Source organism: Cupressus sempervirens, chromosome 8 (assembly GCF_028749045.1).
Source record: "Cupressus sempervirens isolate cs-2001-9-10 chromosome 8, ASM2874904v1, whole genome shotgun sequence".
NCBI lineage: Eukaryota > Viridiplantae > Streptophyta > Pinopsida > Cupressales > Cupressaceae > Cupressus > Cupressus sempervirens.
Window position 1 is genome coordinate 592,415,489 of NC_143125.1, and position 115,211 is coordinate 592,530,699.

At 35.8% G+C, this 115,211-nt stretch overlaps 1 protein-coding gene across 4 annotated transcripts; it reads left to right on the top strand.

The window, feature by feature from the left end:
• Window positions 1-44,893: 44,893 nt before the first annotated feature.
• On the top strand, window positions 44,894-91,974 carry LOC149543826 (uncharacterized). 4 transcript variants are annotated; one of them, XR_016355686.1, is made up of 14 exons: window positions 44,894-45,316; window positions 59,337-59,615; window positions 59,732-60,356; window positions 60,449-60,648; window positions 60,806-60,877; window positions 60,958-61,142; window positions 61,237-61,719; window positions 61,811-61,876; window positions 61,961-62,026; window positions 62,124-62,541; window positions 62,629-62,712; window positions 62,807-62,879; window positions 63,069-63,171; window positions 91,690-91,974. XR_016355686.1 is itself a non-coding variant. In XM_089798511.1 (10 exons), exons 2-10 carry the CDS (start codon window positions 59,338-59,340, stop codon window positions 62,477-62,479), a joined length of 2,331 nt encoding a protein of 776 aa, XP_089654637.1. In that variant the 5' UTR covers window positions 44,894-45,316; window position 59,337; the 3' UTR covers window positions 62,480-62,588. The 4 variants fall into 4 exon arrangements, 1 of the variants encoding a protein (XP_089654637.1); XR_016355687.1 differs by lacking the exon at window positions 91,690-91,974 and adding an exon at window positions 65,138-65,159; XR_016355685.1 differs by lacking the exon at window positions 91,690-91,974 and having other exon boundaries at window positions 63,069-63,202.
• The last annotated feature ends 23,237 nt before the right edge of the window (window positions 91,975-115,211 follow it).

Genomic DNA, 115,211 nt, shown 5'->3' on the forward strand with positions numbered 1-115,211 from the left:
AAAAACCACCAGTAACATGCTATCAATTTTCACTCTTTTAAAGTGAGTTCTGTGAGGAGACAACCTTGTTAAAAGGGTAACAAAATAAACTATTAAATGTGACCTAGTTAGAGGATTTAAATCACCCCATTAGGAGTGAGCCTTGTTAGAGGACTTTAGAACATTCCATTAGAATGTCACCCTATTAAAGGATTTACAAATGACTGTTAGGTCAACCTTAATCCAAAGGATTTATCTAGACTAATACAATGATTAGAAAGTAGCAGTGGGACGTGATCAGATAATAAAACACAACTCACTTGCAGATTACAAATCTCACAGTCAATCCTCCATTCTTCTTGGCATTCGTACCCTTAATCTCTGATTTCTTATTCACCCTTCAAGCCTTCAATCTCTTAAGCCTTCTTTCTTTGCATGCTAATTGTAGATTCTTCTATTCAACCACCATATGAAGCAACACCCTAGACTTCTTGTCTTCCTTAGGTTCTCGCTCATGACAATTGTTGCTTTTAGCATGCTATCTCTATAAATAGAGAATTTAGGTCTTTTGTCGCTTAACCACAATCATCCATTCTAGGATTAGGTAAGATTCAATGAATCTACCCACTTTTCCATTTTAGTCCCTTCTATAAACTTCTTCTACAATCCTCTTTGAATTCACCTCAAATGATTTATCTTGAATTTTGTGCTACCAATTCATTGTAGAAATCTTCCACACGCTTCACACAATTTGAGAAATCAACTTTGTTAGCTCAAATTTGTTAAATCTTTAATTAAACTCTTTTTACTATCACTCAGCATCCACATGATTCACTCAACAATGACAGCCTTCTGATGCTCGACCGACAATGAGTTGCTTGGCAACAACTAAGTCTTCCAAGTTGCTTGATCACTGCTGTCATTTCTTTGATGCTTGGTACATACTATTTTTTTCTAATGCTCAACACATACTATTTTTCTGATGCTCGGTATATGTTATTTTTCTTCTCAGTCTGAACTAAGTTTTCTCGACTTGCACTGTTTGCTTAGCCAAGCTTGGCAGACACTTTTTATGAAAACACTTCTTCTAGGCTTAGCTGAAGTAACCATTCACTTTAGCCTTAAATAGATCAATAATACATAATATCATCAATGTCTTGCTTGGTCTTAGTATACCCTTTATACACCAAATAACTCAGCCTTTCTCTAGGTTCTCTTGTTATCCTTTATTTTCAAATCCTCTCCATCAATCAAACACATGATAACATTCAGACCAAAGTAAGAAATTGTCTCACCAACAAGTACTAGGTTTCACATCAGTGACAAAATAATGATTGCTCCATGATAGTTGCATCAATCTTCTTCACTTCAACAATCTCATTTCAACAAAAATAAGGCAAAACAATTGAAAAAAAATACAGATACAATATGACACTTTATCTCAATGTGTTTGCAAGAATGCATACAATAGATGTCTAGAAAGACCAAAAGAGACATAAGGATAATACAATAGATAATATTGTTGGAAATATAGGATAGGTTAGGTGACTAAGAGGGGAGGGGTGAATCAAGAACCAATAAAACATAATCTTATTTCACCAATTAATCCTTCATTTATATTATGATCTAATTGCATGCATGAAAGACTAAAAGTAATAAAATATTCATAACACTTTGACCCAAGATACGGTGACCTAGAAACCTTCCAAATAGAAAATGAAACTAGGGTGGGGATAATACCCACAAGCTTTAGTACTACAGTATAAAGTTGGCTGGTTAAGGCTTACAATTGATCACTTCTAATGATTTGCCCTGTTAGGAGCAATAAGGACTGCTAGGTCTACCTTGTGAAAGGATTTTCAAAACATACAATGAAGTATGCACTCAGTAAAGCAATTTGCAAAAGATTGTTAAGTCTACCTTGTTAAAGGATTTAACTTTCCACCTATTAGGATGAACCAGTGGTTGATCTTTAATCTGCAACTTTGATTTGCTGGTTGAGATTCCTTTGAAGTGTAACAATCACCTTGCTATGATAGACAAATCTTTGTTGCTCCTTGTACTACTTGTAGTCTTTTCACTTCACGCTTCTTCTCTCTATATTTGCATCATTACTTACTACATGGTTGTTTTGGATACGACATAATGCATTACATATATATCAATCCAAAACACAATTCATCGAAGTCGATTACAACATAAATTACCAATAAGAATCACAAAGTTGGCCCAACTGTTGGTACTCAGATTTTGAAGACAAAATCAATGAGGTTCTGATATTTGGAAACCATTGTCAACACTCATCATTGTCATACTCTCGGTAGACATAGAAGCTCAGTTCATACTAATCACTTCCAAGTAGTCTAAACTTGGTTAGCACTAGTGACTCAGTGAACACTGCGAAACTCGACATATAAACTAAAACACTTGGTTGACACTCAATAGCTCAGTCAAAACTGATATTTTGAGCTCAGTATAAACTAAATCACTTTGTTGACCCTCCTTGGTGCAGTCAACACTAGATTCACATCATTGACACTACGAGCTCAGTAGACACTAAAGACCATAGTTGACACCGTGCAACTTGGTTGGTACTATGAAGTTTGATTTGCACTGTCATTGATGAACTTAGTAGTAACTACTTGGCATGAACTAAATACTTATTCTAAAACTCGGTAGCAATTGTAGAACTCAATAGAACCTGGATTACTTGGTTAACACTGTAAACTACAAGATAAGCTTGGTAGCTGCTAATCATTTGACTAAGTGTGAGTCACTAATAAATAAACTTGACCATAATGTCAACAAGTATAACCCATGACTAATCATTTAAAGCAATGAAATTGATCCTCGAACCAGAAACAACCAAGATATCCACTAGAATTAAAAAATGCAAAAGACTAAATAGAATATGTCTAGAGCAAAATCTGGAAATACAACTAGTATCATTGGAAAGAGCTCTAAAAGACCTTTCCAATGATATAAAGAATTCCCAAATCAGAGATCAGATGCTCAAGGTATGTCTCCCAGAGTGCAAAATAGAGCCCATGACTTTGATAGTAGAAAAAAACCATAAAAATATCAAAACTAAAAAATATTTGTACCACTGTGACGGGCTTGAAACTAGCTTTTTGGGGATATCCCATTTGCAAAAAAAAATAGAGTCTTTATGCTCAAGATATTAGCAAAAATGCGAAGGTAGGTCCAAACAAGGCCAGAAGGAAAAATAGAAATGTTGATGCAATGCCGACGCCAGTAGATGATAGGCATAAATTTGATGGTCAAATAGTTGTTGAGGCATAAAAATGTCAAAAAAATGACTCCTGCTAGAAAAATATGTGATCATCGAAAAATAAATGGTCAGTGCCATAAGAAAAAAATTGGTGGTCAAGTTTTCCACATCACCAAAAGGTTCAAGTGCAAGGTACATGCTAGGGCCATTAAAAAAAAGTACTCCTGAACTACCGTTTGAAAGTCTGAAACTACCCAAGGATAGGTAAATGTCAAAAAAGGTGGTTGGCCAATGAAGAGGTCTACATGGGAATTGACCAAATCATGCACGTTGCCTGAGGATGGGGTCCAAGCATATTCAAAACCAAATGGGACAATCATTGGACACGTCGAATTAATTGGAATCTCTAAAAAATTATGGACTGTAGAAGTGTAGGCCAATGCTTGTCTGCAAAAAATAAATGGCTAGTGTCAACGGAATAAAGCTAGGTAGGAGTCCCAAGAATCAAAAACAAAATTTTGTTTTCCAAAGGAGCAGGTACAAACAAAATCAAAGAGGTTGAAATACTACTATACATCACATTCAAAAACCACAAAGGAGTAAGCAATGCCAAATTTGACATGAGCACCAAAGAACTAGGCGATTACCACAAACTCATAAACTCCACCATACCTCCAACAGTTGAGGTGCCTCTAAATGAATGAAGAGGAATGCTTGCGGTGACCAAGGGTGCCCATGCACAATGAGCTCCACCAATGCAAAAACAAATCCCACTCCAATCCAAAATTTGCACTTCCAAATTGATGGGCCCAAGATGCATGACATGTGGAGTGAGAAAGGAGAGTGTGAGCAAGAAAACTGTGGGGCCTCCTTTTATAACTGTAGCTTCCATGCGCACAACAATATGCGCTAAAGAAGGTACAAGGTCTAGAATATCCAAAAAAATTTGTCAAAATATGCACACTAAAAAAGGGGAAACATTTATTCATGTCAAATGATTAGATTCTCTGCTACAATGTGCTCCAATAAATTGTTTCAAGCCACAAACCACCTCAATCATCATGTGTTGAACAACCAAAGTCCATAAGTAGCCAATAAAACTTGTAGATACTAAAGATCAAGCCCTTCTAAAAAAAGTTGTTGGATCCCAAAGTTGGAGGTGCAACCCGATATAGGAGGAACCTTCATGCATGTACCAAGGCATAAGACAAGTGGCAGGGACCAAAATAACTGTGATTGGAGGCAAAACAAAATGGGAACCTCAAAAAATACTGCCCAAAAAGGCCAAAAATTGTTGGGTGGAGCCCAAGGTGGGCCAAAATACCCCAAAAAAAAAGTCCAATCGTTGCGAGTTACAAGGCGGAGGTCTTCCATAAAAATGCCAAGATCACTAAACAATTATCATCAAAAAGCTCCATTTTTATCAAAAACCACCTTAGAGTTATCAAAAAACATCATTGGAGGTTGAAATCGCTGATCAAGGAAAAAATTGCCCAAAACTAAGGAAACTTTGGTCATTTTGATACCATAGATCAAACCTAGAGAACTGTTGAGGAAGGCTTAGTGCGAGGCCCCATGATCTGACAATGACCCCAATTTTTAAAAAAAAATTGCCCACAGCTCCTTAAAAAATTTGCCTTAGTACTGATATGAAATTTCCTTTATTGATTGATAAAAAGACATGCAAATTTTTTCTTAATAATAAGCACACAAAAATTTGTTGCCTCATAAATCATGCTCAAGTCAAATACGACCTGGGTGCAAAAAAAATTGCCTTAGATTTCAACAGCATCCAAACTAGAGGTATTTTATATTGAAATAGGGGTTTTTGAGTGCTCTGAGCTCAATGGTTATGTCTGTTTAGGCTCAAAGTGCCCCAAAAAATAGGTCCCCCCAAATCTAATACAAAATCCTTTGAAAGCCACAAATCTGAAAACCAATGCTAAATCTCTCACAAACAGAACAAAGGCATGAAGGTCTAGAGCTCTAATACCATGTTGAAGTTGATGAAAGATGAACCCTACAACTCCCTAGAATCACTTGCATGCATACACTTGTTACAGAAAGAGAGAAGCAAAAGCTATGGAGGCTAGAATTCCTCGATCCATAGATGAGACATTCTTGATGAGAGAAAAAAGAGATTTCTATAATGAAAAGTGAATGAATATTTAATTACAAAGAGAGATCATCCTTATAAAGGAGATCAAAACCCTAACAATTAACTAACCTAGGCTACATGATAATATTAATAAAAGAATTAATTATTATATGCCCAAAGTTTAGCTCAAGTAAACTAGAGATAATTAGTGACTTAATAATTAAATCACTGTGATTTAATTAATAAGAAAAAACTTTATTACTCTAACAAAAAGTATAATTTATTATTTGCAACTCTAATTTACTCATTATCAATTAAATGATTACAATATATCAATATTAAATCTTTTAATATTTTAAATCTCTTTATCCAATTTCTTGAATTAGATTTTTTATTAAATCCTTTAATTTGAAGCACATATTTAATTAGTTTCTAATTAATAAAGTATCCTCATATTTTAATATTTTATTCTTCTTTTTAAATCAAATAATGTTTAATAATTCAAATATCATAAGATTAATCCAACTCTCATAATTAAACCATCTTCCAAGTGAATCACAAGCAAAATCACATAGAACAACATGAGTAAAATAGACCACAAACCAAAATCAAACCACCCAAGCAAAGGTCGCTCACATGTTTCAAAGGGTAGATAGTAAGATACAAGTCATCCTTCTTAGTACAAATAAGTATGCCATGGCTAGGATTGGACCCGAACATTATCTCCCCATTTTTACCACTAAGTTATTACGATTAGGTACACTCATCCTAGTAATTTAAGAAAGTTGGTGTTTGGTACCTACAACCTACATGAAAGATGAGCATGTACATATGCATATGCACATCCAAACTAAACAGGCAATGCAAGGGAGCAATACATCATGTAGATCTTGACTTGTAGGTGATTGTGACTCCCTTCCTTAACCATATTAGGCACATCAACCAGAAATGCAAAACAAACATGCACACCATATACTTTCAAGCATGGGGTGAGCACCATAAATAATCACAACTAAAAATGACATTAGATTCAAATATAAATAACTCATACTCATGAATACAAAATAATCATCATTTAAAAATACATCACAAGAAATCATCATGAAAGCAATTGCATTTCCTATTTAGGAATCATTAAAGCATCATCATTACAAAAGTAATCCATCTGGGTGTAAAATTAAGTCATGAAATAATGTCATATATCTGGGGTTGAATTAGTCATGTTTGATTATCTCATAGTCCCTTCAAACTTTTCATCACCATCAAAGCAACATAAACATTAACAAAAATAACTTTAATACATCCATTCACTCAGTAGGCATTTCCAACTTAATACTTAACTCATACATCAACTTCTTTGCAAATTGTTATCAAATTGTTCTTTTCGTTACTGACTATCAGTAAATTTCTAATAATTACCTATTGATATCTTTGTTATTATCGAGTTGTATTAAACTGTGAAACATGTAAATCAACTTGCAACACAAATAATAGTCACACAATTTGAACACCAATATTTAATGTGGAAACCTTGTTAAGGGAAAAACCACCTAGGACTGGCAACTCAAAAAAATGTACTCTTCTAAAGTGATCTCTATTAGGAGACTACCTTGTTAAAGTTACATACACTTTGTTAAAGTAACCTTGTTATAGGATTTCACCAAAAGATCATATAGGCATTATCACTCCCTGTCTAGGACTAAAAAGAGTGGCCTAATTAAAAGGACTTACAAACACCACTAATTGATGTTACCATATATGATTTCACAAACTTGTTAGGTCCACTAGGTGCTTCTTAGATTTTATGCTACAATAGTTAAATAGTAATAGAGAATAACAACTACCTTTGCTTGTTCATATCTCTATTCTTTCTCTTTTTCTATCTTTTATTCACTCGAGTGATTGTGTCTTCCACAAACTCTTCTTCTTCTCTTCGTTCTTATTTTCTTGGTTCACTTGGCTTAGCACTTCTCTCTTCTCCTTCAACAACTTCACTCTTCACAACAATATTCAGTCATATCTCTTCCAACTTCTTCAACTCTCAAACAACATCACAATTAAATCATCATCCACTTCAAACTAGCAACCTAAAAGTTTTGTTTCTCCTCCTTAAATAGATTTCTCAATGATTCTAGAGCCTTCCATCTTTTTCTTCTTAATCAAAATCATTGATCTTAGGTTTGATGAATTTAGACACATAAAAAATATAACCTTACATAGAAATTTGTTTCCATCTTTATCCTTCTTCAATTTCCTTCGTCAGATCCTTCTTAAATTTTTTCCATCATTGATCTTGAAAAAAACTTTGACTCTCACAATAGACCTCGAACTTTCCAAATTTCTATCAAAATTTAGCCTCATATTCCAATTTCTCAATCTTGATCATCTGGTTGTCACTCAGTAAACATTACATTTACTTGAGCAACATATAATTCGGTTAATACTGACTCGCTTGGGAAACATTGTGTGTAGACACCTAAATCTGATTACATCAATAGGTAATCATATTTAGTCATCTCCTAGGATATTATTGATTAAATATTTACTATTTAATTAATTAATCGTCATCCCCTAGTTAATTAATTAATTTAATTAACTATAGTCCAATTGATAAAATCAAATGATCATCCAAAATCAATTTATCAATTAAATCCCTATTCCTCTATTAAATTGGATAAATCATTAAATATATTCAATTTAATTCCATACTCCCATTTTATTGAATAAAACATTTAATAAAATATCTAAAATCCAAAAGCCTTCCTAAACCTTATCCTAACCCCTAATCCAACCCATTCACCCATACTAACCTCACTTAGCCACCTAACTAACCCATCCCATCAAATCCAAATCACTCAACACCTAACCCCCCTTCTAAGATAATCCTAAACCTCTTCTAATCATTTGCACAATCATAAACATGGGTTAAGACTTGCTAACCCAAACCAAAGTCAACAATCTCATCCTCACCTTCACCCTCCAACATTTATGACTCTTACACCTCTTACACCTCCCTTAATGACTCTTACAAGGCATTTATGGAGCCCTTATCTCTTGAGACTCCTTTGTTGACCATCCACCTTGCCTTCCCTTCATCCAATCACTCTTTGACAAGTGTCACCTCCTTATTGGTGCTAAACAAGCACAATCCATGTGCTCCCCTTTGAGTGCATCCTAGCCCTCCCTCACCATCTTGTCATCTTTTCATCTTGGCCCTCCATTCCTCCAACCCTTGGCCTATAAATTGAACCTCCCTCCTTCACTAAAATCATCCACCTTTTCATGCAAAGTTATAATTCTATTTTGAGAGCTTAGAAACTACCAAAATATCATTATAATGTTGAAATACCTCCATGACTCCCTTGTTTGAAACCCTCACCCATACACACACTTGGTAAAAAACCCCATCCATTGGAAGCTTGAGCACAAAGTGAGCATACATCCCCTCCCATCAAGGACATAGCTTCATCATCATGAGAAGCACGTGAGGAGTTTACCATCTTTGGTCTACTTTCCTCAAGTTTGTCTTCTTTGGTCCTATCTTAAGTGTTTTCCATGTTTAGTATGGTTAAAGCTTTCATTTAATAGTTAGTTTTCAATTTGCACTACTAAACTAGGTGATACATTCTGTTCTTCATTCCTCTTTGCAATTGCTTAGGCAACACTATAGTCACTTGGTGAATATAGTCTCCCTTCATTAACCTTGTGAGTTAGTTACGCTTGTGATCTTCAATACATCACAACAATACATAATTGTAATCAAACCAATACTACATAGTCATTATACATCTTATTCAAGTACCCATTGAATAGCTTACATACCACCTCTAAATTCATCGTACTTTGTTCAAATCATCTTCATCAATCAAATTATATGGTACTTGCTTGGGTTAGCATAATATCCAACCAAGTAAGACTTTGACATCAATGTCAATATACAACTGATATACTCTTTTACATACATTCATAGCATCATCGCCTAATAATCAATTACAATATTAGTTAGGGCTAACAATCTCCCCCTTTGGGATTGATGGCAACACACAATATAAGAATTTACATTACAAAACATGACATAAGGTAATCAAATGTATGCATTGACTACAATACAACTTTGCAATTTTGGTTCTTCAAATTGATACTCAATCTGTATCTTAAGTAGCAACAAAACTTCAACATTACTTCTCCTTTGATTATGATCTCTTATTTATGTTCAATCTTTTGTTTTCTTCATCTGATTATTCTCTCATTTAATATCTCCTCTGCATCAGGTAACTTCTCCCCCTTACAATACATTCTCCAACATTAGTTACACTTCTCCCCCTTTGAGAACAATGCCAAAGGTCATTATAAATTTCAATGTGAAACTTATAAAACCTTGTAGTTACCCTTATACCTTCCATGTACAGATTACATTAGACTCATCATAGTTAACTTCAAAACTTTAGAAATACTCCCAAAGTATGAACACTTCTACATCAACTCCATGAGATATTTCAATTCATTCATGAATTGATGCAACATGCAACTTCACCTACTGAATTTTGGATAGGGGAAAGACCCCCAATTTACCTCTTAGATACTCAAAACCATCCATAGGCAATGGATTGGTAAATATATCATAAATTTTCTCCTTAGACTTTATATACCCAAGCCTCACTATATTTTCTTGTACTTTCTCCCTCAAGTTAAGATACTTGATTGATATGTTCTTTGTCTTTGCATGCATCACTGGGTTTTTTGATATATTTATAGCACTTGTTTTATCATAATAAATAGTGACAAGCTTGGTTACTTCTTCTTGCATTCCATCCAACAATTATTTGATCCAAGAAATATTTAAACAATTGATTGCAACAACAACATATTCAGATTCATTAGTAGATTATGAAATACAACTTTGTTTTTTGCTTATCCATGTGATCAACTTTTCTCCTAAGAAAAATGCTCTTCCACTTGTGCTTTTTCTATCATCAACTTTATATCCTAATTGACATCTATGTAGACTTTAAGATTAAATTCATCATCTTGGTTATACCATAGGCCATAATCTTCAGTTCCTGTGAGATATTTGAATATCCTTTTCATAGAGTCAAATGTGTTTCCCATAAATTAGATGAAATCAATAACTCCAACAACTCCAACAACTAGGATAATATCTGGTCTACTATGTACAACATATTGTAGCTTTCTAATCATAGATATGTATTGTGGTTGATCAACCTCTTCAATAGTGTCTTCCTTTGACAATTTCACTCCAGTCACCATAGGTGTACCGACTGGTTTAGACTCATCCATCCCAAGTATTTTAAAGATTTCCTTTACGTACTTGGATTGAGTAACATAGATTCCTTTTGGTTTTTGACAAACTTGTAATCCAATTAATTTTTTAATCTCTCCAAACATTGGCATTTCAAATTCAATACTCATTTGATTAGCAAATGACTTACTCAACATATCATTTTCTCCAAATATTATATCATCAATAAACATTTCAACAATTAAAACCATATCTTGTGCTTCATTCTTCAAATACAAATTATTTTTTTCACTTGATCTAGAAAATCCTATCTTAATCAAATAAGAGTGTAACCTTTCATACCATACTCTTAGGGCTTTATTCAATCCATGTAGTGCCTCGTTCAACTTGCAGACCATGTCCTTCTTTCTAGGTTCAACAAATCCTATAGGTTGTTTAATGTTGACTTATTCTTCAAGTATTGCATTTAGAAATGCATATTTACCATCCATTTCATATACATCCAATTTCTTTTATGTAGCATAAGCCAATAAAGTCCTTACTCCTTCCAAGCTCACAAGTACAAAAGTCTCACCAAAGTCAATTCCTTCTTCTTAGGCATAACCTTTGTAGACCAATCTAGCCTTGTTTCCTATCACTTCTCCATTCTCATTTAAATTTTTTTCTAAAAATCCACTCTGTTCCAATCACATTCTTGTTAGCAAGTCTCAGTAAAAGTGTCCATTTATTGCTCTTCTCAATTTGATCAATCTCCTCATTTATAGCATTAATCCAACATTCGCCATTCAATGCAATTGTTGAAAATAGATTGTTTGAAGTGTAGAACCTATCATAGAAAAATCATTATTTTGTCAATGATGTCAAACCTACTACTTGCTAGTGAAACAATTGCTCTTTGGTTTGAATGCTATCATTTGTCTGATTGATGATGAGGATTTGAAAAGAGAAGATAATAAGAGAACCTACAGAAAGGTTGAGTTATTTAATGTATAAAAGGAGCATTTAGACCAAGTAAGACATTGATGATATTATGTAATTTTTTATCTACTCAAGGCTAAAGTAAATGGTTACTTTAGCTAAGCCAAGAATAAGTGTTTTCATAAAACATGTCTGCCAAGCCTGGCCAAGCAAATAGTGTAAGTCAAGCAAATTCTAGTTTAGGTTGAGGAGAAAGTTAGTATATGTCAAGTGTCAGTAAAATTGAGTAAGTGTCAAGCATCAGGGAAATAACAACATGATGACTGAGTTGAGAAGACATAGTTGGTGCCGAGCAACCTAGTGTTGGCCCAGCATCATAAGATTGTTATTGCTAAGTGAACAATGTAGATGTCAAGTGACAACAAAAAGTATTAAATTGAAGATTTGATGAATCTAAGCTGACTAATTTGATTTCTTGAATTATGCAAAGCATGTGGAAGATAAGTATTATGAGTTGGTGGCACATAATTCAAGGAAGATTGTAGAAGAAGTTTCTAGAGGGGTTAAAATGGAAAAGTGGGTAGATTCATTAAATCTTACCTAACCCTAAAATGGATAATTGTGGTTAAATGACAAAACACTTAAAATCTCTATTTATAGAGATAACAAACCAAAAGAAAAAGGTTTTCATGTATGAGAACCTAAGGAAGATGTTGTGGTTTCACAATGCACGCCCCATTTTGCCTAGAAATGGGGACCCCCTACTTTATTTTTTGGCTTTACGGATCCCTAGTCCAAAGTTTGAGTCTTTTCTAGGGTTTTGCCTAGTGTCTTGGGTCAAATTTGGGTCCTAGCTTGAAAAACTAGATTTTGGAAGTCAAAATTCTAGGGGAAAATTTCATTTTTGTGCATAAAAGTGCACACTAGTGCACCTAACGCACATCACTAGGTGCGCTAGTGCACTAAGTCTTATTGAAGAAGCACTTTCTCTTTAACAAGCACAACAACATAGTTGCACACCTCAAAGAGGTGCGCTAGGTCCCAGGTCTATAAAACCCAGGACCCCCCACCCCTCTTCACTTTATTCCTTCACTTTGAGCCTCCCATATCGCATCACCGCACCCCATCAGGTGTGCAACTCTGTGTCTCCCTTCCACTCCACCTGCACAAGCATAAAACTTTAAACACCAAAAGAAGGTGTGCAACAACACACCTATTTTTGTGTGTTGTTGCACACCTTCTTGTTTAACAAATCCTTAGACATAAAAAACTTTTTAAACTCTCAAAAGACACGTAAGTGGAGGTATGCAACTGCATACCTATTTAGGCGTGCAACTGTGCACCTTTATACCTTTAAAAATCCCTTGAAGAAAGTAAAGGGTGTGCATTTAGCGCACCTTGTGACATGCGCTAAATGCACATCCTTTGCACTCTAAGTATTCATAGGGTGTGCACCTAGCGCACCCCATCAGGTGTGCTAGATGCGCACCCTTGATAAGCATTAGTATAGGGATTAGGCGCACCTCTGAGGTGCACCTTTTTTTTGCATTCTAGGGTTAAAATTTGAGTTTTTTAGATGTTCTCAACACTTAGGGTTTTTGTTTTTTTTCTATGTCATCATTAGGGTTTGTCTTAATTAATTATTCTTTGACTCCGAACTAATAGAGTTGTTTTTGTGCAGATTCAATGGCTTCTTCATTGTCCTCCCTTGCTACAAAGATGGTCCCCAAACTAGTGGTGTTCAAGTTTCAAGGTGTTTTGGCAAAATCATGCTTTCAAGATGATTATTTAGATATCCAGGACACAAAACTTGGTCATATAGATTAGAACTCATTTTGGGTATTATGCAACAAGCCTATAGAGAGGTCCCCATTAATATCTGCTCTAATCCGATCGAGACTAGTCAATGCTACATCACATCTAGTATCAATACAATCTTCAAAATTTATCATGAAACTAGCGGAGAACTATGTTTCTAAAGAAAGGGTTGTAAAGAGTATAACCGAAGAGATCATCCTAGATCTCTGACCTAAGAACATAGAAAAGGTGTTCCATCTTCCAAGGGAAGATCAGTTTATCAAATTAACCTATCACCAAGTGGAAAGATGGTAAAGAGAACATGTAGAGGAAGCATCCAAAATCATCCAGTCTTCATACCTCATTGAGAAGATTCCTCTAGGACATAAAACAAGCAAAATGGACATGACAAGAGGTTATATGAAAGAGGATATTAGATATTCTATAATACTCTTGAGTAGAGTCATGGGGTTACCAACATCGGGACACCTGAATATATGGATGGTGCATTTTATTGAGACTATCAAAACAACAGAGATGTTAATTGATTGGGCTTTGATTCTTAATGAGAACTTGGATGAGCAACTGGTAACAGTTAAGAATAATCATAAGTTCTACATGACATCTTATTGGTGTACCTATTAGCTGCAAGGGTAACAAACTATCCAGGATAGTTTAAAAAGGGCAGTATGCAAGATTCAAACACATGACCATATATAGTTTATTCCTGGTTGGTGAAGAAAAACTTCTAGAGAACAACAAGGAATACAAGATGGTGAATGATGCATTTATATTCGCAATTATTTGGTTCATTTAAAGGGATTATACGAAGAGGATGTTAGAGGAGGCAACGACAAAGATTTTAGAATTCGAAGCCTACTACATCTAATATCGAACATTCACTTATTTGAGGGTAATGAGTATCACTATCAATCCCAAGAAACTCTCTAGATATCCAAGTGATAGACATATATTGCTATAAATCGCTCGACAACTCTTGTCTACATATGACCGAGTTAGGAAGTAGCATAAGATATCCTAGGTGTGGCCCATTATTATAGGACTGTTTAGTGTGGTTCCGAGACAGGATATTCCATCTTTTGAGTCTGAGTGGGATCAATATCCTTTAGATGAATATAATTCTCCTCAACTCTATTTTGATAATATTAGAAGAGTACAATACTTAGTTGGCAAGACATTTCAACATGAAGATGCAATCGAGGATCATTGGATGAACACAGTAGACAACTACGACATTGTAATAAGGGATTATTATAGGATGACTCTATCTAGAAACTAATGTTTTTAAAATTAAGGTTCCTTTAAAGGTTGTGCAATAGGATACTGGTGATGTCCTTGATCCATTGTTCAATAGGGACAAGATTGGTAATCAACCCATTATGAATGTTGAGATTGATAAGGAAGAAAACTCTGATATTAATCACAGGGCCAGGCATGTCATCCAACTAACCAAGGATTGGATTAAGAGACCTTTCAAATTGGATCTAATTCCTCAAGAGGTAGTCTTTCACACTACAGCCCACCCAGCAAGAGGTCAAGGAGCTAAGGTAATAGTGCCCACTTTTATAGCTTAGTCCCTAGTGAGGTAAAAAAAAATGCACCAACTTGATAGAGAAGTTGGATATTATAGGGCTCAGAAAGGTAAAGTCAAGAGGAAGAGAACTTATCCCCAACAAATCAAGCTAGAAGAGGAACCAATTCAAGCACCGCCATAGCCTAGGGCAAAAAATGTACAAGGGTCAAAGAATGTTGAAGCTACATAGACCTAGGACAATCCTCAAGTACCACCAACTAAACAAGGGCAACGAGAAGCTGAAATAGAAGTACAAGAAGTGTCTCCACTGTGACAAGAGGTACAAGCCTCCCCATCTACTCCTAAAAGAAGAAAAATCTAGACTTCAATCAAGGGAAGACAAAAGGTGATTAGAAGAGTTATTCCTTTTCCATCAGTACCAGAGGTTATCCCAGAAGAAGGGGAAGAAGAGGATGATGAGGACAAAGAAGATAACCTTCCTTTGAATCAGAGGACTCATTTTGCCAGAGCTACAAAGTTGGAATGAGGAAGAAGCTCCACAATTACACCACCATCCATTCCTAAGTAGCCTATTCAGTCTACCACTTCAGAAGATGAGCTACAACAGTGGATTGATGAATAGGAGTATGAAGGGACTAATGTTTTTAAGATGTCAGATTTTGATTTTATGCCAGTTGGCACTGAATTGGTAGGAGATAAGATAAGAGATACTCCAACTAATCAACCTTAATAGGAGGATTGGAGTCAGTTTCCATCTCATCCCCAAGGACCTGAAGTAGCTCCACCATCACCAAATTAAGTTACATTTTACATGGATAAAGGTTCAATTACTCCTCTCCCTCTGAGCAATGAAGAAGAATAGGTCCAACTAGAACAGGAGGAAAAGCCACAACAAATACCCATCGATGAAGTGTCAGAGGAAGGGAAAACATGTGAGCAGCCTCAACAAACTTCCCAAGACATAGAGGTGAGAAATGTGGACTCTAAGGATACAGAGACTTTTGATGTGGATCTCTCACAAAAGGAGAAGACTCCAAAGAGGAGTGATAAGGGGAAGAGCATAGCAAAGCAAACTCCTCATCATCAAAAGGAAAATCTTTGATGGAGCATGTTCCAAGATGGTTGAGGAAAGAAGTGATTAGAAACAAAAGGTAGCAATTCACTACTAGGGAAGAGGATGTGATGAAATTGATTGAAAATCTTAGGAAATTTGAGTCACAACCAAAGGATGCACAGGCATTGGCCTTTATCATGAGTGATCAAAATCAAGACTTATTTGCACATGTTCCTATCCCTCCTCCACATGTGGATGTTGAGCAATTGACTCCAAGAGATTATCATGTAAGGGAAGTTATGCTTGGGAAACCTACGTTGGACACTGCTAAATTGATGGTGACAACTGGAATTGAAGAAGTGTTTAGGCACTTAGAATAGGATAAGGCAGAATTGATAGTACTTCAGAAATAGAATGAGTTCCTAAAAGGATATTTGACGAAGTTTTTGGTTCCTTAGATCTTGAAATCCCAAGGAGACTTTGAATGTAGCACCAAAGAAAAGGGATAAGGGGACAATACAACGAAACCCAATTTTGAAAGCTTGTTAGTAATGACAAGAGAGTTTTGAAGAAAAAGGTGTGTAGATTATACAAGGAAATCTTAAGTTGGTACACCATATGCAGGATAATGTGGATAAACTAGCAGCCATTTTGAATTAGGATTTTGGTTTAATGGATGAAGTACATACTTGGAGCAAGGACTTGCAAGCACTACAGTCAATCAAGGGTCAAAGATATCAGATGTTAATGGAGGTATATACAGTGAAAGAGTTAGATAAAATTGATGATTGGATAGAGAAGATTGCAAATGGCAATAAAATAATAGAAAAATTACATGTAGAGATTCATGAGCTCAAGGATCAAACCTAAGAGCAAATTTTGGAGGCAGAGAAACATTATAGTGATGTGTGTTTAGATATTTTTAAAGATGATTCAAAGGATAAATTAATAGTTGTAGAAGTGGTTGTTGAATAGTTTTGAAATACTTTTGAAGAAGCTTCTAATGATGATGATATTGGACAAGCATTTAGAATTGAAGAAGCATTATTAGATTTGGATGTGAAACTTAGAGATTTTGCAGACTTGCATTAAAGTGGGCAATTATAGGCAAAAAATGAAGGACAAATATGAAGCCTTAGATTTTCCAGATGCAACTCAAGTCACTAAGATTATTGAGAAATTCAAGGGCAAATACCCAAACATAGCTCTTGTGTAAAGGGGAACAAAACCTAGAAGCCAAAATTTCAGTTTTGACACTTGCTAAAATTTTGCATTTTTTGAACCTACTTTTGAGGTGTGCCGATGTTCTACTTCTGAGGTGCACTTTTTCATAGATGCACTGACAATTAACTACTAGTTCTAAATTTAGATCTTTCCATGCATTGGAAACGCATTCTGATGACAATTTAACTCCTACAGACACCTAGTGAACATGAAGCTTATATTTTTGGCACTTCTAGACACTCCTACATCATCTAAAGGCTTTCTTCTTCTTATTTTCTCATGATTTCTTTATTTTAAGACATATAAAGGCTCATGCATCCATTTAATGATATAAATATGGATGGAGTCCTACTAAGCATTAGTTAGAGAGTCAATTTGTACATAAATAGATTTGTTTTATTAGTTTAGAAGCATCTGGTTGCATAATGATATCTCTCACTCTCAACACAAATTGAGGAGAAGATTTCTTATAAATTTAAGAATGTAATATGTATTCTAGGCCACCATTATCTTGATGCAATAATATATGCTATTGGTGCTCTCATTTGGAGTGTAGTTATTCTTGCCTAAATGTATTATATTTTGTAAATGTATGTTCATGGAATGTAATGGAGCTAATAGTTTTACTTTGTTATTTTGATTGAGTGATCTTTTAATTTTGGTGTTTGCTATAGTTTTACAAATTCCACTAATGTACTTAGTTTGAGAAGAGATTGCCAATTTTACCTGCATAGCTTTTTGTCTCGCATGAGCGTACTTTCTGTGGCCTTGCGATTTGATGAAAAGTGAAATATCTCACAGTTACTAAATTCCCATCAATGATTGCATCAGTGGAATTAAGGAAGAACTGCTCCTATTTTCATCAGTAAGCTACTGATATTTTCAAAGGCTTAACTCACACATGTGTTGTTTCCCTAGTTTATGTTCATTAGGAATTTACTTTTCAAAGTTATTTGCTTAAACTTCTTGTTACCCTATCTTCGTCATTTGATTTTACAAACACTTGGTTAATTTAGGAATTCATATAGTTGCATTGTAAGATTACATTCATAAAAAATAGAAAAATACAAAAAAAAAAATTCCTTTTTGTGTGTTTTATTCTTTTGAGATAGCAAGTAGATTCTACATCTCATCCGAATTGTCTGAACCAGCAAGGGCCTCCTAATGAACAAATGCATTTATCTTTATTTGAGCAAATTCCAGTAGGTCACAAGATCACCCAAAACCTTGGAGTTGATCTTAAATTGACTTTTCAAGAGAGGAGTTTGAAAGGATTCATGTCATTAAGCATCGTGCAAAATGATAGCTCAACAAAAGACAAGAAGTCTATTGTCTTGCTTCATATAGTAGCTGAATAGAAGAGACTACAATTGGCATGTAAAGCAAGAAGGCTTAAGAGGTTGAATTCTTGAAGGGTGAACAAGTAGTTAGAAATGAAGAGTATGAATGCCAAGTAGAATGGAGGACTAGAATAGAGATCTATAATCTACAAGTGAGTTGTATTTTATTTATTAGATCAAGTCCTATTATTACTTTCTAACAACTATATTAGTCTGGATAAATCCTTTGGATTAAGATTGACCTAATAATAATTTGTTAATCCTTTAACCCGGTGACATTCTAATGGAATGTTCTAAAGCCCTCTAATAAGGCTCACTCCTAATAGGGTGATTGAAATCCTTTAACTAGGTCACATTTAACAGTGTGTATTGTAACCTTTAACAAGGTTGGCCTTTAACAGGGCATCACTTCAGAAGAGTAAAATTGGGTGCTACTGGTGGTTTTTCCCAAATTTGGTTTCCATGTAAGATCCTTGTGTCAAATTGTGTAAACAAGTTTATAATATTTCATGTTTACATTTCTGCAAAGTTATTTTGACCTAGGATACTGACCCACTAAGCTAAGGTATTTAATGGTCTAATGAATGCATGCATGATATGGTTTTATGGATATGAATTTGTTAAGAACTAAAATTTTTTATTTGTACATTTGGACCTTGGATAGCTAATTCAACCCCCTCTCAATTATTCTAAAGAATTCCAATAGTAACTTTATTTGATCTAGGCTCAAAATCACCTCTTAGACATGTACCTTCTCTTATTTTTCTTCTTGTTTGTACTTTAACATTTTTATCTCCAATTATTTATTCAGGTAAATGGTTCCTTCTCACATATTTGGATAATATAGGTTCATTTCTTTGATTCTTAGTATTTCCTTCACTCAGTGGGAGTTCAGTTTCCTATTTGGGATGTATTGTCTGGTGCTCGAGTATAATTGTCTATGACTCAGGCATTTTTGTTTGATGCTCGGGTGTAATTATCTAATGCTCAATAGCTCTATGTTGTAACTTGGGTAGAGTGTCTAGTGCATCTTCATAGACATAGACAAACTTGTTGTAATATTTAGGTTCCTTTTTTCTTTCCAAATAATTTATCTTAGCAAATTCATCAAGTCTTACATTCGCACTTTCAATCATCTTGTTAGTAACCTTGTTCAAAATTTTGTAATCCTTTCTCTTAGATGAATATCTTAGGGATATACCTTCATCTCCTTTAACATCGAGTTTACCATTCCTAGAATCCTTATGACCATGACATCCACTTCCAGATATTTTGAAATAACTTACATTTGGTTTATGACCATACCACAACTCATAAGGTGTCTTTTTTGTTCCTTTCTTTAATTGAACTCAGTTGAGAGTGTGCATTGTAGTACTAATTTCTTCTTTGTAGAATATCTGAGAGATCTCCTTCTCAATCATTATTGTTATTGCATAGTCCATGATAGATCTATTTCTCCTTTTAGCAATACTATTGGTGCAGGAGCACCTAGGAAATATGCCAAGTTTCCTAAATCGTTTTTGGCTTGTAGTGGTCTTGGCTAGACCACATGAATAAGGGCTATGGGATAAAGCCCCAAGTGTGTGAGTTGTGTTTGTAAATAGGTTTTTGTTGTGTTTGAGTTTCCAAGTTGCTTCTATGTTGGCAAAATTGCTTAAATTGCTTGTTAGAGCCTAGAATGGTCAAACACTGACCAAGACCCCAGGAGGATGGGAAACATGGAAAATATGTTAAAAGTTGTAATTACATGGAAATAGGTTCATTTAACCATGTTTGAGGTCATGGAGCCATTAAATGCACAATAGTGCAAAAGTTGCACTTGGCAACTTTGCAACTTTGCAAAGTTGCTTGACAACATTGACAAAAAGTGCTAAAACTTTATAAGGGCTTCAAGAATCAGTTGGAAACCTATGGGATCTATTGATTCACATGGGTAAGAGGTATTTAAGACCAATCCAAGTTAGTTTGAGGGTTGGCATATGCTTTTGTACGAATTTTGGCATTGGAATGAAGAGCAAACTGAGCATTTTGATGACAGTTTTCTGATTTCACCCTTCATCCACACCTTTAATGGATTGATAGGGTTGCTGTTTTCATGTGATTTTATAGTAGGTTTGTTTTTTTTGTCCAAGAGGCCCTAGGCGAGTTTGCATACCCGGCTAGGCAATGAAATCAGCAAATAAGTGTTTGAAAGGGGCATAGAATGGGGTGTTGGGTGCAATACAAATTCATGGAAGGAAAGAGTGGTGAGTGAAGGAAGTTAATTCCAGGAGTTCAGTCATTTAGAGTCCATTTGAGTGGTGGAAGGAAGAACTCTCTATATTCCTGTTCATACAAACAAGAAACCCTTGTAAATAGACATATTTTTGGAAATCCCTTGTACGGATGACCTGGGTGTTGCAGACCTGAAAAATCTTCAAGGGGATCCAAAAGGGTATCCAAATCATAAATTTGTTTGAGTACTTCTTAAGGGTTTGAGGAGATATAAGCCAAAAATTAGTTTTGGAGGCCTAATTTTGTTATTAGTCTTGGTAGCCCTCTTAACTATGCAATCTTCAAATCGATTGGAAACCCAATACTCCAATTCACTTAGTGATCCTAAAAACTATTGAATGAGACCTAATACAAGCTTTGGAATTCAATATAGCCAAGAATGCACTCCTGGAAGCCAGTTGTCAAGAACGGTGCAATGAGAGCACTAGGGAGACCCCATGGTGAAATAGAGTTTTGAGTTGATTGGTGAGGATTAGTGTAATAAGGGAATAGAGAGAAGATTCCCTTGGAGTAGGGTATAGGATAAATACCCTAAGAGGCTAGGAGAAAGCCTAAAGTGAGTTCTAGTAGTTGAGGCTAGAACCTTGTTCAAGATCCTCCCCATCAAATTGGTATAAGAGCCTTGAAAGGTTTGGGACAAGACATTGTGTATGTCTTATTTTGGAAGTGAGTCAGTGGGAGAAACCACCATGGTAAAAAATGTTGAGTTGGCAAAGGAAGTGACAGAACAAAGGGAGAAAAATAGGCTCCTTGAGGAAGCCTTAGAAGCTATGAAAGATAAGCTTGATGAAGTGGTAGAGACAGCTGGAAAAATGAAAGAGAAGTTGGAAATTAATGAAGAAAAGGGAAAGGAAGAGAATGAAGAGGACTATGTACCTGAACCTGATCCTCCATTACAAGAGGAACATTTCCTTAAAGCCATCAAGGCATTGGGTGGCAAATCTCTTGAGGGGATACCCCTATTTACTGGTAAGATGAATTCAGAGTTGGTCATGGAATGGATTGAAGGGATGGAGAACCATTTTGAATGTGAAGGCGTATCAGAGGCACAAAAGGTGAAGGTTGCCAAAGCAAGATTAAGGGGACCAGCCCTAACATGGTGGAAGTTCATTCAAGAAGAGAGGGAAAGAGAAGGCAAGAAACCTATCTCTAATTGGAAAGCTATGGTGGCAAAAATCAGAGATAACTATTTGCCTGAAGACTATGAAATCCAGCTACACAAGAAGAGACAAAGCTTGAAGCAAAAAGATTTGGATGTGGCCTCCTATACTGAAGAGTTTCAAAAACTTTGCTTGAGATCCAAGGTCCAAGAGGAGGAGAGCATCAAGGTGGCTAGATATTTAGGTGGTTTGAAATGGAGTATTCAAGAGGAGATCAGCCTTTGGACTCCTACTACTGTTCATAAGTGTTTTCAATTGGCACTCAAAGTGGAAGATAAGAATAGAAGGAAACAAGACTCTAACTCTAGGGGTAGAGGGAGAGGGAGAGACTCTAGAGGACATAGAGGTGGTTATGGGGGAAGAAGCAATGAACCCAAGGCCACAGGAGACTCCAAGTTGATTGAGCAAAGTGGGGAAACAAGTGGAAGAGGTAATTTCACTAGAGGAAGAGGATTTGGTGGTGGAGCTGGAGGCAGATCAAACAATTTCAGCAGGGGTTCACATTTTGCAAACATGAAATGTTACCATTGTGGACAACTTGGTCATCCAGTCTATAGATGTCCTGAGAAGGCATCATCTTCCCAAGGGGATAAGAAGATAACATATGTTCAAGAAGAATGCAGCAACAATATAACTTCAGAAGTGAATCTTGATTCTGAGAAGGGAGAAAATCTGATGTTTAGAAGAGTTTTGATCAAGGAGCCTAGCAAAGAAGAGCCTAAACAAAGAAGGGCACTTTTTAGAATAAAATGCAAGATACTTGGTAAGGTTTGCAAAGTTATTGTTGACTCAGGATCAACTGATAATATCATCTCTGAAGAGGCTGTCCAAAAGCTCAAGCTAACAAAGATTCCTCAGGATCATCCATATAGAGTCACATGGTTGAATAAAGGGCAGAATGTGTTGGTAAATGAACAAGTTTGGGTGGATTTTTCAATTGGAGGATATCAAGACAAAATTCTTTGTGATGTGTTGCCCATGGATGCTTGTCATCTACTCTTGGGTAGACCATGGCAATATGATAGGGATGCTGTCTATCATGGGAAGAAGAACTTGTATACATTCAAGAAAGGAGGAGTGACATACAAAATCCAATCACTTGTTGAGGAAGGCATAGATGCAGCAACAGATCAGCGTGTTCTACTCATGAGTGGAAAAGAATTCTTACATGATTTCAAGGAGAACAATGAAGTTGGGTTTGCCATAGTTGTGAAACCAAAGGAGAAAGATGTTGTCAAACAAACACCATTGCCAAGAGAGGTAAAAGAACTATTGGATCAATTCAAAGACATCGTAAGTGATGGAGAACTTGCCACACTCCCTCCACAAAGATCTATTAGTCATCAAATAGACTTTGTTCCTGGATCCTCATTGCCCAACAAGGCTGCTTACAAGATGACTCCAGATCAGAATAAAGAAATTGCAAGACAAGTACAAGAGCTACTTGACCAAGGTCTCATTCGGAAGAGTATTAGCCCATGTGTTGTACCGGTTGTTTTGGCACCAAAGAAAGGAGGTAAGTGGAGAATGTGCACTGATTCTAGAGCCATAAATAGGATAACAATTAGATATAGGTTTCCTATTCCTAGAATAGAAGATCTAATGGATTGTTTGGGGGGTGCTAAGTATTTCTCCAAGATAGATCTCAAGAGTGGCTACCATCAAATCAGAATGAAGGAGGGTGATGAATGGAAAACAGCCTTCAAAACTACGGAAGGACTTTATGAATGGCTAGTAATGCCATTTGGCCTCTCTAATGCACCTAGTACATTCATGAGGCTAATGAATGAAGTGTTGAAGGACTACATAGGCATTTTTGTAGTGGTTTATCTTGATGATATTCTCATTTTCAGCAAGACTAAAGAAGAACACATGAAGCATTTGGCAATTGTTTTAAAGAAGTTACAAGAAGAAAAATTGACCATTAATCTTGAGAAAAGTGAGTTCTTGAAACAAGATTTGGTTTACCTTGGTTTTGTAGTTTCACAAGGTAACTTGAAGATGGATGAAAGTAAAATAGAAACCATTCTAAACTGGCCTACACCTAAAACAGGGGCTGCAGTAAGAAGTTTCCATGGTTTGGCACAATTCTACAGGAAGTTTATAAGGGGTTTTAGTGAGATATGTGCACCAGTATTAGACACCATCAAGGGAGGACTAAAAACTAAGTTCTTGTGGACCAAAGAAGCCAATGAAGGGTTTGAAAGGTTGAAGAAAGAGGTAGCTACTAAACCCATTTTGGTTTTACCTAGTTTTGACAAGTTGTTTATTGTAGAATGTGATGCAAGTAATATTGCTGTTGGGGCTATATTAAGCCAAGAAGGAAGGCCAGTAGCATTCTTTAGTGAAAGGCTAAATGAATCCAAATCTAGGTACTCATCGTATGACTTAGAATTGTATGCATTGGTGCAAGCACTTAGGAAGTGGAGGCACTATCTTTTACCTAAAGAGTTTGTTGTATACATTGATAACCAAGCATTGAGTTACATCAACACTCAAGAGAAGTTGAGCCTAAGACACATCAAATGGATGGAGTTCCTACAATCCTACACATTCACCATCAAGCACAAGAAATGGCAGATAAATAAAGTAGCTGATGCATTAAGTAGAAAGTTGCTTACTATCCAAGAAATACAGTTAGAGAGTATTGGAGTTGAAGGTTTCAAAGACCTATATGCTGATGATGAAGACTTCTCAGAGGCCTACAAGGTATGTGTAGAGTTTAACAATCATTTTCATAGCAAGTTTGCTGATTACACTTTGCAAAATGGGTTGTTGTTTAGGGGAAATCAATTATGTGTGCCTAGAGGATCAATGAGAGAAAATCTGATCCAAGAGAAGCATAATGGAAGCCTTAGTGGACACTTTGGTTTGAACAAAACATTGGAGTTGGTGGAAAGATTCTACTATTGGCCTAGGATGCAAAGAGATATCCGGAAGTATGTTGAACAATGCATGATTTGTCAAAAGGCCAAGGGAACTTCTACAAATGCAGGATTGTACCAGCCCTTACCCATTCCAAATAGGCCATGGGAATGCATCAGCATGGACTTCATAGTGGGCTTACCAAGAACAACATCAGGTTTGGATAGTGTGTTTGTAGTTGTGGACAGATTTAGCAAAATGAGTCATTTTATTCCTTGTAAGACTACTCATGATGCTAGCTATATTGCTCACTTATTTTTCAAAGAAGTTGTAAGGATTCATGGCTTACCAATCAGTATAGTTTCAGATAGAGATGTTAAATTCATGGGGCACTTTTGGAAGACCTTGTGGAGAAGGCTAGGTACTAACTTGGCACATAGTTCAGCTTACCATCCCCAAACTGATGGTCAAACTGAGGTAATTAATAGGGTGCTTGGAAACCTTCTAAGGTGTTTAACAAAGGAGTATGGCCAAGTGTGGGATCAAGTCCTACCACAAGCTGAGTTTGCCTACAATGATAGCACAAATAGAACTACCGGTAAGAGCCCTTTTCAAGTTGTTTATGGTTATCACCCAAGAGGAGTTTGTGAGCTACGAGAATTAAAGAATCAAGAAGAGATTAGTGGACATGCAGATGATTTTGCCCAGTCCATGAGAGAGGTATATGAGCAGGTCAAGAAGTCCTTGATAGAGGCTACTCAAAGGTTAAAGACTAAAGTAGATGAAAGGAGGAGAGATTTACAATTTGAAGTAGGAGATTTGGTGATGGTACACTTGAACAAGGCTAGACTTCAAAAAGGTGTTCCAAGCAAGCTTCAAATGAGGAGGATAGGGCCTTGTAAGGTTCTAGCTAAGTATGGCCCAAATGCCTACAAGATTGAGTTGCCAAACAATCTAGCCATCTCTCCCATCTTCAACATTCAAGATTTGGTTAAATACAAGGGTCCTAATGTCATGGAAGAGGAACACATCATAGAGGTAGATAAGAATATTCCAGAAATCAGTATTCCTCTCCAAACCAAGCCTCAAGCTAAAAAAGTTCTAGATTCAAGAGTAAAGAAGAAGACTAGGCATGGAATTTATATGGAGCATTTAGTAAAATGGAAGAACCAGCCTGAATCTGAAGCGACATGGGTAGCTGAACATGAATTCAAAAAGAGAGGTATCAGTCAAGATCTCTTGAATACTGACCCACCTTAAGTTTTTTTTTGTCATAGGGGGAGAATGGTGCAGGAGCACCTAGGAAATATGCCAAGTTTCCTAAATCGTTTTTGGCTTGTAGTGGTCTTGGCTAGACCACATGAATAAGGGCTATGGGATAAAGCCCCAAGTGTGTGAGTTGTGTTTGTAAATAGGTTTTTGTTGTGTTTGAGTTTCCAAGTTGCTTCTATGTTGGCAAAATTGCTTAAATTGCTTGTTAGAGCCTAGAATGGTCAAACACTGACCAAGACCCCAGGAGGATGGGAAACATGGAAAATATGTTAAAAGTTGTAATTACATGGAAATAGGTTCATTTAACCATGTTTGAGGTCATGGAGCCATTAAATGCACAATAGTGCAAAAGTTGCACTTGGCAACTTTGCAACTTTTGCAAAGTTGCTTGACAACATTGACAAAAAGTGCTAAAACTTTATAAGGGCTTCAAGAATCAGTTGGAAACCTATGGGATCTATTGATTCGCTTGGGTAAGAGGTATTTAAGACCAATCCAAGTTAGTTTGAGGGTTGGCATATGCTTTTGTACGAATTTTGGCATTGGAATGAAGAGCAAACTGAGCATTTTGATGACAGTTTTCTGATTTCACCCTTCATCCACACCTTTAATGGATTGATAGGGTTGCTGTTTTCATGTGATTTTATAGTAGGTTTGTTGTTTTTTCCAAGAGGCCCTAGGCGAGTTTGCATACCCGGCTAGGCAATGAAATCAGCAAATAAGTGTTTGAAAGGGGCATAGAATGGGGTGTTGGGTGCAATACAAATTCATGGAAGGAAAGAGTGGTGAGTGAAGGAAGTTAATTCCAGGAGTTCAGTCATTTAGAGTTCATTTGAGTGGTGGAAGGAAGAACTCTCTATATTCCTGTTCATACAAACAAGAAACCCTTGTAAATAGACATATTTTTGGAAATCCCTTGTACGGATGACCTGGGTGTTGCAGACTTGAAAAATCTTCAAGGGGAGCCAAAAGGGTATCCAAATCATAAATTTTTTTGAGTACTTCTTAAGTTTTTGAGGAGATATAAGCCAAAAATCAGTTTTGGAGGCCTAATTTTGTTATTAGTCTTGGTAGCCCTCTTAACTATGCAATCTTCAAATCGATTGGAAACCCAATACTCCAATTCACTTAGTGATCCTAAAAACTATTGAATGAGACCTAATACAAGCCTTGGAATTCAATATAGCCAAGAATGCACTCCTGGAAGCCAGTTGTCAAGAACGGTGCAATGAGAGCACTAGGGAGACCCCATGGTGAAATAGAGTTTTGAGTTGATTGGTGAGGATTAGTGTAATAAGGGAATAGAGAGAAGATTCCCTTGGAGTAGGGTATAGGATAAATACCCTAAGAGGCTAGGAGAAAGCCTAAAGTGAGTTCTAGTAGTTGAGGCTAGAACCTTGTTCAAGATCCTCCCCATCAACTATTCTATTGTGGTGTCCTCAGTGCAGATAACTATCTCTTGATACCATTCTCAGCACAAAATTTAGTGAATTCAACATACATAAATTTACCACCTCTATCAGATCTTAAACATTCTGAAGGTTTGTCAGTTTCCTTTACAACTCTTGCTTTGTACCACTTAAATATATCAAAGGCATGTGATTTTACTTTCATGAACATTATAATCATCATCCTTGAATAGTCATCTACAAACAATAAAAGGTATCTATCACCATAGCAATTGTCAACTCCAATTGGACCACATAAATCGGTATGCATTGGTTCCATAATATCATTGGAAGTGTGTGTCTTGCTAGAAAAACTATACTTTGTCATCTTACTGAGCTGACATTCTTTACACATAGCATTATCAAGTTTTTGCATATTTGGTAAGCCTCTTACTCCTTTCTTTCTATTGATTTTTGCCATATTTTCAAAGTTTACATGACACAACTTTTATGCCATAAAACCACATTCTCGATTCTAGCAAATAAACATGTCTCAATTGTAGGATCAAGGTAGAATAAGTTACCTTTAGTTTTCACTCCTATTCCAATTAGATTACCTTCATCATCAAAGATTTTGACCTTCCTTTTCTCAAATTCAAGCTTGTGATCCGAGTTATTCAACCAAGCAACATTCATCAAATTATATTTGAGTCCTTGAACTCAATATGCATCATCATATATGATATTATCATTCAACATTAATGATCCTTTACCTTTTACTAAGTATGGAACATCACTACCAAACTCAACAGTTCCACCATCGTCAATTTCTTCAAAATTTTCAAACTTACTTATCATCGGTCATATGATGTGACAACCACTATCAATAATACATGAATCATTCTTTATAACATGTGAAATAAGGGTAGTTTTATTTTCATACCTTTCGCCATTTGGCTCTTCCTGTATTGCAACATAGACCATTTCAACAATTTCTTTTTCATCATTATAACTTGTCTCAGTATGTTCTTCTTCAACAATGTAGCATGACTTCTTGCCTTTATCTTTGTAATCCATGTTCTTCATGTACTTGTAATCTTTCTTGTCATTTCTATTATATCTATCAAATTTACCTCTGTTAGGAAATTTAGCAACAAAGTGGCCAACTTTATTACATTTGAAACAGATAAAGGGTAGTTTACCTTTACCTCTTGATAACCTTCTTGCGAGCAATGCTTCAATCTCATCCAAATCATCTTTAATCTTAGATTCACTTTCTTCTCTTTTCTTTGGACTATTAATGGTTAGTAAAGACTTAAAAGTGTTTCCAATCATAACCATATTTTTATAATAATTGCTCAAGTCAAATGTAGCCAACTAACCAACTAGACCATCAAGTGTCAGATCATTGCCAGGCGTAGCTCTTACTTCTTTAATAGGAGAAAATTTGAAAGCATAAATAAGAAAAAGAGTTCTCAAGACTATACTTACAATTTCATAATCTTGAATGGCACCTCCAAAAAATCTTATTACACTCACAACATCTTTGATTTGGTTCACACAATGTACAACATTTTCACCTTCTTTCATTCTTACTTCTCAAGCTTTCAACTTTGGCTCTTCTCACATTGTAATCTCTTTCATAAAAAGATTAATTTTATCCCATATTTGCTTTGCATTGGCATGGTTCTTGACATCATCAAATTCAACAATAGTGAGAGCAAATGCAATATCGATCATCATACTTTAATGATTTTGCTTCTTATTCATTTAATCCATGGTCAAAAGACCGACAAGCGTGACATATTCATTATCCAACCAATGTGTAATATTATCCCTATTGAAGTTGATGAATTATCAACCCCACAGTTCCCAAGAATTACCTGCATGCAAACACTTGTCACAAAAAGAGAGAAGCAAAAGTTATGGAGGCTGGAATTCTCAAATCCATAGATGAGACATTCTTGATGCGCAAAAAGAGAAAAATTTATAATCAAAAGTGAATCAATGTTATAATTAAAAAGAGAGGTCATCCTTATAAAGGAGATCAAAACCCTAACAGGTAACTAACCTAAGTTGCATGATAATAATTAATAAAAGAAATAATTATTATATACCCAAAGTTTAGCTTAAGTAAACTAGAGATAATAAGTGACTTAATAATTAAATCATTATGATTTAATTGATAAGAAAAAACTTTATTACTCTAACACCCCCCTTAAGATAAACTTAGGGAGTAGGTAAAAACCTAGAAACTACTACTGTAAATTTGGGTCTCGACAAATAAGCTTGATGAGGTACCCAAGCACAACCAAATCTCTGAAAAGAGGAAATAGATAAAACCACATGGTAAAAAATGTACTCCAAAAAGAGATGGAAATAACACTGAAAAGAACTAGTGAAGGACTGAAGAAGCCTCCAAACTAGGGAATGTCCTAGAAGATAGGAACAAAAGATGATCACAAAGAACACCATTAAAGCATGTAGAAGTTGCAAAGCTCTATCAAAAGTAATTATTGATCTAAAGAACCTCCATTGAAATAGAACCTGACTAGGTAGAGAAGACTATAATATGCATGAGTGCTCTCAAAAGACACAGCTCAAAATAGGAGGCACACAAAGGAAAACAATTGAACTTGAAGATATAGATGATGTAAAACACCAAATCCTGAAGAGTTGATCAATTGAACATGGAAGGTTGCAACCAAAGTAGGAATGAAAAGAAGAGTGTCTATATGATAAAAATGATCCATCTCACCAAAATGCATAGGTACCCAGCCACTACATCCGCCTAGTACATAGGAATAAAAATTGTATACATAACTCACTCCATCGAACCAAGGAAGCATAAGAACCAATAAAATAACTCCCCTAATGTAGAGAAGGGTGAGGTGAAAAACAACTAGAAAAGTGAGCCAAAAGAATTGCACATCAAGGAACCACAATCAAGATGCACAAAAGAGTACATATGTGTGTACTGAGGTGATCGATCTCAGACACATCATGAAGCTAATGTCATAGAAGGGACACTCACTAGACAAAGGAATATGGCAAACAAAGGCAAAAAATCAACCCCCCATGGAACTTTAATAAGAGTAGTGCATGTACAAAAAGGCACAATATAGGGTGAATTCTAAGTATACAATAAGTTGCATGAGTTTCCTCAGATGACATTGCTTGAATCAGATGGCAAAACAAGGCAAAACAATAGAAATGAAAATACAAATGGAATATGGCACTTTATCTCAATGTGTTTGCAAGAGCGCATACAAATTATGTCTAAATAGAGCAGACGAGATATAAGGCTGATATAATAGATAGTACAACCCATGATGAATTATTTGAAGCAACAAAATCGATCCTCAGACCTAAAACAACCAAGATATCCACTAGAATGAAAAAATGAAGAAAAAAAATCTGAATAAAATGTGGTTGGAAAAGAATCTGGAAAAACAAATGGTATTACTATAAAGAGCTCTAAAAGACCTTTCCAATGATATAAAGAATTCTCAAATTAGAGATCATATGCTAAAGATATGTCTCTCAAAGTGCAAAATAAAACCCCTAACTTTGATAGTAGAAAAAAACCATAAAAGACATCTAAATTGAAAAATACCTATACCGTGTGATGGGTTCGGAACTAACTTTTCGATGATATCTTGTTTGCAGAAAATGGAGTTTGTATGCCTGATATATGAGCAAAAAATGAAGGTAGGTCCAAACAAGGCCTAAAGGAGAGACAGGAGTGTTGTTGATGCAACAATGATGTTAGCAAGTGACGAGCATAAATTTGACACTCAAATGGCTATCGAGGCAAAAAAAAAAAGCCAGAAAAATGACCCCTATCGAAAAAGATATCTGATCGCTAGAAACAAGACAAATATATAACAAAATCACTATTGTCAATAAAAGGGTTGGTACTAGAGAAATAAATTTGGTGGCAAAAAATAAGCATGTATAGTCATCGAAAAAAGTCATGTCACCAGAAAAAAAGATCAAACTGTCAATAAACATGGGCCGAAAACATGCCTGGGTCAGAAAAGTAAGCCAATGACATGCCAAAAAACATGGTGGTCTCACTCCAAATAAGTCTCCCACATGAAAATCATGAGATGACAAAGGGTGGGACCAACAAACACTGCCAAGTTGAAGCACACAGGGGTCCTAATCACGGGTGCAAAATACAAAAAGAAACAAAAAAAAAAATCTTCAAAACTGTGGTCAGATCCAATAAAATTGGCCAAACTACCGTCAGCTTCAAATTGTTCTTTCATGATTGGTGAAGATGTCTACAAAACAAAAACATCACCATCCAAAAATCACGGACTAATAAATGGATCTAAGAAATCACACTAAGCTAAAATGCAGACTCTACCACAAATCATGACCTCCCAAAAGAAAATCTCATTCAAATCTGTAAGAACCATCCACTTTCATAGGCAAATGTGGTGGAAATTTGTTTAAGGTAGTGGTTTTGGAGACTACATAACCATGCACAACACTGAAGCCTTTGTTGATGCATTTAAAGAGTGTTGTGGATGGAGTTGCTTGAGATCAAAAAATAATGGTGCCAAGAAAAAATGCAACCAACCAAACACATGGGTCTGAGGTACACAATAGACAAAGTTAAAAGGGTTTGTGTGTTATAATGAATAACATGTTGATGGAGGTGAGTTGCTCCATCAAATGTAGACTAAGTTCAAAGGTGAGAGGACCTGAGGTTGGTAAAACAAAACCATATATCGACCACCAATGGGGTGCATAGGAGGGAAGGGCCCACTTGATCTCCAAATCTACTGCTTATACAATATAGGCTATGGCCTTTGGCCAATAAAAATCATAGCAGTGACTAGTACGGGAGCTGCACATAGCTTCGAGAGGTACACCCAGCAAACACAAAGCATGTACATTAAAATATGTTTTCTCCACAATAAAAAGGAAGGGATTTTGATAGTTTAAAAAAAAGAAAAAAGAGAAAAAGTACCTGTTTCAATAAAAGTGAAATTTCATTTTCAAAAACAATAAAAACATCATCTCAATTTTTGTGCCCAGGTTATTACAACTTGGGTGCAAAAACTTTTTTGCCTCAGATTTCAACAATGTCCAAACTAGACGTATTTTATATGGAAATGGGGGTTTTTTGAGCAGTCTGAGCTTAATGATGATGTATGTTTGGGCTCAAAGTGCTCTGAAAAATAGGTCCCCCTAGATCCAACACAAAATCCTTTGAAAACCATGGATCTAAAAACTAATACCAAATTTTGCGCAAACAGAACCTGGGCATGAAGATATGGAGCTCTAATAGCATGTTAGAGTTGATGAAAAATCAACTCCATAGCTCCCAAGAATCACTAGCATGTAAACACCTCTCACAAAAATAGAGAAGCAAAAGCTATGGAGGCTAGAATTCCCAGATCCACATATGAGACATTCTTGATGAGCAAAAAGATAAATTGCTATGATCAAAAGTGAATCAATGTTATAACTACAAAGAGAGATCGTCCTTATAGAGGAGATCAAAATCCTAACAGGTAACCAACCTAGGTTGTATGATAATAATTAATAAAAGAATTAATTATTATATGTCCAAAATTCTTTCTTGAACAACTTAGAGCTCTAATACCAAATTGTTAGATAACTGGGGGGGGTGTGAATCATTTATGTCCAATTATCTCATAGTCCCTACAAATTAAAGTTTTCATCACCACAAAAGCAACGTAGATATTAACAACAATAGCTTGAATACATCCAATCACTTGCTAGACATTTACAACTTAATACTTAACTCATACATCAACTTCATTCCAAACTGTTATCAAACAATTCCTTGTATTACCGACTATCAATAAATCTTCAGTAATTACCTAGTGATATCTTAGTTATTTATGAGTTGCAGTAAATTGTAAAACATGTAAATCAACTTGCAACACAAATAACATTCACACAATTTTGACACCAATATATAACGTGGAAACCCTATTAAGGGGAAAACCACCTAGGACCAACAACCCAAAAATTCCACTCTTGTGAAGAGATCTCTATTAGGAGACTACCTTGTTAAAGGTTACATACACTTTGCCAAAGTGACCTTGTTAGATGATTTCACCAAAAGATCATCTAGACCTTATTACTCCCTGTATAGGACAAAAAGGACTGGCCTAATTTAAAGGACTTATAAACACCACTAATTAGTGTTACCATATAGGGTTCACAAACTTGTTAGGTCCACTCAATGCTTCTAAGATTTTATGCTACAATGGTTAAAAAGTAACAGTATAAAGAATAACAACTACTATTGCTTGTTCATATATTTGTTCTTTCTCTTTCTCTGTCTTTTACTCACTCGACTGATTCTAACTTTCACAAAATCTTCTTCATCTCTTCTCTTTTCTTTGCTCAGTTCACTTGGCTCAATACTTCTCTCTTCTCCTTTAACAACTCCACTCTTCACAACAATATTCAATCATATATCTTTCAACTTCATCAACTTTCAAAAAACACCACAATGAAATCATCAACCACTTCAAACCAGTAACCTAAAACTATTACTTTCTCCTCCTTAAATATATTTCTCAATGCTTCAAGATCCTTCCATCTTTTGTCCCTTAATCAAAATCGTCGATCTCAGGTTTACAATTGAATTCCTTCATACAATGAAATTAGACACATAGAAAATATAACCTTACATAGAACTTCGTGTCCATCCTTATCCTTCTTCAATTTCCTTCATCAAATCCTTCTTGAATTTTATCCATCATCGATCTTGCAACAAACTTTGACTCTCACTATAAACCTTCTTTAAATTTCCAAATTTCCATCAAAAGTCAGCCTCAGATTCCAATTTCTCAATCTTGTTCATTTGGCTATCACTTAGTAAACATTATATTTACTCAGGCAATATATAACTCGGTTAATATTGACTTGCTTGGGCAACACTATGTTCTTCCTTCTTCACAATCACTTGGGCCAATACTGTAGTGACTAGGTGAATAAATTCTCCCTTTATTAACCTTATGACTCAGTTAAGCTTGTGATCTTCAATACATTACAACAATACATGATTGTAAAATAATCAAACCAATATTATATTGTCATTGTACAACTCATTCAAGCACCATTCAATACCTTACATATCAACTCTAATATGTTCTTCAATCCTCATCATCAATCAAATGATATGGTACTTTCCTAAGTTTGCATAATGTCTAGCCAATTACAAGCTTGACATCAATGAAAATATAACAACTAATATGACTCTTTTACATACATTCATGGCATCATCTCCTAACAACCAATTATAATATTCGTTGGGGCTAACATGGATATTAATTACGAAAAGTAATAAATATGTTGGCCAAATCTCAAAAAGATTTGATATTTGAAGAGGAGGGCATATAAATATCATTACATGACAAGTGAAAATGAATATCATTATGTGACAAGTGGAAATGATCCACTTCAAATTTTTGGAATGGCCTACATGTAGATCTATGGGTATGTTACTATAGTGTAAGTGGTAGTCAAAGGAATGATTTTGCTAAGTTTAAGTTAGGTTTAGTTATGAAATTAATGAATATCATACTTAGGAAACCTATTGATGTGTTTTGTACTAACTTTGTAGGTAGTAATAGTAAGTATAAGGGGATTCCCATTTTCATGTTCAATCAAGAAATTGAGATATTTGGTACAATAAGAATTTCATATGATTTTATGTAGAGAATTCAAATGGAAAGAGATGATTTGTTGGGAAGTTTAAACTTTTTAGCGATAATAAATTGTTTATCAGGATCATGTCAAGAAGACAATATAAATGACTTGTTAGATCATGGACATAGACTCTATCATGTTTTTGGAACTTGATTGGAAAATGTATTGTGCTTGACTTTCTCGGAAGCAGGATCTTTAAATTTAAGCAAGTAGTCACTTATTAATCATGAAGGAGAAAAAGGTTGTAATGTCAGGTGCATTAGCATATAAAATCATAGGAAAGCATTACCTCTAGCTGCTAGTTCAAAATCTTATTGTGTTTAATTTGCTAAGAAGGGATATCATTTATAGCTTTAAAGCTTTCGGTTATGCAATTGATATCATTTTGGTGTTCTAAAGATTTTAATCCTCGATGGATTTTATTTATTACCCATATAGTCTGGCCTATAACCAACTTTCATTATTCAATTCCTCTATTAAAGACAAAGTTCCACTTCATTGATTTATTTAGCACCAAGAAAAAAAAACCACCCATCATAGATTTCACTTTTACACATGGAACTTGTACTCGTGTGCTTGATGGAGGAGGTTTACCCCTGATGCTACATCAAATTTAGCTTAAGATGACCTTTATGGGGTTCAAAGTAGACACTTAATTAATTTTTTTATTATATTCCTTTTAAATCACAAGCAATGAATAGCTATCTATTGTTATTACAAATTTTGAACTTGTTTAACCTAAAAAATTGATGTTCATGTCTTGAAAAGCGAATTGTAGGATTTTTAATTAGATTCAATGACTTTTTAACTGTAGCTTTGTTTGGAGAGGTAACTGAAGGGTTTCCTTATAACTTTTTATCTATTGATGGACCTATCCAAAGCACAAATTCATATAGTTGTTCCCAGCACATGATTTTGGATCCTTTCTTTGTTCTTGTATCAAGTAGCTTTACTTTATAGTGGGAGATCAACATAAATATGAAAATTTGTTGGTAAGTGTAACGTTGAAAGGGGGAATTTGTTTGTTTTTTTGTTATTGTAGTGATTAGTGTGGTTATTGTTTTTGTTGCTGAAAAGTTGTTGATTTTGTTATTTTTCTTTGGTTGTCAATGATAACAATGTACCACTTTGGTGGTTGGTATTATGCTCAATATTTATGATATATTACATATGTGGTTTTGAAGTTTTCTTGGCTTAGAGGCTAGTAAATCAGAATATGTGTTTTCGTGGTGTATTTAGTGATGTTCATGTTAGAATGTAGTTTTGAATCCTTCTTTACTCCACTTATGGTACTAGTAGTTCCAATTTTATATCACTTAATTATTTGCCAATTCAATCAATTCACTTTAATCACATTTCAAATCCAAGGTTAGTGGACATTGTATAAAAGAGGACTTTCTTGCACACTTCCTTAGTATAATTTGGGTTTAGTATCGGCATCCATTTTATCTTATTTGGGTTTTCTAATCTAATTTGAGTTATATTGAGAGTTGTGTTTGAAAGCCCTGCTTTCTTTTGTATTAATTGACTTGGGGTGAAGATGTTTAACCAATGAACTCATCTCATCTAGTTCACATTAATAAATTCATCACTTCCATTTTACCCTTAAATATTTTGGTGAACCTGACATGTTACACTTTCTTCTTGATATTGGGTGTTCATCTTCTTTTGGTGAACCTAACACATTCCCTTCTTTCTGTGTTTTTTTGGAGTTAGATTTTGATATCCCTTGGAGTTATATTGCTCATTTGTGTATCTAGATATACTTTGTATTATCATGTTTGCTTTAGTGCTACTTAGATCCATTTTGTGATTCAATAGATCCTCTTTTTGTGATCTTTCTTTTATTAGCTTTGTCATAGTAAGTCCAACCTATAATATTCCTGTTAGAAGAAGTTGTAGACTAATGGGCTCTTTTGATCACGATTCCTCTTTCTTTCTTGGGATCCATAATGATACCAACATTCTCCTTCATGATCTTAACCCTATCAAATAGAATATGTCTTATCAATATTCCTAGGATGAAGGTGAATCCTCAAGAGTTTCTCCTTCCCAAGTTGATAAGCTCAGTCATGAATTATATAAATTGAAAAATTGGCTTGTCCATGAAAACCAAAACCCTGATAGTATTGCCGCTATTGAAGCTACATAGAAAATTATTAACCATAATGACAATAACATTTTTATTTTGTGTAGAATATCTCATCTCATTGTTACTCATGCTAAGACTTTGACAAAATGTGCTTAAGAGTTAGGATTCAATCTTCCTTCCACAATTGTTGAACCTTCCATTATAATTTTAACTTATGTTCCTAAAATTTATTCTTATGTACCACCTCTTACAATGAATTCTATACATTGTTGTGTACTTTGATGTATATTCTAATCCTCTTCCCACTTCTTAAAATATTCTATCTACCACTTTGCATGTTTCTTCTACTTCTTTGGAGTCAAACTCATTGATTTATGTTTCATGACCAGTAGTTAACAAGAACACATCTCTTGTGAGATTGAATGGAACACTTAACACTCATGAAATTTAGATGACACTCACAAAGTAAGCACCAAGACTCCTAGTGTTTCACCTCTATAAGCATCACCTAGACACGATAAGTGTTCAATTCATTCTCATCAGAGATGGGTTTTTGTGAACTAGTACTCATGAAACATTTGTCAATGACTTTGACTAAAAAATACATAACTGAGTCTTGATAGCGATAACAAAATTTGACTTCTTGTGGAAAATATATCCTACTTAATAATTGAAGAGCTTAAGGGGATTTATAATGATTTTTCATAAGGTAATGAGTGCTAAGTGTTCCATTCATTCACATGAGAACTGGGTTCTTGTGAACTACTACTCATGAAACATGAGTCAATGAGTTTGAATAAAAAACTATATAGTTGAATTCTAATAGTAATATCACAATTTGACTTGTGAAAAATATCTCCTACTAATCAATAGAAAAGACAAGACAAAGAATATTTTCACAATCAATGAGATGCTATTTTTGCTTCTGGATTTGATTGTGTGTCTATTTTTCACATCAACACTTCATGTGATCCATTATTAAGATAACCAAGTTTCCAAAACTTACAAAGCTTTGAGTGCATTCATTTGTTTTAGGGGATTACCTTTTCTACTACATTTATAACACAATGAACAAGATGACACACTTGTGTTAGGTTACAATGTTGTAGTTGATAGTATGCATTACTGTTGTAGTTGCACCTGGTTTCTATGATGTCTATATAGTTTATTTATAACAATTGTTCAATCTGAAGGATTTGATCAATACAAATCCACAAAGCCCTTGAACACCTACATGTAAAAATATTTGTCACATAAGAAAAATATGAGAGGAGGCAAGGGTTTTGCTCTTAAAATTATGCAAATGTATTCTCAAAAAAAAAAAAAAAAAGATAATTACAAAAGATCAATCCTTATAAAAGGAGATTGAAACCTGAAAGGGTAACCTAAAAAGTTACAAAAGGTAACCTAAAAGGTAAAATCTATTTAATAATTACTAATTAATTATTAAATAGAGATGCAAAAGGTTCATAAAGTAAAATCTTACAAAGGGAATAAAGCAAATTTAATAAATGAAATGAAATTAACGCTTTACTCTAACACCCCCCCTTAAGATGAACAAAAATGTAGCTGAAAACAATGCAGAAAGAACAAGGAAACTACAATGGAATGTTGAAAGGAAACTTGGGTCCCGACAACAAGGCCTGATGAGGTACCCAATCACAACTAAAACTCTATGAAACAAAGAAATAGAGAAAACCTAGTGGGAAACAACTCTACTCCAAAAAGAGATAGTAGTAAAAAGAAGGAAGGAAGGACTCATCATTGAGACCCCCCAAGGACAACTTCCTTCATCCCAAGCATAGAACACAATTGAAGATACCATGGGGATGCAAAAGGTTTAGTGAAGATGTCTACAACCTGCTCAGCAGTAGGAATGTACTCTAAGCTCAAGGTGCCATCCTGAATGAGATCCCTGATGAAGTGCATGTGAAGCTCAATGTGCTTGGTCCACTAATGCTAAACTGGGTTGCATGAAATGTGTATAACACTCTAGTTGTCACACCACAGAAAGGTGGGACTATTAGGAGAAAATCCAAACTTTTTCATCAACTGTCGAAGCCACATAACCTCCTAACTATCCAATATAGTTGCCCTGTATTTTGCCTCTATAGATGATAATGCACGAGCATGTTGCTTCTTGCAAGACCATGTGATAGGACTAGAACCAAGATAGAATACAAAACCAAAAGTAGACTTGTGATCATTAATATCACCAGCCCAATATGAATCTGTGAAACCAACAATCTGAGGATCCCCTAATGTGTAGTGAATGCCATAACATGTTGTACCTCTAATATACCTCAAGATACATTTGGAAGCTTTCCAATGACTCTCATGAGGATCATGGGAGAATCAAGAGACAAGTCCAACCACAAAGGAAATATCAGGACGTGTGTGTGTGTCAAGTACAAGAAACTACCCACAACCTGTTTGTATAGAGTGGAATCCACTGTAGAAGTGGAGCAAGTGGTAGCTAAAACAACACATGACTAAAAAGGTGTGGGGATAGGCTTACAATCAAGCATGTCAAATCTCTGAAGCATATCAAGAGCATACTTCTACTGGAGTATGGCTATCCCATCTGAAGACTGAACAACTTGTAGGCCCAAAAAATAGTGCAGAAGTCCAAGATCTGTCATCTCCGACCACTCTCTCAATGCTTGCTAAACACCCTATATCATGGAGACTAAGCTTCGTATGATGATGAGGTCATCAACATAAAGCATAAGTATCAATAAGTTAGCCCCATGATGTTGAATGTAAATTGTAGGGTCAGAATGACACTAAGTGAATTGTGAAGCAAGCAAGAAGGATTCCATCTTCTCATACGAAGCCCTAAGGACCTATTTGAGACCATATAAAGACCTCCAAGGTTGGCATACCAATGAATAATCCTGCACAAAATCATGAGGTTGCTCCATATAGATCTCCTCATGAAGTTCTCCATGCAAAAAACACTCTTCATGTTCATCTAAAAAACTGTCCATCCAAGTATTGAGGGTTTTTTACTCTAGGTTGCTAGCGAGAGTACAAGGCAAATAGAATTCATCTTGGTAACAGGGGCAAAGGTCTCGGAGTAATCAATACCCTCAACATATGAAAAACCCTTTGCAACAAGACGTGCCTTGTACCTATCAATAGAATCATCTGCAACATACTTGGTATGGTACACCCAACGACACAGAACCAACTTTCTTTCTTTTAGAAGAGGACAAAGATCCCATGTGTGGTTCTTTATCAAAGAAGAGTATTCCTCATCCATAGCCCTATCCCACTCTGAGTGTCCTATTGCCTATGAAAAAATTTGAGGCTAATCTGAAATGACATGACTTAAAAGGCCACTACATGCAGTACGAGAATGAGTGTGACGAGCATTTGTAGGATCACTTGCATTAATAGTATCATAAGCTTGCTTGGGCACTCATGGAACATTTGGTGGAGGTGGTGAAGGGGGATCAATATCAAGATCTTCCTCAGAGGATGCATAATCTTGTAGATGAGTAGAGCAAGTACTGGGTAGCGAGGAAGAAGTTGAATATGAAAGATCCATCAGAGGATAACACTCATCAAACTAAAAATCTTGCCGAAATAAGACATCTTTGAAATTAGGATCAAATAACCTATATGCCTTCACATCCACACAGTAGCCAACACAAATGAGTGGTTGATTCTTCTTCTCCATGGCTTTCCACTGAGCATCTAGAATAAATGCCCAAGCCTCACTACCAAAAATGTGGAAAGTAGAAACATCAGACTTGACATGAGTCCAAGCCTCCTTAGGAGTTAAGTGTCGCAATGTCTCCGATTTTGAATATAGTTGGCACAATTGATAGCCTCAGCCCAGAATGAAGAACTCATAACACGAGACTATATCATACAATTGACCATCTCCTATAATGTCCTGTTCTTTCTCTCTGCAACCCCATTCTGCTGAAGTGTATAGGGAACAAAGAAATGATGTTGTAAACCATACTCAATGCAAAAATCTTTGAAAGAATGATTCACATATTCCCCCCCATTGTCAATGCATATATGACTAACTGAAAGACTAGGCCGCTTCTCCACAAATGTCTCAAACATTCAAAATAAATCAAAGACATCAGACTTCAAAAAGTATACCCATGTGCATCTAGAGAAGTCATCAATGAAGGTGAGCATATATCAAGCACTTGAAAAAGATGGAGTGGGAAATGACATAAGATCACCGTGTATAAACTCTAATGGTGCCTTAACATGTGTGGACCTACTTGTTGGAAAAGGATCTCTGTGATGTTTTCCAAGTGCACGACCTTGACACAGACTGTTAGTACAAGAGATTTGAGGTAACCCAATCACTAGTTCCTGTGTACTCATCTATTGTAGATATCTATATTTGACATGGCCAAAACGCTCATGCCAAAGCTTGCTCATTGTGTCTACATGAGCAATGACAGAAACACCTGTAGAATCAGAGCTCTCAAGGCCATCAAACTAATATAAGTGAGACTGAAGATCAACACCCCCTGTAGCAATAACCAAGTCAGGATCATGGAGGTCTCGAATAACCACATCATGTGGTGAGAACTCAACTGTCTTTCCAGAGCCTGAATGACAAATTTGAAAGACAAACAGGAGGTTCATAGAAATGGCCAGAACTAAGAGAACATCCTGTAGTGAACCACCTTCTAAAGAGATAGTTCCTAAACCTATGAGTGAAAGCTGAGAAGAATCACCAATTGCAATATGTGTAGTAACACTCAGAGCAAATGAGATAACCAAATCAGGTGAGTGTGTCATATGATGGGAAGCTCCATAATCAAGAATACAAGAAGTTGTAGAAGACAATGCTCGTGTAGAAAGAGCATGTCCTTTCCCTGGAGGTGGAGGTAGAAGCTTCAAAGAAGAAATATTGGAATGCTACATGGACTCCTCTAATGCCTCACGACGTTTCCAACATCTGAAAACTGGATGTCCTTCCTTACCACAAAAATTGCAAGGTTCACTTGAGCACTTCCTAGTCTTGGAAGAAGACTCACTAGACTTAGAAGTATTACCCTTCTAAGAGGGCTTTCGAGAATCTAATTTGGGAGAAGGCTTGGAGGAACTCTCACTACTTGCTGAATCTGACTTATGCTTTAGTTTCCACTTCAGCTTTCTTGTAGATGTCTGAGCTACCAATGCCTTTGTCTTAGAACTAGTCATAGTATCCAACTGTTTAAGCTTTGACTACTCTCTAGTCACGAAATCACAAAAGACCTCAAAAGTAGGCATAAAAAATCTATTCCCCAAAGCATCTTTGGTGGAATAGAATGTGGAAGCAAATATTTGGAAATTCCCTTGAAGCTCAGATAATCAAATAGATGCACTCAACATTAGTTTTCGTCTTTCCACAACCCTGCAACACAGATCTATGTTAATTAAACTTCATCAAAAAGTCATCAATAGTTAGAAAGGAATCTGACACAAGTGAGGTAAGCTCTACCTCTATCTGAAGTGCCCTGAACTCATTCATAGAACCAAACAAGCCATGAAGCTTGGTCCACATTGCTAGAGGAGTATTGCACTCGTCCAAATGAAACTGTAGACTATCTGATACCTATAATGCAATCAATCTAATTGCCTCATCCATTTTGTTTGGATGCTGCATGATCTCATAAGGCCTTTGAAAAATAGGTTGCATGGCATCTAAACATGACCACAACCCTTTTGATTGGAGAAGCCAAGTCATCAATGTTTTCCAAGTGTGGTAATTGTGAGGGGTCAAAAGTTCTAGAGAAGAAGTGGTCTTGACCATTGTTTTAGAAAGGGTTTTTCAAATTTTATGATATACTAATATAAAAACATAAAATAATATAAAAATGCCCCCCACAATGTAATAAACTGAATACCAACTCACAAATAGATTGTGTACATGAGAGAAGAGCAAAAAAAACTCCAGATATGAATCACAAGTACCTAGTATAAAATATTGGTGAAATGACATAATTTGGAAAGTGATCGAGAAGAGCTTTTTGGTGCTTTTTTTGAAACAAAAAACATAGCTATAACTAAGAAGTTATGCCCCCTGAAAGATAGAAGTCATCAACGGACTTCAAGTGCCAAAATAGGTATGAATTTGGAAACAAATCCCAAAAATTCCTCCTCTATCGTCTCTGTCTCAGAACCATATTTTTGGCACTTCTTTCGGATTGAAAAGAATTCCTCTATATGCTTGAGATATTCCCAAAAAACCAATAGGGCCCCTAGAAGCAATACAAAATTATAAAAAAATAAAAAAATAAAAAAAAGGGTAGCAAAGTGGTGTTTGGATGGAGGAGGGTAGCGGAGGCAGAGTGCAACTAAGGTGAGCAGCATTATGGCGAAGTAGAGGAGGCTGGCGGTGCCGGAGCAACAGCGGTCTGCGGGACCGCCAGTGATTACCGGGACCGCTTGCTGTTTTGGTGACTGCTAGTTGGTTTTTAAAACCACGATGACCAAAAAAGCTTTTTTTAATGGTTTTTTAATATTTCTGCATCTCAGATTGTGTGCAGAGGTCATACGACCTTGTTGTGCAATTTTTTTTGTCTCTTAGATCAACGTTGTCGAAAATGGACAAACTTTATATGGAAACAAGAGTTTTGATGCATTCTGAATCCATCCGTAATGTTCGTTTGGCTTCAACCAACTCTAAAAATCAGTGACCCCCCTCTTTTCACAAAAAAATACCTAAAAAACTCCAAATTTGTTCTGTCAAACACTCGTTCTCCTTTTTCTCCAAATAACGAACAAGCTACAACATATTTGACTTTGATATCATGAAGGATTTGATCAATACAAATCCATAAAGCCTTCGAACACCTACATGTAAGAAAACCTGTCGCAGAAGAAAAAGACTAGAGGAGGCAAGGGTTTTGCTCTGAAAATTATGCAATTGTATTCTCAGAAAAAGAAAATATAAGATGATTACAAAATATCAATCCTTATAAAAGGAGATCAAAACTCGAAAGGGTAACCTAAAAAGTTACAAAAGATAACCTAAAAGGTAAAAGCTATTTAATAATTACTAATTAGTTATTTAATAGAGATGCAAAAGGTTCACAAGGTAAAATCGTAAGAAGGGAATAAAACAAGTTTAATAAATGAAATGAAATTAACACTTTACTCTGAAAAAAATTCTCTTAATATAATATTAAAATACACATTACCTACAATATCCCAAGTTAATCAATATTCATGATCACCTAAATTGACACATATAATAATTATAACAAAACAAATTAAGATTGAGTAGAGTTGTAAATTGTCCATATTTAATTTAAAATAATTAATATTTACACAATTTTATTTATTTATTTATTACATTATGAATAATAAAAGAAAATATACAACTTCAAATTTAAATCGCCAAATATAATGGTAGATATTATTATACTTATTGCATATAATAGATGAAGTTTTAGAACAATGTCAAAGGTCAAAAAGATAGTAGAAAAGTAAAAAGATTTTAATTAACAATTTTTGTGGTGGCCATTATTAATTGATCAATTGGTTAAAAAAAATACACTACAAACATTTAAAAAAGTCAAAATAATTTCTCAAAGGGATGTTGGTGTATATTTTAAAGTTTAGTAGAATTGGAGTAATAAAAATGAGATTGACGGACAAGGTAATTTTTTATTTCAAAAAAAACCATTTCGTTTTTCACTTTAATTAATTTGCCGGGAAAAAATAAACACCCCGGGCACTTTTTTTTGGTTACGCTTCACTTTATTTTCAAATGGCAGTTCTCCGGCTGGAAAATTAATGTCTGTCATATCAAGCTCAATTATCTCGTTAGGGTTCCCCACACTACATCTATAATCCCTTCTGGGTTTTTCTCTTTGGTGTTCTTTTCTGCCTGGGAAGCTTGTTTGTTATTTGGGGTTTTTATGTTATGCTATGCCATTTGGTAACTAATGCAGGAGAACATTTGTTTTTTACGCGCCATAAGTGCCCTACATTTGATGTCAAACTTCAATTGCCGTATCATTTCTTAGTTTTTAGTCGTTTCCCCAGGGTGGAGAGAGAGGCGGCGGGACATTTACACAGGTTAAGAGCACAACCGAAGATATATTTTGTCATCTCATCTGTAGTCTCTGAAGTAAGCAAGACAACTTAAGAACTGTACAATAGCTCTTTGATTTATTTATTTATTTGCTAGTATTGGGTAAGAGTTTTAGCTGACAAATCAGCAGAATAATTAACTTGAAGCTCTTTAGTATCACATGTAATGTACTAAACTCTAAAGTATTTCACAGAGAGCTTTAAAACCAGTAAATAGAATGGCAATTTTCGAAAGCTTTTTAAAAACAAATTTACAAATAAATGTAGTAAATCTCAAAGATCATGACTCAACTCCCTTCTTTTTAGTGTAAAGAAATCAGGAAACTGTACAGGCAGTTGCTATCGAACAGTTACAACTTAACTTTGTTGGGTGTTTGATTAAATAGAATGCTGATGACGCAGATGTTTGATAGATATATTAAAGGTAAATCTAACATGATGTTTTTTCACAGTTGATGTCTGCTGCGACTGGTTCCATTTGGAAATGGAAAAGCATATATGTGTCTAATTATGATTGAATGTGGACCTTGAAACCTTTGTTCAAAAAATAAATTGCCAGGGTGGGTATGATTTCACTGACTTGAATGATTTTTTACTATTTTTACTATTTGCTAAGCGCAAGAGACCTCCCAGATGAGAGGCTCTCGATGTACTGTTGTGCTATAGGTTGTTGCCTTTACCCTACGAGGATTTTATTGCAAACTGGTTGTAGACTTTGAATGGCCTAAATATTTTCGGAAGCTCTTTTATTTTCACATGGTATTATGCATTATGACAATATATAATATGTTCCCTTCTTTTCACTAAGCGAACCATGTGAGGAAATACTTACAGCCTAAGGGTATGCTCCTTTTGTTTTGGAGTATATCTAATAAACAATATATAAATAGTTCTTTTATAACAACCTGCTAAACTCATAAACCTTGTATTATTAACTAATAAACTTTACGACAACAACTGTTCTAACTGTCCACAAAATCCTAACCTTTGAAGCGGGTCGTAGTGTGTCCCCTTTTAAAGCAGGACTTAATAATAAACAACAATATTACATATAAAATTTAAGAGAATGAAAATAAAATTTAAATTATAAATATTAAAGAATTAAATTGAAATGAAAATAAAATTTAAATTATAAATATTAAAGAAGGAAATTTAAATTTAATGTAATTGAGATTTAGTAAAATTAATGAAGGGTCTAAAGATATGAAATAAAAAGTTGCGATTCCCTCAAGCATGAGATTTGAAACGGGGAAGACAATTTCATTTGAAAGGGAGATAGGAAAGGAGAGAAAAGGGAAGGCGTGACTCAAGAAGTAATTATTGGAAGAGGAAAAAGAAAAAGAAGAAAGTAAGGAAGTGTCTCCTTCAAACGACAAAGTTATGAAAGGTTGCGACTCTTTCAAAGGGCAGCAATGATGAATGTTTGTGGCTTTCTCAAAAATTGGTAATTATGAAAGATTGTGACTCTAACGAAGGGGAGAAATGGTCAAGGGTTGTGACTTATTTTGAGGGCGGTAATTGTGAAAGGTTGTGACCATTATGAAGAGGTGTCACTCTCCCTCACATGGGAGGATATAAAGGGGAGAAGATTTTTGTGATATCCCAATATTTTATAATGTAAATGGATATGGAAGGAGAGAAGAACATACCTTGTCTTTGTACGCAATCTGTATTTTCATATAGTTTAGGAATGATCTTGTGATAGATGGAGCTTGGCACTCGCCAAGACATCTGTCCACGCTGTAGACACCTTAGCTACAATGATATGTACAAGTTACCTCAGGCTGATCACTTGTATGTGCCACCACAACTAATGAGTTACATGATGAACCAATGGCTTGATGATCGGTTTTGACAACCATTATCATGTGATCACCATCATGACACTGAGATTTATATGCAATGCGATCAGCATACATGCATCCATCCATGACATGCCATCATACACATGCATAATGTATGGCATCATGCATACATATATGATGAATATATACCCACGTTATACATGGATACATCCATCCTGATGTAATTGCATAATCATCATTATAATGTCATTGCATCATATCATAATCATTATTGCTGCATCTATATTGCATCATATTACATGCTTTTCAATAATAGCTTATCCACTTATCTTCATAACATTCATAGCATAAGCCTTGCATTATATTTCCATTCATAACATAAGTATACGTCTCGCATTAACATTATCAGCCGATCCATCAAATATCAACATTTGCATACTTAGCGTATTTGTATAATCGGGTTTGCAGATTGAATAATATGTAATCACATGTGATTATCAGTGGTTCACTACAATAATCATATTCATTATTACGGTGAGCAATTATGATCTTTCAATTGTTTGTTATGATGGAAGGCATCCATTCCATCACGCCTCTTCACTAGGCTGATGATGAATATGGATGTGGACATCGTATCATGGCTAGAAGGCCGATCGGAATATTGAATTAAATATATATAATCCCTTGTGGATGCTCAGTAGAGCAAACCCAATTGCTGATAGCAATGAAAAGGTGTAAGCAGTTATAATCAATATCAGAGACAGCATCATCCAGAAGCATAATCAACACAAGTCACATCAGAGACAGCTTCATTAACAGTGCACTTAAGATAAAGAAGGACCAGACACAGCCTGCATATCAATATCTTTGTCATTGAGATATTCTTCAACCTGTATATGCAGTGTTGATAAATAAGCATAAATCAGGGATAGCTATTCAGGTTATAAAGCATAATTTATATTGTCATATCAGTAGCAATATTTATGTTTATTGTGCAACCTTCTTATATTTATTTTTGTATTAAGATAGTTTAAGAAGCCAATACATCACATATAGTCCAAAGAGCCAACAAGAAAAAACAAACCAATCCCCATAACTATAAACACTTGCAAAATTGGGGGAGGTGGCCTATATGGAAATTACCTTAGTATCTATCAGTATCTATCAGAAACTAGCATGAGCATTCTTAATATTGTACCCAAGGTACCATTAGCAATACAAAAATTCTATTATTTCAAAAAGAACTGCAACGTTAATGAGCTTTATTCCATGGACTTTGCTGATCAGTATGTGCTGAGAGACTTGCTGCAGTTGCTTCATATATTCCTCCACTTTGGCTGTTCCTTACAGACCCAAAGTCCTCTTTCTGATGACTGGTTCCTCCATTCCTGCCATCTGGTTCCAAGTGACAGTTCTCCATTAGGCTGGTGAGATCATCATTTTCATCTTGAGTAAGAAAACTTTGATAGCTATTAATGTATCTGGAAGCTTTCACTTCATCTTTGTGTATCAGTAGGGTTTGTTCATAGGCCAGCTTCATAAATTTGCTTTTTGGGATATCCAAGCAAATAGAAACCCGTGACATTATGTTAGAATGTATGAGTTTAAGATTAAGCTCAGTTGGACATCTTCTAACTTTTTGAAATAAATCTTTGTTCCTGTCTTTCCAGAGAAGCCATAAAATCTCACCAGTTAGCACAAACCAGAATCTATTTTGCAAAAAATCAAATGATTCAATGTAACCAGCAAGGACCTCACTCCACGACAATCCAGGTTTCTTGTTCCAATCAATGGGTAAACCAAAAAAGATAGACCATATTTTCTTTGCATAAATACAATAAAAAAAGTTGCTCAAAATCCTCAGTATTATCATACAATTCACACCTGACAGGTTCAACATTAATGGATGACAGCACATAACCAATAACAAGCTTTTTGATAAGGAGAAGCCATCTAAAATGCACAATCTTTTTATCATAGGGACCTTTCCAAAAATAGTCAAAGAAAAAATGCCAGTTTGAGAAGGGACATTCAAACCCCCAACACTGAGTCACCTGTGTGAGCACAGATTGGTCATCCTTAAGTAATCCATAAATCTGCTTAGTAGAAGTATCTTTAAGAGGAGTACTATCAGCCCAAGTAACAAGCCTGCTATATTCATCACTGTTAATAATTTTGCCTATTTTCTCTTTATTTATCACCTTGGAAAGAAGAGTATGTGTTTTCTTTTGAGAATTAGGAATGCCAAATTTGGTAGAGATCTCATCCCATGATCCTAGCTTGTTATCAGCAAGCAAATCATTAATAACAGAGATACCTTTTGATTCCACTGCTTAGCAGAGCAACTTCGGGTAAGAGCCAAAGGCTTATTATTGAGATACAAACCCCACCATATTGATCTATCAGTAACAACATATTTAGGAGGGCCATCAATAGCACCCCTACAAGAGATATACCCTTTCTCACTCGAGACCAAGCATTCCAAAAGGAAATGAACACCTTGGAGCCAAAGATCTTCATTTTGAAATCACCCATAATGATATCCCAAATAGGTATATTACACCAGTGTTTACCCTTTCTGATTGCCGATCTTTCATTATTGTTCCTCACAAGAACCTTCCACGGTTCATTTCCCTAAAAAGCCTTATATATCCATTTGGCTGCAAGGGCTATCCCATGTGTCTTGATATCTTTGAGCCCAAGACCACCAAGTTTCGTTGGTAAACAACACCAGTCCCATTTAGACAATGCCTCCTCTTGGAGCCCATGCCATCTAACCACAAGAAGTCTCTCAAAATCTTTTCAAGCATGTTGTTCTAATACTTAGCAAACAAACAAGTAGAAGCAAAATACAAATGATGGGAGGAGAGCACTTTCTGTACCACCTGGACTCTTCTAGCAAGAGATAGGGAATGGGTTCGCCATTTGATGTGCTTCTTATGGATCTTGCAGTAAATCCAATCCCACATATCAGAAATAGAAGGATCTAAAGCAGAACGGATACCAAAATATCTCACAACCTTCTTGGGACCGAGTTCCAACCCATACTGCTTAGCCATTTGGGAGGGGTATTTGACCACCCCAAAACATAAGATTTCAAAGGTGATATCTTTGCTCCATAAGCCAAGCAGAAAAAATTAAGTCTGTCCATGGTCTTAGCAAAATTCTCTTCAGAGAATTCCAAAAACAAAGTTGTGTCATCATCAAATTGAGCATTGATCAATTCTTCAGGGTTAGGGAGAATGATGCCTTCAATGGGATTGCCAAACATTTTATCTCTAAGAATATAATGAAGGGCATCTGCCGTGGTCACAAAAAGTGAGGGAGCAATAGGACACCCTTGCCTTATTGACCTTTGCAGAAAAATAGGATCAAACATTTCCCCATTCACATCTATCACAGTAGAGGAGTCTTTGAAAATAATTTCAATCCATTTACAGAAATAAGAAGCGAAACCAAAAGATTTGAGCATATCAGTAATAAAAGGCCACTCCACCCTATCATATGCCTTTTCAAAGTCCAACAGGATCATTGTTACATTTTGCCCATTAACCTTAGCCTAATGCATTCCTTCCCAACTGGTAATAAGATTTTCTAATATGTATCCGCCCTTAATAAAGCCAGTTTGAGTAACTGAAACAAAATCCTTAAGAATTTCATTAATCCTTCTAGCTAATACCATGGCAATGATTTTATAAGATAAATTTAGGAGGGTGATCGATCTCCTATTTTTAACCAAAGATTTATCCCCATTTTTTGGTGGCAGCTTGATGACTCCTATATTTACATTAATCCCCAAGGAACCATACTCAAAAGCATCATTGTAAAACCCTAACAACTCCTCACCAATCCAATTGATATTATCTTAATAGAACTTTGTTGTGAGCGAGATTTCTCATTAGCCATAGATCTGATAGCAATTATTGATTTCATCTAGAGAGATACATATGCTAAGCTTGTGACAGTCCAGGGAATAAATCTTTTTTGAGATAATGCTCAAACACCTTGTTAAGGCCTCATTTTGCTCCTGTCTAACTTCAGATGAAAAAAAGGTTAGAATAGAAGTCATAAAAAACCATTCTGATTAGATTGGGGTCATTAGTTTTATCATCTCCAATTTTGCACCTCCTCGATTAATTAAAATTTCTGTTTGGCCCTAATGATATTGAAAAAGTATCTTGACCCTGCATCCCCATCTATCAACCAATTTATCTTGGCTCTAATTCTCTGACCTTGAATCTTATTATCTCTGTATGACTCTCAGTTGGTTTTTGGTAGAAATCAGGGTTTGTTCGGACCTCCTTTGTTTTGAAGTTCCAATTTAGTCTCATTAAGTATGCTTTGAAGCTCATTTTCCCTCCTATTTCGTTCAATAGCAATATTTTTACCAGCATTTTGGTAAATCTTTCTCCAAGCATCAACTAAGGCATCCTATTGATCAACTGGCCTCAAGGACTGAGAACACATCTTAGACAAGTAGGTAACCATTCTAATAGCCTCAATGCACACAGGAAAAAAAATTCTAGGCCTATTCTTCATGAAGGATTGATCCTTCTTATTGAGGAATACTGTAGGGAGAATGCTATAAAGCTCTCTCTGTCAACTGGTAAAAGAAAGAAGATTTTTGGGAAGGAGATTCGGGATAAATCTAGTGCTAAAAAAGTCAAAATGCACAATGTTAAAATTGAGAAGATAAAGGACATGGATACTGAGTCAGATAGCGACTAAGCTAGTAAGAAGGAAAGTGCAAAGAAAATGAAAAACATGAAGGTAAAAGGTGAAGGGAAAAGTAATAACAAATCGGAGGTTAGAGAAGATAACCCAAAAGAAGAAAAGGGCACCACGGAAGCAAAGAGTGAGAAAGAAGAGGAAGGAGAAACGAAGAGTGGAGATTTTAGCTTGAACAATGAAGGGTACTCCAATAGTAAGGATGACTCTGTGGCTAATTTAGGTGAGATGGGGAGTAATGTGGGTTCCTTGAACCTTGAAATTAAGAACCTTAACATTTCTTTGATCTCTTCAAAGGACAAAGATATTGAGGTGACAGATAATACACCTACTAATGAAGTTTTTGAGGAAGAGGGGTGCTAGATGGAAACCAAGAAGGATGATAATATGATGCTCACTACCCACGAGCCAAATATTGTTGATATGACCCAGATGATTGATAAGGAGGAAAAGTGTTTTGCCGGGGATACAAAATCTATGCCAGAAGAGGCTACACCGGAAGAGATCCACATTGATTCTGATCACCATGAGCTGAAGAGTGTGAATGAGGAGATTGGGGCGAAGAATTTTAGTGGAAGGCTTTTGTTTCTTGATAAAGCAAATGAAGGCAGATGTAACTTTGTAGGTTGATACATGGCTCTATAGTGAAATCATTTCATTAAAGAAAAATGTTAAAGAGATGAATAAGAATCTGAATATTGAAAGAAACAAAAGAATGGAGCTTGAAGGGAAAATTGGGAACATTCCTGAGAACTTGATGGCCTATGAAGTTGGCCTAAGGCAACTGGTCAAGGATAGCGGACAATAGATGGACATGATTACTACTAGCTTATGTGTGGCAGCGGTTAGTTTGGGCAGGAGGAGCAATGAGGAAATTATTTCTCCAATGCAGGCACAAATGATTGGTCATCCTAGCAAAAGGACAAGGCATAGTACTAAAAGGGCCATTGAAGTTGCTCCTGTCTCCATTGTTGAGGATCTCCTTCAAGGGATTTGTTGATATTGCCAAAGATTTGACTAAGGTTGTGGAGGAGCTCCAGTGACAGGGTTGTCCTATTTTTCTTTTGCTGGTCATGATCGCTGGTCTGGGTCTGTGGATCTGTACTTATGTGCTGGTTGGCTTTTACTGTGGTTTTACTTTCCAGCTATTTTTTGTTAGAATGCTACTTGTAGGTTTTAGGTCCTTGTAAAACTTGGTTTTTTGATGATGTTACTGTATGTTCTTGGTCTGTGTAAAACTGGGTGGACTCTTTATCGTCGATCTTTTGTTTTTATATGGGGTTTCGGGTCCCCTCAAAACCCGTTTTTACCTTAATCCAAAAACCATTCTAATAGCATTCTTAGTATTAGAATCTTTTAAGAGAGAAGAATTTAACTTGAACATCTTAGATCTAGACATGCCAACCTTAGCATAATTGCTATGGTTAAGAAGAACCATTGTGTGAATAGGAGAATGGTTAGAGAGGGTTGCGGGAGACGCAACAAGAGGAGAGTGTCCTCCTCTTGTTTGAAATGAGAAGAAAGAGGAGTCCCCATAAAATCTATCCAATTTGCAAAAAACTCTATTTTTTCGCCTTCTTGAAAACTCTCTTGTTTTCAAGAGGATCAATTAACTTAAAACATCTTTTAAATTTAAACCAAAAATACTGTTCATTCCCTTTTCAAGACATTTTCAGTCCACCTTGTTTGTCACTTCCTTTTTTCACCATGTTAAAATCACCAACAAATATCCAGAAAGCCTTAGGAAGGCTTGCAGAGCACCAATTCTAGAGTTTGGCTCTTCCCCTATAGTCATTAGGGGCATAAATATTGCAAATACCAACTACTTCATTATCTCTCCTAAAAGTCAGCCACAAGGCTTTCTGACATAGAGAACTTGTTGGTAGTGGGCCAACGTTCCTTTCAAGATTCGTGACGTGGCTTAATCACCTCCTGTGGTTCTATAAGACTATTGGTTGTATCGAGCATTGATAGGGCGATCTTTTCGTGTAACGACAACCCTTGCCTTTCCAACAATTGGTATCAAAGTTTGGTCACAGGTTTGAATTTTGCAGGCCACGGCGAGTGACGTTGGGAGGGGGATTGTTGGCACTGGGCCAACTTCCCTTGTAGGATTCGCTACATGGCTTAATCGCCTTCTGTGGTTCTATAAGACTATTGGTTGTATCAGGCATTGAAAGGTCGATCTTTTGGTGCAATGACAACCTTGACCTTTCTAACTGAACTTTCGTGGTCCAAAATAAAATTAGACCAATTAGGGCTAGTAAGATAGCAATACCTCCTTTCCTCCTCGCATGATTGGAGTGGAAACCTAAACCTTTATCCCATGAAAATCCCATCATACAAGAAGCTTGAAAACTTGCCACTTTGATTTCTTGAAAACAAATGATGTCTTTGTCTTTAATTTTGCTACACCAATTCCTAACAGAGTATTTCCTATCAGCCATTTCAAGCCCCCTCACATTCCAACTATGTATGTGCAACATGGAAGACATATTATTTCAGTGTAGGCTTTTGATTCTTACACAACCTAGTAAAGCAATTAGGGATACCATTCTTACTACTATCATTCTTGGATAGAGAATTCCTCTCATTTGCTTTCCTCTTTTTTCTAGCCACTTTTGTAAAGGGTTCTCTTGAATCAAGGGATAGTTCCTTTGGGGTCTCAAGTGCCAGGTTATTGTTCTCTCTAGGGTTCACAATAGTACTTTTAATACTCTTTGCTTTCTCAGTAATAGATTTAATGGCCAATTGCTAAGCATTTAATTTGGTAGAGATGTCTCTAATACTACCTTCTTCCATACTATCATGTCTTACCATAGCAAGGGTCATGGGACGAGTCTCAACAAAACTTGGTTCCTTGTGTCCCACCGGGATCACAACAAAATCTCTATTATACAAAGGATTTGAGAGTGATAATTTCACCGCTATCAATAGCTTCTAATTCAGTTGTCTTGTCCTTTGTTTCAGCTTCAACCATTAAAGGGTTGTCTTCTTTTGTTAAATCAGATTCTGGGCTGGTTTTCAGAGGATTTGGAGAACCCGTATTATGGTTAGATAAATGAGAGCCATTATTGGGCTGCTCCACTGTCACTTTAGCCTTATCATATTGAGGTTTGAGCATCGAGCAATCCTTTTTAAGATGCTCATTAAGCTTGCAATGGAAGCAAGCATGAAGATTGCCTAACAAAGTAGTTTCCTAGGAGAAAGTTTCTCCTTCAAGTTCCAATGAAATGTTTTATGGGAAGTCAACTTTCAGAGTGAGAGCTAAGAGGACTCTAGTATTTAAATGTGGTAGAGTAATCCTAGATTCCTTGACTTGTAGAACAGTGCCAAGCGGATTTAAGATTTGAGGGATGAAAGCACAATATTTTGCTTTAAGTTTTTAAATCTCCACCCAATTAGGTGTAGATCTCTCCATAACCTTCTCAAAATTCCCATTTGGAGACCATGCGAATGCACGAAATATAGAGTGACCAATATTCCAAATCCTTTTTCTAACACTCTTTCTTGCATGTTATCACTTTTTAGAAAAATAAGAAATAAGCCCTTTTGAATAATTCTTCAAAAACTAACATGAATTCCAAATTTTTTGCCCCAAACTACATTTAACCACTCATCAAAATATTTTCTCGAAGGCAAAAGTTTATGATCTAAACAAACAAAGAATATGGCAATATTTTTCAACTGACTTTGTTCTTCCCTAATTGCCTTAATCATGTCTTCATTGGGAGATAGGGTAAGAGTTTTCAAACTAGAAGAAGATGCCCTACCATTGTTTCCCTCTTCGGCTTCATCTCTGTCTCCCCGTCTATTTCCATCGGCTGTGGCTCCTGCCATACCTCTTGGGAAACTTGCAATAAATTTCCTTTCAAAAATGCCATTGAAACTAGCAGAACTTGGACACTGGCATAGAGTCTTTTGCCAAAACTTCTTTGTACGAAGGCTTCTCACTGGTATTAACAATGTTCTTATGCTTGATACTTCCATCATTATCAAATACTCTCGAGCTGTTCTCATTCTTATCATTGTTCGACACATTTTGATCGCATTGCATATCATCATTAACAATGACATTGGTCTCTCCTTGAATATTGTCTGGGTTTCTTCATTGCCCATTAACCCCAGCTCACAGGAGCGAGCTAGAACAGAGGCCAAGGGATCCCAACCCACCTTGGCAAAGAAAAAATAAACACACAAGAAACTACAGCAGGGAAAAACAAAACACTAAAGCCAACAAAGACGTCACTCATGCATGACTAAGGAAAATGCAAAGACATGTAAGGCCACCACATAAAGCCAACACTCTTGCACGCATTCCCAGGTTCTATAGGCGTAGGAAGTTGCAGAGTTTTATTTCCTCCATCGAAGTAGCTTCTGTTAATTCCTATAGGCATGTGACCTAGATTTTGTAAATAATGTCACCTTCTTATTTATTTTGGAAATGTATGCATTTGGAATTAAGTGTATTTCAGTGTTTGCATTTCGATCATCATTCATAGTAAGCATTGAAATTGTTATAATTTTCATTGTATAAGTATCTGATATTGGAAGTGTAAATCGGAATTGAATAATTGCTCATAGATAAAATCACAGAATTTGAGAATCTTGTAGTGTCTCAAATCTTGTAAAAGGGACATTACAATTTTGTTTGAGGAGGAGATCCCAGATAGATCAACTTGGGGGATAATATATTGTTCTTAAAGATAACAATGAAAAGTGGTGACTCAATCCCTATGAATGGTGGTGACCCATTTACCAATAAAGGAGGATTCATTTGAAGCATTGACGGGAAGGACACTCCTGGCAGTATTGTAGTTTCCTTAAACCTATACCTTGGTTGACCATTATGTTAAGAAACTTTGATAATAAGGAGGATAAGGGTGGTAATGGAAGACGGGAAAAGCTATGGGGTTCCTCACAAGGTACATCTCTTCATATGGATGGCAAAGGGCTACATGATGGCCAAGAGAGATGAAATCCTCTCTTGGGCCTGGGTTAGAGGATTGTTAAGGCACTCTAATATGCACCTTATCCTAGCTCTCCTATTGTTGGACTCCATCAATAAATTAAATATGTTTTATCACTTAATTAATGTCCCTAATCCTAGTTGGAAAGATCTACGCTTTTAATATCTCTAATAAGGAAGATCTATATTAAGGATCGTGTTTCAATGGATTCCTAACATGTTCCAGGTGTAATCACCTAAAAATGGTCATCCAGACTATTAGCCCCTGTCTTAGCATTTTGGCTAAATTAATTAATCATCTACCTAGACCAAATTGCTAGAAATCAATTAATTTGATTATAACCTATAGTTTTCACTATACTATCCTAAGTTCATTATTTGATTAAAAGAACATGTCCCCTTTTAATTAAATAAAAGCCCCTTTTCTTCCAACCCACTCTATGTGCACACATAAAATAGTATTTCTATTTTGCAAATTAAAGGAAAAGACTCTTTTTGTCTCACATGCAAAGTCAACTCTTTGTTTATTGGTTGACTTGTGTGTGCACATGGATCAATCTCATTTTCAAATTCCACCCTTGATCTTCCACCATCTTGATCTTGATCTCCACCATCCATACGACTTTAAAAGAAAGAGCTTCCCCCTCTCAAAGGATCCACACTCTTGAGTACTATTATGCTGCAGGTTTACCATTCGAATCCTTGAGAGCTTTTGTGGAGAACTTCCATTTTCTTGTCTACATTCTCTCATACCATGGCATTTTAGTGTAGTTGCATGCTTAGTTTCCTTTACTATAATCTAGCATACATAGCTTAATAGTTGGATTTGTAACACTCTCATTCTTGTTAACATAGCTTCATTTTGCATATCCATACTAGTTTAATCCATACTTGCATTGCACATTTGAGGAACTCATGGTAGACACTTGCATTTTTGCTCTTGTCTCAAAGAACCTCCCGTTGCTTGGTTTACTAGCAAGAAAAGTATCTCTAAGGTTCCACTGAGAGCCTTCATATGCTTGAAACATACTTTCTTGCACTCCGTGGATAGGGAGCTCTAAGCCGACATCCAAACATTCCTAACTCATGGAATCACTTGGATAGAAGGGTTTAGAGTGTGACACCTTTTGAGTGTACACCAATATCTTAACTAGGTACTTGATTCTATTATACTTCTTGTTGTACTTGGAATTTGTGATTGAGGGCAAAAACTAGGGTATTTACAAAAGGGGACATTACATGGGTTTGTATGACATATTTTGAGCAAACGTTGATTAGGGTGGTCCTCTAAGGTATAGTGACACTTTATTGACTCATATACAAAATGGGAGAGGTAATACCTTCCTACTAAAATGTTAAAATAATGTAATATTTCTGAAATGACACTTTTAGCAATTCACACTAATGCTAACTAGTTTAAGTACATTTGAATCAATATTTTAATTTTAATTTTGTATAAGTTGCGAATGTTTTGAAATAGGTTTCACATACAACACAATAGATGAAATTTGAAGAAGAAAAACAACAAATCAAATATAACAATGTAATTATGTATGTTGTTACAAGTTTGAAAGTTACGTATGTGACTAGATTTATAAAATCTGAAGTAGAAAGTGGCATCTAAGCATAATATGTTCTATGAATGTTACCCTTCTTGTGTTCATTGTGTACTTTGCACAAATAAGACTAACATATGTGTTTCTAAAGCAAGTGGTTCTTAAACATAACTGCTTTTACTAATACTATTTATTTTATATCTTGTGAACTTTGTAAAACAACTATGTAGCTGCCGTCACTTTGTTCTTTCAACTTTGTAAAATAACTATATAGCTGCTGTCACTTCGTTCCTTCTTCAAAACTGAACTTTGGTGGCATGGATATACAAATGGTATGATTCACACTATAAGCAACCAAATTTGTAGGATGGTGTTGAAGACCCCTATATAATAGAAGGGTACTTTTTAATAATTTTGTAGCATAGGAAAACCTTCTTAATGTTCCATCGACTACTTTCAATATGTCCTTCAATATTTTTAAAAGAATAAGAAAAATATTAGTTTTGCTGATGTACAAATTTATCCAGACCATTTATGTGGTTACACATCCACTATATGTGAAGTATCATTTTTCTTATATTCTGTGCACAAAATGAACATCTACATGGTCATTAGTGAATGCATTGAGTGAAGTGAAATAGTTGGATTGGGGTTTTAGTCGTCAAATGCCCTACCTCTTAGTAGCAAAGCTTCTAGTAGATGGCATTGTTGCATTTTACTTCGGCGCCTAATCTATCATAGAAGATATTATTTAGTGAGGCTCACTAGCACATTGCGTCTCAGTTTATTCTGATATGCTAGGAAAACATCTTTGCTTGTAACACTGTTCAGTCCAATGTAAATTATTCTTAATTGAAAGGCTTTTCTAAATGATTCTACTACAAAACTCCCAACATGTTTACCTAGAAATGTTGCAATATAAACAAGCACTATACTAGTGTAAGGCAAATTGGTAATACAATTCTATAAGGGTCTACTAACCATTCTAATGTTATGCAGGATGGGGAGAATGAAAAAATGGGAATTCTTAATTGAACTAGAGGTGCAAGACATTGTGAACCAAAGAACTTCTTTCTCTAGCGAAGACCTTGAATGGACGCCCATTGGAGAAGGAAATGGTGTAATTGATTTATGTGCTGCAATCCCTCTTGAAAGGCTCACTGATTTTGTGAAAGGTGAAGGTTCAATGAATGGCATGAAAACAGCATTTGTACGCAAGTCACATAAAGAGAATAATCTTGCAGAATATACCAACCACACTACCAAGATGTATTCAAGGTTTGCAATTTTATTGTTTGTACCCTTCATTCTCATGTAACATGTAATTTGCCATATTTTGTAGTAATTTATCATTCACCTAATACAAGTTTTTGCAATCATGCATATATAAACAGCTATTGGTGTGCTTTTGGCCCTGAGGATAATAGAAATAAACCTCCAAATCCACAGAGGATACGTAAGTTTCAAAAGAAAAGGGGTTGTCAGACCCACTTTCAGGTTAGGGTTATGTATGGTAGACCGCATGTTGCACTTATTACATACAATGAGTGGAGCCATTGTGATGCTAATGGTGAGTTTTGTCATGGAAAAGATGATTCTTTTGGAAATCCAACAAGAGCTCTTGCATTGAGCTTGTCAGATGAGTGCAAATCATACCTTGAATCCTTATTGTTGATGGGAGTGGAGGTTGACACAATATGTGAGAGACATCACTTAGATCATGGTTTTCTTGAATTGATGAATAAGACAGGTGCATGCATGTTTAGAAAAGTTGTACTGAAAGCATGGAAAAAAGTACACTCCATTCAATCCCAAAAAGATAAAGATGACATAGTAAGTGTTAGCTTGTGGCATGTAGAGGAGAAAGATAATTTTTTTTATTTGCAGTGGGCAAACATTGTGGATGATGTTCCAATTATTGTTGGCATACAAACACCATGGATGCAAGAAACAATGGTGAAATATTCACACAACTCAACAATTGCATTGGATTCCACGTTTTTTACAAACAAATATGGTGTAAGTAGAACAATGATAATTGTATCGTGCTTTTCAATTTACTCATTATTTTCTTCTCAAGATAATAATTAATTTCTGGTTTATCCATACAGTTCCAATTATATACTTTGCTTGTTTTTGATGAGCAAGAGGCTGGCATACCAGTTGCATGGGCCATATCCTCAAGAAATAAAGTTGAGGATATCAATGAATGGCTTGTAGAAGTTCATAGACGAGGAAAACATCTTAAAGAAGATTGGCATGTCAATGCATTCATAGTAGATGATGCTGCTGCTGATATCCAATCAATCAGGTTTTGTTGGTTTTTTAAATTTTAAATTAATTCAGGTTATTATAACTGCTTAATATTTTCATTAGACCATAGCTTTCTGCTCTACACCCTCAAAAGTTTTCAATTCGGCATTACATCTTGTTTGAAGATTTCTTATAAGCTCTCACAACGTTTGTAGGTTGCCTTTTGATTGTCGACCACAATTTTGCTTTTGGCACATACGCAAGACATGGTTGAAAAATGTATATAGGTTAGTGAATTAATAATAAGTTACAGGTACCACATCTCAAATTTCAACTTCATTGCTTGACATTGTGGTCTATGATTTAGGTATGCTAGAGACAAAGATGTGGAAACAAAAATGTTTTATAGATTGGGTGCTATTTTCTCTGCAATGAGAAAGAATGAAGGCATCATTATTCACTTAATTAACGAATTCACAAAGGAATTCCCACAGGAGAGGGATTTTAAAAGTCACTTTAAAAACATTTGGTGTCATGGTGATGGTCATATTGGTAAGATTGCTAAATGCTTACTTTTGGTTTCTGTCCTTTTATCATTTTAGTTTATTTATGTTTTTCTAAAATGTAACAATGTTCGTTTGTGAAGCTTCATGGAAAAAAGACTTTCGAAACTTCTCCGATTCAAGTCAAGAAATTAATTCATCCGTAGAGTCATATCACTTTTACATTAAGAGTTGTTATTTAAGTGGTTTTGCTAGAAAATGTACAAGGAGGATGGATTGGCTTGTTTGCATGCTTCTTCATAAGGTAGAGCCATACTATAAAAACAAAAGGTTTCTGCACTTGTCAGAATTTCGAACAAATTTCAAAAAAGAAAGATATCACATTACATCACTGGAGAGGTCAAAAGCAATATTAGATATAGATTGCTATTCATATGATCACTCTAGCACACATAAGGTAAGAAGCCAGTCTGTTGCAACAAAAGAGTATCTAGTTAGAAAATTTGGACCCGACTTCTTTGTATGTGATTGTCAATGGACAAAGAGGGGAAACATTTGCAAGCATGTGTTGAAGGTTTTGGATTCTACCAAGAGAAACAAAACAGATGAGAAAGATAATGTTGATAGTAAGTGCCAAGATTTTATTTTCATAGTGATATGTACAGTGGTTATTATGATTTTCTTATAACTAACTAAGCGACTCTTCTTCTATTATAGATGTTGTTGCTCCATTAGTTGATGCTAATCTGCAGGGGCATTTCAATCTCGAAAACCATACCACGGGTAATGTCATTATGTTATTTTGATATTGAAAAATTGATTGATTGTTACAGATATTAAACTATCTAATTCTTGTGTCAATGATAGAGGTCTCTATTTCATTGGAAACTGAAGATACGGAAAGGCGTTTTGCTGTTGAAGACCATATTACTGGTAAATTTTGATAGAAGCTTTTCACAATGACATATTCAGTTTTTTAAATTATTTTTATGTTTGACTTATTACTATTTTTTTAATGTTTCAATCATAGATGCCACAAAAACAGCTGATGCTTGCAATGAAGACCTGAAAAAATCAGAGAATTTTTTGAAATCACTACTCCAAAATTTACCAACTACACCAGATCAGATATTTGCTTTTAATGCACGTGTTGAAAGATTTAGAAAAGATCTCCATGAATCTGGTATTTTCTCCTTCAAATTCAAATCGGACCCAGATTTAGAGGAAACATCTTTGAGATGGAGATCTCCATGGCACAGTCCAATCAAAATGCATAAGTGTAGTTCTAGCCATCCTAGAAGCAATCCCATTGTGCAAGACTTGAATAACATAATTGAAGAATGTGAAGAGTATTCTCTGCTACAGGTTGCAATAAGTAAAAGCTAAACATAGTCTTAAACCATTCAGGCATGGGGACATAGGTAAACTATGTATTGCAGAATGACAATGTGAGTACTTAATCAAAAGTAGTTGGCCACTTTATAAATCTCTTAAACTTGCTCTGAATTGGTATTTTAAGGCATATGTTGTTGCAGCTTTGGATGCTGAAGAAAGCACCCAGTGATGTTTTTGTTCGCACTTGCCTTTTGATATGAACCATGCGATGCAGTTCATGGATGGTAAAATATTTGGCTGTCAATTATCTTCAGACTGATATAATCCAAAGCTTCTGTTGTTATTTTATAACTCTTTCATTGCTTGATTAACAAACAGTGGATGCGATTTGTGGAGTCTGACCATAATGTTTGGTGCTTTCTCACACAGACATTTCAACAGAGCATTTTAGGTATTTGAGATTGTTCACCTTTTATAACCAAACTAAATATTTTGCAAACACTTGTTCTAAACTGATGTGCTATTCATATTTGTTGTAGCAGAGCATTTTAAGTATTTGAGATTGTTCACCTTTTATAACCAAACTAAATATTTTGCAAACACTTGTTCTAAACTGATGTGCTATTCATATTTGTTGTAGCTGTAGATGATCAACTGTCAACAAAGCACTTGGCATTGTTGACTACCCCTTGATATTGATCCTAACCAGACAATGACAATGGATGCAATGCAAAATGGAGATGGTAAAGATTGAATAAATTGCCATCACTAAAGTTACTTTTTGGCATAAGTTTTGCAGCTCTCAAATGGCATGCTAAGAGTATCCATTGTCTTTGCTGCTATGATTGCTTTGGTTTTCAATAAAACATCACGTTTGTCAATTGTTGGAGAATATACCTGCACTGTCATTTCTGGTTAAGGAGCTAAGAGTTGAAAGAAGTTTGGATGACAAATGCAGCCATTTTGTTCGTGATTGTCCACATTCATTCCTGTGTTTGTCATTTGATTCTAGTTCAGTCTTTATGATTTAGAATTATTAATTGGTTGGTGTTTCTCGTTAGCCCATCTTTCATATTAGCGTGGATTTTTCATTATTTCTCTCCACAAACTGTAGGTTCATTCTTAGGCAATTCTGATGCTGCCCTTTTTTTCCCAAATAAGTTATTACACTTGCATGCAATATATTAAACAAAGCAATGAATAATTGGTTAACCTTCACCAATTAATTTTGAAGTCGCGATGGGGATTCCATTCAATAGTTCATCAACAATAGACTAAATGCTAACTTACCAGATCCTTCAACTTAGCCCTGGATCCTGATTCTGGTGTGAGTCTTAGTCTGTTTCTTTCTGGATTCCAGCAGGATTCCAGATAGGCATCCGGAGGAATCCATGGGCATCCCCATCATGCCATTTATTATCTTTTTTGAACTCTTAGAAGCATCTAATTTCAATCATAAAGCATGCATATGGTCATTTGATGATCATTCACTAATCTCTCGAGCATTTTTCACCATTTTTTTGCTTTGTTCTACAGCTGTAGCATTTTTCTAATATACCCAAATCAATGATGAATGTAACTATTATATGTTTGAATCAGTGTTACGGGACTCGGACTCGCCTCTGACTCGAAAAGTCAAAATCTGTCTCGGCCTCGGACTCGGCCAGGACTCGGCAAGGACTCGGAAAATCATACAAGTATAATAACGAACTTTTGTAAGGAAAAAATTGAATAACATAATATAAAGTTGAAGATTTAAGATTTAAATTCAATCCTTAATAGATTCTTGACATGCCACATCATTTTCAGAATTCATATACACTGTAAAAAACATCTTCCGGAAATCTCTATCTTTAAAAAAAATAAATTTAAATTTAAAAAAAAAAAATTAAAAAAAAAAAAAAATCAGAGTCCTGGGCTCTGGACTCGCCCAGGACTCGGCAGAGTCCTTGGACTCGGCGAGTCCACGTGGACTCTGCCAGGACTCGGCCGAGTCCGAGTCCAGAGGCAGATTGCCTCGGAAACATGGACTCTGCCTCGGACTCGCAGAGTCCTGGCATGACTTGGCGAGTCCCGTAACACTGGTTTGAATTCGTGAACCAACGATGAATGAACATTGAACATGTTATATGTATGAATTTATGAGAATATATATACCCGCGGTACTGGAATCTGCTCAATTTTTTTTGCTGAATCCAAGAATCCAATTCCAAATCCTAATCCATATTGGTATTAAGAGTGGCAACTTAAATTAATGAGAAACATGAAAGACTAGAATAAACTAAGTGAATAACTAAATATGAAAATTGTAGGAAATTGAGAGTAGGCAATCACACAATTGAAGACAGGTTTAATCCTGGAGAATTGCATGCGTGGGAGAAAACACCAGCAAAGTGTGAGTCAAAATACTCGTGTAAATCCACAAACTTATAAGCAATTGCAATCTTAGGTCAGTTAGACACACAACTAGCCTGAATCACTATTAATTGGGTTCCCATGATTAGTATTTACTTATTAACTCCTTAACACTTCACTATCTTGAAAATTCCCTTGACTCCCTTTTTGGAACTGCGTATTCTCTTGAATCTACTTGTATTTCCTATCATGTGCGACATGCCTGATTCCAGCATATGATAGTTTCTTTATGCTTTACAATCAAGAGCAAAACTGTAAGGAAGCTGAACATTTGGGGAGGTTGGAATGTCTCAGGTTGCTCTCTGTTGCATAAAGAAGCTGCTGTTTGACATCAGAGGCTGATTTTGGAACTGCCCCAGTGAATGCAAAGTTGCCATTGTCAAGTCACTGCATTGCCTCACTACGGAAGTGCTCTCACAGGTTAGGATGCCACTGCCTGTTAAAATGGGTGGTTTAATTCAGAAGGAAGAAATATCACTTTTTCTTAGTTTCCTTGTTTGCCAAAGCTTCCTTAGAAACATTTCATTCATCCAACATCCAAGTGTTTGACTTAGTTTCAAAATCTCTTCTTCCTTAAATGAAGTGTTCTCATGAATTACATTTTATTGCAATGAAGTAAAACCAATATCTTGTTAGAACAGACCTCGCTGATATACTAGTGTTTGATCTTCACATGCAATGAAGATTTGGAACAAGAGGGATGCTCCTCTTGATAAATGACATGGCCACCATTTAACTTTACACCACTCCACCTAGGATTTGTAAAATCTTTATTTTCAAATTGTCTGAATAATTTGTTAATGTCAAAGAGGTTGAAGTTGAAGGCACTTAATCATTATTTTTTCTATTCACCTCAGAGGGAATGATTAGGGTATTTCCGTTTAAGATCCCATCTCCATGAATTGCACTTTCTTTCCTCTGGTAGGCATGAAGCCATGGTAACCTTTGATCAAGGGTCTTCGGTTTTCCCTTTGATAATAAATAATGTTTCTATCATACATGTAGGGGTTGCCAGACACATCTTTCTACACCTTCAAAGGCACAATGTCCACAACCAGTTCATCAACAAGCTTGGTGTTGAATAGCAAGCTTCAATATCCATTGCCAACTCACATGCATATCAGTACCATCATTGATCCAACCCAAAATTGAAGGCTTGTTATGTTGATAAGTTTCTAGAGCAAGTTTCCCAATTTAATGTTGAGGTACAAGGTTACCTTGTGAAGAAGATTCTAAAAGTGCATCAGCTTTAACATTCTTGACTTGAAACTAAATGCTAAAAGATTATAAATGCCTTTTACTAAATTTTTTGGAATAGACATTTGAACTTCAAGCAATCTTTAATGTCTTATTCTCTTTGTTTACTATAGATATGGAGATCTTTTATACTGTTAACACCTTTTGGATAAGGATACTTCTAGAAATGCAGCTTTTAACAAGACAAATCTGTATGACTGTCATGAGTCATAACAAATGGTCACAATGTTTTGCAGATTTCATTTTTGTGCTAGTAGCATTTCCCATTTATACCCTTAATCAAAGGTTACCATAGCTTCATGCTGTTAGCCCACCAAAGGCAAGAAAGAGCGATTCAATGAGATAGGGTCTTAAACGGAAATACCCAACTCATTCCCTCTGAGGTAAATAGAGAATGGGCAGATGTTATCAATGTTCATTAGTTTAAATGAGAATCAAAGCCTCTGGAGGTAGTTGTGAAGGTTGAGAATCAAAGATGTACCTTTTTAATACCTACTCATCTTGCACATTTTTCTCCATTTGAATTGCGCTCTTTTATACGGTTCACCAATTTACTGTTAGATGTTGTGGTTGTCTCTCTGTTAAAAAAATTGCAACTTCCATACATTTTTTCTGTGATAAAATACCGTGTTGCTGGATATGGGGATCAGATGCTGGGCTGGGTGCAGATTCAGTTGGGGTTCAGGTCTGGTGTGGGTCAGGCCTGGGTTTGGCAGCGTGAAAAATTTGTCTCTGCAGTTTTAATGCCACTGGTTGGGGCTTCATTTGAAATTATACATGCCTCCGAAACTCATGCAGCATTGTCCTGACTCCTCTGACTGTGGGTAATCCACAGCATATGTAGTTGTAGTTGTAGCATATATAGTTATATTAAATATATTAAATATAACGTAAATATAGTTTTATTCATTCCTTGGGTAGTGCACGGGCGCACACACATATCATTAATATATAGTTCTATTAAATATATTAATAATTTTATATGTAATTTATATAATATATATTAATACTTTTATATGTAATTTATATATAATATATATATTAATAATTATATATATAATATTTGAATATGTTAATGTTTTGCCCAGAAATAAAGATAAACAACAATAAACAAATGAAGAACAATAAAACACATAAAGACAGCAATTTATCCTAGGAAAACCCTCTAACTTGAGGGGAAAAACTCAACTACACCAATAACTAAGACGTTGAATCAGGAATGGGAATGGGTACGTGGGTATGAAATGTTGGTACTACAGAAATTTTTGTAGGGGTTTGGGTGCGTTCATATACACACACACACACACACACACACACACGTATGCATGTATGTATGTGTATGTGTCTGTGTATACATATGTATGTATCCATATATGCAGCTTAAAAATACAATTAAGTTTAGATTGTCAAAATACCTAAACAAAACCATTAGAAATTCCAAATTTTGAAAAATATCATTCTAATTTAAATTCAGGTTTTTGTATCAAGAAGATCAAGCCAGAATATCATGGTAGATAAGTTCACAATTTGTTAATCAGCAATCTAAGTCTTAAAAATATCTAAAAGATCAAACTAGAACCCTAAACATTTCAGCATTTAAAAACACAAATCCCAGATGTGTACACACAAGAGATTTGTTTCAAAATCAGATTCTGGTACACACAAGAGATTTGTTTCAAAATCAGATTCTGGTACGTCTTGTACCTGGAAATGCCCAAAAACATCTCACGATTCAGCAACTGAGACCAATATTATCTTTTTAAAAAAATAATAGAGGTCCGAGTACAATGCTTCTAATTGAATACCACCACTCATCAAACACAGTAATCATATATATCTTGAATTGAGAGATTCTCCATATCATAACTGAAAGTCTCTTCATTTTCCAAATGCAAGTCTCTTCATATTTCCAAATGCATGTCTCTTCACATGTTGCATGTCTTCTCATATATCCATACACATGTATATGAAAGAGCACCATGCAAGTAATTAGGATATCTCCCGTAGCTACATACTTCAACACTCCCTTTTAGCAAAGAAGATATCATTTGCAGATTTCATGACATCTTGACAAACACAATACTGTTGCCTCACTTTTCACCATGTACCAATTTTGCAAAGTGGAGATTAGCTTATATTGTATATAGTTTAGTCGAGTCGGTTGCCCCTTTTCTTCCTCAAGTGATAAGTATCTCCATTAGGTTTTCATCTTTTCCCTTCTCTCGCATTGTATGACCGGGTGGGTTTTGTTTATCATCATGAGTCTTTGGGTTAGTTTAGGACCTTGCTCGATGGAGATTCTTAAATTATGTTACTTCAGATGAACTTACTCGCAGCTCATTTTGTTCCGGACATATAGAAAGTTGAACTGGCGGAAAATCAAGTTTCGTCTTCTCTTTGGCAGGTTTTCGCACTTCGAAGGTGAAACTCTGTCGAGACTCACAAATGTGATTTCCAAGCTTAAATGAAGAGAAGCGAATTATGTTATGGACAGATCATTCAAGTGTTGCCATGTTCTCGGTACGAGAATCTTTCAAAACTCACTAAGATGATTAAAAAGGGCATCAGCGGAAAACTCAGAAACAGCTTCTCCTCGGCGGGTTTTGAACCAAGAAGTCAGTTTTTTGAAAAGGTGTTTGTAAAAGAATAAAGTGAGCCAGTGGGTCCCACCTTTCACTTGCGAAGTTAGCTTTATATTTTCCGAAGGCTTAAAGTAAAGTGGTTAGGACAGAGAAGGTAAAACGAGGGAAAAGGCGGAAAAGTGGAAATCATCTTCTCCTCTGCGGGGTTTCTACCCTTGAAGGTAGTTTTTCGCATCCAACGAAAGATCACTCTTGCAAGCATGGTTATTTGACGAATCGGTTACAAGAGGCTAAAAAAGGTAAGGGAAGCATGTTGATCACTTTGAGGAAGGTATTCTATTCAAATTCTAGCTGAGCGGAATTTTACTCACGGAGTACTCCGTTCTTAATTCTCCACAGCTTGGTGGAAAACGAGAAAGTAAGCTGTAATAAAGGAAAATTACCGTTGGGCCAACGGAAACAGTGAAAAGACAAGAAAGAATCTGTTGTAACCTCCACATTTACTAATCTAACGGATTTATCATTTAATTCATTTGTGTGGCGCGGATTTTAAAGATTAACGGGTGGATTGGAGTTTCTATATAGAGATGAACATAATGGATTTTCAAACTACTGCTTACTCATTTGAATTGTTATGCTGTTAAGTTGATTATTGATTCTAAAATCCCCACAGTTACAAAGTTCTACTCTCCATCTTATTTTGAGTTTTAAGATTTCTAATTTATCTCTACCTCAGTCGAGATGGCAACAAGATTTGTTGGATTTGATGGATTGGGCGGAATCAAGTCTACATGTTAGAATATCATAGACACTTCACTCCGTTTCTTTGACATGCAAGATTTCCAAAGAAGGTTGAGAACAAAACCAATCCATCCCATAACAGAGAAACTCCGAAGAAGTGGGCTAGTAGAAGCAACAGGATTTCCTGTAGCAGTACAAGCCCCAAAGCTAATTATTGAATGTATCAATCACTATAACCTAGATACGAAACAAATTTTACTACCTGATCAAACGGTGTTAATCTCAATTGATAGGCAAGTAGTAGTCAATTGTCTGCAAATTCCAAAAAGAGAGGAGTTCTTTGAATTAACAATTGGAGGAGCTATGTCCGAATTCTCTCTGAAGAAGATGGTGTGGCAAAAGGAGATCATGAGTTCTTGGTTCCAAAAGCCAAGAGGAGCTAAAAGTAAAGTTCCTAAAACCCTTTTTGGCACTGATCTTAAGCCCGAGATCGTCGACATTCTAGTTCTTTTGCATTGATTGAAAGGTGAGGTCAAAGCCCTTAACTTTGTAGAACAATACTTCTTTTTGGTGCAAATTATTTGCTTGGATACACAATATGTTGACTGTGCGTACGAGGTAAGTGAGCATCTATCTAGGGCTCTCAGTGCAGCCAAGTTCTACAATTCATTTTATATGTCTTCTTTCTTGATAAATATGTTGGCTTCCCTACAATAATGGTCGGGCCTTCCCAAAATAGAGAATTTTCCAGATGATGTAAAGAGTTATGAGTTTTACCCATGCTTGCAGTTACAAAATAGTTATGCAGAGTATATTAGAGTTAATGATGCATTTACAATGAGGCTTTGCAGGGAACTCCAAGGGTGTCCGGAGAGGAGATTCAACTCAGAAGCAATGGCGGCCATCAGTCAGTTGGGTAGTTATTTCATCCAATTCTCATCCTTTTCATATTTGCGTCTTGCAGCTTTTGATGGATTTCCCCTGAAGCTGCCCAGATATCCAGATGACATGATCGTGCTCATTGAGATTGTGAGACAAGCAATCCAGGTGAATGTGTTGAGCGCCAGTTTGAAGAAAAAGGGATACAAATTTCCCATAAAAGTTGGGGCATACAGTTGTGAGTCCCGATCATATGCCAAAAACATGCTCAAGGCATTCGAGAACAAGTTCAAATTAGAAGAATATAAAGTGGTGAGGCCTATGTTTGACCCAAATGGGTATGCCAGAGATGTTCTTCAAATTGGAAGCGTGATTAAGCATGTTACTACTGTGGAAGATTATTGGGCGGATTGTAAAAATGAGCTGGAAAGCCGAGATCGGGCTTTTGCAAGATTGACAATAGAACAAATAAAGACATATGGCATTAACTTAGAGGCAGAAGGGCTAGAGGATGATGGGCAAAATATGTATAGTAATACATATTTGACCAAATTGAGAAGTACTCCAATCAGTTTCGAGCCATATGTTGATGTGGAAGAAGACCTTGCTGTTATGATGGCTTGGATTGTCAAAGGAACTGGAAAATGGGTCGAGTGGACAGCGAAAAAGGGCCGGAGTAGGAGCAAGACTACTCAAGCTTCTCCAGTTGTTGCTACTCCCACTTTTTTTCAAAGTGCCACACCTAGTGTTACAACCACAGCTGCTGAAGGACCTGCTCAATTTGCAGGAGGAGGTGACCAACCCCTGGAGAAGAACATTTCAATAGCTCCAACTTGCCAAGGCGGTCCTCTACTAGTTATTGGAGCCCAAGCCAGAACCGAAGAAAAGAGAACCGAAGAGTCGAAAGATGGTGTTACTGCTCCAGTTTCACCTCCTCATGTTACTGCTCCAGTTTCACCTCCTCATTTGGCTGCTACTCCATCTCCTCATCATAGCCCTGGTCCATCTGCAAGCACTCCCCTTTTGAAGCCAACTGGTTCCCCCATTCAAATAGTAGAGATCGGGGATGAACAGAGTAGTAACAGTGAATCCACTGAATCTGATGAAGCCGCAAGGAAAACTCAAGAGCAAGAGAAAGCGCCAAGTTCTTCTAGGCTTCTATTTCAAGATCCTAAGAATCCTTTTTCTGCAACTTTAGTGCCAGTGACTCCAGTGAGGAAGAAGATGTTCAGTATAGAGTCACTTGGGGCTGCTTCTAAAGTGATCAACACAGAGTCTTGGCTAGAAGATACCTTAGAAAGGAAGAGAAAGAGGAAAGAGGAGAGTATCCTTGTAAAGGATACTGTGTCTCAAGCAGTTCGCTTTGGATCTACAGTAGTGAAAGCTAAGAAGCAGAAGACTTTATCAATACTTGGGCAAGATCCAAAAACAAGACACTTAATAATGGAGGTAGCAAAGCCAAACAAAGTAGGGAGAATTGAGGACATGACACTCGATGATTTCACTCTGCATTCGATTGAGCTTGGAGAGGCTAGGCATGATACAAAGGTGGGCCTATGGAGATCAAGTAACAAGGTGATAGAAGAACAATTGAAGAACCTCAAATTGTCAAAAATCAGAATGAAGGCCGAGATTGAAGAATTGAAAAAATTTATCAGGCAATTGGTTGTTCCATTGGCAACCATTATTGGTGTGCTTGCTACTGAGAACCCTATAGCAGAAGAAGTGCAAGCCTTCATCTCATAGCTTCAAAAGGATAGACATTTTGGCCAGATTGGAAGAGAATGGATTGAGAAACTCAATGCACATGGAACTGCTCTGATTGATCAAATTGGAAATGTTATCCTTCGATTGGAAATTGAGAAGGATAATATAATATCTAATCACAACACTTTGGCCACAGAGAAGGCAAGGTGCGATGAATGTATTTCTCTCCTGAATATGGGCATCCAAATGAAGACAAAAGAGGCAGTTGAAGCGAATATTTTGAAGAAAGGGACTGAGCCTCTTTTCAAATGGCTTCAAAACATGCAATTTAAGCGGGAGATGATTCAAGAGGTTGAAGAAGGACTCAAGAAACAAGGGAAAAGGTGAAGAAGATCTAAGACAGAGCATTTGAACTCATGCGAGGATTACACACTGACCCACAAACTAGTGGGCAAGGGAAAGCTCTCATGGAAGTAGAAGTAATGAAGAACAATTTCTCCACATACTTGAGCAATCTATCTGGAATGACTTCAAGTAGTCAAGACAGAGTGGTAGAGTTGCAAACGCTTGGTGGATACGTGCATGTGGCTGTTGGAGAATTGACAAGTCAGCTAAATGCAGTGAAGGAGTTGGCTCAAGAGCATTCGAAATGGCTCTTAAGATTCACTAATGTACATGTGCCTAGTCACAAAGAAATGATCCCAATTATAGTAGTTGCTAAGGCATATAGAGCGAAAACTGAAAAGGGAAAGAAGTCTAAGTAATTCAGTTGACACTCCCTTTTTGTTCTCTGATGTAAATTTTGTAATACGAAAAACTGGCATCTTGCCATTTGCCATCCTCAGAAGATGAACCGATTTAAATTCCTATTGTAACGGTCATCTCTCAACTCTATATGTATGAAGTTGAATGATTAATGAAAGGTCGGCAAATTTTTGGTGTGAAATACTTTTTGTTGCAGAGTCAATTAAATGGTATTTTATGTCAATCATTTTCTGTTCCAGTAGGTATTGTGTTTGGTCCATGTTTCCTTTTGTTTTCCAGAGAACTAAGGAGGAACAAAGCTTCTTTCCCCTGTTTTCAAGATCATGAATGGATGTGATAAGTATTGTTATGATTCATTCGGCTAAAAGATTTTGTTAACGTTCTTGATTTATCAGTTATAGTTTAGATTCGAATTTCGGCTTATTCTAGCCTTATGCGAATAGATTTATAGGTTTATAAGATGTGTGGGTACGTGAATCTGTTTCAGTATTGAGAAGTTTTTCTTGCCTAAATTAAGTTCTAGTTAGGCTTAATTTGGTTTGCCTCTTCTGCTCTCAGGTTAAGAGCATATCCCGCATTAGTTTTAGGAACAAAACATAATTCCTTGAACATCATTCACATAGGGAGCTGTACCTACCAAATCAGAGAGAAGCCAGTAATCACAAAGCGGCTTTTCAACTGTTATATTCAAATATTATTCCTAATTTGAAGCATTGAGAGTCATATCATCACAAGGAACAAGAAGGACAAATTTGTTTACCAACAAATACCTACACCCATGTGTGTCAACAATAAAGCTTTATTACAGATTTTCTCAACATGATACAATCATCTCAGCATGATATTCACCATGATATTCACCATGGTACTTTGAGAGGTTGAAGAAATAGAAAACTAAGTCATGGAGTTTCACACATGACTTCCACCATGCCTACTCATAGAGGGTGGATCCACCATACCTACTCACAAAGGGTGGAACGAGGGCTTTCACCTCAGACATCTCCTAGAGAAGAATGCATCTCCACCATGCCTACCCAGAGAGGGTGGAACAAAGGATTTTATGTCAAAATTTTCTCGCAAAGAGGAACTCATTAGCAAGGGATTGCACCTTGAACTTCTCTTTCATAGAGAAGAACTTATTAGCAAGGGATTACACCTCAAACTTCTCCCTCTCAGAGAAGAACTCATTAACAAGGGATTGCACTGTGAACTTCTCACTTATAGAGAAGAACTCATGAACAAGGGATTACACCTCGAACTTCCCTCTCTTAGAGAACTCGTTATAGTGCATCACAAGAATAACTGAATGTTGAGACTCCCTCTTAGCAAGGGGTTGCATTGTCATAACTAAATTATCACAATAGATTATAGAAGACTTCAATGCCTGACCAAACAAGAGCCTTTTCCAGTCACTTTGTTGCATGAGCTTGCCGATCCTCTGCAAAGGACTTTACACTCTTCATTTGCCACACAAGCTCCCTCTGAATCTTAATAAGCCTAAAGAAGTTCTTCCTCTTCAACTCATCAAGCTTGCCCTTTATGTAATAAATATTTCGAGTCTTAGCTTCATCTCCAATGCATTAACCTTTTGATAGGTCGCTTTGAATTCTCACAATTTATCTCCCTTTGGATGCCATTTCTTCCTCTTGGAAGAAATTGGATGCAAAAAAAATCGTATAGGTTCTTCCACTTCAATGAAGTTATGTGCCATCAACTCAATCCCATGGTTGCAAACAATGTCCTCATGTTTGTTCATTTCCACAACCTGCATGACTGTCTTACAAGATCCATAAAGCTCTTGCTTTCTTGAATTCTTTATGTAATCTCTCATTATCCCGTAGCTTTTCGATCCATCTTGGAAAATTAGAGAGATTAGTAAAAGACTAAAACCTATGTGCCAAAGTGAAATATACGAACCAATGCTAGAAGCATACATGATTTTCCCTATGCATGAATTAACCACATAAAATCCATGATCAATATTCAAAGGTATGAAATACGTACTTGTTTATTGTTACTATACATCTCTTTTCTGTGATTGATCGAAGTAGACCTCAAACTTCCAAATGCGTACAAAAAATATTCTAGCTTCAAAGAAAGAGAGTGCAAATAGTCATCTAAGGTTTGTTCTCAGCCACTCAAACACTCGTGACACAAATTGGTGATATCTTTGTAACAAATGACTCCTTGCCTTCCATAGAATTTCTTTAATTACTATGAATGGTGATTGCTTCAATACCAACAACTATTCTTAACCTGATAGCAAAGCACCCACACAAGAGGACATTTTCAATCTTCAAAACCATATGAGAAAGGAACCATGCCCCAATCATCTATGAACATTTCTAGGCAAATGATATTTCACGACAATAAGAGTTAGTGCTTCATTGTTTGCACTCCCCCCCTGAAGTTTCTCACAACCCTTCAAATTACATATTCCTTAAATATTCCACGGTAAGAACTTGTTAATGATGTAGCTTCAATTGAATTGAATAGACCTAGAGATAATCCTTCTATGGTCATTTGTTAATCGTCAATTTGACAAACTCTCCTATATCTACTTATACATACATACATACATACATACATACATATATATTTTACATATAATTATGTTTATATATATTATATATGCAGATATGGTTATTTATATTATTGTTAATAAATTGTCTAATGATGATTAACTTATAATTTAACATATAGAGACACGTCTAATAAAGAGATATGTCTCCTCTTCTCATAGTTATATGACATTCAAATCTGCATTTGGAACACACAGATGTAAATGGTAGTGTTATTACATTTCCAGAAAATGATCCTACAAAATTCAACATGGTATCGGAGCGAGGCTGCAAATGAATAGAATAAAATAGACAAATGAAAGGAAGACTATAGAAAATGCTGATAATAATTAATGTTGAGCTTGACTATTTCTTGAGACCAAATCTATGTATTTTTGGAGTGAAATGGTTGTACTTATATTTTCTTTCATCTGTGTGAAGACAATCTCGGTAGTGTTAAATATTTATAATAAACATAAAAAATTCACAAGGTGATTCGATAAGTAAATGAATATGCAGCTTCTTGTGTTATGATAAAATTTCAGCAAAGGTAACAATGACGGATTAATGACCGAGAATATACATTGCTGCCAAGAGCTTTAATCATAGGGTATTACTATGTGATGACAAACTATATTGCAGAAGTTATTATCTGTGACTAATACCGTGAGAACGGGGTGCATATATCATATTGTAGGGGAGCTTCCCTTCTTAGGCGTTCTTTAGAGCTCCTTAGTTAAATACGGGCTAAGCAAGTGTAGGCATCATGAATAATGGCTGCCATCTGATGGTTCTATAATTGGGTCCATTATTTCCTTTTGGGAGAGCCAATGTAGGTTGTGTGAATGGAACACTGAGTTGCTAAGAGATTCTCCCACACAGACCATGACAGTTCAATTGTTGGGCATCGGATTGGTAGACATGACTAGAGATCAAGTATCATTATGGTACCTTTCAAATGCTATAGGAATCAACAACAAAAAAAATCTAAGGAAGAAATAGAGTCGTCTAGAGCAGCTGTTCGAGAGTAGCGTCTCCTATCACACAAATACTTAGAGGAGCATATATGAACCAATTAGCAATAGGGCGAAGAAAGCCACCAAATAAACAACCAACGATACCTCAGCAATTTGGAAGCAAGTAGCGTCAGTTGTCCAAGGGCCTAGAATTACTACTGACAACGACAACCTAGGATTGGTCAACACTCAAATGAGTAGTCTATACAAGCTATTGAAGGACTAAACAATCCATTGGCATGCTGAAGACTCATGCAGGAGTTTATTAGAAGCATTATTTTTCATTCATTTTACATCTTCTTGGAAGTTCGTGCTATAAGATCGTGTATCTATCCCCTCGTGGGCAATTAAAGGTAACAATATTGAATTTGATCAACTATCGGCAATACATTAGCAATTAATGTTTGGTGTCATCGTGTGTTTCCATGATGCTAGAAGCTCTGCGTCCACTCACCTCTCAAATAGATTAAGCAATACACCATTATCACACCCATTGTTCGAGCCATAAAGCATCCTCTCATTCAATCGTATGAACAACGATGAAGAGATGAGAGAGTAATATTACAGAAGACAAAGGTTCCAAAGATATTTTGAAAATCAATAGAAAGCTATTGAGTATAAGCGATGTTTGTTGGACGAGACATTGTAAGAAATTTTTGTCAATGGATCAAGTCTTTATTGGTCATGGCATAACAGTATCATGGAACATATCATGGATCAGAATATAATATGCATATCCATGTTAAAGGTGTGAAGTATGGATTACAATCACAATTACAAAGACATATGCAATAACGATGATAAGAAGTATAACGTAATTGATGCAAGTCAGCCGTAGAGCATACCTATGTCCGATCAACTAACGCATATAATCTTCACATCGACATTGAAGATTGATTATGGAAACATCAAATAATACACACATGGACATCGACCTATCGATATGCAATGGAGGGGAATGATGAGACTAATGCTAAATGTCGCTGATAACCATGATTAAGCTATTAAGAGACTATTTGCATTGGTCAAATGGATTATTAGCAGTCCCGATTAGTAGTAGTCTAAGTGGAATGTTATGCAAGTAAATAAGGAGACTGTGATTTCATAATTATAGAGGTTGTGAATTTCAAGAAACAATGAGAGGCAATCTATATTTAATGAATAGAGGATAAATTTGATTGAAAATATTGCAGCTAGTTTTGAAGATGTTGGATTTATGGATAACAATATTTTGTTAAATATGAAAACATTAATATGATGGGGTTGACTATAGTTTTCAAGAATTGGAGATAGAAGGATCTACCAGTGCATATTTGGTGGTCAAAGTAATATATTCGATGCTCTTATAATCTTCAGTACAGTTTTCAATGGTATAATAGAAGATCCTTGAAGACATTAAGGTGTTAGATGTGAGATACCCAACAACAAAGTTTGGTACATAGGCATATGTTGAAGTAAGAGAATCATATAAGGAATTTGAAGGTTTGTTACTTGGAGAAGTTGTAGGTCACAAAAGCACAATGAAAGTGATGGTAGTACCTCAAGGTCTTATTGCACAGAGAAGCTACGCTATGCGCCAGTGATGTAGTAAATCGAATCTATCAATTTTCCAAGCAATAATGATTATCTTTCAAAATATCGATTATCATATGAGATATAGATCATCTGATTAAGTTGCTCCTATCGCAAATAGACTAAGGTTCTGAGATCTATTAAGCATAAAGAAGGTTGATACAAAAATTGTTCAACAATATAAGAATGAGTAGGAATTTTACATTGTGGGGAGAATAATAGTCAATATTCCATTCCCACTTGAACCATCTTTAGAGGGGACATGTTCCATTCTCAAATAATCTAAGAAGACAATTTTTGAACCTTTATGTGTAGATAAGTATTCTTATTTTTTACATTTATCTACTCATTGTAGTCTCTCTCCTATTTGTAATTCTATACATACTATAAGAGTTATTTGACTTGATCTTTTCCTTTATGTTGGAGGATGTTCTTGCAGGCAAAGAAGGTTGGTACTTTACACATGCTACCAAATGTTGTGCAGACTCAATCTTGTTATAGTAGCTTCAAAGAAGTTGTGATCTAGAACTCATTAGTCATTTGATGATCAGGTTGGATAAAGTGAGGCTCTTGAAGTGAATATTCTTGATGATTGAGATTATGAGTATCCTTCTATATAAATAGGGAGTTTGACACTTGTACAAGGAGGTCAAAAGGTTGATATCAGATTCAAAGGGAGTCTGACATTCCAATCAGAAGCAACCTTGAACTAAAAGGTCAATAGATTGAGAGGGAGAAGTTCGAGGTGAAATTCTTTGTAAAATATTCTTCGTGAAAGAGAAGCTTGAGGCGAAAACTCTTGTTCCACCCTCTAGGAGCAGCTATGGTAGATCCACCTTCTGACCTGGTTCATGGCGGATATCACGAGAGTTACTATTTTGCATATGTGGATTATGTCATGAAAGGTGACGATCTTTCATTGATGTATTTGTGAGGTTGCTATTGTAAGATGATGATCTTAACAATGGTTTGACCCATTATCATGATTGGCTACATTAAGTTGTTGTCTCGGATTGCCGGATATCATGATAACAAACGTATCACGATAGATTACATTAAGTTGGTGACCCAGACTGCCAGAGATCGTGAAACTTGTCATGATGGAGAACATGACATTTTGGTTACTTGTTATTTGATAGAGTACATTCAGTGCTGTCCTAGAGTGTCGGAAATCAACAATGCTGCCCTAGAGTGTGTTGGAAATCAGATAACTCATACTCATATCCACTCATATCCTTCTAGGATATAACAAATTCTTTTGGTAGGCATCATGAACATGATGCCAGTGCACATACTAAGAGAATGTAAGTGTGATTGATATTTCTTGTTGAATCATACTTCGAATGATATCGAAAGATAACATCTAAGTTGATAGATATATGTTGATATTCAGAAATATGCCATTCCAAGAATACCATATTGAGATGATATCTCTTTATATGCTTGAGAGCATAATGTGTTCTATAACAATCCTCCCTAGCTAAGAGGGAGTGTTAATGTTGTAGCTTTAGTCGGATTGAATGGACCTACAGATAATCCTTCTATGGTCATTGGTTAATCATCAATTAGACAAACTCTCCTATATATATATATATATATGTTACATATAATTATGTTAATATATATTATACATAGATATGGTTATTTATATTATTGTTAATATATTGTCTAATGGTGATTAACTAATAATTTACTATATAGAGACATGTCTCCTCTTCTCATATTTATATGACATTCAAATATGCATTTGGAACACATAAAATAAATGGTAGTGTTATTACATTTGCATAAAATGATGCTACAGAATTCAATAGAACAGAACTGATAGAAATGCCTCTTCCTCAAATCTTTCATCCAAAAACTATATTAGAGGCACCACCCAACAATATGCAAGACATCAAAACACATGAACTCTATTGACACCGTAAAATAAAGACACAAAATTAATACAACAAAGAAAATATTCACCGTTAAGAAGACAGTCACGATCGTCGATGACCATTGAAATATTTAGATATACACAATATCATTGGATGCCTCATAGTCATCAAGTAACAACAATTATGAAGAACACATGGTAGTGGTGGAAATAGAAACAATATTATTAAACAAGTAACACACAACCTTAGAATGAAGACGATGCTGATCATAATTAAACTTTGATCATATAATGCTGACCAAGAACACATATATGCAAGAGGAAGCTGATCAAATAATATACCTGATAATAAGAAGAAACCAAGTCATCAATTCACTCAACAAATGAATAAGGCATATATGAGGAATAAAAGAAGATCCCAAACATTAATCAATGACTAGACCAGTAAAATATTTTGCATAATTGATTCACCAAGCCACCAATTAACCTTAGACACCACCGATACGACAAAAATAATATTATGTAACTTTCTCTAATTTGCCTTCATAGGTAGCTTCACATCTTTCACACAAGTGTGGACTCTGTCATTAATCCACTTCAAGAAGAACCTGGTTTTCAGCCATCTCTTCTTCAACTTGCTGTTATCCAACTTGGCGTTGATACCATGTTAATGTTTTGCCCAAAGATATAGATAAACAATAATAAAACACATAAAGACACAACAATTTGTCCTACAAAAACTTTCCAACTTGAGAGGGGAAAAATCCAACCACATTAAAAATATATCTTGTTTATTAATAATAGAGGTCTTATTATAATGCTTCTAACTAAATACCACACTCATCACACAGAGCAATCATATATTTCTTGAATTGAGAGACTTTGTATCATAATTGAAAATCTCTTAATTTCCAAATGCAAGTCTCTTCATATTTCCAAACGCATGTTTCTTCGCATGTTTGCATGTTTTTTCATATTTTCGAACACGTCTATGGAAGAGCAACATACACGTAATTAGGATATCTCCTGCAGCTACAAACATCAACAATATAAATATATATGATGTTTGTGTGTGTCTATGTAGTATGTACGGATGTACCTAACTATATCCAAGGATTATTTTTGCCATACATGCAAACTATTGAAAACTAGGGACCCCCCACAACAAACCTCGAAGTACCCATCTCCACACCAGGTACTTGGAGTACGCTCACCTCTGCCGTTACCCAACCACGCTGCTGCCAGAAAGAGTACTTGAATTTCTTTTTGATTTTTGGTTGTTACTATTGGGTATGTACTTATTACTATGTTACTATGTTGAATTTTCAATGGTTTTGGTTTGTGTTGCAATTTTACTATGTTCAAATATTCCAATTTGGTATGTTATACTAAAACATCATTTCATAACTAGCATTTTAAACTCTCTCCCACCCCCCACCTGAAATTGAGGCCATTTGTCTCCCAGTCCTAGAAATTTGTCTCGACATCTTACTATCTCGATGTACCCCAATGCCGGTCTTACACTGATGCAAACAAAATCTATTTCTTGTACTTGTACCTGAGTTTGCAACTTTAATAGGATGGATAAGGTTATTTCTTAAATGTTTTTTAGTTAATCTCACGAACTAATTGGAGCTTGTTTTCATCTTCAAATGAAGCAAAGGAAATATTTTGTTCCTAAGTAAGAGAATACATGTTAACGTATACCTACAATTGGGCTTACAAATTATCAAATTTCTCGACATTAACTTCTGTTTGAATGGTGTGGTTTCGTTCTTTGCACGAGCCTTGAATTGAGGAACCGTTGGTAGGTTTGTTTCACCATGTGAAGACTTCTTCCTCAATGGCGAGGACTTTCCCTTTGCTTGAGGTGTCTTTTAAAGAATAACATCTTTATCAAAACACCCATGATCCCTCTCATTGTCTCCATTGACTGCAAAATATTTGCAACATCAGCTTCTAGCTTGATGAACCCTTCACCATTGATGTCCTGTGTGTTTCTCTCCATTCTTCCTAGTTTTCCCTCTCACCTTTTGGATTCAATGTCTTTTTGCAAAACTAAGAAATTTCTTTCCTTTTGCTCTTGTTATGGGCATAACCTGTAAAATTACAACTACTCTACAAAGGAAAATTGCTCCAATATCACTTGATATGTAAATTGTTTACCGTATGGGGTAAATGGTTCAATGCATACAAACAATAGACAAGAACATGTAACACAACAATACTCTTTTTATTATTCGCATATATGCTAAAGAGATTACATAGTGCTTCCAATGATGATTACAACCATCTCGGATGGTGTACATATACCTTCCCGAAGAACCTTCTCGAAAAGGCCCGTTGGCTACATAACAATTACTGACTACATGCTAATCTACCCGTCGACTATTTTATAACTTTACCGACAACATCATCCTCCCCAAAAAGAAAAGTCATCTCCGAACGACAATTACAAAATATCCACTTGTGCCGCTTTCTTTGCTTCCAACTCTTGGGTACACTGAGCCAAGTGTTGTCGTGCTGCTTGTTAATGTTTTAGCGTCAGAAGATGCAAAACATGAATTATTTAATATACTGATAATTATTGCTGATTATATCAACTACATGAATGTAAAGCATATATATATATATATATATATATATATATATATTAATATGCATATACATATATATGTTTATGTTCTTCTAGTATTATGATATGGATTATCGACAGTCACTTAATATATTGTGATCAGATTTCATTGATTATCGACAGCCTCTTATATATTGTGATCAGGCTCCTTAATGATATCGGGAGATATTCATATTATCATGCCACATTATAATTTGGTTATTGAGCACATACTAATTACGTAGGTTGTTTATTATTATGAAACATGCCTCCGAAGAGGCATGCCACTACGTGGCCTTTGGGCTACGTAGAGACATGACTCTTCAGAGTCTTGTTTTGCCCAAGTATATATATGCACTTTGATCGCAGGGAAAGGCAATAAATCTATGACATTCCAGTACCTGCGGTTAGTAAAAGGACATTTGATTAATATTGCACTTTGCAGATATAATCACATCAAATATATATCACTTCATTCATAATAGTATACAGTCAAAAGGAAGGCAAACTGTGATTGCTGGTAAAGGAGGAAATACTTTCAGCACTATTCAAGTAAGATATTCTTTGCAGACATTCATTTTGTAATTGTTTTTATCTATCAGAGATCCAAAAAGTTTAACATGGTATCAGAGCTATACTGATAGGAAAACTATTACGAAGTATCTATTCAATTTAAAATTTCAAAAGTTAAAAGAGAGAGTTTTTAAATCATATTATTAAAATGGTGAATCATGTAAGGATAGAAGATAGGCTAGATGGAGCATCAAATTTCTCATCTTGGAAAATCAGATTAATAATAGTATTAAGAGAAATGGAATTAGAGAAATATATCGAATCAAATTTACCCATTCTTGAAAATGAATCAGAAAATGTCACTTGGAATAGGCATAATAACAAAGCAATGAAGATCATTATAGATTCAGTAAAAGATCATATTCTTCCATCTATCGCTAATCTTCAGACTACATTTGAAATGTTCTCCTCTATTCAAAACACATTTGAAATCAACAACACTAGTAGATTATTAACTTTAAAACAAAATCTACTATATGTAAAGATGAAAAATGGAGAATTTATAACTTCATATTTCTTAAGAATTACCGAGTTAAAGGATCAACTCGCAACTATGAATAATCAAGTTGATGACTAGGAACTATTGCTCTTAGAGGTCTTCCTCTTTCATGGGAAACCTTCATTCGAGGTTTAAGTTCACGACTTGAACTTCCGAAATTTGATCAGTTAAAGAATGAATGCACTCAAGAAGAATCCAGACTAGCTTCAAGAGGACTTATTACAAATCAAGAGGGAGACATCCAAGCACTGTATACTAAATCAAACAAGAAAAGAAAATTTAAACATAACAAGAAGGAATTCAACAAAAATCACAAATATCACAAACGACGTGATTGGTCCAAAGTTAGATGTTTTAAATGTGACAAGATTGGTCACTCCTATTATGTATGTCCAGAGAAGCAGAAGATTCAGGCAGCATTAGTAGAAGTTAAGGATGAAAATATTGAGAAAATAGAAAAGGAAAATTATGCATTCTATTTAGCTCTCTCAAGTGAATTAAACACTAACCTCAATACTTGAATCATAGATAGTGGAGCTTCTCGTCACATCATTGGATTTAAGGATAAGTTTGAAACTTTCTCTAATCATGCATTAGAAGAGTAACCATTGGAGATAACTCCTCTTATCCTATTAAAGGAATTGGAACCTGTTCTATACAATTGAATTCAGAGATTACACTTCAACTCAAGAATGTTTTATATGTACCAAGAATCAAGAGATACCTTGTCTCCATCTCCGGACTTGTTGATCGAGGATACCAAATTGCGTTTCAAGAAGATAAAGTTCTATCTTAGCCCAAGAACTTAACTATTAAGAAAGCCATCTCCATTGGAGAAAGAGATGGGGGTCTTTATAAGCTTTGTAATAATCAAAACCCTAATCTAAACTTAACCATTAGTAATGGTCAGTCAAATTCCTCTGAAATCTGGCATAGGAGACTAGGTCATCTTAATTATCAGGCTTTATCATCTATAGGGAAAATTGTAAAAGGCCTACCTAATCTGAAAGCTGATCATTTAAGTATTTGTAAGGGATGTGCATTAGGTAAAAATACTAAACATTCCTTTCTTAAAAGTGATCATAAATCCAAATCCATTCTTGAACTTATTCACACAAATCTTTGTGGCCCTATGTCAGTCTCCTCTCTTAATGGGTGTTTTTTCTATATAATCTTTATTGATGATTACTCTAGGAGAACTTGGATCTATTTTCTAAAGTAAAAGGAGTCATCTGAAGTCTTATTCAAATTCAAAGAATTCAAAGCCTTAGCTGAAAACCAATCCGGTCAAAAGATCAAAATCCTAAGGTTAGACAATGGGGGTGAATACATCTCTGATATTTTTAAAAACTTTTGCATTTTTGTTGGGATTAAGAGGGAGTTTTCTGTACCTTATAATCCTCAACATAATAGAATAGCTGAAAGGAAAAATAGATCTATAGTTGAATCAGCCAGAGCTATGTTACATGATCAAAATCTTCATTATTCATTTTGGTCTGAAGCATCTAATACAACTGCCTACATTCAAAATCGATGCCCTCACTCCATATTAGAGAATACCACCCCAGAGGAAGTATTCATAGGCGTTAAACTAGATATAAGTCACTTGAGAATATTTGGATGTCCAGTTTATATTCACATACCAAAAGAGAAAAGAACGAAATTAGAGCCTTCCAGGAAGAAGGGAATATTCATTGGATATAGTGAAACTACAGAAGGATACAAAATCTACATTCCTAGGCAAAGAACAATTGAAATTATCAGAGACGTAATATTTGAAGAAGACATAACCTTAAAAATTTCTAGTAATAGTGATGAATCCATTTTTGAAGAAGATCAACCTACAAAAATTGAGAGGGAGGATGATTCTGATCTCTCTTCCATGTCTAATCATAGAGTTTGAAAACATCAGCAATAATAAAAATAGACCTCTTTGGGCTAAGAAAATGTTAGAAGAAAATCAAGTTGAACCAGATAAAGTAATTCAGGAAAGCAAAAGGACCAGAAACCAATCATGTTATGTTGCATTGCTATCTGAACTCATAAAATCTGAACTTGCTAATGTTGAAGAAGCTCTCTCACATCAATCATGGAAGGAAGCAATAATTGATGAATGTAACTCTATATTAAAGAATGATGTATGGGATGTTGTACCAAGACCTAGGAACAAATCAATTGTCTCTTACAAATGGTTATTCAAGATTAAACATGCATCAGATGACAGTATTGAAAAATACAAGGCAAGATTTGTAGCTCGAGGCTTCTCTCAGAAAGAAGGCATTGACTATGAAGAAACATTTGCCCTTGTTGCCAAGTACACTTTAGTCAGAACAATCCTAGCAATTGCAGCATCTAAAGGATGGAAGGTACATCAGATGGATGTCAAAACAACATTTCTCAATGGCAAGATTGAAGAAGTTTACATTGAACAACCAGAAGGGTTCAATACTTATGACAGAAAAACTCATGTTTGTAAATTAAAAAAAGCACTTTATGGACTCAAACAGGCTCCCAGAGCCTGGTATGAAAGAATAGATAACCACCTATTGAAGTTAAGATATTCCAAAAAATGAAGCTGACCCAAATCTGTATTTCAAAACTGATGGCGATGATATGATTATCCTTGTATTATATGTTGATGATTTGCTAATAACAGGTGAGGAACATCTCATAAAGAAATGTAAGCAAGAACTCACAGCAGAATTTGAAATGAAAGACTTAGGGTTACTTCACTACTTTCTGGGATTAGAAGTCTGGCAACAAGGCAACTGTATTATACTAAATCAAGGAAAGTATATAATTGATATTTTAACCAAATTTGGGATGTGGAATGCAAACCAGCTGCTACTCCTATAGAAATAAATTTACACAAATTGAAAGATGATATGAACAAATCTGAACCTGTAGATCCTACTTACTACAGACAGATTATTGGATCCCTAATGTATTTGGTAAATATTCGTCTTGACATATGCTATGCTACTCATGCCTGGAGTCAATTTATGTGTGCACCTAAGAAGATACATCTACATGCAACTAAGTACATATTGAGATATCTATAGGGCACTATTGGAATGGGAATCAAATATGACAGTCAACATTGAACTTCTTGGATATTCAAATTTCGATTGAGCTGGAAGCTCCGTTGAGCGGAAGAGTACTTCAGGATATTGTTTCAGCCTTGGATTTGGTATGATTTCTTGGTCTAGTCGGAAACAAACTTTAGTAGCATTGAGTTCCACCGAAGTTGAATACATTGCATCTTCCTTGGGTGCTAGAGAAGTAGTATGGCTACGAAAGTTGTTATTAGATCTCTTCAAAAGACATTTGAAGCCTACTGTGATTTATGGTGATAATCAAAGTTGCATTAAACTTTCATCTAATCCAGTATTTCACAGGCACTCCAAACATATTGAAATTCCATTTCATTATATCAGAGACATGGTGAATTGAGGAGTTATTCAACTAGAATATATATGTACAAATGAGCAAACTGCTGATATCCTTACCAAGCCTCTTGCTAAAGTGAAGTTGAAATACTTCAGAGAAAAACTTGGTATGATTAATTTTAATGATAAAATTTGAAATAAAATGTTTATCTCATTTGAGTTTATGCTTCTATTGGTTTCTTAGTAGTAGTTGATATGTAATGAAAGGTGATGATCTTTCATGGACATATTCATTAGAAGGAAATTATTTACAAGGTGACGATCTTGTAAATAATATACCTGTGTGTATTATGAGCATCTCTAGACATTGCTTAAGTGTAAGTAGAGATTATATGGGCATCTCTAGACATTGTTTAAGTGCAAGTAGAGATCATGAGAATATTATGGGCATCTCTAGATATGGCTTAAGTGCAAATAGAGATTATATGTGTATCATGAATGTCTCTAGACATTGCTTAAGTGCAAGTAGAGATCATGAAAATTTAATCACTATGGACATCTCTAGACATTGCTTAAGTGCAAGTAGAGATCATAGGATATATTTTATATTGTTCAGAGATTTTAATACATAGTGTTGATTACATGATGATTTTGATTCTAATCTATTGATGTTTTACTGCTCCCTTGCTGAAGAGGGAGTGTTAATGTTTTAACGTCAGAAGAAACAAAACATGAATTATTTAATATACTGATAATTACTGCTGATTATATCAACTACATGAATGTAAAGCATATATATATATATATACACACACATATATATTAATATACATATACATATATATGCTTATGTTCTTGTAGTATTATGATATGGATTATCAGCAGTCACTTAATATATTGTGATAAGATTTCATTGATTATCGACAGCCTCTTATATATTGTGATTGGGCTCATTAATGATATAAGGAGATATTCATATTATCGTGCCACATTATAATTTGGTTATTGGGCACATACTAATTACGTAGGTTGTTTATTATTATGAAACATGCCTTTGAAGAGGCATGCCTCTACGTGGCCTTTGGGCCACGTAGAGACATTACTCTTCGGAGTCGTGTTTTGCCCAAGTATATATATGCACTCTGATTGTAGGGAAGGCAATCAATCTACGACATTCTAGTACCTGCGGTTAGTAAAAGGACATTTGATTAATATTGCACTTTGCAAATATAATCACATCAGATATATATCACTTCATTCATAATAGTATACAATCAAAAGGAAGGCAAACTGTGATTGTTGGCAAAGGAGGAAATACTTTCAGCACTATTCAAGTAAGATATTCTCTGCAAACATTCATTTTGTAATTGTTTTTATCTATTAGAGATCCACAAAATTTAACACTGCCTTCAACTGGAGGATCAGCTCCTCTCGAGCTCTCTATGCATCCACCATGACAGCTTCACGTCTACACCTACTCCAAGTGCCTCAAAGCGTGTCACCCCTCTCGAAAGGCTTGCTTTGTTGTTCTCTCCACCTTTGGCATACAACCACTCTATGCTTGCAGCAGCTCTAGGTCTCATCAATTGGTCACACTTCCCGCAATTGATAATTGCATCGACTGGGGGTCTAGGGCCCAGCGGGGTCAAGGGGTCCTGGGGCAAAACCCCAGGGGTGCTCCTTGTCGCGATACAGGGCGGGGTCGAGGGTCAAATGTTTACCGTATGGGGTAAACGGTTTAATGCATATAGACAATAGACAAGAATATGTAACACAGCAGTACTCTTTTTATTATTCGCATATATGCTGAAGAGATTACATAATGCTTCCAATGATGATTACAACCATCTCGGATGGTCTACATATACCTCCCTGAAGAGCCTTCCCTTAGGGGCCCATCGGCTACATAACAATTACCGACTACATGCTAATCTACCTGTCAGCTATTTTATAAGTTTACCGACAACATAAACTATATTGGAGATTCCTTTTGATAGTTCATCAGGGATAGTGTAATGAGGAACATGAAAGACTGGAACTCACTAGCAGTAATAAAACCAGTAAATCATAGGAAAATTAGGTGAGCAATCACACAATTGAATACACAATATTCAATGTTGGGAAAAAAGCCTCTAGCGAATATGAGTTAAAATGCTCACTTAAATCAAAAAATTCAAGACAACTATAATCAGTCACTTGGGTTCACAATCAGTGTGGGTCCCTACGAATTCATAACAAAAGATCACCTGCAATCTCTCTAACAACTATATTATGAAAATTGTCTAAACATAGTCTTTTGAAATAATGAACTCCCTTGAGTCCACTTCTATTACATTTCTCTCAATCCTAATTTTAGCTTTCGATAGTTTTTTATACTGTACAATCAAGAGCAACATTTGAAAACTCCAAGGAAGTTGAACAATTGGAAATGCCAAGACAAGTTCTTTGTTGCAGTATGAAATTACAACATGTCATTTTGTGGTGTTTACAAAATCATCAGAAAATTGGAAATGCCAAGACAAGTTCTTTGTTGCAGTATGAAATTACAACATGTCATTTTGTGGTGTTTACAAAATCATCATTTTCATGGATGAAATCATTCCACTGAATGGCAAACTGCTACTGGAAAAATTGCAGCTTTGCTTCTGAATAAAAATGATGTTTGTTGAAAGCCAAAGGTTTCATTTGGAAGCAAGAAACGCAGCTTGTCCTCAGTTTTCTTGTCTGCCAAATCCTACTTGGAGATGTTCAATACCATCTTGAAAATTGTCTGACATCGAACTCTGTTTTGAAACCTCTTCTTCCTTCACGGAAAGTGCCTGCTTGAGTTGCACCATGCCATTTTGTGAAACCAATCTTTTTACGATCGTTGTTGGATAAAATTAAATGGTCTATAGGTCTCTTTATGCAAGTTATTTATTTTGTCAACATTTGTGCACTAACATTTTTTTTTAATAATTTTTTTTCACAGGGTAACTTTCCACTTAGACAACATAAGAATAAGCTCTTCTTGTTCTGGGATAAAGAACATGCTCAACTGCCTTGCTGGCATTGACAATTGCATGCAACTTTGTCGCAAACTTCTTCAGAAGCACAACATGGGATATCTTGTCCTCCATCACTGTACCCATTAAAATCAGAGTTTAAAGGATCTGGACTGGACTGTGGTACACAAAAATTATTAAATTAAAAAGTAAAACACATCAGAACAATGTTCTACAGCACTGATTATGGGTTGAAAAGAGCTGGTTAGTCTTCATGCATAACTAGACAATGTGTTATAGAAAGAGAAGTACTGAAGGACATGGTTGGCACTGTTTATTCTGTGTAAAATAATCAAGCTCATCTTTCTTGCATTCTATTTTAATGGATTTGGCTGTAAATGCCACGATTCATAGATATTTTGTGATTGTTTAGATTTTAAATTTTCATTTCATCTGCCCGTGCTGACGATTTACAATATAGTATTGCAATGTTGTTTACTTCTTTCTTTGAATAAACTATTGTTCAAAAAACGATTTTGGGAAATATACAAGTCTGGAGAAAAATGTTGAAGTAGAGGAATTGTTTTGAGCTTCTTTGTTTGCCTCGTGATTTGTACTAGTGTAGACATATGGAGCATATCTGTTGTATGATTTGCTGCATACAAAGGATTTCAAATTTGTGTCGTGGATTTTTTAAAATGCCCGGTAAACTTTTTAGTGTGACCTGTGATGCTGGCAGTGGCTCCAGGGGAAATGTTTTTGACCCAGAGCTATGAACTGTTGAGGGAACAAACGGGGGGCCTCATTCCCACATTGTATCTGTGTTTTGGGACTGGATTTATTTTAAATTGTTTGCGGACACTTTGTTCACATGAAAGATATTAAGACAGAGCATACATGTGGCATCTTTGAAGGCCTTTGGGTAGTAAGCTTTGGGCCATTTACCACCTACTTCACCATGATTAGCACTTATCACATTGCTTAAATCTTCATTAATTATTCAATGCATTTCCTGAATGCTTTTACAGATTTTTTTTTTCAAAATTCAAATTATAAGCCCCTGAAGGTATGTGTACAGAACTGTAGCCTTGCTGAATGTTGTAACTGCATATATTATGTGACAGGGATATTCCTTAAAAAGATCACTCATATTTTCTTTGAACGCCAGTTTCTGGTCTTGCAAATAAAAAATTTCTGTGAAATTGCTGTGCTTATTTACATAGAAATGGATGTCTTTTTTGTTTTTTTGTTTTATCTATAATTTTTGAGTGTGGTTGTTTTTGGTTTATAATATATATATATATATATGTATGTATATCTCAGTTATGTTTATTGGTAGTTGCCTATTTGTCTTGCCTTTTGTGCTTATATTGTTCACTTATTTTAGATTTTTAGATTTCACCTTTTCTCTTTATTTTGCTTATCTTTTGGAGTTTGATTCTTATTTTCATTGACTTTCTTCTCTTCTCTAGTGCCTTATTTTATTTGGTTTTGTTTCCCACTGTCTCGTTTTCCGTGCTACCTTTCTTACCCACCTCTCTTTTATCCCCTGAGCTGACTCTTGTCTGCAACTTATTTCTCCATTTTCTTGCACTACTTCATCCTGATGATGGATCAGTGTGTGATCCGCGTTGATGTTAAAAATTCTTACACAATCGAATTTCAGAAAAATTCACATGCATTTCTGATGGATTGTGGAAATCTGATTACTTAAATGGGATGTCTTTGTTGTCTGTGTGCATGTTTCATATTTTTATATGCTCTTGCAACTTGAGCCAGAGTGCCTTCTACGGTGATTGTGTTTAAGCTAACTCAGACTTAAAAACAGGTGGTGGAGAACAAAGCCAGGAAAGGCTGGATAACGGAGAACAAACAACCACTAATGAGGCAGGCAGGGTGATCAAAATAGGTGGCTAACTACCTGCAACTTGATAAATTTTTGAAATTGCTCAGGGAGAAAGCTTCTGGTGATGATTTGTGTGAGATTCTGTAAAAGTATGGAAATCATAATGTGAAGATTCCTCAGAAAATTTCTGAGATTCCAATGTTAACCAAATTCAAACATCTTCACTCTATATGAATTAAATAGATATGCAATATGGTTAACCATGAATGAGTTGTTTGCTACATTTGCATGGGCTATATTTTTATTGGGGCTTCCTAATTATTTTTGAACATAACTTTAGTTTCGGTATATTCTTCAACAAATAGCCTTTTAAAAATTAAGCAGATATGTTTTGAAGACAATTATGTTGGCGTAGATGTTGGTCAAAATTTGGTATATATACTGTTTTTTCCTCTTTTCTTCTTGCAACAAATTAACAATGTAGAACAACATTGCCACAGATCATAAATGGAGTTGAGCAACACCAATAAGCCTTTGAAAAGAAAATATTACCATTCAATAATTCTTAGAAGCTATTGGATTGCTAGTGAATGCTAATGGAAACACGTAAGAACAGCAACTCAATCAAGGGTAAAAGAGCAGAACTTAAATTTACCAGATAAATTGGGAAACACCTATATTTCCTCCCAATGGGCAGTTGGAGAGGACATATTGTTAAATTGGAAGGCAGAAAACAAAAATTAAAATTAAAATACAAAATGATGCAAAATATGAAGTGGCTAATATTCAACCATGAAATCAGGGGTACGAAATAATCAAACAGTATTCTTGCCTTTTTACACATGTTTGTAATTATTTCGAATTCAATACCCAACCCACTAGCTGATATTACAACCAGTTAAAATAATTTTCAGGTACAGTTTAGTATTTCAAGAACTCTATGTTCATCTGCAGGGACTGAGGAATTTGACAAAGGAGGAAAGATACAAGCTGGATGAGGTGGCTACACACTATCAAAACCATGTTGACCCGACCTAACCACATTCCCTTAATTTGATATTTTGGGTTCTTGACAAATGTGAGTGAATACGAAATATCTTAGTTTATTAAGTGAAGATGCCCACATATATGAAGATGCCCACATATATGAAAGTGCATTGGCAGATCAAACCCTCTTCAAACTAGAGCACTTTTATGCATCACAAAATTAATCTTTAACATTCGTCAAAAACCAGCTAGCATTAATTATGCTAATACCTAATCTTTTACTGTTCTCAACCAGTGTTGTGCCAGGGCTACAGATGTGCGATGCTGGGCAATAATTCATCACTGAAGCTCAATGCTGGCCAAGAATTTGTCACTAGTCCCCAACATAGAGCATTGCAGGCCAAGAATTTGTCACTAGTCCCCAACATAAAGCATTGGATTCTAAATATAACACGTACATTATAAACAAATAAAAGTAGACAATGCAGAGGAGGACGAAGTGACAAATAAAAGTACAAACATGTTTAGAATAAAGGTAATGAAGGGGTGGAATAGGTGGCAAATTGGTGCTGCTGTTTCCTGAGGTGCTTATGTTAGCTGCCATCTTTTAATATGCAATTCTGTCCGGCATTTAATTAACTTCTTAGTTGTTACAAGATGCAGCAATGCATTTGCATCTAGCTTAAAAAGTTTGTTAAATTTGTCATGAAATCCAAACCTCAAGATTGGTATTTCTTTCTTTGATTTGACTGTTCATCATTTCCCCCCCTGAAGAGGTAGCTGGGGTTTCTCAATTAAGGTGATAAGTCAGAGAGCATGATGGTTGCCATGGCACTGTGCAGGAGAGAGTAGGTTGGATTATGTAGATGAGTGATGGAATGGAGGTGCTGTCTTCTACATTCTAGCTTGTATTGTTACGTCTAATACCATTTAGAGTGGGTCAAGTTTGCGGGGTTATCGTCTGCTGTGTTTGGCGACGCTTGCTCCACATTCACATTGCAAATGGACATTTCATACGGCTACCTAGCTAATACAAGGAGAGGCATGTAACTCCACAAAAAAACTTATTCCCAACTGAACGCAGTGTATTAGTCTGAAAAATTCATACCTGATTACGATAGTCTTAGTAGAGATTTAGGGGCTATGTCCAGTCTCCACAACTCTCATTAATGGGTTTCATCCTTAAGAGAAATCTAGTCACATTTAAGCAATCAAGATTGTCTTCAAGATATTGATATATTTCATGGAGTTAGTACTAATAAATCTCCTTGCTTTTATAACCTCGATATGAGAGGAAATACAAACAACTAGGCAATGTGGGATAAAAGCCATTTTTTGTCTTCTAGTTACTTAATTTGCTTTTGTGATAAAAAGACTTTAAGTCATAAAGTAACTTTATAAATCAACTTTATAAAATAAAGTGACTTAACTATAGAAAGCTTCACAACTTAAATATCTCTCCAACAAAATTAAATAGATAACTAGCATCCTCAAGATTAATGTCATCAGTCTATTCAGATGGAAAGATAGACCAAGAAGGGGCCAGTAGACCTAGTGTAAAGAAGGGGACATTACAGAGAGAAACAATGAACACAACTAGTAGACACTATAAACAAAGTACAAATTATACAAGGTATTGGTAAGATAGCTTATGAACTTTGGTTTGGTTATGCAACTTATGAACTTTGGTTTGGTCATGCACCTTGTGTGAAGTACTTTAGAATCTTTGGAAGTAATTGCTATATTAAAAGAGATTATGATATTGGGAAGTTTGATTCAAGAAGTGATGAAGAAATGTTTCTTAGTTATTCATTGAAAAAAAAAGCATTCAAATGTTTTAATCAAAGATCAAAGACTATAGTTGATAGTGCTACTATAAGAGTTGATGAAAAGTTTAGAATTCAAGAAAGAATACTTGACTATGATTATAATGAAGAGAATAATTAGAGGACTAACAATAAGAATGCTAAGAGGGAATTGGTTTATGAAATTGACATTGATCTGTAGATTGAATTGCAAGGACAAATAGAGAGAGAAGAACCTAGACCTGAGTCTAGATTAGAAATCAAAATTGAATATGTGACACATAATAGAAATGTGGCAAATAATCCCCCTACTGAAAAAATAATTGGTAGTGTGAACAAAGGAGTTATGACAAGGAACAAAGTAAGTGAAGAATTGTGTTTGATTTCTCAAGTTGAGCCTAAGAATGTTAATGAAGCTTGTAAAGATGATTATTAGATTAAATCTATGAAAGAAGAATTAGAGCGAATTGAAAAGACAAGACTTGGGAATTGGTTCCTAGACTTAAAGATAAGAATGTTGTTGGAACTAAATAGGTATTTATAAGCAAAATGAAAGAACAAGGTGAAATTGTGTGAAACAAAGCAAGATTGATATGTAAAAGTTATTCACAACAGGAAGGAATTGATTTTGAAGAAACGTTTGCATACCATTCTCCATAGGAGATAGACCCCTACCATCATGTACAACATGAGATCAAATTGAGATGTCCATAACCTAGGAAACAATAAGCATGTGTTTGGCATATGTAGCTAACAAGAAATTTGTAGTTTATCAAATTAATGTGAAATCATCTTTTCTAAATGGAGAACTTAAAGAAGAGGTATACATTGAATAACTTGATGGTTTTCCTTTGACAAATAAAGAAGATATGGTTTGTAGATTGAAAAAGGTATTGTATGGACTAAAACAAGCACTTAGAGCATGGTATGTTAGATTGGATAAACATTTGACAAGTTTGGAATTTGTGAAAGGTAATACTGATAGTAACTTGTATCTGAGAATGAATGATAATGGCTTAATGATTGTTGAAGTATTTGAGGATGATATTATTTTTGGAGGTAATGATGAAGCAAGTAAGATAGTTTCTGAAGAAAAAAGAAGGAATTTGACATGAGTATGATTGGAGAGATGAAATACTTGGGATTGCAGATTGTATAGAACAAAGATGAAATTTTCATATTACAAGCTATGTATCGTAGAGATTTTTTGAAAAGATTTGAATTGGAAAGTTGTAAACATGTTGGAACACCTATGATAATTGGTTGTATATAGTCTAGCAAAGATGAATCCCCTACTGTTGAACAAAAAAAGTATAGATCTATGATTCAAGGATTACAATATTTGACACATACTAGACCTGATATAGCTAGTGCAATTGGAATTGTGACGAGATTCCAAAAATATCCTAAGGAGATACATTATGCAAAAAAGTAAAAAGATTTTTTCAAATATTTGAAAGGCACACCTAATTATAGTTTATGGTATTACATATCATATGATTTTATATTATGTGTGCACATTGTTGTTCATTAGGCAAGAAGTATAGATGACAAAAAAACACTAGTGATGGAGCAATCTTCTTGGAAGAAAAATTGGACTCTTGGCTAAGCAAGAAACAATATTGCATTTCATAGAGCACAACAAAAGCAGAGTATGTAGCAGCAACAAATAATTGCAGATCAAGATTGAAGATCAACTTATGCGCTCTTGAGGAGTTTTTCATTAGTATGTTGAGATGCTACAACTATGAACATGTATAAAAATATGAATATTAGTTTGAGTTATGAGGATTTTAGTGAAGGTAGCTTTCAGACAACATTTTTGGAAAGTGGGTATTGTTGTTTTGATTCTATCTCCTCACAGGGATGAAATTGGCTTAAGTAGACTGAGACCAAGGTTGAAGACACGACAAAGATGCCTTGGTTAAGAGGGCATAATCAAAAAATCATCGCGTGGAAATTTATGAATACTGTGAGATGATAGTTTGTTGGTAATCTTGATAAGTGTAAAACTATAATGTAAGGTGTATCATAATATCTTAAGATTGTCCTTTATTATTTTTGTAAATTGGAAAAGCCATACTTATTCTTTAGGACTTGGTATAAAGGAAAGGTTCTTTCCTTGTGGTAAACTATGGTTTTGATTAGTGAGGTTGTTCAATGTGAATATCTTTTGATCAAAGAAGAGTATGCAATTTCGAGCTTATGTGTTGCATTCATGACAATGTTTTCCATTGATGTCAACATACTTGTTATTCTATGAGGATTGGAAGAGTTGTAGAGGAAGAAGTATTTCACATGGTTCGAGGATTACAGATCAACTTATGCACACTTGAGGATATGTTCATCAGTATGTTGAGATGCTTCAATTATGAGCTCGTACGGAAATATGAATACTAGTTTGAGTTATGAGCATTTTAGTAAAGGTTGCTTTTAGACAACATTTTTGGAAAGTGGGTACTATTTTTTGATTCTATCTCCTCATGGGGATGGAATTGGCTTAAGAGGACCAAGATATGGGTTGAAGAAATGACATAGGTGCCTTCGTTGAGAGGGAATAATCAAAAGATCATCGTGTAAAAAATTATGAAGATTGTGAGTCAACAATTAATTGGTAAGCTTGAAAAGAGTAAAATCCTAATGAAATGTGTATTGTAATATCTTAAGATTGCCTTATATTATTATTGTAAATTGGAAAAGTCTGCAGGAAGACTCAATACTTATTCTTTAGGACTTGGTATAAAGGAAAGGTTATTTCCTTGTGGTGAAAGTGTGGTTTTGATCAATGATATTGTTGTGTGAACTTCAATGCAAATATCTTTTGATCAGAGTAGATATTGATGAGGATTCATATGTTGTGAGCTTCAAAGGAACTATATTGGCAAAGGAGCTGTTGTTTGATTAGTTTATAAATCTGGGATAAAATTATCCAGAAAATTATGTAGTGAAGACTATTTCTGAGGTTATTTGGATAGTGGGTTGAGTTGTCCTCCTTTCAACTTCTAACAAGGTTTGTATAACTTCTAACTGGGTTGGAATCTCCTAACATGGATTCAAACTCACCTAACAAGGACTCATATGTACTGATTGTATTACATTGACTCGTAACAAGGTCTATCCTTTCATAAGGAACTTTTATATTAGTACATTATCTTGTGGGATCATTCCCACCAAGGATTTCCCTCAATCAATGGTCTCCCTAGTTAACATATATGGTGTTATTGTGCATGGTAATCTTTCTATGGTTTTTGTGTCTATAGTTAACATGTTTCAAAATAAATAAATTTATTTGAGAGTTGTTTTAATTGCATAGCCGATTCACATAATTTAATTACTTAGATGCTTTTCATCTATATTGTCATTAATGCCAAAGAGATAAATTGTTAGCATGAATGTTGATGGTATTCCTATGGGGGAGTTTACTAGACATGTTGGATACATAATTTAGATCTTAAGTGATGAATTCATGACAATGATTTTCATTAATGTCAATATGCTTGTTATTTTGTGAAGACTGGTGGAGTTACAGAGGAAAAAGTATTTCATGTGATTTGAGGATTGCAGATCAGATTATGTGATCTTGAGGATATGTTCATCAATATGTTGAGATGCTATAATTATGAGTGCATACTGAAATATGAATACTAGTTTGAGCTATGAGGATTATAGTGAAGGTAGCTTTCAGACAACGTTTCTGGGAAAGCGGGTACTGTTGTTTTGATTCTACGTCCTTGCAGGGATGGAATTTATTCAAGAGAACTAAGATAGAGGTTGAAGGGATGTAGTGCAAGGCATGATAATCCCCAAAGGAGATGTAATTAACCACACAATAGAAACAAAACACAAGATATAAGATTTGATACAAAACACAACTCTTTATTCATAAAATAACTGATTACATGCAATGTGTCGGGTTGTAAGGCCTTTCCAATCACAGTCACATAAAAAACAAGTAATAGTTTTGCAAGATCCTTTAGGATCCAATCCAAACCCTAGCTAGTCCAGATCTGTAACACAAAAACCCTTTGGAAGAAACCCCACACGAGATCTAAATTTGTGCTTGCAAGCCCAACAAGCAATCTCCTCATTTCTTTAGTGGCATCCACTAGCTCTTTTCAAACTTTTCTCTTTTGCCACATCCTCTTCTTGAAGATGCATGAATATCTCATGATCCAGTCCCCTAAATGAATGAATCAAGACTCCCCCTAAACCCCCTACTTATACCCAACTAAGCCACAAGTTGTCTTAGCAAGTTACAAATTAAATAAACCCTTACATTAAATTCATGTTTAAGCCACAAGTTAGCTCACAACAAACATTAAATACAAAGTGTTAACCCTCGTGTTAACCTATGATAACCACATGAAAATACTTAGGACAAGCCCAAGTTTACAACACTAATTAAATGCACGTAGGAGATAACCAAGACCACACATAGGTCCTCACACATTGCTAGATTGACCCATGTCACGATTACATGCTACATGCATAAAATGCACAAAGTCAGCTGATCCAATCCGAGGGAACTCCATCCTGTAAATTGCATTGCCAAACATTAGCAACCATCACAAGCATCGCCGAGAAACATAGTACATGTTGAACAATAATATATGTCAAGTGTAGATACCCAAAAATTGGCAAAGACTTGAATTACACAATTCTGATCAATCAATACAAATTAATGAGGAAATCAAAAGAACACAATAGATTTTCAAATCAAAATCACATCAGGTCATTAGTTATCTATCAAATCAACAAGACCTAAATCAACTTTAAAAGAGGAGAAAAACAATTCAAATTCATAAAATGAAATTCAAAAAGGGAGGAAGAAAAAGACAAACTGTTGGAAATAAATAAACATTTATTAAATCAATTATCCTCACAAAAGAGAAAATCTCCCTTCTTCATTTAAAAGAACTAGAAATATCCCCATTTATCCTCAAAACCAAGTTTGTTGGATTCTTCCTCCTGGTCTCTTATGATATATTTTCAGTTTCACTTTCATGCACCAGTCAAAGGTGAAAATCTTGATTCTTACCCCAACCCTTTCCGAAATCCTATAAATAGAAGGGAAATCCAAGAGCCAAAGGACCTAAGTTTTAGGCATTTGCACTATAGGCACACTCTGAGTTATCATTTTAGCATTATCATTCTAACAAATTCATAGCATCTTAGCATTGTTTTTATGCCATTTAGCATCATTTATTACATGTTAGCTTATTGTATGTCCATTGTTATAGCATTTTAAGGGTTGTTATCTTCATATAATCTGCATTATAGTCATAGATCTTGCATGCATTCTAAGCATACTCCCATTCTAGAACTGTCACTAAGATACTAATTTGAGAGCTTTCTTAGCAGTTGTAGTTAGGGAAACATGAGAAGCTCGTAGAATTTACATTTTGATAACAATTTCTTGGGTTTAGTCTAGTTCATTGTCAGTCTATCTGCATTCTATATTAAAGTTTCATGAATACGCATTTATACCATGTACAAATTGGTGCAACACCATGGGGCTTGAGCTCAAAGCCTCTCTACTGTCAAATCTTTCATTTTTAGTATAGATCTGCGTTTCTCGCTATTTCCTTGTGCAGATCTGATTGATTATAGGTTCTACAACGTTCTGGAGGCTTCGTATCAACAAGAGTAAAGTCCCAAAGTCTTTCCCAAACACACAAGGGCCAAATCTGAATCTTTTGATGCTTCTGAGCTATTTTTTAATGCTTCTGAGAGATATTCTAATGCTTTTAAACTCTGTTTTAAAGCATTTCATCTTTCTGAAGCACTTTTAAATAGTTCTATTATGCATATAAATATTTCTGTAGCGCTTATAAAGAGTTCTGTAACACATCTGATTATTTCTAAAGCACATATAAATTATTTTACAATGCATTTAATTTTACTATAGCGCATTTGCTAGATTAAATAGCGCATATCAGACTTTTTGTAATGCATATGGGTATTTCTGTAACACATTTGATAAAAATTACAGTTTCCTAAATCTAACTTCTAGATCCGAATATCATTTGCTTATAGGTCCCTTTCGAGTTAACAAAAGCTCTCAGATTGTAGATAGCGTGCGACAGAAATGAAGACCCTCCTAAATGCGCCTAGCCTTTGCTAGCTTCGAATTAGGTAAGTGGACCTCGACTCTTGTTAATATATAGTGCGACATTTCAAGGTTCCAAACATAGCTTAATATAAGCATTCAATATTGCTGATCCAAAATAGAAGTAGGCCTATGCTCTCAACTCCTTCGAGTTGATCAGAATACCTGACCTTCTGTAAAGATCAGTTACAATTGAATGAGGAAAGAATTCACACATTGCTTAACTAGGAGCCCTTCTATCTTTAGTAGTATAAGGGCTAGTGATTAAACCTTTGTGTCTGTTGTGTTTGGGTAGCCAAAATAGTAGGGATATGCTCTCACTCTTCTGGACGATTAGATTCCCAAACCTGTTTGTTATTTCCATTTCCTACTTTCCACTAGGTAGGATTATCTAGCCATAGAAAGGCTACCTTCTGAGTTGCCTTAGCAGGGTCGGTGAGAGGGATTTCCCCCCAATCTTGTATTCCCAATCGAATGCAAGCCACTCGTGTTTGGAATATAGCCTTCCTCCAGTAGTCCCGTAAGGGATTGCGCCAAACCTCCTTAGCGTTGGTGGGAAGTTCTATGTCACAAGAGAGGTAAATCCGAACATAGTTGGTTAAACACTAAGACCCACTAGTCACTGGCTTTAGATAACCTTGTTAGGAAGCTCTTTCCTTTCATTTTATAGGTGTGTGCAATTTTATATTTTACTTTGACTTATACTGCCATTTTGCTTGGGTGTGTCTTAAAAATTTAATAAGGAACACCAGTATGGATCACTGTCCTTCTGAGAGATGCAACTTCAAACTGAACATTGAGAAACCAAGTCCAAATCAAGAACATTGCTAAACAATCTTGAAGTAGCGCATTTACTACATGAAACAACGCATTTGAACACTTCTATTACACTTTTGATCTCTGTTATAATGCATGTTCCTGCAAAACAATGCATCTGAGCCTTTAAACAATGCATTCACACAAGTCAAACAATGCATCTAAAACATTAAATAGTGCATATGATAGTTAGAATAGCGCATCTGAGCATTTAAAAGGCGCATATGATCAGTCAAACAACGCATTTAATCAATCCTAAAACGCATCTGAGCAAAAACATAAAACAAAGGCCATCTGCATGCATGATAATTGTGAACAAACGACAAATTTGGATACCCTTTTCCTCACTGGTATTTTACAAGTCTAAGAGATTCCATAATTGATTGAAAACATCTTTTCGAAACAAGCAAAGCTACAAATGCCATTATCAACCCAATAGTTTTCATTGCTTCATTTCGCACATCAAGCCAGAAACATTCGGAGACACATCCATCACTTAGACTTCGCAAAAGTAAAACTCATCCTATCAACATTGGTAAACACCTTGTCCAACCTAGCTTGTTACTATAGATAAATCACGGTCAACAGAAACCCTCATATTTCAAAAATGTCTAAGAACTAAAGGAATCCAACTCACATTTCATGCCACCACATAAAACCAGTATAACTACAAAACCAAAACGATGGCCTATACGAGTGAGTGCTAGAATAGCAAGTAGAACCATCAAACACACAAAACCTCTAAATCTCCTTGAACCTACTACACCAACAGATTGCTCACAGAACACAGTTATTCACAAGTCACCCTTTTTCAATCAAAATTCAAAATCCTTAGCCACAATGGGTTCATCTAACATACGGGATGACAGGAGTATTGAAACTGAAATTGAAGATTTTCAACAAAATCTTGAATTTGTCGACATCATGGACAACATATTTAAGAAACATAAGGAACATTATATACTAGCATTAGCACAACAAGGTGTGAAATTGCCATCCGATTTTGATGGGACCAACTTGAAATGAGACAAAGAAGAGTCACCCTAGATGTTGTCACACAAAAGTTACAAGACCTACAGATGGAAATGGAAAGAATGAAAAGAGGAAAAACACAACCCACAGAATTCAGCCTCGAAAAGGTGTGTCCTCTCCCTTTCGATAAGAACATTACCTTCACACCTTTCCCACAAAATGTACAAATACCAAAATATGATAAATATTTTGGTACATTAGATCTGCAAGATCACGTCAGACAATTCTATACCTTGAGTATGGAATTTTTCCATGACACGACGTGCCTGATGCGTTTGTTTCCCAAGAGCCTTGGAGGGCAAGCCATGGAGTGGTTCTCCAAGCTACCCTCTAATATCAAAACCTTTGACCAATTGGCTTTCATGTTCATCTCCCAATATTCCTACAATATCGAAAGGAAAGTCACAATGATCGATTTATGCAACACGAAACAACTCCTTGACGAGTCATTTAAGATATTCCTACAATGGTGGAGACACACGTTTGCAAAGTAACATAGAGACATACTAGACAAAGAAAAGCCTGACATCTTCATTAATAGTCTCTCCAAACCGATGAATTACTGGCTCCAACTCCAAGGGCCTAAAGATTTCAAAACTACCTTAGGGAATGCTACTAAGGTAGAAGAGACCTTACTAAATAATGAAATCATTAAACTATCAAAAGATGGTAAGGGCTTTTCAAACAACTCCACAAAGACTCATAATTCCTCTGATTGGGCAACCGATAAACAAAATTCATGGTGGAGAAACAACAACAAGAACACTGTTAAACACAGGATGGCCAAAGCTAACCATGTCAAACCTCAAACCAATCTAAGTCAGTCATATCCCATCATCAACAATACCAACTCCAACGCACCTTGATAAGACAATGCCCACCCATTCTATCAACGTAATGTAGAAACTCCCTTGGTGCCCAATCAACAAGTTGCTTACAATCAAGATCCTCCTCCCCATAGATATCAATCCTCTGATATACCTAAGGAGTATACTCCTATCTGGGTGTCTTATGAGAGTGCCTTGCAAACCCTCTTGGTCGATGAGCTCATTGTACTTCCTGAGGCCAAACCCTATGAACCCCAAGTCAAGCTGAAGTAGTGGAATGACAAGCACATTTGTGCCTACCATCGAAATAGGGGGCACCTAACAAATAATTGTTTTGCCCTTAAGGGAGCAATACAAAAATTAATCAATGACGAAACCATTGAAATGAACAACCTTAGCAATAATGAAGACCATACATCCTTCAAAAACCCCTTCATGAGTCATGAAAAAGGTGAATCTTCCAAAGCCAATCAAAATGCACCCCCTCACACCAAGGTTAATTATGTGCATCATTACGATAATACCATCAACATGATTTCAGGCTTTGATGACACCATAAATGTCATCATAGTTAAAGATAAAAACAAAAAACAATCCTCAAACGCCATTACCTGAGGCCAAACCTCTAAAGTTATCTTACCAAGACCTATGACAAGTCCCAATCATGCAGCTGCAAGTTCTTCCTTGCCCAAGTACAACCTAGTCAACCAATTACTTAAGACTTCAACCCATATCTCCATTTTTGAACTATTACAAATCTCCCTAGAGCATAAAGAAATACTCACCAAAGCCTTAGTGCCAAATGACTTAGATGTGAGTAGATTTCAGAACATGGTCAACAATCTAGTTGCCGCTCACTGTGTATCTTTTTTAGCCCAATATGACGTGCTTGTCATTCAGCCACAAAATCCTCCTTTGCATATTGAAGTCTTTATCCACAGAAACCAAGTTAAAAGAGCATTGGTCGATGGTGGGATAGGCCTCAATATTTGCACACTCAATCTAGTAAAAGCCCTAGGGTATGCAGAGGATGCTGTTGACCCAAGAAAGAAAATCACCATCAAAGCCTACAACAATGAGGAGAGATCCTCCAAAGGCATGGTTATTCTACCAATAAGAGTAGGACCAGTTGTGAAAGAAACTGTTTGTTAGGTCCTAGACCTACAATTAACTTATAGCATCTTGTTCGAAAGATCTTGGATTAATGACCTGCAGGCCATTCCCTCTACTTATCATCAGTATCTTAAATTTCCTTACGTGGGTCAAGAGGTGACCATACCCGGAGATCAACATTTTGCCCAATATTGTAATTCCCTTGTCCCTCATAATAGGGAAGAAACTAGCACACTGATAGATAACATTAGCCAGTCCACCTCTACAGATGCTTCATGCTCTACTGGTTGAAATGACAACCACTCATCAACATCAACTAAGGAAAAAGAGAAAGTTGGTTGTTCGGGCCCTTCCCTTCCTTCACCATCATCATCCAAAGACCTTAAATAGTCACACTATGAAAAAATGGATAGATTGATGAAAGAATTTGATAGAAAGTGTAGATTGCAACGCAAAGGGGTGAGCAAGTACCTAGTCTCCTTATTTGATCCCCCACTTTCTCCAAAATCTCATGGGAAACCATCATCCACCACTAAGCCTTATCACTCACATTTTATCAAAGCAAGTGGAGCACCTCCCAATTAAGTAGAAGAAATCAATCAAAGAAATGTTGACATCTCCCCCCACCTACATGGAAAAGGTTTTGATCTAATAAAAAAATGAGATATATCAGAGATGGTCCCTTAGGGAAAGGGACAGACATTGTCAAACCTTTGATAGCACAATTCAGGTCCAACATGTCCAAAATAGGGGTAGGGTATGGTGAAAAAGGCAAGACATAAATCTCTTTCGAGGCTTGTCTTAAGCATAGTGATTCCTTCTCTTCCACCTTGGTGTGGGTACCTAAACAAAGGGATGATAATAGCTAGAGAACAAATGACATCATAAATGTAAATCTATCCCTCTCAGGTTCACATTTCACCCATAACGAAGACGATGATGATTCAACTAAATGGGAATTTGAATCATTATTCGAGGAGTCTCTCCATGACAAAGAATGTGATGTTCTTCACATACCTGCATCTGATAGTTTGGCTACACAAGGAACAACCTCTTGTCTAAGACCCACTTCATCGAGAGTCAATGTATAACAAAGAAGCTTAGAAGATGATGGACATTGTGAAGGTTTTCGGTTTCAAACCCTATTTCCTAAATTTTTTCCAATAGAAGTTGAAGATGACTATTATGAGCCTCTCACAAGCTCTACTTTTCCTGATACTCTAGAAGAACCTCATGTCATAGATCTAACAGATACAACATACGAGCCATCCAATGAAGTCATGTCTTTAAACCCCACTGAACGCTTTCCATATTGTGAACCACTCTCCCTAGTCCATCCCAAACTCATTAGCTCGGATATAACTAAGCCTCACCACATTCCTCATTTTGACACTAACCATCATGTTTTTGTCTACCTTAATGTAGTTGAACCATCTCGTCAATGAAGAACACAAGAGATGCATATAGTTGGGTTTGATATCAATCACCTTAGTCACACTAGAACAGGTCAGACATTTCATGGCCTTAATGATCACTACCAAGTTGTAGCTGATCTTGAAAAACATGGAAACAAATAGAAGTGACGCATCCCAAAGTGAAAACCCAACTGTGGCAACCACAGATGGGGTGATTGATACCCTACTCGAACACTCTGAGAAAAAATATTCTATTTTGATTGAACCAATAGAATAGGTCAATATTGGCGTAGAGCAAGAACCGAGGGTCATTTATTTAGCATAGTCCCTAAGCACAGAGGAAAGAAATGCATTGTTCACTTCTTTGAAGAAAGACAAATAAACTTTGCATGGTCTTACACAAACATGCTTGGATTAGACCCAACTTTAATTCTTCACCATCTCAACATTTCTCTAGAGTTCAAGCTAGTGAAACAAAAGCTTTGAAAGATGCATCCCCATATAGCTCTAGTAGTCAAAGCAGAGTTAGAGAAGTTAATCAACACCAATTTCATTTGGCCCTTGGCGTACATGTCATGGATATCCAACATTGTTCCCATATCAAAGAAGAATGGTAGCATGCACATCTGCATTGATTTCTGGGATTTAAACAAAACATGTCCCAAAGATGACTTCCCTCTTCCCAACATTGACACCATTGTAGATCTAACAGTAGGCCATTCTATGTTTTCAATCATGGATGGGTTTTCAGGGTATAATTAGATCAGGATAGCACCAGAAGATCAAGAGAAAACAACCTTTACTTGTGCATGGGGTACAATTTATTGGAATGTGATGACCTTTGGGCTAAAGAAATTTGGGGCCACCTATCAACGTGCCATGACTACTATCTTTCATGATATGATGCATATCTTTATGAAATATTATGTGGATGAAATCCTCACCAAATTCCATAGTCGAGAAGAAAATCTCCCCATACTAGCCAAGATATTCACCCAATTAGAAGCATTCAAAGTTAGGCTCAACCCCAAGAAATGCGCTTTTGGCATCAAGTTAGGCAAGCTTCTGGGATACATTTTCTTAGCCAAAGGGATAGAAGTTGACCCTGAAAAGGTTCTAGCCATAATTAGCCTGCAACCTCTGAAAAACCTGAGTCAGTTATGTTCTCTTCAAGGTAGACTTCAATCAGTTTGTCAGTTCATTTCTCAATTGGAAAAAAAGTGTGTACCTTTCACCCACTTACTCCACAAAGAGATAATTTTTCAGTGGGATGATCAGTGTCAGAAAGCTTTTGACTTACTCAAAACCTACTTGATAAATTTGCTCGTGTCGGTACCTCTAGCATCACACAAACTTTTGTTATTGTACATCTCTCTAACAGATAAATCAATCAAAGCCCTCCTCACATAAGAAAATGACCAAGGAAAGGAATGAGCCATCTATTACATCAGTCGTACCTTGGTCAATTATGAGCTCAATTAATATTTTATTGAAAAGGCATGTCTAGCCGTAGGTTTTGCTTCCCAAAAGCTATGTCCTTATCTTCTAACACAAAAAGTCAAGCTCATCTCCAAAATTGACCCCCTCAAATATCTTCTTAGCAAAAAAAAATTAACAGGTAGATTGGCCAAATGGGTAATGATCCTAAGTGAATTTGACATTGAGTATGTTGATAAGAAAGCGATAAAAGGATAGGCCATTGCCAATCAATTGGTAGATGTTCCTATAGAGAGTTCAAATCCTATCCTAGCTAAAATCCTAGACATGCACATTCTTCAAATAGAACCAGTAGCATGGAAATTCTATTTTGATGGTTCCTACACACATCATGGATCAGGCGTTGACATTTTATTCATCACACCACTAGGTGTTACCATCCTTAAGTCTTACAAACTACTTTTCCCCTATACCAACAACATGGCAGAATATGAAGCTTTGGTCTTGGGTCTCAAACTAGCTTTAGAGTGGAAACTGATAGCACTAGAGGTTTATGAAGACTCTCAGTTGATCATCAATCAAGTCACTGACACTTATCAGACCAAAGATGAAAAGTTATTTCCCTACAAACATATGGTTGACACCCTCAAGGCATGTTTTTTTTATACTACCTTTGAACAAATTTCTAGAGATAACAACAGAGTAGTAGATGCTATGGCCACCCTGGCCTCCTTACTCTAGCTACTGGAGCAGCACGAGCGATATGAGTTCTTAGTAGAAGAAATGGTTCAACCCACATTTATTCAACCCGATTCTCTTATCATTTTCCACTTAGACGCTCTCGATTCCCTTTTGTATAACCCCAACATCACTTACCTCCATGATAACACCATTTTTTTTGACCTCTCACATAACCAAAAATGAAATTTCATATGAAAAACCTCACGTTACACTTTGGTGGACGATACGTTGTATAGGGAAGGTCTTGATGGTACTTTATTCAAATGTCTTGAAAAGGATGAGTCTAGAGTCACTCCGTAGGAAGTCCATGTAGGGATTTGTGGGTCACACTCCAGTGGGTTTACACTAGCAAAGAAGATTCTTAGGATGAGTTATTTTTGGCCAACCATGGAAAAGGATTTTATTGACTATGTCAAAACTTGCACAAAATGCCAAATCCATGGTAACATTTTTTATGCACTAGCACAAGAGTTCAACCCTTTGGCCACACGATGGATTTTTTATCAATGGGGGCTTTGATTTAATTGGAGCCATCCATCCCCGTTCCTTCGATGGACATAAATGGATTATCACCACCATAGAATACTTTACTAAGTGGGTTGAAGTGACACCACTTGTTGACTAAAACAAATCTCTTCCTTCATTCTAAACCATATCATTTTTCAATTTCACATACCTCGTGCCATTCTCATGGACAATGCCTTGTACTTAAAAAATCAAATAATTGATGAATTATGTAAAAAATTTCACATTATACACCACTCCTTGTCAATTTATTATCCCCAAGGAAATGGCCAAGCAGAGGCCACCAACAAAACCATTATCAACATCCTCAAAAGAACCATCAATGATATTGGTAGAGATTGGCATTTACAATTGAACCTTGCCCTCTGGGCCTACAAGACAAGTATCAAGACATCTATAGGCACGACGCCCTTCTACTTGGTTTATGGCTGTGAAGTTATTCTTCTTTTGGAAGTTGAGATTCCATCCTTGAGAGTTACTCTTTGGGACATCCTATCAGATGAGGATTACATAGTGGACCATCTAGAGCAACTAGAGTTGTTAGAAGAACATCAACGTGTAACACATGAACATCTCAAAGTGTATCAAAATAGGTTATCAAGACATTACAACAAAAAGGTCAAACCCCATGTTTTTGAGATTGGTGACCTAGTGCTCTAAGAAAACCCTAAGAACCAAGTGGCTAGATAAAAGAAGGGAAAGTGGGAAGCCAATTGGATTGGTCCTTACATTATCACAAAGTCCTTCGGGACTGGCACTTACAGACTCTTAGATTGTGATGGCATAGACCTGGCAAAACCCATCAATAACATCCATCTCAAGAGATTTTGTGTCTAGAGCCTTAAGAAACACATCAAAAATACCAAAAAATAAAAAACACAAAAAAATTCAATTTTTTTTTTGGTACAATAGAAGTGAGAATGCCACCCTTTGGTTTGAAAAGGAGTGAGAGATAGAACCTTTGGACTTCCCTAAACAACACAAGTCCTTCAATGTTGAAAAAAAAATGAAGACAGTACTCGACCAACTATCTCTGTGACAAATTTTGCTTGTTTGAGGCTTATCTAGCACAGTCAAGTTAATTTCACACATACCCGATTGAGAAACACTTGTGGGTTACAGTTTAGTGGTCCCTTAGCACCCAACACATCTTGTAGCAGCAGAGACAACCAATATGACAACAACAAGGGGAAGAACCAAAAATTGGGAGAAACAGGGAGTCAAATTATGTATTGAGATACCATAGACATGAATTGCAGGAAAATCAATGTACATCTCATCCATCCACCTTGACCAACAATCTCCAATGTTTATTTTAGCCCTTAGTCGACCCATTTGATGTCCCAAACTCCCTTCATTGCCTCTTTAGGTACCTCACATGGTCCTGGTTACCCCCGTACTCCAACAAATCTCACTCACATCCTCATTCCAAGCCCCAAAAAATTCAAATTGCCAAGAATTACCAAAAAATTCAGCAATTACCAAAAATTATCAAATAAATTCAAAAATTATCAAAAATTATAAAAAAAATCCAAAAATTCAAAAATTACCATAAAAATTCAAAAATGATAAAAAATAATTCAAAAATCGCCAAAAATTACCAAAAAATTCAAAAGTTACCAAAAATTATCAAAAAATTCAAAAATTGCCAAAAATTATCTAAAAAAAATTCAAAAATTGCCAAAAATTACCCAATTTTTTTTTTCAAAAATTGTCAAAAAATTATCACCACCATTCTGATATTTTCAAAAATGGCCACTAACATTCAAAATGGGGAAATCCTTGCCAAACATAGCCACAAAATTTTGAAAAATTAACAACACCTCAAAATTCCTGTCAAACGTGGCTCACTTTAACTCAGCTAGGCTATACAATAGGACATAAAATATTTGAATCCAATGTGCCTCACTAATATTAAGAAGAAGTGTAGTAATGTCCTAAAACATTTCACTGGACTTTGGAAAATCTGGCACAATGTGGATAGTGCAAGAGGTGCCCCCTTTTCCTTCCTCTTGTCGCGAACAACAATTCCCAATAGATCATTAGTCTTGTTTATGTTGTAGTGGCCATGATTTGTGTAGCCCCCTTCAACAAATATATCAATGCTATCCCAAAAGCCCTTATATCCGTTAGACTCTTTCGTCTTCACTTAACTGGGGGCATAGAATAAGTAAGTGTAAGTGTGAGAGCTTGGCCCCCCCTCAAGCACCTTTTTTAGGCCCCGCAAGCACCTTTTTAGGTCCATGCACCTTTTTGAGGCCCCTCAAGTACCTTTTTTAGGTTCTCAAGTGCCTTTTTAGGCCCAAATGCATTTTTTAGGCCCCTCAAGCGCCTTTTTTAGGCCCTTCAAGTGCCTTCTTAGGCCCAAGCACCTTTTTCAGGCCTTGCAAGTGCCTTTTTAGGCCCAAGCATGTTTTTCAAGCCCCTCAAGTGCCTTCTTAGGCCTAAACAAATTTTTCAAGGCCCCTCTAGTGCCTTTTTAGGCCCAAGCACCATTTTAGGTTGAAGTGGCTTTTTCAAGCCCCTCAAGCACCTTTTTAGGCACAAACGCCTTTTTTAGGCCCCTTAAGCGCCTTTTAAGGCCCAAGCGCCTTTTTTAGGCCTCGCAAGTGCCTTTTTAGGCCCAAGTGCCTTTCTCAAGCCCCCAAACACCTTTTTCAGGCCCCTTAACTGCCTTAAGTATCCATCTCAGAACACACCTAGAGAAACATCTCAATGTTGGCTTTGTAATTGTTTATAAAGGTTATTAATATACACAGAATTATGCCTTACATATTATGATGCTCCAAGTGTTGTGTACATCTCTACTCATCTTTCATTATGAGCCCATATAGACATTTAGTTCCTCACATATACGTAAAGGTTTTCCTTCCTCTACGGATCATATTGTTCCCACATTTACGGAGATTAAAACCTTTCTAACATTTTTGAAAAAATCACAAAAACATTTAAATATCTATAAAAAATCCCAAAAACTTTCACATATTCCTCAAAATGCTAAAAACATCCAAATATATTCCAAAAATACCAAAAAAAAACCATGACAATATATTACAATCCACATCAGTTGTCCCTTTGCTTGCCACAACAATAAGCACAAACTTTTATTCTACTACGACAACAATGACAACTTTACATTCAATAAACGTTTAGCAGATTATTTATTTTGGCCTCCCTGGAGGAGGTGACAAGATAGGGTGTCCAACCAATGGTTTTTCTTTCAACCTAGCTTTAGAAGAGGAAGCTCATGGCGTTAGTCCTCTACATACCCACATAAAATCCATGGGAATTGGAAACCTCCCACCACGTAATTGTGCATTTAATAGTTGTGTGAATTCCCTATCCATGAACAACGTCTCTCGCTAGTCCTCATTCAGGAACACCTGATGAAAACATCCCATATAATAAGAAGCTTCTTGGTGTAACTTTTATGTATGGTGCATTTTCACGAACAGATTCTCCACCAGCTTGTTTACTCCCGGTGTAGTGATCGCTTGTTGGACCACATTCGATTCTTGCTGCATTTGATTAGTCACCATTCACCAGCGCTCCATGTCTGCTTTTGCCTTGCCCAAACACTACTGCAACTGTCTAACCTTCCCCTCACTCAATGCTAATTACTCCTGTAGCTTTAATGATAGGGATTTTTCCTTTGCAATTTCCTCCCTAAATGAATTAGACTGTGACTACAACAACACCAACTCATTCTGAGCATTTTATAAACCCACTTGCACCAACTTCAGAGATTCCTGCAACCTTTAAGCTCGTGACCGCTTTGCCCACATTCCCACATCATTTCCCTCTGCCTGTGACTACTCCACACATAGTTCCACTTCTAGTGATTGCACCCGCGCTTGCTCTACATCCACAATCACTTACAGTTGTCTTGCCTTTTTTTGTGCTCCATCAACCTATACCTTCTCCATCAATCCTAGCAAAAACATGACTTCTTGCTCTACATTCTCTGCTTGGACTCTCTCTGCAGCTAATATTCTCCGTAATTCTTCCACATCATTTGATGCTTGATCTCCACCCCTTGCTTCTAGCCAAGGATCTTCCACATTTACACCGCTTGCTTCCCCTTCCATTGACCCTTTTCCCAGAATCCCAAGGCTAAGTAACCAATGTGATCCACTCCTCACCCCACTAATGCCTCCTACATCCTTCAAAGTTTCTCCCATGGACTTTTGAGGAGATTTTATCTCTCCTATCTCCTACTCCACTCCTAACATACTCTTTGTCGTCCTAGGCAGACTGTTTTCCACCTATGTCATTGGCTCATCATCCAATACCACCTACAACACCTATTGTGTTGTAGTCCCCAACAACATCATTAACACCAACAAGGGCATTTCTTTTGCCTTGCTCTCCACCTCTTCGGGTTGCACTGACCCTTTTCCCACATGACTCACTTCACCTGGCTTCAAAATCAACACTTGTAGTTCTGACTAATACACAAGTTCCTCGGAGGTTCATTGAATGCACTTTTCTCTTTGCCCTTTCCTCATCCACCTTCCTTCGCTAGCATCACCCTCCTGCTGCGACTGATCTAGTGAGCCCGACATACTTCTACTTGCATGCTTCGTACAACTTCTCAATATATCCACCAGCCATGTCCTACTCTCCACCTCGCCTTGTTCCATTCTCATGATATCCACTTACTTATAGCCATCACTCACCTGAGACTTGTTCTTTATTGGTCTTACCACGTATCCACTCTCTGCATCTCGTCGCACTAGTACTAGGTACACTTGACCCTTGGCTATGACACTTAGACACCCTAATTCCCACCGATGCACATCGCCAAATAGAATCCACTGCTAAATTACTACTGAAACATCCCACACTTTCTTATCTGGCCAGTACAATAATTGCTCCCAAGTAGAACTGAACAAAATCGACACTATTACACACAATTGACAACATGCTTGCTCTGCAAATAATGGTTTTTTTTTATTGTTATGTACATCTAGTGCCTCGATGATGTGTTTTACTAGAGGTGCCGGGATGAAGTCATGATATTTTACTAGTTTTTTTATCTGACATGTGACTATTTGTGTACCTATTTTTATTTTTTTACAAATATAACTTTGTTTTCTAATAATTGTCATATTTTTCATGTACATTGTTCATGTTTTCTAGTACTCCTCGGTGTGACATAGTATTCATATCACCATAGCTGAGCTAGTGGTGATTGTACTTAGTCACTTTTTATTAAAACACTCTATGATGACAATTAATTTTTCATCTTTTTATAAAGTGACAGTTAGTTGCATTCATTTAGTTTGCATTTTCATCTTGGGTTCTTTAAAAATAAATGGTTGGTACATAAACTAGGATTACACAAGAAGGCCTTCACAACATCATTCAACACATTCATGACTGGTTATCCAATAACAGACAACAACATGAACATCAATGTGAGCTTTTAGCACTCCACTATCATGGACTTTTCCTCATCACAATATCACCAACATGCATCACATTTCACCACATCATCTACTGCATTATGTGGCTTTTGAATCTTAAACAATTCTAGTCACTGTTTACTTGTCTCAAGTTTCATTCCTCACCACACCCCATCATCTACTGCATTACATGGCTTTTGAATCTCAAACAATTTCATTTCATCACATCCCATTTCATTTCCTTTTCATTCATCATAATTCACTACATCGCACATCTTTCCCCCCCATCTCCCCCCCATTTCATTTCCTTACATATCACAATTCGTCTCATTTTATTATATTTCACTTTCCCTATTTTTCTACCTTTGTGACTTGCATTTCATGTTCTTCATCACATCACCTTTAATTCATGATTTTCATCTATTTCATTTCGTGGCTTTTGAACCTCAAACATTGACATCCCATCTCATAACTTTCAAATCTCAGACAATTTCATTTCCTTCCATTTTCACCTTCATTCACATTTCATTTGTGACGTTACATTTTATCACATTTTCATTTATCATTTCATCCCATCTTCACATTTTTATTTTTTTCTCATTTTATCATGTTCCATTCCATTTCATTTGTCACGTTACATTTTATCATATTTTCATTTATCATTTCATCCCATCTTCACATTTTTATTTTTTTCTCATTTTATCATGTTCCATTCCATTTCTTATTTTTTCCCTTTACATATTTCTTTCATTATGTATCATTACATTACATTGCATCACATCACAACAAATTTCATTTCCTTACATATCATTATAGTGCATTACATTAATTTTTATTCCATTCCATACAATCTTATTTTATCATACCTCATATCCTATTTCCTCTCATTACATCATATTAAGTCCATTTTCTTTCTGTTTCATCACATTCCTGATTCACTTACCAATTTCTTTTCATTTCATTACCTTAATTCTAATCATTTCATCACATATCATTTCTTTCATTAGACATTTCATTTCATTTCATTATCTATTTCATTTCATTTCACTTCATTAACTTACATATGATTTCATCACATATCATTTCGTTCCACATTTGATCAAATTTTCATTATATTTCATTACATTACCACAACATTCATCCCATTACAATTCATTTTTCACGATTCATTTCATTACATTATATTACAAATCACTTTATAACATCACATTACATCATGTTACATAACAACAAATGTCATTACAGTATATTCCATTTTATTACATTCCATTACATCTCATTTCATTAAA

What these genes read in the sequence shown, in the direction of transcription:
- LOC149543826 (XM_089798511.1), top strand. Translation starts at nt 59,338, where the DNA reads ATGGGGAGAATGAAAAAATGGGAATTCTTAATTGAACTAGAGGTGCAA. An exon ending in TCATGGTGATGGTCATATTG is followed by an intron (nt 61,143 to 61,236) that starts GTAAGATTGCTA and finishes TCGTTTGTGAAG; the next exon opens with CTTCATGGAAAAAAGACTTT. An exon ending in TGAGAAAGATAATGTTGATA is followed by an intron (nt 61,720 to 61,810) that starts GTAAGTGCCAAG and finishes CTTCTATTATAG; the next exon opens with ATGTTGTTGCTCCATTAGTT.